This window comes from Apteryx rowi, unplaced genomic scaffold, assembly GCF_003343035.1.
Source record: "Apteryx rowi isolate R43461 unplaced genomic scaffold, aptRow1 scaffold_144, whole genome shotgun sequence".
Taxonomy (NCBI): Eukaryota; Metazoa; Chordata; class Aves; order Apterygiformes; family Apterygidae; genus Apteryx; species Apteryx rowi.
In genome coordinates, this window is record NW_020447686.1 from 1,374,823 (window position 1) to 1,509,480 (window position 134,658).

Genomic DNA, 134,658 nt, shown 5'->3' on the forward strand with positions numbered 1-134,658 from the left:
TTTGGCACTAGAATTGGATTCCCGGCAGCCCAGTGTGCTGAGCAGGGAGATCTTATACCAGCTGAGCAGGAATGTTGGGTGGCCAGATCTTTCTTCCATAGTTTAACTTGCTTATAGCCTTCATTTAAGCATCTTTAGAGACAGGGAGGCAAAATCTGAAACAGTCTCCTGCACTTTGGCACGCCGTGGCTGCGTGAGCAGCCGGTACCTGCTGGCCATGTTAGTTCCCCTCCTTCAGGCCCGCGCTGCCCTTCTCTCCGATACCACACTGCTGGTGCTCGCCTGGCTCTGTGCTGAGCTATTTCAGCTCGCTAAATTTGGAGAAGGCTAATCAAGACGAGGACAAGTAATTGTTTTATAATTGCTAGCTGCCAGGGACCATGAAACAAGAACGAGAGTTAACTCCATCCTCAGCTTGAAGCAGTTTAAACCCACACCTATTGCTTCCCAAGCGAGTGTTTTGTCTGGTGAAGTAAAACAAACTGGATCACATTCCAGCAGAACTAGATGAAATTAATGCATTGTACCTTACAACTAGAGAGGACAACAAGTGTGAACACAATTACTGTGGCTCTGCCAATAGATACTCATTAAGTTGCTGTAACTGTCACTTTCAATTGCGTGCTCCCGTCCCCAGGGTTTTTTTTTTACACAATTTGAAAGACATGGAGACAATAGGAGTAGGCATAGCAAAGTCTTCTCTCAGCCACAATTTAATTTTCTAATCAGAAAGGAGCATTCAGGCTTCAGTCCCATGTGTTTTTTTCCACATGATGACCAGTTTAGTAGCTCTGCAAATCAACATAGCTTCTGTTGTTATCATCTCATTAATGTTCTTTCCTGACATTACAAATTAACCATTCAAAGGAAGGGGATCACTCACTGACGGGCAGGTCTGGTATTTTTTAACTACTTTATGCAATCAGCTCTCCATCCTTGTCACGTAATAAGGTCATTGTATTTAATTGAAGATGTTGGTTAAATTTAAAAAGAATAATTGCTCCTGGCCCCTCTTTTATATTCAGAATGAAAATTTGATCGAACCACTCCCCAAAGCACCAAGAAATCCAAGTGAAAATATTCTGTTTTAGCTTGTGACCTGATTTTTATTGTTTTTGTGGGGTTTTGGTGGACTTCTGCTGATGTATTACGGTGTTTCACAACAAAGCTTTCTTTGTTTCCCACAAAAGCAAACAAGAAACCTTGGTGGTGTTATTAATTTTAATGAAGAGCTTCCACTGCATATCTAAGTGTTGTAAGAAATACTGATCTGCCAATAAATTTAAGTTAAATAACTGTCATTCAAATGTAGGTTCAAAATAGGGGAAATCAGTTTCAAGATATAAAAAAAAAGTGAAATAAACTAAGAACAGCTAATTTATTATTCCATTTGACTCTTTCTTTCTCCTTAGGATGTTCAAAAATAATTCAATCACAAGTTTTAAGAGAAAGTGAAGATAATGATAGTCTGTTTTTATTAAGGTACTAAAGTCTTGGAATACCTTTCAGAAGTCACATAGCCATTTTTTTCTGAGTCAGACTTGAAAGGAAATGTTTAACTCCTCTTTTTTAACAGCCAGAGTATTAGTATCAGGATCTTGTATTTCATAGGCATTAGATTTCATAGGTGTCAATAAAAATCTAATATTACAGGTATAACAATATTTTCTTTTTACATGGTTGGTTAGTTTGAACAAAATATTGAGAACTAACTTAAATTATAAGATTGCTATGAGTTACAGTGTAAATTAAAATAAGCTTTCAAATACATTTTTCTCATGTATTTCTTACATTTGTGTTTTCTTAAACAGGATAGTATTTAACCTTCATCTCTCAGGAATGATCAAATCACGATTTACATCAGTTGGTGCATGTCTAAGTAGACACATTTGTTCTGGATGTTTGGATTTACATCATCTATTATAGGCAGTTAAACTGGTTGCTCTGCAGAGTATCCACAGCAAACAACGTGAGACCCCTGAAAGGTCAATGAGGAGAGGTAGGTTTTAAGGGCAGACTGAGCTGGGGCTGAAAATTGCTTTGTGGGAAGTGAGATCAGGTCCCTTCTGAAAAACACTCCGCAGCCAATTGTCTGCAAACTGGCCACATGTCCATACCACAAATAGATGGACACATGTGCCCAGACCAAGTGTTGGCCCCCACTGCCTCCCTCAGTAAATGTAAATATGTACATATGAGGTCATTTTGGGTATGAATGTGGGCTAGGAGGCTAGCTTCACATATACAGTTACTGTCTCTTTCTACCTTCTCTTAGGGTTGCCACTTCAGGGAACTTGCTGAACTGAACCTCCAATTAGTTGAGACAGAAGTTTTAACTAAATGCTTCAGAATCCAGAGTTTTATATAGGATCTTTATTGAAATAAGAGTTGCTAACTACTGGCCTTCAAAGATAAACAGTAAAGGCCTGAAAATCATGAGGCTTTGGGTGTTCCTTAATACTGAATACTGGATTTGCCTTTTAGTCTTTATTGCTTCTTTTTGCTACACCCTCATACATCAGACTTTTTTTTTTTTTAACAGAAGCCAGAAGTCTTATGTTCTACTTGATTCCAGTAGTGGGTGCTTTAAGACCCAATATCATAAATTTATGATAAAATCAGAAGTTTTGGCAACAGAGACTGTGATTACCTCAGTAATCTTTCTAAGCATGGAGAGAAGATTCATACAAAGGGAAAAGAAAAGGAACTGAGTTAGTGAAGGGTGTGAAGCTCTCTTAAACTCTTTTCTTTCAGCCTTTGGTGCTGTATGAGAATGCTACCCTGTGACTACTGCTTTCTAGCAGATTTTCAGAGCTGTGTTATATTGAGAGGTCTATCCTACAAGCAGTGGAAATGCACATGTTAATTTAAAGAAGAATCACAGTTCATTTCCTTAAGGAAAATCACAAAGAATAAGCCTCAGCCTCTCTTTGGATTTCCTTTTGGGGACTTCAGTAAAGGATGATTAGATTGCAAGCAAATTCTTCCAGAATAATTTGGGAGCAACTTAGAATACACCCAACAAATCCATAGAATACTATTTTCCTGACTCGTTCAGGAACTTTCTTAGAGACTTGGTCCCACTGCGCAGAGCTGAGCTTTATCAGACTTTTTGGGCAGGTTCCAGCAAGATTTCCTAGTGGGTTTGGGATGAATGTAGCAGGCTTATCAGATGATTGATGAATCTGCTAGAACTGATCCTTGGTTGTCTTCTCAAGGCTGTGTCTGCTAGTTTCTCTCTTCTTCCTGGTTCTCCTTTCTTCTTCCAAGTCAATGCTCTTCTCACACTTGGATCTCTTGTCCAGTTACTCRGCAATGAAAGAAAAAATACATAATCTTTTGTATTTACTTAAGTAAAGAGTTTGATGCACCAGTGCAACACAGATCATCTCTTGGTTGCTTTGTTTGTGGTTTCATTCTTCTTGGTTCTTCACCTTGCTGTAAACTTCTCTTCCTCATGTCATTTCTTGGCTTCCTTCTCTTTTTAATGTAGTGTCTTCATGACTCATCTTCACCAAGTCCATGCCCTCATGATACATTAGCTTTGACAGGGACACTAGAGGTCAGAAGTCATACTGTTCCCCCTAGCTACTCCCCATATCAACCCCCAGTGCTTCCTCTCCCATTTGATGCAGAGCCTTGGGGCTCCAGCACACCATTGCTCCTCCCCTTTTGGTCAATGACTCAAGGTTATTGCTGCAGTTTGAGGAGCTGTTTGAAAGGAAGCTAACATTATTCTGTTTTCTAATTGTTACTGCATTTATGTTTATGCTACATTCTACCTCTTGGTACAAGAAAAAAAACTTTGATTAGACTTCAGCATTTGTAAACTCTTTGGTTATATCACATCTTGATGTCCCGGGTCTATAATCATTCACTGCTTGGGAAAGCTCTCGGGTCCTGAAGTCACCTATGAAGGGGCTTGCATCCACCTCTACAGAAGGACAGCACTCAAGCATCTGCTTCAGAAATGTCAAGATTACTACCATGAACAGTTGCTACTAAAACATACTGGAATTTCTTTAGCACCACAGAGAAATAGGCTGATGAGTGGATTTCAAGTGATCATACGCCTCACTGCTGCTCTCTGAGGCAGTCTGAGTATATCAGGGTTGGTCCTGACTGATGTCTATACAACCAGTTCCTGAAGACCTCAACTGGTGGAGCTGCTATGCAGTGGCATGAAGTATCAAGTCCCCTTTTCAGCAGCCTTTTAGGAATTTTAATAAAATCATATTTTTCCCTCAGTCTGCTCCAGGATAACAAATACCTACTCACTCAGTTTTTCCTCAGAGGCAATACTGTCTAGACTTCCGATCAAATTTGCTGGTCTTCTCTGGAGTTGTTCTGATTAGACCACCTTTTTCCTGAAGCATGGCATCCTGAATTGGACACAGTACCTCAGTTTAGGCCTTAACAGAGCTGAGTAGGAAGGAATCATTTACCTTTCTAGCAGGCTAGGCTCCTGTTTGTACATACTAATATAACCTGGAACCCTTTTTTTACAACATAACCATGGCAGAGTTGGTTCATGTTCAGCTTGTGATCTGCAGTTAAGCTCACCCACCAAGTTCCTTTAGGAAGAACTTTTGCTGAGCCAGTTGTATCTCATCCTGCTTTTGTGAAGCTGATGATTGATTATTCTTATCTAAGTGGAGTACCTTGCACTTGTCTTCACTGAATTGCATCATATTTTTCATACTACTATCTTCCAATTTGTCAAGACCATTTTGAATTCTAATTTTGTTCTCCTACATACTTGCAGTTCCTTCCCAGCTTTGTATCATCCTCAGATCTAACAAGCATTCTCTATTCCATATAATACACTAATAAGTGACCAGTTGCTGGATTATGTCCTAGTACAATAAATACATATTACCTTTACTGTTATTACGTAAGAAACTAGATTTTAGCAAGTTCAGATGCAAGGAGTATTGGATATAACCTAGAGGTATCTGCTCTGTAACCACAAAAATGATGGCAATGCAGAGTACAGAGACCTGAGCTAGGTAGCGTAGATACCATAACTACTCATTTAACTCAAAATAGCAATTAGTAGCATAATTTGCACTACTCTATCTCATTCTCTAGGCAGTGTATTTTTCAGAGGGGCTCATGTCTGCAAGACCATGCTCTGTGTTTAGATATCATTGCACCATTGATCAAAAAATTCCTCAAAAATGTCCCATTCAGATAAAGATTGTGATGACTCAGCTCTTTCATGGGTGGACACATAATTCACCTCAACAGCCACATCCAATGCCAGGCAGCCATTAGTGAAAGCTAATTGCTTTTTGCCTTTGTTTAATAAAAAAGGCTAACTTGTAATGTAGATGGCCAAGTAATGTTTTTAAACTTATGGTTGCTTTCTAAGGTTTGCATCACTATGATGTCGTCAAATGTACTCTTTTATCAAAGCTACCATTTGGTTATAAATGAAGCATGGGAGTTTCTGAATTGCATCCACACAATTGACAGAAAATCCTGAAAAAGTCTAGAATTTTTTATTTACTTCTCTCTTCAGATAAAAATGCGACTCTCCTGTGTAAATACAGACCACAGAGACCTATGAATGGCTGGCCCCATGGAAGACATGTCCAGAATGAGAAGACCCGGGACCACGGTATTCAGACACTTCCTCGTGCTCCAGACCAGTTGGTTCAAGGGCCCGGAGCCACGCAGCTATGGGCTAACGTAGGAAGCTTGCTAGCTCAGGTCCAGCCCCATGTGAGCGTGGTTCTCCTGAATCAGGATTCCCACAGGTACCTCCATGTGGCCCTGCAGTCTGGCTAAATGTGTGTTAGCGAGGTCTTCACCCCTGCGGGATACGGGTGTACCCGAAGACATGGGGGAAATCTGCAGGCTGGATAAGCAGGTCTACTGGAGAATCTGTTAGATGCTGCTAAGTTGATCCATTATATTTTCAGTCATTCTTATAAGTTAAAAAAGTGTTTTAACTGGCCATTCCCACTATTTTCAGCTGGGAAAATACTGAATGATGTGCAGGTGGTAGATAACCTAGAAAACATGTAACTACCAAGGGAAGAATCTTGGAAAGGGATGGTCCAGAGAGATGTTGCCACGTGTGTAGCATGTAGCAAGACTTACTGCAGGATGAGAGATGCTAGTAAATATTTGAGCTGGGATATCGTGTTTTAGCACAGGGTAAGAAACATTCCTTCCCACACAGCCTTGATGAGGGTCTCCTGAAGTAATTGGTCAGACCCAGCGTCTTTAGTGCCCAGATCACTTTTGAAATTAGTTCTTGAGCCCCTAAGTCTTTTAGGTGTTTGAAAAATGTTCTGTATCTTTTAGACTACAGTCTCCAAGGTAAAGGAACAGGGAATTTGTATCCCTGAAGTAGTTTAAAAGTTGTTTGGAACAAAAACCAGAAAATAACCATTTAGGTTTCCAAAAGAATTTTTTACAACAAGAAATAGCTGCAGTTTAATGTGTGAAGAAAAGAAAACAAGCCAGTAGTGGCTCCAAATCAACCATGAATAAATGTGTTATATGTAGGAAGGTGATATACCCGGAACAGCGCTGTACATATGTCTCCACTATGGTGAAGGCATGTCTGCAGTTTGTATCAGGGCCAACTGCACAATGGTTGATTTGGAAATCATAGTGATGCAGCCCAGTGCGTGTGTCTGGTGGGAGCGATAAATGTATTTACCCATGCTCCTGATAGGGCTATGCTTCATCACTACTGGAGCTATCTAGTTTAAAGGTGAGTTGGGTGTGTATGAATGTTAGCTGCGGTTACATTTTTAACCGCTGTGCTGACATGCCCTGTGCCTATTTTAGAAAAATACACTTCTATCAGACATCTTATCATGTTTTTCTTTAAACAGAGGTGATCTGAGCAGGAAAATTTACTGGTCACTTTGGCCCTGAAATGATCTCTTAATCATAAAAATCAGCCATCATATGTCTAATTAATGACTAACTTTTAATAAAATGCTCTTATAAGTAAACTTTTAAATATACATATTACTTTTAAATATACTTATTGCAAAATTATTTTGAAATCATTTGAAGCATGTTGGAAAAAAATTGTGTCATATTCTAAAAAGTGATAATGCAATATGCATGTTTTATGTAAGTATTTTTGTGTGTGTATACATGTGAGTATATTCTGTGTGTGTGTGTGTGTGTGTGTGTGTGTGTGCATGCACATGTGTGCAGGTTCAGACCGCACTGTGTTATATTTAAATCCAGTCATGAGCGCGTGTTTTTATATAGTGGCTTATTCTTGCCTATTTGAACAGGAAATAATATTGTCTCATGTTTTAAATTAGATAGACGTCCAGAAGAAAATGATGATAATATTGTAAAGGCAAAAAAAAAAAAAAATCCATTTTCAAAGAGAAGACAGAGACTCCTGCTTTGGTTAAACAGACTATTTACAACTCTCTTTGCACTCTTATTTCCTTTATTTTTGTATTTTAGTCAGTGCCCAAGAAATGGATTGTSTCTCTGATGCTGATATACTGTCATACAGACTCATTTGATTAGAGAAAGAAGCATCTATTTAACACCACATAAGGGAAATAGAAGACCAAGAATAGTCTTAGCTGCAGTATTTTCCATGGCCTTGAAAACTTTCAGCCAGAGCCTCAGCTGCTATAAATTGGTGTAAATTCCAATATCTTAAAGCTGCACTGGTTTATGTGACCTGAGGAGATGACCTCTGGGATTTGTGGGACTACTGTATAAATACCAGAGCCTTCAGCCTGCCAAGGTCAAAATAAATAATGCTTTTGGTCCAATCCTGGCTCCATGCTTACGTGTCACTCCTTGATTTAAGCAGCATCACATGAAGCCAGTGAGGGAGGAAGGCAGCCTTGAGCTGCTCTGCACCTCAGCTCAAAACGCACCCAGATACCGTTTTGAGTGTTGCCATTTTCATCTTATAGATGAGGAAACTGATGAAGAGAGAGGCTGTCTCCGTGCTGCCATACTTAAAACGGCATTTCTTTGCAGCCAAAGGAGGCCAAGGCTGAGCCTTCAAGTACTGAGTCTAGAGTGAGGGACAAGCCCTGCTGCTAGCGGATGACTGGCAGAGTAAAAATTTTTTCCTCCAAGCCAAACATTTGCCAGGACTAACCTATTTTGGGACACTGAAATAGGCAGAGAAAAGAGGAACAAGAGCAATAACATCATTGTCCCCCARAGCTAAAACTGAGAAGGTGAGATACTGCTCCTGCAGTGCTGTAGCACTCACCTGACRCCTGCAGAGGTGCTTCAGCCCTATTTCAAGACATGTGAGGGCAAAACATGTAGAGTCATGTGTCCCCACCAGCTCCACCTGTGGATGCCCATGTGCAGAGGGGCCGTTGTCTCAGCTGGACGTGAAGGGATGAAGTTGAATGTTCAGTCAGCCCAGATAAATTGTTTGGAACATAAATGCCTGTGCAACGGGATTCTTTTTTTCCTTAGATAAAAGAGATAGTGACAAACCTAGACCTTGGGAGCTGGGACCGGAGGGAGGGGAGGGTGAGGCAAAAGGTGCCAATTTGAGCTTTTTTCAAAAGAAAACAGCAGCAGTTTGTAAGCTGCCAAGAAAGCTCCCAGCAGCAGAACTGGAGTACAAAGCAATTCCTCTGCGAGGCAGGCTCGATAGATTTACTGTATGAACAGGCATAGCTGCAGGCGGCTATAATCATAAACCTCCAGTTATTTTCATTTCATCARAACTAATGCAAAGTGCACCCCTAAATGGATACAAATGCTCTAACGCGGTCTTGGACTATTCCTAATACTTAAAAAGCAAACGCAGACCAAGCCCTGGGTCTCATGTCTGCAGGATGACACATGTGTGGAGGGAGGACTTGGCTTGTTAGTGGGGCAGTTGCAGGCTTAAGGCCTAAGGCAGAGGATTTAAGCAATACAAGGAAATACAATGAGAAGAGGCTGAGGAAGCCCCAGGGAGAGAAGGAAGAAGAGGCAGGTCCCCAGAAACCTTACCGTGAAGCAGCAGCACAGGCTGCGTTAAGGAACTGTTAATACAGGAACCAAGGTGATACAGCAGGGAAACTGCACAAGCTTCATTTTTCAAGACAAATTCCACAAAGACCTAGTCTTGCTTGCCTGAAGGTGCAGGAGATTGAGCAACACCTTTGCCATTGCCACAATTGATGGAGCAACCCACACGGAGCACATGGCAGCCATCCAGATGCAGCACASGTGTGCCTGTCTCACTTGAGCTGCCTCTGACTTTTGTCAGTGTCTAGTGTCAGCTACTTTCTGAGGTCCCTGACCTTCTTAATTTACTGGTCTAAAAATAGCCTCTGGCTCCTGAAGGGACTGCAGCTCAATAGGCTTCCTCACTGCCCAGCTGGTTGAACAAACTCTGTAAAACCTACCTGTTACCCCAGATCTTCTGCAAGTGAGTCTTCCAAGCATGGTAGGAATAGACATATCTATGTTTCTCTTTTCTGTGTGCTCCAATTCCCCAGTGTTTTGCAAGAAGGAAATATGGCAGAATGAGATGGCTCTGAGGCCAGCCAGCTCTTGGATCCATCGAGGATTTTGCAGAAGAAATCCATACAATGAGAAGTATAGGACTTACTGTGGAGGCCCCACATTTTCCTTTTTCATACCCCTAGCTTCTTACAGGGGTCCTGCTATTGCTGATGCCAAAGGCGAGAGGACCTTGGGGTTTTATTTTGAACAAAGTTATTTCACCTGTGCAGGAACACTATACAAGATAGCTGTTGAGGCCATTATGACCATAGCAGCTAAATACACCAAGCCTCTGATGCAAATTCATTTAATGTACACCATGAAACTGTAACAATGTGGAGAGCTTCCTGTGACATAACCACAGCAAGATCACTTCACATCACTGTTTGTTCACTGCAAGCACTCCCACTTATTGCATGTTGTAAGAAAAATCACATTGTTATTGATAAAAAAAAGTAGCTTGAAGATTTTTATTCTTATTTATTTCTATATTCTTTCAGTTAAGCAAGAACCAGCTATATGGGCAGTGCATATGTTGACCCTGTTTCTACAGAGCGGTGAAACAGCAGGTCTCCAAGGAATCTGCAGCTTAATTGTACTTTGCAGACCCAGGACTGAGGGCCCAGGCCCATTATCACAGCAGCAGCATACACTAAAATTGCCACACAAGTTTTGAGTTGGAAATGCTGTGAAATTCAAGGCACACAAGTACCATCGACATCCTTCTGTTCCCTGAACCCACTGTTCTTCATGCTGGGAGGTTTGAATGATTGGAGGGAARGAGATCAGGCTGCGCTGGTCATGCGAAATAAGAGGGCCAGCAAGCAGCGTGGGCAGGCAGGGGCACGGGAACAGACGTACACAGGTGAACTCTCATATTCTGGACTGAGCAGCAGCACTTTCCTCTAGTGTTTGCTCCTCTTCCTTACTTTTCCAAAATACTCTTTTTGCCTGAGCACAGTCTGAGCCTCCTCCTTTCGCCACTGAGCCCCACCAAGGGGCCACCATCAGCACATCTGCTGGCTGCCCCCATGGTCTCCTCCCTGTGCCCGCCTGAGCCCTCCCATGGCTCTTCCAGGACTCTCCTGCTCTGCTTTTTGCCACAGGGCTGTGCCAAGCTAGTCAGGATAAAAATATATCCCCCGGGCTGTGCCTCTGAGAGGTAAAGTTTTTGCTTCTGGAGCCCTTCTGTTGCCTCCAGTGCTGTCACGAAGCTGTAGGAAGTTCACGGAGTAAATCCAGGGCATTGGCTAGCGGGATAAGCTACTTTATTTTATTAAGATAACTGAGGAGATCTTCTACAGTTTGTATATAGCCAGTCTGGCTATCCATGTGCTGATTGTCACAGAGAGACAACATCTTGGGATCCTGAAAAAATTCATTACACTTGAAAAGATTCTATGCTCTCTTCCATCTCGGACAGCCAGGACACTTCCCCTACAGAGCAGCGACCTCGTTGCTACTGCAGAGCACAAGCATATGCACAGTCTTTGTAAATGCACAAGTTAGCATACCGTAATACACTTTTCAAGTAATTCAGCCTAAGTTTACTCCTTTCAGCTGCACACGCAGATACAGTAATATGTTTTTAATCCCTGCAAAGCCTAGCTGCTGCAGATCTCACTACTAACAAGCCCAGCCACAAGCTCTAATTGGTTCAACGAACATCAGCCTGATTAATGAGAGCTCCTGACACCACAACGCTGCAGCACACATTTCTAGATAAAATTCATATTGAAACATGTTTCCATCACTGAGCAGACTAAATCCAAGTTCTACAAATACCAAATCTCATCAAGCCCATTTTTTATTGGTTATATTGCAAATTGGCTGAGGTGTGTAGACTCCTGGAGCATGAAGCAAGATCCAGCTATGTCTTAGAAAGAAGCTAAGAAAGGAGAGACAGCTGTTTCTCTCTGAAGCTTTTGTGATGTAATAATAATAACAATAAGGAAAAGTAAAATAAAGTGCTTTCATTGTGATATTAAAAAAATTAAGGATTCAATTGAATATAAAATATTCATATAAAATGATCATTGATTTTAGCTACTTTGACTGACTAATGTTTGATTCTGAGTAATTTTCTGAGAAGAGCAGAAAGAAAGCTGGGTTGAGAGGAAATAACTCTTGGTTTGTATAGAGAGGTGCTGTTGAGTAGCACTGCTGGAGTCCTTTATTTAAATAGGAATAATTACATTGCACAGGAAACTTGGATTTGAAAGCAGTTCCTCTGATAATTACTCCTAAAAAGGAATATATCTGCTGCACTCACCACAAATTTGAAGGCTGGTCATATAGCACAGAGGATTGTCTGCATTATGGCTAAAATTAAAGATAAGGGAGAGGAAACAAGCAAACAAAAAAAAGGACATAAACTACCAAATAAGTTCATGCAAAAAAAAAAGAAAAAGTTCATTTCACCAATAAGAAGTGGCTAGTCTCTTATAGTCTCTTAGAATGAACAGGAGATGTAGACAGAAGTGAGAGGCAGAAAAGAGAAAGTTGTGCTTGTTTTCCTTATACATGTCTACTGAATTCTTGCAGTATGAAGTTCCCTCACTGCTCTGCACCTTCCCTTTTCTTTAGATTTCCAAAATACTCGATAGCTCTCATCAAAACATTTCCTGTGAATAAAATTCACTGTGAAAAATTGGCAATTTTTTTCTCACCAAATAATTACAAGCAGAGATCTGCTTCTGCTTCTGAAGCAGGGTTTTATTTGCAGACAGCCTGGAATAAAACCCTCCCTCTCCATGTTCTCCTTGATCCTTGCATATAGCAGGCTAGTCATTGCCTGCATGAAATTCAGATCCTCTCTAGGAAGGGCCTGACCATTCTACCTTCAACACAAAGCGAGTCTATAATTAAAGAACGTTCAAAATACTCAAAACCATTGTGGTTTCCTATTTCAGTTACGAAAATGAAGATTTTCTGGAGTCTAACTGGAAATGACCCTCACACAGGCTTTCAGAAGCTTGCAAGAAACTTCTTCATGTGGTCCAGAATAGCACAGCTCTTAATTTGGAACCAAGGGTCAGCAGAAGCTAGTGAAACCAGATAAAAGCCTCTGCACACAGATGAGAACTAGCTCAGCTAATAGTTCTCAGTAGCAAGAGGACATTTTTTTTCTTCAAGTTTCTCTAAGTATTAAAGGATTCGCTTTAATGTGCATGTGTAGCACTGGGGAAAGGCATTTGATTACTGCAGAACAGGTCACTTACAAATCAGATTCCCGCCGCTAAGACAGCATGCTGAATCGGTGCTGGCAAGAGAAATCAATTCATTAGAACTAATGGGCATAAACAACATGTTAAAGAACTGTGATGGTGGAAGGACTGCAACATGCTCCTGAACCACATGAAGGTTAAAAGAAAAAAAAAAAAGGCCTACATCATTTCAGGAAAGAAAGAAAGGAAGAACAAGATGCTTTAAAAAAAACTAACCTCAGACAACCCCCCCCCCCAAAAAAAAAAAAAACAGGAGCGAAAGCTGGCAGGCAGCACAAGGTTCCCATGGTGCACATATGCTCAGAAGAGAAGCTCAGCTGAAAGTCAGACCAAGGAGGATCTGGCTATATGGGAGAAACCAGGTTATACCTCACTGTGTGCGCTAAGCCGAGCGAGGAGGGGACTCACCCTCAACATCTCAGTAGCCAGCAGGGCTGGAGAGGCTCCTATAAAAGGCAAGTCTGCACAGAAGTTCAAAGTTGTTGCCCTGACTGGCCCTCAGGCAAAACCTCACTCTCTCTCTCTCCATTTCCTTATACAGTAAGTCTGTGGCCACATGTTAAAGAGCTAAATTTTGGGTGGTAAAAATACACCTGTTATTCCTCTAATCCACCTAACTTCAGTGGGCCAGTAAACAGAGAAGGACACCCAGAAGAAAATTACCACTATTCAGGCAATCCATATAAATATTGTTTACATCTGGCAGAGTGCTCGCAAGTAAAAAAAATGCAGAGCTGGTTGACAGTCTAATATAATTCTGTTGCATATGTCTTACAGGATCTCTGTATATTGTTATTTATTGTTTTTCAATTTGTACTTCATAAAGTAGAATATGTGAAATATCTTGTTGCAGAGTAGGTTCCACGATGAATAAGAGAAACTGAGATAAATGAACACATTTGAAATATGCATTTTAAAATGACTGAAGAGCTACAAGAGCTACAAAGGATAAGTGATCAGTCTAACATCTAAACAAGTTGGGCAGAAAAACACCAACCAAAAAACCTTATACATACCTGCAACTCCAAATAAAATCAGGACTTCAAGAGGTTCAGCCTCTCCCAGCATCCAGTTCAAAAGAAGTAAAATTAAAAGTCCTCAAGCCACAGGAGGAGTTGCCAGAGATGGACAGTAAGATCAGCTCAGAGATTTCTCAAGTGTTTGGTCTGGATAGATCCAGGATTTCCACTTGCAGAGGAGGGCTTGTGCTTGATGGTGTCTTAAAATCCATCAAAACTACTGTTAGATTGACAGTTCCTTGTGATAAAAGTGGTATACATTGCCTAAAGCCATCTGAGATGCTGCAGAGTATCTGAGAAATCTGCATAGGGCTGGCAGACATGACTTAAGATATCCATCCAGATCTGTGCTCCTCCATAGCAGCAGCTTTAGGCCAAGCGGGATACCCTACAATGTCTGCAATGATACTAGACAGCTACGGATAGACAACTGATCCCACCCTAAAAGTCTTCCAAGTGTGAAAAACTTGTTTGCTCGCACTTCTGAGCAGGGCCATTAGCTACAAACTTCAGCATCTTTGGATGTACTCCACTGGCATTCAGTATAGTGACTATAGCGATAAAACAAGTGAAGAATTTGCCTGCTCTCCCCCCACCCTCCTCCTCATTAAAAGGAAAGGCATTTATGGCAAATGGAAACACAGCACTACGAGTGGATTAGCTTGGGTTTAGTGTAGGCACGCACCTGAGTGATCATCCCTGGGGACTGTTCCTATAGTGTGAACTGTGCGCTACTGTGGTCACACGTTTGGTCCTGTGACCCTCTGAGGAGCTACCGTTCAGGCTACACCTTGAGTGTTTTGTGACACAGACAATTAGACTAAGGAGGACACTCACCAAAATTTGTTTGCCTTAAAAGCAGTATCCAAATTCAGCTCTTTGAAGATGAGAGGAGCTGGGTGTCCTTCCTGTAGTGGTTTTCCTAAATTATAAATCTGCATTTATTTTCCTCATTCTGTAAGAAASTTTGGTGGATATAATGCAACTGCAACACAACACTGCAAAAGCAGTTCACATCAATATTTTCTTTCAAATTATTATTATTTTTTCCCTCCTGAAGCAGAAGGTATTTTCATATAACCACCTGTAATTTATTTTCTACAATTTCTATAGTTTCTATAATTACAGAATTAGAAGAATAAGAATTTAGAAGATGTTTCTATAATTTATTCATTCACAGATAATCTAACCATATATATTTTATACTTAACACTATGTGCTCCAATACATTGCATACCAGAAATAGTAACTGCTCTGATGCAACAGCTGTGATGGTATCCCCCCACTCCACAACAGCAATAAAAATCATCTTGAGGCATAAGAAAAACCTTCAAAACTGTCAATTACGTGACATTAGAAAGGGAGATTGCTCAAAAAAAGGGTTGGATAGAGAAATGATTGCAGGCATAAAGAGCATGGGATGCATATGATCAGATGCCAAGGAAGGCTTTCAGCATTTCCAGTCAAGTCCTTTTTTTGGGTCCAATGAGTTCATGCAATAAATTCCTCTAGCAGAAGACTCACTATAGAGTATGTCCACACTGTCAAACACCCTTGCTCCCAAGTCCTTTTCCCCTCATCATCCACAATACATAAATATTGGGTTGTTCTCAGGCTCTTGTCTGGAGTGAAACAACTCCTTCCCTCTGAAACAAAACCCAGCTGCTGTTTTGGTAACTCACTCAACAGACACTCCCAAAATGCTGCGTGGACAAGGCTAAACCAGTTCTGGCTTCCTCCGCTGTACACAAACATCCAAATCCATCCCRGCAGGCTTTGACCCCTCAAATGTCACACACAGCCTCTCTTTCATGCTATTAACTCCAGCAGGCTGCAAAGCAGCCCTCACATTATTTCAGACTTTTGAACTGAAAACCAAACAAAACCATACCAAAAATAATAATTATGGTCATGGCCTCACCATGTGGAGCCAGAGGATCTACAGGGCCAAATGGGAGGGTGGACCCAGCCAGTCTGCTCTTGGGAAGGCTAATATTAAGCAAAGTGATTTGCTGCATCACTTGGCCCGGGGCAAGGAGCTGCTCCCTGCAGTGAAGATTTGGTGCCAAGGTTGTAGCCCCAGTGCGTGTGTGACAACATGCAGGCTCCCAGGCCGCAGCCATGAGTCCGTCAGCCTTCTCTGCTTGGTGGGAATACCACAACTTGCTAAATTCTCACCTCTCTAAGTGTCTGGTTTCATTTTGGGAAACCCTGAAGTCACCTGAAGCAGGTGCACAAAGCTCACCTGCTCAGCGTGGCACTCTGAAGTTCATGGCCCCCACAAGTGCTTCTCAGCTGCTGCTGTAAATGCCAAAGTTGACAAGAAACAAAGCAATTTTTAGACATGAAAATCAACATGTTCTGACCCTTCTTGGCAGCTGACAACCGTCTAAAAAGTCACTGCAGGGTGTGGCTTTCTGTAAGGAAGTGTAAACAGACAGATTTCCTGCCCTGAACCTTTAGGAGATCAATTTGAATCTTCTGGTACTTCTTCTTTACAATGCCCTAATAGCCCTCTAATATTCCAGTCCTTCTCTATCTTTGCAAGTCACCTCTGTATCTCTTCTCCATCTCACACGTTTGTTCTCAGCAGGCTTCTGGCTCAGTACATTTATGATGGTTCCAAATTGATGGGTTGACCTGGTGGTTTTCCACATCGCTTGTGACCTTGGACTCCTTTCAAACCAGCCCTGTGCTGCCGCAATGTATACAGCTTTATGACACAAATTCTTCTCAATTCTGCACACTCTTAAGGGACCAGGAATTTTACTTCCTTTCTTTGAAGTATTTAAAAAATAGATGATCAAAAGAAGGTGCCTAACTGATAGCCATGAAGATTAAAGTTACCTTGGCCAATGGAACCAGCCCTGCATTTCCAGAAGACTGAAGGTTGTGTCCCTATCTACAGCTTTTACAGCTGAAAAGGGAGGTCATCCTGTTTGCTGCCTTCTGACAAAAATGAATACAGGCTCTTCATTTACGTTTGATCCCTTTCAAGAAAGCATGGCTCCATCTCTCAAAACAGGAGTATATCATGTTTCTCTTTTCTTCTCTGCTGACTACAAAGGGTTCTGCGCCAGTGTCGAAGACTCAAACATCAGCACCATCTTGTGAAAAATTGTGGTGCTGCAAAGGCAGAAGTTTTAATCCCTTCTCTGTCACTAGCTAGCTGTGTGATCTCTGCCCTTAGGCACATAATTCCTCCGAGATGCTGCTTTCCCAAGAGGAACTAGTAAATAATAGGGATTACCTGTTTGTATAATATTCTCTGAGATGTCAGGGGGGGAAGAAAAATCAGCATAATGTACTGGCAAAAATCCCCAAACAGTTATGCATCTGTGAGCTACACCACTGAGATAACAACTGTGTGTGTGCACACCAGCAGGCACGTGCAGACCGAAAAGGCACTAAATAATTGCTCAGGCTAAATCTGTGCCGTGCAGCTGGCCCCACACGGGGTAGGCGCAAGGCAGAGAGAAAGTGGGGTCCTCAGAACGGGGACACGGCAAGGACGCAATTTCACCACCAAACCTCTGTCCTGAGCAGAGAGTACACAGCAGTTGCAGATGCTGCTGCTGTAGTCAACAGGCCCACGGTCTTCAGTACCAGCAAGGAGAGAAGAGTGTGCGCTTCCTCATGAGATGCCTTTGTGGATCCTGAGCCAGAGGATCCCGCTCAAGGATTTGTTATTGTACATGCAATTAAGAAAAAAAAAATTACAACCTTTTTCAACCCCCCCCTTCCTTTTCACCTGATTATTWTTWTTTTTTATTATATTTATACTATTTATTTTTTTTGCTACCCTAGTTTCCCCTTCGCAGAGTAACGGCACAACAAAGGAATGCTCCAATGCACTCTCATTTTAAAATGCTTCTTTTTATTTCAGTGGTTGTACACTGGGTGAATGAATTTAATGTCACAACAGAAATAGAATGGCTATTTAACAGACCACTAGTAGTTACGCTGAAAAAGAGTGAATGAAGGGGTTTCTTTAACTGTTACTGAAATATTCATTGTAAGTGTTGTCAATTATACTGTATGAGAGAGGCAAACAAAAAGGTATTTTGGTGAGGTGCTGTATCTTTTAAAGAAAATAAATACTGAGACATCTCAAGTAACTTGAAATTACATCTCAGCTACAGTATTCACTGTCTCTGTTGGCCCATCTCATGGTTCTTTTGGGGGTTTTTATTYGTTTTTTAATTAAACAAAGCATTTAAAATTTACTCATTTTCATTAGGCTTTTTAAAATATAAACAAAGTTTTGGCAAATAATATTTATACAGAAAAATAGTTTTAGATCTTCCCAAATTTTGAAATAGTCTATAAAATTACTTTATAAATAAATAAAATGCAGAATCTGTTGTACACGTATTTGCACATCTCTGTAATTGCCTCCTTATTGTTAGCATAGGTTTGTACTTGTACAGCTTTTAGGAATATTACAAAGTCATAAAGTCGGAAAGTGGATCTCTTATTAAAAATACATTTTCTCTTTTTTGTCTGTCAGTTTATCTGGATGAAAGACCTGATGTATCTGAAGCTTTGTCATCCATGGGCAAAAAATAGTAGTATTGGATTAATTGTAAAAAACATAGAATAACAGTTATTTTGAAACATAAAAAGTTCACACAAACAATGTTTTGAAGAGTTATCTACATAAAATATTTAAACAACATGGATAATTTACCATTTAGTATTATACAATAAGCTACCCAAATGCCTAAATTAACTATTATAAAAAAATAAAAACAACTTTGACAGATATAGGCAAGTTGCAGTGTCAACTACCTAGTTATAATGACTGAGAAAGTCTACAAATATTAGTGTTTAATAGTATATAATGGTGATACCTTAACTGCTAAAGTAACAAGTTAAGATACATTGTTTTTCCACAAATTAAAACTAACGCAACGTTACAAGCACTATGTTAATTTTACARTCGAATTGTGATTATTTTTTTCTTTCGGATGATCAAATCTCCAGCTTTATATATAAATAGATAGTAATTAGATATTGGACAAACAAGATTTAGCCCGGAAAATAATCTCCTAGACAAATAATTATATGGTTAGTGCCTTCAGTCGTTCAGAACAGGCAGTGCTGCCAAAGTTTAAAATAGTTTACAATCAATCTGAAGAGGTTAAGTTAAAATACTGCAATCACTAATAATGTCCACATAGAAAACTTATGCCGCAAACAATTATACATAATATCCACTTATAACAGCTGTCTTGTTTTTTAAACAATAATTTAAAAACTATGTAATTTATGTGATACATGTGCAACATATAAAATGTGAAATATGAAATATTTGGTACAATAGTGCTTGAAACAAATCTCAAATCAAACAAATGAAATTTTAATTATACATATATAATTACCTTGTAAATCAACAAAGTATTTAAAAAAGTAAACAACATTAAAATCTGCTTCATCCATATATATGTATGTATGTATATATAATATGTATATAACTGTATTAAAGATATCTTCATACTTTTGTGACACAAAATATGTTTTTAAAGAAAAACTGTTAAAAGAACTATTTTTTCTCCACTCTAATCTGGTTACAATCTTATAATCCAATTTAAAAAATGCAAATACAGTAATGATTTATGAAACTGAATGTCATCCTACATTCTTAGTGTTCAGTTAATAATCTAGATTAAAGTCACTTATCAAGTTTCAGTGACTAAACTGAATTTTAATTAAATTAGAATATCATACAAATCTCTTCATCTACACCTTCTTTTTCTCCTTTTCTTTTGTTTGTTTGGTCTTTTTGTTTGATTTTACATTTTTAGAAGTTGCTTCTTAACAGCTTGGATCTTTTTGGTAACCTGATTATGAGTTTGAAAGATTATTCGCTTCCTGTAAGATTAGACTGTTGGCATCAGGCTCACTTTCATCAAGTCTGATGTGACAAAATTTAGGCACTTCTGCAAAGTCTCTTTTAAAAACGTTATAAATATACTTGTAAAATAATATTTTCAAGACTTTGTTCTTCTGGGGATTGAAGGGGGGTATAAAGTTCATACTGTGCAAAATTTTTAATTTTCTCCTGCTATTCTGCTATGATTCAAATGCAATTTCTCCATACAAGTCGAACATCAACTATGTGCATCTAAAGACTTTGTGCTTTACTTTGGATTTCTGGCTAAAACATTTAGATTGGCATGGTGCAGGATACTGGGCTTTGTTTCATTTCCTTTTTCTTGGAATCAGCTCACTACGGGAGCAAAACCAAGATTTTTAAACCAAGAAGAAGAAACCCATTAATAACGGGTTAAAATTAAACCTGCAACTGGAATAAGTTTTTAGCCAATACAAATTAATTATTGCTGAACTTGAAAGATTCACAAACACTGAATCTCACAAGACTAACTTAATTGGACCGTTTGCGTTAGGTTATAGTTATGGAGAAAAGACAATATTTGCAAGAAGTAAACTATGTTTAGAAAACCTTTAATACTAAATGTTACCCTTTATGTCTTGAAACATCACAGCTGGTATCAGGTAGTTAACTATTTTAGGTTGGAATATAGTAAGCATACCATATTTAATATTCATATATAACATAGCAGCACTAGCTTCTTTTTTTTTTTTTTTTTNTTTTTTTTTTTTTTTTTTTTTTTTTTTTAAGAGTTTGTGATTTGTCCGTCAGAACAAATTCGTTACTTAGCATGCAGTTTGTGGCAACTCTAGAGAGGAGGAGACAGGATAGTATGTACAGTAACCAGGTTTTGCCATTCGCAGGGAGGCTTCTTGACATTCCATTCCGTTTCTGCTGATTATTTCAGGATTATCTGTTAATGAAACGAAGACATGATTGCACTTTCAGGTGACGTTATGAGAGCGATTCGCCAAACCGTGCTGTTTTGGCCTAATTAAATAAGGCACAGTTTGCACCAGACAGCATCCCACATTCTTACACTGGGTTATAAAAGCATTTGCACTTCACAGACCTGGTGTTCTTCCTCCCAGTTATACCTCCTCAAGTGCATGAGAGCAGACACAAGGGACGTTTTACACAGCAAAATATCAGAGAGGTGTGAGAGAGAGCCGTGCCAGTGTGACTGAGGAAGGGCCCTGCAATGTGAGGCCAATCCTCAGAGGCGCTGGGCGCCCTTAGCTCCCTTCACTGCCAACAGGAGGGGAAGGGGCTCTGCGCCTCTTGAAGAGGCTGTGCATTGCATCACTGTTTGCTGCTATTCGAAAGCTCAAATCCATGTCCCACAGTATCGGGAATGATGGGGGGCGGAAAAAGGGTGGAAGCAGGGCCACTCACCACTCTCAAGCAGAAAAATGTACCAGGCTGGATGTTTTCAATAAGCCAAAGCATCTTTTCAATGCATTTTTAGCAACCGCTGATTTCCTAAAAATTATCTGCAGGTCAATGAAATGAAGAGTTTTATCCCATTCCCTCATGTCAGGAGATGAGAGGAATGATCAGAATGGTACCCCGGTGAGCCTAGCTAGTCGCTGACCTTGCTAGTTTACCTCCAGATGTTTCAATCTGAGGGTGAAGCAACCATTTCACAGAGGCGAGCAGCTGTGCTTCCAATGCTGCAAAGGTGAACAACAGAGTGTGCATGGCGCTCTTTAAAAACAAGCAACTCAACCAGCACACAGGATTGGAAAACAATCCAGATTTCTATCATCTGCCTAAAACGGCTATTGGTGAATGTGATCTCAAAAGCAAGCAGCGCGATGTTTCATCACGCCACTGCTACGTCTGTACTCCAGACTTACACACAAGTCAAGGAATCAGAGTGAAACATTTGCTTTCACTGTTTAATTTGGCATTCAGCATATTTTTAAATTGTATTTGTAGGTAGTAAGCAAGACAGTCATGACAGCACTCTGACCTACTTGTGCATTACAAAGATAGACTGCTGCTTAATGTAATCCTTATTTTAAAAGGGAAAAAAATAGTTTGAAAATAACTTCAGCAACATACTACCTCTGACATACAGATTGCCAAAAAGAAACACACTTCCCACTGCATGGAAGGCACTTATTCTAGTCACCTACGAGATCACATTTGGACACACCTCGCAACCGTAGATGCCTGCAGCCACTGCATGAATCATGTCCCAAAACCGAGTGGAACGTTTTGCTTTAGGTACGGCGTGCCGTGAAGACAGTTAAATATTCCAGACAACTGCCCGGACACCTCCATTCAATGAAATAATCGTCAATAATGTGAAGCATTTGCAGGAGCCACACAAATGCTGTCACACCTGAGAGTTGTTCTCCTTTCTTACAGAGGAGTATGGGAAGAGCTGTGCTGGAGGGGCCACATACTCAAAACATGTGAACCCACTTCCTAAGGCACCTACAATTTGTCCATTCTGTTCAAGCTTTCCACCCCATAAATAATCCACTCGAGGTCTGAGTTGGAAGCATACTACTTACAGAGGCAAGGAACAGTCTCCAATAATATTTGGTATCCGTACATAACTACAAAAACCCTGATCCTACATAACCGACTGGCATGCCAAAATGTAATCTTTGATTATCGGCCCTGATAATTTGGCAACACTCAAAGCCCACTTGTAATGACAACCTGTTGCTGCAAGGGCTTAATATTTAAATATATGATGTGTACAACAAGGATATATATTTTTAATGACTTCCACTCATTGTGCGTTTGTTAGGTTTTTTTGTCTATCCTGTTTCCTGTTGAAATAATAAAGAAATATTTTTGCTGAAATAATAAAGCCCCTCCTGTGATAAAATCCTGGTCCATTTACAGCATTGTGGCTTGATAATAAGTACAAAGAATATAGCCATGCTGCAAATAAGAAGTGACAAAGATTATCAGCACTGATATTTTTAGCATGTTACAACCCAACATGTCAATGTAATTAATACAAGCAGCTTTAGCAATACGGGGTTAACCATAATCACACAAGTGCATTTAAGGGATCCTAAAGTCTACTTTAATGGAACACAACCTGAAATCTACTCAGTTTAAAGAAATTAGAATTTCATATACTGCAGCTGCCTACATCCTCTGCCAGTTTTTGAGGGGATACAACTTGCATTTTTCTATAGCTTTTTTCTCCTTGTACCACTGTTTCAGAAATATATAYGGAGAAAAGACAGAAAGAGCTCACTGCCCCTTTTGGTGAGATATCCCAAAAGGTCAAACGTCTCTGCAAGACTGACACTCCTAGTTCCCCCAAAACATATGCCAGAAGGGGCAGCAGGCCTGATCCTGGACTGTATCACTATAAGAGAGCGGGGCTGTCCACGCAGAGCACACGTGTCCCCCACGGAGGCTCCCTGGCTGCTTGCCTAACCCCACTCAAAACTCAAGAATCAGCAAAGACAAGATCAGCRCTTTCCTTATGCAGGTGAGCGTGTCCCATTTAGGTGACTCCAGGTGCAGAAGGAACAGCTGGAGCTTGCCCTGCCGCACATTTCTGCAGTGACCAGTGGCTATGGAGCCAGCTCCTTCCTAACGCAACTTCCTCGCCGCACCGCCACTTGTGCAGGGGATGTAACTAGGGCATGTTGCACCCTGGCTATTTCTAGTATACGTAGGAGTCCTCCCAGGGAAAAAAAAGCTCAAGTCTTTCCTTCAGAACAATCTTCTCCAGTGCAGAGACTCAGAATTGAAAAGCTATGTTTTTTATTTTAACCTTAGACACAGAGTGTAAAATGCATCCCGTAGTCTTTAATTATATGTTCACACCCTATTTCTCAAAAGATATCACATCTCTACCATAGCTATATACACATGTAACAGCTTCTGCGACTGTTTTTCCACTGTGTCTGACAGAGAAACATAAAATGCTAAACTACTTTACAAGGCAAACACACTGTGAACCTCTCCTGTTTAATCTGCAATCAAAGTAATAAACTGTGATGGAACATGTAGGCTATCTAAGTCTGCATCACTGCTAATTGCCTCACCTCTTGCATGTTGAAAAAGGAGAAATTGTACAGAACATACCGACCAAAGAACATCTTTGCAAACCCTTATTACAGGGGAGACTCCCTTATTACTTGCAAATAGGTCCAACAGCCTTCCTGTTCACTACTGTTTGAAGAATGAGATCCCAAATGTATGCATATATGACTCATTTTCGGTGATACCATTATTTTCATTATACTCCACAGTAACTTGACATAATGTATTGTCACTTTTACCATAGTAAATGTAAAACATAAAAAAATTGAAAATAAGACTATCTGTGTATGTGTGCATGCACGCACTTGTGTACGCACATACTCTCGCGTGCAAAGATGTCTGGCTGAAGCATGGGAGAGCATTTTCTCACGCTCTGTATGGGTAAGACCATATCCATACCCATGGGTATGGATACAGGTGTGCACGAAAACACTCTGCTACTGCAGTAACAGATCCAAAAAGAACACTACTTCTAGCAAAAGCAGAACAGCCTGGTACTTATAACCTGGGATATTTATGTATATACCATATAAGATTTAATAACAGTGAAGGGCAATTTTTGAGGCAATCACAGACATAGGGTATTTTCTCCACTGCCTTCTCACTTGGTACCTGCTTGAGGTGATGTGCTAGAAAGAATGCCACTCTGTAGAGTCAAATCACTAAAATTGTGCCAATGTTAGTTGCTAGGTCTCAATGAAACTGGTAGGACATACAGTAAATTGAAATTTCTGCAAACTACTTTCTAACTGCCAAGAAATGTTTGCTCTTCCAAATTTGCCACCTCTAAAAATATGGTAGGCTCCCAAACGCCATGACTTTCTCTCCTTTCTATAAGAGCACGGCTCATTTAAACTTTTACAAGCCTTCAGGCCCTGTGAAGCACCACAGTGTCATTAAGCCCATTGTGTAACATAGAACATCCACTAATTTAGCCAGGGCAACCTGGGTTACTCCTAATGGTGATACAATTCTGCAATGTGCTCCATAGGAAAGACGACCAAGAGATGTTACTGTCAATGCTTTCAGTTTCTCACCAAACCACAAGCCTGCTGTAGGTAGTGGACAACTCCACAGCAGCTTGAAATTTCTTCCAACCCTGCAAAGATGGCTGTAGCTGGTCATGATGTCAAGACTGAAAAGATAAAATTCAAAAAGTCTTTTATAATAAGGTGGAAATTGAACCTTTGTGAACTCTTTTCTGACATCTGGATTACTAAGTGCTTTGCTTTAGTTGATACAGTTCACAGAATTATATCATCCATACAACCTAAAATCATGACTGCATACTATGAATTCAGCAATACTGTTTGGCTTGAGATTTTCTGTCTTGATTTCTACAACTCATGAAGCTTCTTTATTCTCTGTGTGTTAAATACTCTTTCCAGTTCCATATTTAGTATACATCCATGAATCCAGAAAATTTTAATTTTAAAATTTTAAAATCCGTATGAATTTTGTGTACATGATCTTTAGCAGTTCAGCTAAAGATCAGTCACAGCAGGAAAACATGACTTTGCATGCATCTCTGAGATGTCTCTCTTTAAGAAGTTTTGAAATTATTTCTCCAAATTACACTTTGCTCTGTGTTAATACATTTGAAGGTGGGATTAAGGCCACATCTGACCTCCATATTGCAAAGCATCAGTCCCTCCAAAAATGTACTCATACTCAGCAAACATCTGAGACTATTCAGCCTTTCGTCTGTAGAGCAATGTAGTAATAGGAGTTTCCTGAAGACAAGATTCATCTTGCATGACTTTCGATATGTAAGCCTCAGTTGGTCACTCAATCTTACATCTACCTACCCTGTCTCAGGAGACAGGTCATCCTCTGACGGTGCTTTTTTCTCTCCACTAAATGTAAGAGTCTATGGCAAACAGTTCACACTAAGATATTTAACTTTTAGACACTTGCATCAGGGCAGATGAATCCTACCACAGTGACATTTTCTATTTTCATGTTTTTCACATGAGCAGCAGAATGGGCAGATATATCTGGGGTATACATTCAAAAAGACAGGGAGTTTCAGAGAGCATGCTCATATCAAGATGTCTCATAACTTCTTCTGCATTCTAAAAATAAAACTAACATGAAGGATTTCTTCCCTTTGACATGAAATCCACAACTATTTATATTTCTTCATGCCTTTGGGAAGTGCATCCATCTTTATTTTTCATTTTCTCTTAGAATGCTCTTCTGTGGCATGTTCTTTGTCCTTTTTTCCAAAATGAATTAAAGTCTCTTTTTTTTTCAATCAAAAGTGGAAAGGATGAGTAAATGTTCAGATATTCAATGAAAGTAATCATCATCTTATCAGCTATGCTTATTTAATTTTTACATAGCCTTACAGATTGACTTTTTAACCGCATACTTCTCCTTGGCTGCAGTAGCAGCACCGCCATGGAGCACCAAATGGAACTTTTTAATCCTCCACTCCAGGATGTTCATTTACGCTCTTCCAAGGTATGGGATTTGACACTGTCCTCAACTGGCTAACAGCTGAGGTGGCTCCAAATCTCACTGATCCTACCAGCATAACATTAAAAACAATCTGCCTGCTCTGAAAATTCAGGGTAGCAAGGTGCTTGGTTACACTCCTCATCTCTCCCACCTTAGATATTGTTGTGTCTCTTTTACTGGTCTTGACTCAAGCCATAATCCCCCACTTGAAGTCCCTTCCTGACTTACTGTCTTGGCTACACCATAGCTCTTGTCCCAAGAGTCCCCCTCCCTTACCTCTATCAAATACATTTGCACATTCATGCATCCCTTTCACCTGTCGCGTCTGCCTCACTGATCTGTCCATGTCCACCTTCAAAACCAGCAATAATGCCATCAGTGATTGTCACTAGTTTGTGCCACTATTATTTCTCTCTACGGTGTCATCCACAAACACTGCAGAAGAAAAAACAAACAAACAWAAGCCCCCCAAATGAAACCTACATGAACTACTAATAGGATTGGAGGGTCTTGTTTGAACCACCTTGTCACCACCTTGTCACCCCTGCTACTCCCTGCTGATCACTTCATACAAACCTGTTCATAAACATATTGAGCCCCATGTTGCGTCACTAGGTTCTTTCCTCTGCTACTCTTACCAGAGGTTGCTCATTCTCCTAATGGCCAGAAATCTTATTCTCCTTTCCAGCATTTTATGATTTCATGTCTACACCCTTTTTTTTTTCCCTAACTGTAGACCTCTTCTTAATCTTACAGAGTGTGGGTTTTATCTTCTCGTTTCTCCATTAATCCAATGCATTCCCAACACATTTGTCTATTCTGCTCATCATTGACGACACCTCTGATTCATACAAATGTGGTGAGATCTCTAGGCCACAGATGATCTCCTTGGTTGCTTGCCCACCCACCCAGTAACTAATACAGTGGGCTTCAGGTGTCTCCTGAGGCGTGGAGGTCCTATTTGTTTGCCATATATCACAGCTCATCCCCTGATACTGCAATTCTAGAGCCCTGCTCCATCCTCCATCTTCTTCCCTAAATCTGTGTGTCCTCAGTTCTGTCTGTTCCAGTCCCACACTGCTTCCAGGACCATCTACCCTTCTGTCCACCTGCCCAATACTACTGAGGTAAAACGCCTACCCATTTGGTTACTCACATTTGTTTGGGTCTGCCAACATTTCTACATATCCCATGCAGTTGGATTTTTACCAGCCAACACACACAAACTGCACGTTTTCATAGCCAGAATGATTTGAGAAACACATAATCACATACCCCTGCAAACTAATTAAATCAAGTTTCTTTGGATACAATATAGTAATGTTTTATCAGTGAAAATCCAAAGTGTCAGATAATGGGACAGACATAGGCTTTGTTCTTACAGCTTCAGGAGGAGTAAGAAAAATGCTTTATCAGCTTCTCAGATAAACATTTTTAGTGTATTTCATTCCTTTTATAGGGAAAAAAAAACATTAGTGATCTCTTATAAATAGTAAAGATCAATTTCTCATTAAGCCAAGATTACAGTTCCTAATTCTTTTATCCCTCCTTTTATTCACCTGTTTGAGTAAAAGACTTGAACTCCTACACCAGGAGTTGATAATATGTGTCTGGAAATGGCTGAGGGTCAGATGTTCATGCTGAGGTGGACACATTTACCAGGATACTTTCATTCCATTAGGCACAAGCTGTTGGCCATTAGGGTGTTATTAAGTTGACAGAGGTATCGTCTGAATTTGGCTCTTCATGATGATCTTAAAGTAAAGATCAAGGCTACCATGGGAATCCCAGAGGGCTCAAGGATTCAGCAACACAATTTTTCTCATTTAATATCACAAGGTCCCAAAAGACRGTCCAAAACCACTGGTGCTGCCAACTCCTTAGCATGCTTATGAGCTTTAATAGGTATTTCCTCAAATAGTACTTTATAATATTTAAGTGTAACTTAATAGGTATTTACTCACTTCAGAGAAACAGGATTAGTTGCTTTTAAAATGAAAGCAGCCTGGTTTTATATATTCTTCTCAAAAATAATAAATAATGCAATCCTTAAAACTGAATATAACATACTCTAATATGTTCTACCAAAATCCATTTTTTATTAATTGCACAGGCAACAAACGGACTGCATAGAAATGAGAAAACCACTTCTATAATATTTCAGGAGTACCCATACAATGACTCTTTTGAATAGCCACTCAATATTACTTTTCAGAAGGTCTGAGTGAGTGCAATCATCTGTATTTTTCTCTTCCTATTTTTAGGTGATTTTCTTCTTGAATTTTAGAAATTGCCATAATAGGCTTACACAGAGGAACTGAGAGAACAAAAGAGTGAAAGGCCAAGCACAAATTGTGCATTCCTAATGAAAATGTCTGTATTTCTCCTGTAAAAAAGAGTGCTACTTCTTCAAGCCTGAATATTTTTAGTCTTCCTCATTCAGTATTTTTTTGCAACACCTACTTTATATTTTCCTCTTACATTTCACGTATGTCCAAATCATTCAAGATTAGTATGTCACTAAACACTTGCCATCCCTATTAGGTGAACACTGCCACAGCATAAAGAGCCCAGCTAGCACTTATCTCAATTTCTCAGCAGTAACCACCGCACTGTAACCTCCCCTCCCAAAACCTGGGTTTCAAATTCAGATTCCGTTCAAAGCAAAAGCTGTTCTCCTGCAACATTCAGAACTTAACTTAAACACAGAAAGGCAACAAATTTGTATTTTCTTCAAGGTTACTCATCACCCACCATGCTTATAACAGGATATACTTGTTTTAGCTACTGAACTTTTGCTCAGATTTTTAAAACTCACTATACATACAACTTCTCTGAGGAAATCCTAATGTTCCTGACTTCTCTCTTACTGCTTCTTTAATTTTTTTCTTATCTGAATACTCCCATATAGACACATACTACTGTGTGTCACTGGACATAATATTGTGCCAAAAATAAAGTCAGTCAAAGTTAACAAACCTCTGCCTCAAGCTGAAAGGCATGACAGGCACAGCAATAAATAAATAATAAATAAATAAATAAATAAATCCACTGCGGTTATATGGGCAGCCACCTGCACACTCAAAGCCAAAGAACAGCATTTCTAGTGGGCAAAATGTTCATGTAATAGGTGATACACTGAAATAAAAATATGGTATTAGTTTATTTCAAAGGCAAATAGTTGAAGCAACCAGAAATGTACAGCTGCAATTATTTCAATGAGCAGAGTTCCAAACAAATACATTTGGAGCTCTGCATTGCACTGTGTTACTAAAATTTTATGACGGAAAATAACAGACTTACATAAGCTGTGTGTACATGCTAAGAACAATGAAACTAACTGATTTTTCCCCAAATGCCTACAAAATCACTTGACTTCAGAAAAGTTTTCCTATTCTTAAAAAATAGAAAATATGCCCCAAAAGATTTTCACTCAACTTGTCAAAATATAATTTGTTAAAACCCTGAAAGCAAGAACATAAAAGGAAGCTATCTTCTCAAATATAAATACACTATTTTAATTGCAATGCTATAGAAGTTAAAACAGTCTATAACAGGAGAGGGGAACACATGTAGATTTTTGTTATATAAAAGAAATAAGTATTCGCCTTTGCTTAATTCTCATCTTATGTGATGCTGCCATCTAGCAGGTCAACAGTGGAAGTCAGTTACCACTCTCTACCGGTGGGGGGGAGATTCCTATAAAGCCAAACAGATTTTCCATTTTTCCCACTTATTTCTTGTGTATTAGCATGTGATCTAAAATTCTGTATGCAAGCCTGCCAGCAGTGTTCATCATATACACAGAACAGTCTGTCAGAACTGAAGAGATCAAAAAATGTAATTGAAAGTAAAACAAAGACTTAAGTTAATTTGCATTAGGTTTAAATTAGAGTTCCTTTAAACGTTAGAGGGTAAACTTCTGGTTTTGCTTCTTTGCCACCTTTACACTTTATAAAAACAAAGCATTGCCATGCATTTTGTAATGTCAGTTGTTCCAAGGAGATTCACAGTCTTTTCTTGATACTACTTGAGATTTCCTGTGGCCTTTAAGACTGAAAACTCTGACTTCTTGAATTTGCAAATTGTTAATTTTGAAAGTTAAAGTTACTTACATGTAACTCAGTGTCTCAAGACAGTAGAATCTGCTTGAATTTGTGTTTGTGATTCTTGGGTGTCTAGCATGAAATAGGCAGCAAACAGTTTAAGTTTCCCTTTCATTCCATGACTAACTATTGCTATTCAAATACCTTCCCAAGAGGAATTACTCTTCAGTATCTTCATGATGAAGGACAGCTTAGGAAAAAATGAAACACCCCAGCAAACCAGTAAATCCACTTGTTATTGCTACATGTCATAAAGCAAAGMAATTGAAAATTTTAACCTTTTGTAAAGAACGTGTTAGAGAACAAACCTTGTTCCTCTGCCCCTTCACACACAGCAGACCATGTCAGGTCAATTGGATGGCCTTTGAGAGCAAAATATCAGCAGGTATTCAGAACTGTTGGGTGCTGCCCAGTTAAATTACAAAGCTGGAGTGTTTAGAGCAGTATTTTGGAACATGTAACTACATTTAACTTTCTGAAGGTTCATTTCTCCAGACCGGGGCAGGTACCCAGTGCTCTTTCACACACTGGCTCAGGGCCAGCCGCCAAGGCGAGACATCCAGTCCTGCATCCGAGATCCCAAAGCTGGCTGGTACCTCTCCGTGGCCCAGCATGGCACTGAGCATGGGCTCCCCCAATGCCCAAAGCCTTTCTGCCCAGGGCTTGCTCTTTGCAAACATGCCCTAATGACGTTTCTGAGAAAAGAACATGTACTTCTGTCTCCTTTTCTAGACTTTTTGATGTCAGATTAAAAACACTTTTTCTGTTGCTAAGAACAGAATGTTCTATAGGAGGTTTTACTTTGGATTTTCTAGAATTTTTAGCCCAACATTTTTAGCCAAAAAAGACAAAAGTTGTTTAGATACCTCTTCTTTACTTTCTTACCTCTTCCGTTAGAAACTGCAACGTAAAGCCTTTCAAAACTGTAACAATAGTTTAGCATAGACTCCTAATTGTAATGTTRTTATATACTAGCACTAAAGATGCAAATAACATTTTTTTTGCCTTCCCATCTTCCTTCTCAAGAGGTTGCTTTTAACCGAGAAGGGCATCCGTTTTCCTTCTCCCTTCCAGGTTTTCAATGCATTTACTCGGTATTTACTACTTTTCTCCTTGTTTACAAGTTCAGCAGGTTTCCACAAAGAACAAGGGAATGTGAGACACAAAAAGCCTTTTCACTCCTCAGCAACACTGATGACAGCCACCTGCCCTGCCAGAATGGGGATAAATGTGTAGACTGGAGAGGAAGCCCTTTTGGGGACACAAGGGTCTATTTGCAAGAGGGAAGAACTGCCATAAAGTGCTTCCGCTTTATGCAGAAAGAAGAAATTCACTTGCATGGGGTTGAGTTGGTGCCACATGACATTTCAGTCTCATGGGAGTCTGTCTCTGGGAAAGCCGACTATCTTATTTCACAACCCTGCACCTCCTCTTCCCAAGAGAGGTGTTTTCTTGCTGCATTTTCCTGTTCCCCTCATTCCTGAAGAAGCTGCCATGCACAGCTTCTCAAATCCTCATTAAACATTTGGTGTGTTTATGTTTTACATTATGTTAAATACTTTTTGAATGCTGGGGCATATATTTTAATTGTTTTTTTGTTTGTGGTATTGAATGTAACACAACTATTTTTATTTTCACTTCATGTATTTTTATGGATTTCAACAAAACTGAAGACTATTGAATGATTTCATAATTAATATCTCTGCATAATTGCCACCTAATTTAGTGCAAAAACTGATGCATAATTTAAAACAGCTGTGCTAGATAATCACAAGCCTTAGCATGAGACAGCCTGTTGATCTTCCTTTTTTTTYTTCAGACATGGCCTATAAGTATTTCCTTTTTCTACTACATCTGCCTTTAAGTTTTTCTTCCTTGATTAAAGGCCTTATATCCAGTAGACTAATGTAGTGACTATATAATATCTTTAACCGGTATTCTCTGTAATGCTGTTTTTATAATGTTAGCCTTTGGCACATTTTTGTTGCTATAGAAAATAAAAGCATGTACTGTTCTCTACTGAACTGATATAAGCAAGACTATTTTCTTTAAAATAACCTGGAATTTGGTGGTTGCCCTGTAACCACCAAGAACTGAAGACGCACTCATTCAGCTTGAAGCTGAAGATTAAGACACATAAATGCTGGTGTCTAAATTTCCACTGCAGCCAATGGCATGATACAATCTAGTCAATAAGTCAAAGGAGCCTGGAGATCATTTCATATGACCATCTATTACAGGCTCAGTTTTAGACATTTAGTACCATTTTGGCTAAGGTTTCCTGTCTGTTGTCCAGCTGCCAATTCAGAAACATGCAGATTTGTCTGTAGGTCCTATAACGTATTTTCCAAGCCTGCCAAAATGTCTTGGATAACCTAGACATCCAAGGCTGTCTTAGGACAATCTTAAATGTCAGTAGACRTGTTTAAGCAACTGAATCAATCCTTATGTGCCTACCATAGAGTGAGCCAAACTGTTCTCCAAACTTCATTTGACTGTGCTGGTAACCTCCACAGTCCACAATGAGCACCTAAGCTTCTAGCTCACATGTAGACAACTCAGACATCTATACTTAGATGTCTTAATTTCAAACTGAATCCCATCCCTGTAATTCTTGTAAGACTCACCAATGCATATTGGTAAATGAAGCAATAGTAAGGCCTTTTACTTAGTAATTAAAAAAAAMCAAACAGTAAATTGGCACATTGGTCTTATTCGAAATTGGAATAACACAGTCCCAGAACTGAGAATAACATCTCTGTCAAATAATATTAGGATAGATCATTCTCTAAAATCATATAGCTATCTGTGAGCAAAACTGAGAGAGTAACAGTAGCTTTGCTTGCTTGAATACTGCTAGTCCACCATCTATATAAACAATAACTAAATGTTTTGTTAAAGATCTTTGAAGTACATATTTACATACAATTATTGTATTAATGTTTTAAATAGTGTTTTACGTGTTTTTGTCCAGACACGTGCACTAGAGGGAGCTAGTACCAAGCCCGCCATGTATATTCTCTAAGGATTCTCCTCATTATTATTATATACTTTTTTGGAACTTTGTTGGTTCCAATATGCAAGAAAATGTTGGCAACATCCCAAAACAACAACTGAACATAAGCTAGTTAAGGATCTACGCAAGGTTAAACAGCTGTGACTTCCACCATCACTCTGGCAGAAATGGTTGGAACAGTTGTGACTGTGGGAGGAAGGAAAAGGGGGGGAAGCGAGTTACAAAGGGCTCCTTGAACCTCTCACGGATCACGTTCCTGGACTCTTCACAGAGCTCTAGAAGTCAATCTGCCTTCCACTGGAGATCCCAAATGGGCAGAAGTCCCCCCTTCATCCCCTTCCCATCGAAGCCTGGCAGCTAGAGAAAGTGGGGACGCTCCCTTGCAAGATGTCTAAACGCAGTGCGTGGCAACACCATCTCTTACATGAACTGAATTTTTATCAGAATTTGTAAAACAGAGTTTGCTAGATGTAGAATAGCTTTTACTCAATCCTGTTTCCATTGTACCAAGCCAAAACAATTCTCCTCCCCTCAAAAGTACAATAAAAGAAAATTATTTTGGTTTTAAACCAAACTTTTGTAAGTTAGGAAAAGCAAGCGATTTCCAATTTTCCTTATATTCTTAACTGGGTCCCCCAGCACATATGTATTATGCTACAGCCTTTAATCCTATAAATTTTCTCATTTGTCTCATTCCATGCTCATATTGAACACAGAACGCACAGAGCTGCTGGCTGAGTGTGACTGATTGTGAATGGGTAAAGTGCAGGCACATTTTGTGCCTTCTTACTAACACTATTTTCAGAAAGAAAAGAGGTAGAGAAGACATGAGACATTAGGTCTTTCTCAAAATACAAACTATCAACACATACTAAACAGTCTTCTGGGCTCAACAGAGTTGTTTTTTAGCTGTCAGCTGTTACTCCATGGCTTTTGGGATGCTGTTGTCTTCTACCACTGGTGCTTCTAGGACACCTGGAACATTGGATTCCCTCCAGGAAATTCAGCAATCTTTCCTCAGGAGAAGGCCAGAATATTAAGCCAAATGTTATTGAGCCAAATGGTTAAGCTCTGCTATGGACTTTCCTTTCATGCTTGGCATGATGCAGAAACAGGACAGTCTGAAGACTGCAAGATGATAAGAAAATTGCAACAGAACACTGAAAAGAGGAGACTGTATCCCACAAATAAGTAAAGAGGCCTCAATGCAGCACAAATCAGGAAAGGAAATTTTATCCAGATAGGAATAAACAAATCATTTTCTGAAATATACAGGAGAGTTTAAATACATAAAAGAGGACAACAGCAAAGGGCTCTACGACCACGAACTAGGTCGTAACAGGTGAACTCAAGTTAATTCCCTCCTGTTTCTGTTTTTCTGGGGCTAGAGAAATACTTAAGGTTACTACTGGGCCCTTCCCAGTGTAGACTGGTCTCCAACTGTTAGAAGGTCGTAAAGAAACAGCAAAGCTGGAGCTTTGCCTCTTATAAAGAAGTGCTACTACTTTGACATACACGGTTTCTTACAGTAGCTTCTAAAGGTTTACAGAGACCAAAATAAGGACAGGAAGGACCAAAAAAAAAGGAAAAAAGACAGCAATGGCACACACTAAAGAAACCAACAGGAAAAACTGCTATGGTGGGACTCATCTCCGCTAACCACAGTGGTGGAGAGCTTAGGTGTTTTACCTGAGTTATTCATCCAAGCTCCTTCCACAGTCAACAGAAAGAGAGAGGACCTCCAGAGGGCAATTCATCTTGCCCCAACACTGACTTCTAGAAAAGCAGAGGAACTGGATGCCAAACTTCTACCTGGCTGAAATTAACCAAGAGGAAACCCATCCCAGTGTTAAACCATCCTCTAATTTTCAGCAGTGAATTATATGTTTATATATATACACACACACACAACTAAATACATACAGACACACACACACTTTTATAACTCTTGTTGTAAACGCTCTTAAAATGCTGTAATCCTCCACTGTAAACAAAATCTGCACTGAGAGCATTATAGCACACCTCTGTCTCTCCCATCAGCAAAAGTTTCTCATGTGAAAGTAGCCCCTGTAAAAAAAAAAAAAAAAAGGAAAAAAGGAAAAAAGGAAAAGAAAAAGAAAAAGAAAAAGACTGCTTACTGATTCTTTTGTAGGCATATAAATATTTGTTTTACTTCAGTCACGGTTAGCACCTTTGCTGCTCATACAAAACTTTTCTCTGGGGCCTGGGAGTGTTGAGGGCAGAGATGTAGGGCACTGAGAGGGTCCCCCAGCTGATCCACTCTCAGAACAGCCCTGTTTTCCTCATATTCCCTTGTCCTTTTCAAGGACCCCGTGCCACCATTTTGGGACCACAAAACTACACTGAATGCTCTCAGATAATTTTCTGTTGCAGAGACTGTTCTTCTGTGTTCACTACCAAGAACCTGCAAAYCAGCACACCCACAGGCTCTTCAACCTACCCAACCAGGGTGTTAACTCACTACATTACCTTACCCCGAGAAACAGAAGAGGAGGAAAGTTAAATGGATCATTTGCCTGTTACACTTCTCCTCTTGTCCCAAGCATTTTCTTCATTAAAATGAGCTAGCTTTCAGAAAGGAATACACAAAAGAGCCCTCTTCTGATCAAAAAGCTAAAAGCACTCCTGTTGCCACTCTGTTGGTAAACAAGCCCTTCAAAAAAAAAGAGAAGAGAAAATGGACCGGTTTGTGTTTCTTTAAGAAAGTAAGGTGTATTTCAGAGGTAGTATATTTTCCCTAGATTATTATACATTAACTGTTATGGAAACTTCTATTTTTTATGGGATATTTAAAATAGTTTTGGGACGGACAGTTAAAAAATAAATCTTCTGGTATAACATTACCAAGCAATACATTCTCACTAATTTCTTCACAGTTCATTGGTGGGTGGGAGAGGAATCAACCAAGGGGTGTGCACTTCCGCTAGGTCCATAGCAGCTTCTTGGTCTGTCTGGGACCACCACAAAGCAGCATGATCACGACACAACCCTTTACTTTCTTTTGGGGAGCAAATCCACTTGCTTCCTCTTCAGTTTGACCTTTAAAACCCTGGGGGAGAACAGCACATCCCAGTTCTCACACAGAAATCCCTGAGCATGATCAYGCAGCCAGAAAAGAGCCGGAGCGACCACAGCACAAACAGATGTGATAGCCATTCTCCTAGCAGATGTCTCGAGCTTTGGAGGGGGCATCTCTACAGCCTGAATGGAAGAGCCAAAGTCACACGCTAAAAGCTGCAACAGACATCTCCCATAGGAATCAGATCCTACAGGAGGAGGGGGAAACCCTAACAAAACGAAAACTACCATTAGCATAACAAACCACACAAAAAAGGGAGAAAGTATTTTCTTTCCTGCTCTGTCTCTGCCAATAATTTTAGGGGTTCTTTGTAACCACGTCCTTCCTTAGGGAAATCAAATTTCCAGGTTGAAGATACTCCTTCAAACATCAAGCAGACAGAGTCATAAATATCTAGAGCGCTGTGAACTAGCACTTACAGAAGACATTCAATTTTGTTTCTCACATTTTCTTTTTCAGCTGCCTTGTCCCGCTTGTTATTTTAGACAGCTTCCATGCTTACAAATTAGTCACTTCCACAACGCTGTATGGAAAAGATTACATTAATGCACCTGAACATTTGAAATCTGTCACGATCTTCCTTTTGAACACAGGAGTTAATAAAAGACTATTATAAGTAGTCYGGTACTACAGTGATTCTAACTCCAGTTGGGTTAATTACATGATAATTAGGTACAAACATTGCAACACAAAACATAGCTACATCATTATTTGCAATAAATGTTAACTCTAAATAAGTGCAACCTGTCCCACAAACACTTGCTATAAACGACTTTAAAAAAAAAATTGATGGGTAAACATGAAAAAAAATTCTCGGGGAGAATTTTTTTTGGGGGGGGTAAAAAAAAAATAAAAAAAATCTCAGCACTCATTTAGAGTTCGGGATCCGTGAAAGAAAGCTTTAAAAGGAGCAAACCTGATTGGCTGTGGCTGTTGCGGCGAAGGGAACACTTGTTGCAGGAGTTGTTGCTGCAGAGACAGTGGCGGCCGTAGCGCTGTGCATCATGGGTACTTTCAGGAGGGGAACCATGGAAGCAATGAACAGGAGGGTGTAGCATTATGGTAAGAGAAGTGGTATTTTTGGCATGGTGAATATCAGAGCGGCAAGCCATCATGGGTTAAACCAGCAGATGGCATGCAATCACAGTGCAAAGCGAGAAAAGCGTGGCAGAGAAATAAAAAAGGGAAAATAGCTTATTACAAGTACAATTAAAGGAAGTTTGTCAACACAATCAGCGATTCCCAGAAAAAGAGCAAAGATCATTGAAAAAGCAGGGACTGAATGGGCTGGTTGCACATATTAGGTCTCTACCAAAATAGCCTGTTACCTGGAGAGCTTTTTTTTCCAGTACTTGTATTACAACTACCCCAGAATAGAATTCTACAAACAAAATATTTCATCTGGGGAAGGAAAATGATAATTGTTTATTAATTTTGAAACACAATTAAAAATGAATTATATTCATTTACCTTCTTCATGAAGTAAACCAGATATTTGCTGTCTTCCTTTACAATCCATTTTTTGCATTTTATCTACCAGCACCCCATAACTGTTTGACTTCATCAGAGTTAAATTACCATCTGGTCTGAGGCAAAAATCAGGAGTAGGATGATGATCATTTTCCTGATTTAAGCACTAATTTGGTTGATCTAATAAAGCAAGGCTGAGTTTGTGAAATGTTCTGCTTTTGTTCATTTTAAGAATGAATTTTAATCAGCATTCTCATGACAGGGTATTAATTTGACTTTTAAAGGCCTGATATTTTAAATGCTTTTCTGAGCAGTCCAATGAAAAGTCGTTGGGACAGGGCTACAGAATGGCACAAAGATTACTTTTCTGAGTTAGTCCCTGTTGCATTGGACTTCGATTTTGCACTGCCAAAAATATTTGTTCCGAGTGGCAAATATGTTTAAAGGAGTGAGATTCAGATCACAGGTCTCAACAGAACCTTTGTGGATGTAAGTGTGTATTTCTGGGAAACGCTGATAAAACTTTCTAACACACAGCAAAAAGGAGAAATAGGCACACCACCATGAAACTTTAAAACACTGATGAAATTTGCTGGCTTTTCCAGTATTTTATGATTTTATAGTACTAGACAATATAAAATATAAAGAGAAATAAAACTTTGAAAACTGAAAAGCAGACTGGAATTCATGATATTATGCTTTTGCAGTGTAGTTGTTATAGCAGGTGATACCACATCTAAACTGCATTTTTTATCTACAAATCTAAAAACTATACAATGTCAACCAGAAGGACAAGTGAACCTTTAATTCTAGTCATTGTCTAAGCCTTGGCTAAGATTTTTGAAACAAGTGAATATACATTATATACAGTATAAAATAAAGAAATTTGGAACCTACCAATACTGGTAGCGGGTGTCATGCACAAAACTGACCCTGCATGTCATGCAATGATAGGTGAAAAAAGTGGATAAAGGGAAGAAACAGGTTAGCTGTTTAGAGTTAACATTCAAAGTGAGATTCAAGCATAACCACAGATAAGTTAGTTAGTTAAACGAAACCCTAAGGTCATTCATAGTTTTGCTTTGTTTTAACCCCCAAAATGTGTTTGTGTTCATACTAAAATCCTACTTGAGTATACTATATGACTTTTTGCATTTTTCTGCATACATACAAGATACTTCATAAACCCTTTCATTTAATATGTTTGCAGCAATAGGTTTGTGTTTACAAAAACTTCTTTGAGTAAATATCACATTATTTTGGAACTTTTAGAACCCATTACATAATTCAAACAGCTTAATGTTGCACAGACCAACGTTCATCAACTTTTCTGATCTGCAGTGGAGAAAGAAGGCAAAATGGAATTATCCATCATTATTCTGCAGTGGTTTTGTCAAATTTATGTTTAATATTAATGTGCACATTCTCAACAACACACTAAGGTTAAGTGGACATGTGTTTCTGACCAATCCAATAAAAATGCTGCTGTGACAATTCTCAAAGCTAAACAAGTAAAAATGTGGTCAGAACTCCATAACATCCCTTGTGCCTCAAGCAGTGCTCAGGAAAGACTATTTACYGGCCATGCAGTTTAGTTTCGGTGCCTAGTCAACCTTCAACCTTTCTGAAAGGCCAAATGAGAAAAAGAACAGTACATGTTCAGTACAGTGCATATAGCAAGCCAGTGAAGGGTGGACAGGTAAAGAGACTAGTGCCACATACACCCATATTTGTTACAAAGTCAAATATGTTTTCTGTATTCCCACTTGATTATTACAGCAGACTTTTATCCAACCATCACAGTAGCAAAGTAACTATGAATGACCTTACCAAAGAATAATTCCCAAAGAATACATAAAGTTCCTAGTCTAGAGGTTATGAAAACTCTGACAAACAGCACTGTAAGGAGGGAAAAGACTTGTTGCTTTTAAGATCATTCACCAAACAATAAGGAGAGGTGACAAAGCAATTGTACTGATGTAAAACAAAGTGCAAAATTTTGGAAGTAAGCCATGCTAAATCAAGCCCCACACTTTTTATTAGGGGAGCAAGTGGTTAAGAAAGCAGAGAAGTTATATAAAACAATTCAGTTTTATATATATTCCAGCAGCAAAACTTGTCTTAAAATTAAACTTTTTTTAACACGCACACACACACACACACACACACACACAAGCAACACATTTTAAAATTTTACCAGTTCAGAAAATATTACATAATCATTTAAAATCCAACAGATAATGTCATGCATTGCTCCTTATAATTGGGTGACATGACAGTTCTTACATCCAGCAAATCCAAAGAGGTGCATCTTCTTTTGGACTTCCCAAGAAACATGGGAATTACCGATGCACCATCTTTAATGAAAAGCTCATTATACCCATTCTTATAGAGTGGGTTCCCCCCTTTCTAACCTCCTCCCACACCCCACTCCTCTCTCTAACATCCTTTATAGGTGCTGATGGCGCTCACAAAGAGTAGGAGATTCAGTATTGTTAAAGAGGTCTTCCGCTGTGGGTCTGGACTTCATCTGCTATGTTATTCCTCTATTTCTTCTTTTTCGTGCACTTGTTTTGAGACTTGCCAACAATCTGGCCCTTAAGATTTGGCTCCAAGAACCACCTTTTCTACCATCAGAAATTTATATGCTAAAAACTATAATTCTGACCATCAGTTGGAAAGAGGAAAGGACAATAAACAGCATACAGAATGAGCTACTCAAGGAAGCATGAGCGCTCCYGAAGTCTGGAAAATATCTAAATGTTATTTCACTGGAAAAAGTTTATAGACTACTGTATTTTCCACAGTTAATCTACATTCTATGGTAGTTGCATGCAATAGTGATAAGCCCTGAAAGGGAGTGCTTAAGAGAAGGAATAATGCATATCTTACTGCATTCTTAGATTCTTAGGGTGACGATATAAGATGAATTTGTGGAAATTTCTGTATGTTTGTAAGTGCAGGGCAGTCTTCCATTCATTTCCAAATAGGCAGGCTCATGATTTTTTTTCAAACACTCCCATAAGCGTCAGCACATTTTCTGCCACAAATATTCTGGTGCACAAATGTGCTATAAATACTGTGTTCTATAATTTATTATAATAAATACAGGGGAAGGTTCCAAGGTTATTACTTAGGTCTTACACCAAAATTCTATGAAATCAATGCCATCTGTGTTTGTTTTTAATCTTTAAAAACATATGGAATGTTGATACATCGGGAAATCATTGCATGTTGCATTTCATTCCTTGTTTAACTGGCATTATTTCTATATACTAAAATAAAATGTTGAAATGTCAACAAATGCATTTGAAAACACATAGTTTTAAAGAATTCTGGAAGTTCACAGTTGATAACAATCTGAAACTAAAATACGTAATTTGTTAATTACAAATCAAATCATGTAATTCATTACACAGGATATTTACCTTTAGAAAGTTCAGAGTGGGGGTAACTGACATAATTTAAAGAATTATACTGTTATTGCTTATGCAAATATCTAGTACCCTCTTTTTTTCCCAGCGTTAAAAAGAAGCCCTGGCACCAGCCGTTAAGCAGCTCAAGCCACAGTGGATCTTTGAGTGGTCTAACTTTACAGACTTCTGAGCAATGAAATACAAATTACATTCTCTTGTTTTTAGATCACCTACATGAAGAATTATAACCCCAACTATTAGCCATGAATGCTAGGAAAAGTACTGGTTTCATTCCAAAATGAAAACCACAAAAACCAGTTCGATGCCTGAAAACCCTTTAATGCAGATGCAGGGAGCAATTTCTTTTCACTGTGCTTCCATGCAGGCATTGGCTGCAAGGTTATTGCTAGTGCTCCAGTTCTCACTCGGCTAATGTGCAGCAATGGTAATCCCATGGCTGCAAAACAGCAACAGAGGGAGCATAAAGCTACATCCAGAGGGCAGGGAGCGCCTGCACACTTCCCACTGCATCTTGGAAGCGTAATGCCTTTCCCAGTATTTTGTTAGTAATATTTTGCCTTCTCATTTCCTAGGAAAGCTCTGGCAGATAAAGTCAAAATACAACCAATTTAATGTAGGAAGAAAGGGCAAACCGTGGACAATGATTAACTAGACTGTGAATATGAAAAGCAATCTAATGGCATGTTGAAATTACTGCTTGAATTCTCATACTTTGCAGAAGGATTGAAATAGCTTGTAAATGCATGTGCAGGCTTCATCTCAGAAAGAACAGGGAACATAATAAAACATTTTATCCAGTGCAACAGAAACTGTCTTACATAGAGGCTACCCAAGTAATACAAAATTTGTTCAATGTGACTGCAACATACCTGTTGGGATAAATGCTGCATGTTGCTGCAACTGAGCATTGGCAAGAGCCTGTTGATAGTGCAAGACACTGGGATTGAAAACAGCACTGGCACCATTGCTTTTTTCAAGTGCTTGTCTCTTTGGTAAAGGGTGAAGAACACCAGGAGGAAAGGCCTGTAAATAAGAAAGTTAGTTAAAATCACATAATTTTTAAGGCATTGTCTATAACATACATATAAATACAAAAACTTATTATTTTTAAAGCAGCTAAAGATGCCTTGCCATGCATATTAACTCAAAGCATAGCAATGTAAAATGAGTGAAATATTGTTATTGATAGCAAAAGCATGGTACTATTAACCTAAAACTGTAGCAGCACAACTACTGAAAAGAAAGGCCTTTAAAGCAACAAAAATAGCATTTCCTTTAAAGAGGTTTTGAGTACTACAGGGAGAAAAAACCACTTGTGTTTCATTGCCAAGTATCTTTTTAATTTAAATACCGTTTCCTATTATTATATAGATTAATGGATTATGTTAAGCATTTTCAATTACAGAAGCAGTTTTATCTCAGTTCAACTTTTTTTATGACAAGATATTTAAAAATGAAACCATGTTAGGAACCGAACTAAATCGTCTGCGTTCATTACGTATGAAAATGAGATGGAGAACTACAGTACGGAGGTTGTTGGTTTTTTTTTTTTTTTTCATAAATTAACGAGAGGTGAAATCATTTCCGGTTGATGTTTAAACGAAAGCAATACGAGTTTCATTAGTTGCTTCTCCGAAAAAAGCTACATGCAAAGCAAAAGGTGAAAGGTCAAAGTACCAGGTCTACAGTTGCTTCGAGAGGTCGCTTCATTGCTTTGGCAGTCGACTGAGTCTTTTAATAACAGGCAGCGAGCACATGATGGCAGTGGGCCAATGGGATTCAAGCGAATTAACATACAGGTAAACAGCAAGCAGAGGTGCATCATGGGAACGGCATTGCATTGTGGATAGGTGAGAAGGAAAAAAATATTCTGAATGCAATATACAACATACAAAACACTAGGCATGCACAACAACAAAAATGTCTTCTAAAGAAATGAATATTACACTTTGAATTAGTACTGAAGCAAAAATGCATCTACTATACCTTAGTTAAAAGCATATAAGAGAGTAAAATATAGATGTTTGAAATTCAGGAAAGTTGAGTAAAATAGCAGCTTGCAGACACTATTAAGCATTTTATCAACACTTCACAGAGATGCAGAAGGTTTTAAGGATACCCCTATAAGAATTTCTGATAAGTTAGTTAAGTCAAATTAAGAAGTGTAAAATAAATTTTGAAGACTAAATTTACAATAGAAAGCACTAGCRAACGTTGTAGCGTGTTACAAAGGTTACTAATACATGTGTTTGCAAGGTAAGGGTCTTAGTTAATGACAGTGCATAATTCAATAGGTTTGGGGTTCAAAATGAAAGAGGTTCTCCTTTTCCAGTACAAAGCAGATTAATATGTTGAGTTACACTAACTTATCATTAATTCTTTATTTTTTCAGTATGGGGGGGCATTTTTGTAGATTTTTTCCTTGAAACTTACCACATTACATTGAGAGGAAAAAAAGCCCTTCAGAATTTAAAACATATTTTCTAAATTTCATTACAACCTTTAATACTAGCTTCAGGAGCATACAGTAACAGAAAATACTGCTCCCACTGCATAAATGAACATTTAAGTATGACTTCTGATACTAGTCCAGCATCATTAAAAATATTTAAAGAAAATATTTAGGCATAGTAAAACAACATTATTGTCTATTTCCATAATAAGATAAAACTTATTGCTGGTATATGACAGCATTCTGTAAAAAATCTTTTTGTATTAAGGATTACCTTCAAGTTTTAATGTAAAGAATGCTTTAAAATGTTTAGAGAGAAAAGGAAGGTTTACTCATAAATCAGAATTTTTACTTTTTTCTTTAAACAGATGGACATTTAGTGTTTTTTTAGGATACATGGGATTATGTCTATCTTGACATCAAAATGTGGAAATAGGGAAGAAAAGTGAAAAAGGGAGAACAAGGCACAAAATGCCTTCAAACAGCTGCTGGTCACACGATTACCTAATGCCAGCAGGAAATTTTGCAGGATGACCCTTGCTTTGCCTGTTCCATGTTCCTGCTCTGCTGCACCTGTGTTCCACGAGGATCCTCACCACTCTCACTGCCTCTCCTTCAGTACATTTCTGGATTATATACCCTGACCTACAGGATCTGCTCTTCTGCGGTTCCTAAGGATCTGTCTGGGTCAAAGATGGAGATATAACAAGAAACATCTCATGTAAAGTTGTAGAATCTCCATCCTTGGTCACATTCAAAACCCAAGCGGACGTGGTCCTGGACAACCTGCTCTAGCTGACCCTGTTTTGAGCAGGGGGTGGGGGCTAGACAATCTTTGAAAGGTCATGGTGATGAGGAGAGGTTCCTGAAGACTGGAGGAGAGCAAATGTCACCCTATCTTCAAGAAGAGCAAGAAGGAGGATCTGGGGAACTACAGGTCAGTCAGCCTCACCTTGATCCCTGTGGAGGGGATGGAGTAACTAATCCTGGATACCATTTCCAGAAACATGAAGGACAAGAAGGTGACTGGGAGTAGTCAACACGAGTTTACAAAGGGAAAATCATGCTTAACCTTTCTGATACCTTCTATGATGAAATGACTGTCTGGGTAGATGAGGGGAGAGCACTGAATGTTGTTTACCTGAATGTTAGTAAGCCTTCTGACACTGTCTCCCACAAAATCCTCACAGACAAGCTGATGATGTATGGCCAATAAATGGACAGTGAGGTAGACTGAAAACTGGCTGAACTGCTGGGCTCAGAGGGTTGTGATCTGCAACACAAAGTCCAGCTGGAGGCCACTCACTACTAGTGTACCCCAGGGGTTCATGCTGGGTCCAACACTGTTTAACCTCTTCATTAATAACCTGGATGAAGGGACAGAGTGCACCCTCAGCAAGATTGCTGATGATACAAAACTGGGAGGAGTGGCCGATACACCAGAGGGCTGTGCTGCCATTCAGAGTGTCCTCGACAGGCTGGAGAAATGGGCAGAAAGGAACCTCATGAAGTTCAACAAAGGGAATGCAAAGTCCTGCACCTGGGGAGGAATAACCCCATGCACCAGTACAGAGTGTCAATCAGCTGGAAAGCAGCTCTGCAGAAAAGGATGTGAGGATCCTTGTGGACAAGAAGTTGAACATGAGCCAGCAGTACACAACTGGGGCAAAGAAGGCCAACAGCCTCCTGGACTGCATTAGGAAGAGCATTGCCAGAGGGCTGAGGGAGGTGATTCCTCTCCTCTACTCAGCCCTGGTGAGGACACATCTGCAGTTCTGGGTCCAGTTCTGGGCTCCCCAGTAAAAGAGAGACACGGACCTACTGAAGCAAGTCCATCAAAGGGCCATGAGGACAATTAAGGGATTGGGGCATCCAACACGCGAGGAGAGGCTGAAGGAGCTGGGGTTGTTTAGCCTGGGGAAAAGTGGGCTCGGGGGGATCTTATCAATGTGTATAAATACCTGATGGGGGGAGAGTAAAGACAGAGCCAGACTCTCCTCAGTGGTATCCAGTGACAGGGCAAAGGGCAATGGGCACAAATTGGAATACAAGAGATTCCATTTAAACATTAGAAAAGACTTTATCACCTGTGAGGGTGATAAAACACTGTAACGTCTTGTTGCCCAGAGAGGCTGTAGAGCCTCCATCCCTGGTCATATTCAAAACCCAAGCGGACACAGTCCTGGACAATCTGCTCTAGCTGACCCTGTTTTGAGCAGGGCAGGGGTTGGACTAGGCAATCTCCAGAGGTCCCTTCCCACCTCAACTCTCCTGTGAACTAGTCTATGAATTCACATTTTAATTTAGGCTGTATATTTCTCAGTGACTTTTCATGCTCTCTGCTGTATGAGCATTTGGAGCTCCTTAAGTACAATGATGGATGACACTGTCTTCTAATGTCCTTCACATTTAAGCTGTACACGGTCTATAGCCTCTTTCACAGATTGTCATTCCCCTTGCTTCTTACTTCAAATGATGAGGTCAGCTAAGGCATTAAAGTAAAAATTCCTAAACTTAAATTACAGGACTATAGGCAGGGCGTTTTCTGCAAGGTCCCAGACTACAGAATTCATTGACCTCCAAAGGTCTTACAAGCTCCACTGCTCTAATGATTCCCTATCCACAATACTCACCTACAGGAGCACCCTCTGGACCAGAACAACCCAGCCTGCTCACCCAGGAAGCAAAACCTCCTGTGTTTTTGCCAACAATCCACAGTGCACTCATCTGCCTTGTGAACAGTCCCTGGCACCCTACGCCTAACTTGTGACTTCCATCTGCTCTTTCAGTGGCATCACTTGACAAACAGCCCGGGCAAGGCTGACAGCCCCCAGGCTCTCCCCTGCAGGGCCTTGATTTGAAGGCAGCCTAAGTCTGACCCTGAGTCTGTGCAGACACGGCCAGCACACAACTTTGATGCTGATGGAGATATATGTTAATACATTTAACTGCAAATATTCATGGGACCATGGAGAGAGATGAACATCTATACATAGTGAAGCATAAAAAGAATTCTATATCCTGACAAGAATGCTTCATAAACCACTTGATTATCTAGGTCTTACACACTTTAGACTCTCAACAAACCTGTCCCTGCAATTGCAGAGTGCCAAGCTACAACTGTTCTTGGACACAATTTCAACTTGGGAGCAACCTGCAAACAAGCCCTACAGATAAGGATTCTTATTTCTCCCTTACTTTTGCTCTCGAGATCCAGCTGAGTGCCCTGGTCATTCTTGACCACATTAGAATGCTAACATTTCARTTCTGTGTTTCCAGAGATGCTTCATCTTGCTCATCTGAGGCTAATGCAGTTTCAGTTATGGTTTATTTAAAATCACAGGATATATATCAAAGTGCAAAAAAAGAATCTCCTCAACTCTCTCTCCCCTCTTCTTTAGTATATTGCCTAGAAATATTATGTTCTCTAAATGGGCAATAAAACTTGTATAATAGAAGCTAATTAGAATTAAAAAAAAATCTCATTTGCTTTAATTTCCAGATGGTATTCTATTTCTGCAAGCACAGGGAAGTTTAACTAAAAATTATCTAGTTCTAAATAGAGATTGGGGATACCATAAAAAGTATTAAAATTGAAAATATTTTCCTCTGTTTGGAGGCTTACTTTCTTGCATAACTTACCCTTTGTCCCTCAAAATGTCTGGTCTTTGCTAATTTGCTAGATACAATACCTTGGGGTAGTTATATACTGTACTGTATTGTGTTTCTGCTAGGCTTCTTACCCAGAGAATAACTATATTGTGTGTAACTGTTGTATGCACTGCCCACAAGTCCACAAACCACATCTGCTTAACTATTAGTCCAGTGCCAGCAATGAGGACAATGATTCTTTGATTTGCTGGCAGCAATTTTGTCTCCCAAGTCAAATCCTGCATGCTTTATTTATTTATCAATACCACCCTATCTATTTAAATTTATCAACTTTGCTGGTAGGAAACATACCAGATATCTAGTACTGGTAAATGGATGGACTGCCTGCTCTAAACAGTTTTCAGCAACAGCTTAAAAGTTCTGAAAATAAAAACACCCTCAATCTCTTTTTGTCTGACTATACTTAATGTGCTTTTTCTTAAATACTCACGCTTTAGTTTACTACTTTTTAACCCCATTTTTCTAATAGCAAAATTGTAACTCAGATTCAAGTAACCTGCCTATGACAGTGGGAGAGTTAAGTAAAGAGTCTAGGTAGGCATGAGACTCATCTGTCCTAACCAAGGTTCAAAAAGATGTAGCCAACACATTTTAGTCAATGGATAAAGATGTGTATCTCCAGAGGGCAATCCTCATCCTCAGACAAGCACTAATCATAGATCAGATGAACAGCTATCTGAATGTGCTTGTTTTTCTCTGCTAACTAAAGGCAGACGATGGTGGCTAGGTTAGGCTCAGATATCTAAAAGTCTGGCATCTAAAGTGAGGCAAGTTGAATCCCAATATAGGTTTCTTTTCTGTGGCCCATCTCTGAGACAAATAAATCTCTCTTTGCCTTTCGTCCTTTTCTTCCATATTTCCACATTTATAGCCACACCAAAAAGCTGAAACAGCACACACGCCCCTATTTTCCAGGGGACATTGCATCTTATCAGTTTTATTTCTGTTCAGAAAAACTAGGGGCAAATCTAACATATAATCAAGGCAGAGAACATAAGTGGTATAGAGCGTCATTTGCTTCACTGTCTTGGATAGAAACACAGCATTAAAATAAGGGAATAAAGGGGAAAAAAGTATTTCCTCCCAAAAAGCAATAGCAATTTTATAAATTCTTATCTTTTACCAAAAAAAAGGCAAAAGAGAAAAGAAAGTATAAGCAAACAGCATTAAATTGAAGCAAAATAGACATCAAAGAGCTTTTGTCAAAAAAGGCAGCCATATATTCTAGCACTTACCATCACAGTCGCAGCTGCCGCAGCTGCCTGGGCTGCCACCGCAGCCTGGTTGGCTTGGTGTTGCGCCGCTTTGATTTTGGCCTGCAAATGTGCAGGAGGGTGAAAATACTTGCATTTCTCCCTCATGCAACGACCTTTTATGTAATCCATACACACGGTTACGGTGTTGTCGTTTGTGTCAATCATTGTGCTGTCTGCAGGATGTGCAAAGCGGCAATCAGTCTCTCCACGCGCACAGTTTCCTCTCTGGAACTCCCTGCACACCTATGTGCAAAACAGCATTCATTGCAGAGGAAGGACCCAACAGCGTAAGGTTAAAGGGGAGGGAGAGCCTACACCCCCAAAAGACAGACCTTCCCCCTCCTCCAGGTAATTCAAGCTTTTCAGTGAATTCAACTTAATTAACCCTTTATCTTCTTTTGGGAGAAGGGAGAGGAAAACATATGCATTTTACCCTTGCACACTTGGCTCCACATGCAGCTTTGTGGTATAACTGCTAAATGAACTTGATATGGAACAGAAACTTTCCAAAATATCTTTTTTTTTTTTTCCTGTTTAGAAAACACCTGGGAAGGATACTCACTGAAGTAATTGCCCCTGCAAAACTAGCTTGGGATCACAAAATATTCAGTCCCTTTCTGACTGTACTTTATATTCATACAACTCCATGGGCAGAGAAGAGGTTCATCCTGCTGATACCAGGGAGTGGTATGAATCAGATTGACCGTATTTTAATATAGTCTACAAACAAAATGGAAAGTTACCTTAAAAATAAAAAAAGGACAGAATGAACACACAGATTTTTGTAAAAAGAAATGTGCTCTAGACATTAGAGCTCAGGCCTTTGGGAAAGGACATTCATTTCTGCAAGTGCCGTTTGGCCTTCTCACGTACTTGGACGACAGACTCTGCCGAGCTCCGCCATACRGAGATCCATCACCTCCAGTGAGCCTCTGAGTCCAACTGGGGTTTTGCCTATTCAGTCTGTTCCAGGGCTTGTAACATTCAACATCTGTATTTGCAGCTCAAGGCYGAAAGGCTATAAAATTCCCCTAATATCGACCCATAAAGATTAGGACAGAATTCATACTGGAATAAAAATGTGGTTGTTAGATAATTCATCAAAGCATACCTCTAAAGGCCTGTATATTTGAGATTTAAAAGTTATGCCATGGAGAACTTCACAGTGAAGAGGCAAACTTTACAAACAAAGCAACTTCATGTTGCTTTCTGTATGTTAAATTTGAGCAAACATGCYACCTTAAAAATAACAACACAAAAAGAATGCTTTAATTACCACTGACTGCAACAGCATAAGCTGATAAACTAATAGGTTTTTCCCAAGAATCTTTTATACAGCCTAGCAAAGAATTTTATTTCTAGTCACGGTGGCATCTACAGTACCTCCAGTTTATCAGTCCTGAGGAGTTTCTGGGTAGCTGTTGAACCAGGGACTGAAACCGGTGGACTTCCAGGAACAATGACAGGCGGCGTGGGTAGGATCTCAGTCGGGACTAAGCCAACTCCGGGTGTTACTGGTGTTAGGTAAGGAGCAAAACTAATAGCCGTGTTTGTTCCTATTGTGGGACCCACTGGAAATGTGGGCTGCAAAATGAAAACACAGACCAAGAAAAAAGTGGTCTTACTTTTAGAAAAAACTTAACCAAGAGCTTATTAGTTGTCTTTTGCATGTTCTTTCTGGCACCAATTCATCTTCTTATTCAAAAATTTCAAACAGCTGGCAAAACACACAGCATATTCTCTTAATCATGTAACGCATTCTGGCTGCATACTAAGAACTGCACTTTGCAGCTCTGTTACTGGAAAAGAGGCTGCCAGTGCAAAGGAAGTTACACTTCTAACCTGAATCTCTGTGGAGGTCCAGCTTATATTGCAGGCTTATTTACACATCTAAAGGTAGAAATAACATAGACTTTATTGCTTTTTCTCAATACCTGTTTCCTTGGGAAAACATGCTATTTTTCAAACTACCAGATTTCATAGGTGAAGCATTATTAACTATATTAAAGTCATGTTTCTAATAACAGTATATATAATGAGCTCTTCAGTATGTAACTTCCATCTGTTTGCATGCTGTATTTTGCCACCTCATGCAATTATATGTTACTATGGCTCAGACGTCTAAAAACCTCACCTGTGCAAATGTTTGTGTGTTCAGCTGCCATCAGTGGCAAGCAGAATAAATATTATAATCTCAGCTGGACCCAATATTTAGAAAAGGATTATTCAGGCTYAGCTAGAGAGTTCATCTTACAAGAAATTTGACTAGAAGGAATGATAGGCATGTAAAAATCTGTTTCATGACTTCCTAAAGCAAGTCAGTGAAGTCATGACCAGAAGAAAGAGCACTTGTGTGATGCTAAAACCTAGTTCTACTAAAGCAGAATAGCTGATTTGTTACCACCTATTCCACTGGGGATGGAGACAGAACATCACCATGGTCAGACCATGGTCAGAACCGGAAGCCTTTTTAGTTCTGCAGAACTGATGTTTACTCCAGAGAGTGAAGCTATAATTATAAATGAGGAAAAACTATGCAGAAAAATAGGACATATCTCAGATTAGCTTTGTCAGAAATTAAGTTTCCAAATAAGCTGGCAGCTAGAAATAAACCACACACAGCAGAACACTAGAGAAAAACTTAAGAATGCTTAATGAAGGAGAAATGTCTTCCTCATCAAGGTGGCCTGCATGGCCTCTATTAGAAAAGGGAAGCTAGCCACACACATGATGTAGAAAACATGCAAGACAAAGCACAGGAGCTAGAGGGTTTATTTCCGTTTTGTTTTTTTGTCTTAGGAACAAATTCCTAAATTATAAATGAGTCTGAGTTAGTACCAAGAAGATGCTGAGAGCAGCAGATTAGCCAGGATACTCAGCTGTATGGAAATGGAAAATATTTGCCCTGGAGAGTTAAAAGCAAATAACACACTGTTTTTATCAGGGATCAAAACTGCTTGATATCAAACAGCACAGTTTATATCCTGAGTACTAGCTAAATTCTTTAAATCATAGTAATGAAATTTATATGACGTAACAGTTCAACTATTTTGGAACAATATGTGTTATATAAAATATAAATACCAACTTTGTATCAGATACAATTCCAAGAATAAATCCACACATCAAATGACTTCTATGGAATTTTTTCTACTTTTTATCCATTTGGTCAAAGCTGAGTCATCTTAATCTGGCAATTTATTATGAGAGAGAAAGAAATAACAGTCTTAACTTTTATCACAGCAATCAGTACAGAAAGCATTACGTAGATGAAACTKTAAAGTTCAAATGATGAATTGAGAGAGCAGAAAAAAGGATGATTTTGCCACTTAAAATTTGCTCGTAATACTGAGTGGTGGAATCTCTGTATTATTTCATGAAAATTTTTGGGGGTGTGAAAACTCAAGCAGTAAAAACACAAGGAAATACCAAAACACATTATGACAATATGTATATCCAAGATACCTCTTACATACATCTTAAAAGCTGATGAACTTCCCCACCGGGAGGACTGGAAACTGAGACACCAAGTGAAATCACCCAAGAAAACTGTGTGTACCAGAAAGTCAGGGACTCCTAACACCCACTTTTTTGCTCATACTTCCCACCTTACAGCAGATGTTTCAAGTGGAAAGCAAGACTTGAAATAGAGGAATCTGGGCTGAGATTCATCTGACCAAATACAGATGTCTTCATCCAAGATGCTGACACTACTTGGCTCCTTTGACAGTCCATGAAAAGAAAAAGGCACTTTTAAAACCAAATCATCTAATCCTAATGCAGACTGTATTATATATATGTACATATATGTATGTATGTGTATATGTATGTATGTGTATGTATGTATGTATATACGTACTGTGTATATGTATATATATGTATATGCATAACTGGACAGTATTTAAAAGTGCCTATTTCTTTTGATAAACTGTAAAGGGATCTAGGAAGCTCAGCTCTGAAGTTGATGCCTACACTGTAGATGCCTCAAGTCAGAGAAAGAAATCCCACTTCAGTGCCTTATACTAGGTGTTTGAATTGAGAAAACAGCAGCAGCAGCCATGTGTGAAAAGYTCAATTCAGATAACTTGCCTAACAATGTTTGGAAGTCTGGTACCATCCGGGAATGAACTGCAAAGGCAGCTCAGAGCAACTGATCATTTTCATGTATATCCAAAGATGCTGCTCATGCCTGCAAGACTCTGGCTTTATGTCACCTTCTGGATTTGAAGTGTTCCAGGTACTATATGCATTACCTCAAGATAAAATGCTGAAGTTTGTAAAGTGGATGCATCATCAATTCTCTTCATCTGTCTTATCCTGGGACATTTCAGATTTCAAGACGGTAAGAAAATACTACCTGGAATGACATGATCCTTGTTCCTGGTATTGGGATTAAATATTACTTAAAGCCATTCAACCTCATAGACTCCTGTGAGGAGAACTTTGCAATCCTACTCAAATAGCTTACTAGCAAATTATTATTATACAACTTTTCTATTTCAGGAGGATTCTGGATAAAACTCTTGCAAATCTAGACAAAACCTGACATGAAATGAATGAAAAAGAGAGAGAAAGAGAGAGAGAGATTGAAAGAGAGAAAGAAAGAGCTAGAGAGAGAAAAGTAGATGAAGCTGGGATAAAAATATATCAAACCTACAGTAATACTCCTTCATATCTTCATATGCAAATTTAAATAAATATATTTCTAGCACCTCAGCAGTTCTATAAGTTAACAGACAGTGATTATTTTTATTGATATTACTTTAGAGAGCTTTTGCAGGTCAGTATAGTCTTGTACCTCAACTTCACTTGCCAATAACATCATCTGAGAAATATACTTACCACGGGCTGTAGCGGTGTTCCTGGAAACATGAACTGCATTTGCTGAGCAAGCATTGCTGCTGCAGTTTTTTGTTGAATTAAGTTGTTCCTGCCATTGATTTCCAGTTGAGTTTTTAAATGTGTTGGTGGATGAAGGTACTTGCAGTTCTCCCTTGTACAACGACCCTGGAAAATAAAAGTTACACTGATTGCTCTATTGCTTTTGATGATAGCTTAAAGCCTTGGGGCAAAATAATACACCATAAACTAAGCAAGAACTAATGAAATACTGGGTGTTTCCTGGGAACTCTGTGGCAAGCTGGGAGGAGCTGATGGCCTAGAGCTCTGCCTCAGTCCACTACCTCTGACTGGTCATTAAGGCTATTATCTACGAAAAAAAAAAGACTTTGAAAATAATTGATGGCATTTTAGTTTGTTAAGTACAGATCACTGCTCTATAATTAATACTCTGAGTATTATCCAGACTGCCTGAATTGCCTCTCATGATAACTTGGCTAGGCTATCTGGGGTTACCATAACATAAATGTTTTTATGAATTACATTATCAATAACAAATTTAAACATTCTTTCAGAAAATACAGCACATTATATTAAAATAATTGTGTATTTGTGGCAGTCAAGATCTAAAGTAGCAACTTTCTGCATGTGTTCTCTTGTATGTTCATCTTCATTGCAGTTCACTGGCTTCTAGCTTCCTGCTTTTATTGCACCAGTACAACTTTGAACTATTTCAAGTGACCTCGCACTGGTATAAAAGAAAGAAGTCAAGCTGTTATTTTTGGAGACTAAATTTAGCAGCAGTACATGAGGCTAAATCTGAAGGTACACAGCAAAAGCAGAGCTCCCGATCAACCTGGAAACAGGAGTATGAGACAGTTATACAACAAAACAGACAATGAAAATATGGGTGGGCTGTGGCCTTCAAGAGCTTGTGTTGTAAAGGGATGGACATGGAGCACGCTTCTACAAGCAGTGCATGTTGACCAAAATGTAGACAGCGTAAGAAGCACTGATACATTTTTTCCCCAGAAAAGGAAATCATATGGTGCACTAGCAGGGTCTGAGTTCATCTCCACAGCTGCAGAGTAGGATGCTAAGATGAGAGGTTCCTCAATAACACGCCTCATAAATAGTCATCAAGTTTTAAGATCTGTGGCCAGAGGTCCTAGAGCACTGGTCGAACTGGGTTTGACACACTTAATTTGTAGAAGATAAGTTTCCAAATCAAGACATTTTTAAAAAGTGCTTCTTGAACTTTCCATTTACAGGTATAAGGGCTTCATAATTCTTAGCCAGACAGGAATACACACTCCTATAGCCCAGACTAACTTATTAAGATCCCTAAGAAATAATGTATCATAGCATACTCTGACTCTGTATATGTACATACACACACACACACTCCTGCAAAACTCTCAACACTCCTGAACTCTTCTAATGTCCCAGAATTAATGTTACACTCTCTCCAAATACTGAAATGCTGCTCATTCTTCTTCTAATATTCCACGAGGATTTAATAACTACCTATACAGGAGTAAATTCAACATGTCCATGTTCTCTTGCACTGAGGCCAACAGAAATGTATGTAAACAGCTCTATCCGCACTTTTAAACTACTGGGAACAGCTTCTATCCCCTGTTAGCTCCAGAACTGTGCCTAGCAACTGTTTGGGAGTATGCTAGATGGCAGAAGCCAAAAGAAACCAATATAGATAAACAGGTTTCAGTGCAGAGGAACATTTCTCGGTGCTGTTTAACTTGCTAGTATAGATGCAGTCATTTTCACTGTATTTTTGCTTCTTTCTGATGTCTGTGCATCACTAATTCTGTTTTAATTAAGTATACAAAATAAAAGTTACTTTGTGAGCTGGCATAAACAGGAAGAGGAATAGTCACGATTTGCCTCGGACACAGAAGGCGGCTGGCTCTTCCATTCACTGGGTAATAAGGCCATCGCCTTATGATGTTAAATCACAACATGTTTAGTGCAGGTAACAAGCATGCTTTTACGTTGGTGGATGAGGATTTCCTGATTAAGACATTTTTAACTGAGCCCTATTTAACCTTAATCTAATTTATATGTAAATGGTTTATACAGCAAATATGAAAACAAAAAGAGCAAAATAAAATCAAGCACCACTCATATCTGATGGAAATATCTATCTGTGGAAATAAAAGTGATCCTGAAATAAGAAGTCAGAGTAGCTCTCAACTATCATGGCTTTTGGAGTGTCTTATGTCTAAAGAGAGGGAACAGGCAGCACTCTAATATTATTTCAGAAAGCACACAGCTAGTATATACCAGCAGGGTAGGTTCTGCAAAGCAACCCACAATGCACAAAAGATTGCTATTCCAGAAATTTTCCAAAATAATCCAACCATATAAAAAACTTGCCTTTTCTTTCCATGCAACTCTAAACTTGCTCATATTTGTGCCTCATTTACTAGTTTTCTGAGCTGTTGGTTAGCAATGAACTCACTATAAAAGAGTTCTGTGGCCCCTTCATGCTTCTATAGAAAGCACTGTAAAGAGACCAAGCCTTGTTGAAATGAAATGACCCAAAAGAAACTGCAGTGGAATGACCACTGAAAACAGTGAGCAGATTAATTCAGTCCTGTCTACCAAAATGAAATAAAATCTGAGACCAGACTCACTTTTTGGACCTGCAATGGTTGGAGGAAAATCCCTGAAAGTAACTTTTCATCAGCAATTGTTAATAAATGTTCTGCATTCCCATGAACTCCTGAAGAGAACCATTTCAGAGTGTAACTGGGCTGATACCCAACTACTGATCAGTCCAAAAGCAAAAAGTTAAATCTGTTCTATCATCTCAGTCAAATGTGACCCTGGATTTGTCGTTTACTAAGAAATCAACCATGAAGTCCAACTGAAATGATAGTGCACATCAACCAAACAGCAGAACAAACAACAAACAAAATGAAAGAATACTCAACGTGGTGGATTAACATCCACAAGAAGAGTATCTAGCCATCAGCTAGCCTGTTTAGGATTCTTACAAAGAATTACTACACTAGCAGGCCATCTCATAGCAAACACAGAGGCAAAACTGAGTGCTTTAATTTTAGGATGCATCGATATCAAGCCCCTGGAGCAAGGCTTGGTTCATCATACCACACCAGCTCTTAAAACCAAAGTAATTTGGGAGCTGCTCCATAGACATTCACTCCTCCTGGTGGAAGCAGCACAAACTCTGTTAGAAGGATGGGGCAGGCAGCAGGGAAAGTAATTGCTTCAGACATCCACTCCCACCTATGAGTCAGATTCCTGAAACTGAGGGTGCAGGCAGACAGATTGGCTTGAAAACTTTGTTCCCAGAAACTTCTTTCACCCATGAAGTGAAGGTTATCAGCAAGCACATCATGAGCTGCTATTCACTTCTAGTGCACGTTCACTTAAAAAGTTCACTTTCAGTGAGCTGTCTCCTTATCTGGAATTGACAGCAGTGATGAACGGACATCAGATTAAGCTCCCAGTACACCGGTACTCCCCTCATCCTGGAAGGCTTGGGCCTACTTCTGACCTTTCATCTCTCCAGCTCTGTTTCCTATAGCTTGCCTACCCCGATGCACAGGGCCACATTTCAAGCAGGTATGGGAACGCTTTGGCACAAACACCATTTCTCTACTGCTAACTACCCAGACCGGGAACATGCTATGGCTTGCGCCAGGGGTGTGCCACAGGTTTCACTGCAGTAAGGAAGCGGGACACAGAAAGGATGTGCACACAGGGCTAGGAGCTCAAAGGACTCCCAGGGTCCCCAATCCAGGTGCAGCAACAGCAGGCTCTGCTTCCATGGGAGAAATGGTCTCCAGAGCAGCTACCAGACTGTCTTAATATCAGAAATACAACTCTTAATGATGAGCCATGTCACACCACTGTTTTTTCTTAATCAACAGATTTCCCTGTGAAGAACAATGCATAGTTTTGTCTAAAATCAATAGCACAAAACAGGCCAAAGCCTGGAGTATATTAAAAACCTATGCATGGGCTAAGAACTGTGATTTTAAAATAAGCAAAATAAAGCCAGTGCAAAAATAACACCCCATGACTGTGCATATTAAAATACTAAGAAACCATTTCCTGTCTACAAGTTGTATGGCTACAGTTCTTGAATATTTTATTAATCCACAATGTTCTTCAGTATTTTACTATTGCTTTAATAGTAACAATAATAATAATTCATCCAGGTCCAGGCTGTGAATTGCCTATGCATAATAATGATTCACAACATGGCCCTTAGTTTTTACTTACTAAAATTACCTTTATCTTTCATAAAAATCAGATGTTTCAATTTTATTATAAAAGAAAGCAAAATTATAAGGTTTCTTTTATATTTGAAGCTGAGAATCAACTAACACATCCACATTCATTTAGGCCATGCACTGAAGTCGGCTTTTAAGACAGGAGTCGATACACATTGTTAAAATGCTTACCATAGAAGCCTGGTAGTAAATGAAACAGCCCTGATTTATGCAGTCAATCCAAAATGCCTGTGACATACTTTCCTGCAGCGAAATGATTTTTTGGGGGGGCAAAAGTAGAGTCTAATTCAGATTGGAAGGGACCTCAGGAGGTCTCCAGTCCAACATGCTCAGAGCAGGGTCAGCTCTGAGCTCAGACCAGGTTGGTCAGGGCTTTGTCCAGCTGGGTCTGGAAAACCTCCAAAGGATGGAGCCTCTCAGCCTCCCAGGGTAGCCTGCTCTGCTGCCTGTCTTCATCGGGAAAAAGTTTTTCCTCATATCCAGTCTGAACGTCCCTTGTTTCAGCTTATGCCAATTGTCTCATGCCCTCCCAGCAGGCACCGCTGTGAAAAGCCTGGCTGCATTTTGTGGATAACCTCCTTGCAGGCACAGCAAGACTCCAAGACCTGTCTTGGGAGCATCACTGTGCAGCACCACAGGTGCCTTGTATTAGTGCGCCTGTCTTAGGTTTGAACTCTGACATTAGAGGGTTCACGTGAGGTTTTTTAAACCATACCACATAAACTAAGACCTCATCATGCTTCACATGGCACTTTGGGAAGACAGCAGTCCTGTTTACCTGTCATCCCATCAAAGCAGCAGAATTATCCATCATCAAACCAACCAATTGACTTATATTTTTGTTAAACAGTTGAAATGGGTAAAGTCCAGTTTGAAGCTGATGTTGCATATACAACTCCAACACCAGTTAGGGCCATACATTGATACTATCAGTGGGAAACAACAAAGCCTGCCTTCCTCATCTCACACCATAGCGTAGCACCACATGATCTGAACTGAGACATCTTATTATATTTGAGGGACAGGTTATTAGACCAGGAGCAGAGTTCAGGAGCCCACTTTCTTGCTGAAGTCTGTCCTTCGTTCCTCATCTCCCTCCCCATGGTACTTCCAGTTACCCACACACCTGCCAAATCTCCATAAACTCACAGATTCCTTCCATACCCCATTTCTCTCCCTCCCTGTTTCCTCCTTCCCCAGATACCCTCTTCCCCTCCCATGTCTCCTAACTATAGACTGGGAAACAGGCACACAGTAAATATAACTTGCTCACGCTGCGCATGTCCTGAACGGCCAGCCAGAATGTGCATGTGGCTGGCAGACCAGATTAGCAAGGAGCTCAGTTCGTGCTGTGGCCTTTTCCTTAACTGGGCAATAATTTGGGTCTCTCTCTTTTAAACAGACATGGATGTTTGCATAACTAGCAAGAATTTTCTGATGCTTCTTCGAGATGTCTGCTTCTAGCGAATGTGCCTGAAATTGGCCAGGGTACTCAAAAGTTATTAGAGTGCGGGATGACTGACAAAAATACGGAGAGTGCAATTATGCAAGCTTTGTTTCCTTAAGAACACGAGCTAAAATTAACAGATGCAGATGAAATCGTGTGATCTTTCCAGATTATATATGCAGCTTTATCAAAAAATGTACGTGACTTCTAAGACATGAATGGTTTTAGAAGGTATTTAAGCAACTGGTTCTACAAGAGGAAAGAGATTTTCTGGTTTCTAGCTTACTCTCAGACACTAACTCTCAGACCCAAACATTTGCTGGAGTTAAAACACACCCACCCACCACATAAAAACACCAAAGAAAAAAATAAGAAAAGAACACCTGGTGCTACAAACACCTCTCCAACTGAAAAAACAGTGCTATTTTCTACATCATACAGCTTCAACAAACTAGCACATGGTTATAAAGATCAGGTGGCAATCTAATCAACTAATGTATTTGCAATCATAGGCATGCTAGTTAGCTAGGAATCACCTGCTTGATGTTGGTATCAGATATCTGAAGATATTACATAGTGTTCAACTCTTACTTCTTGGCAGAGGAAGAGCTAGCGCAGGCCACTGTCTAGGACGGTAGCGGCACACAGCAAGAATAGCCCCTGAGACAGCAATGTCAGCAGCTGTGAAGGTAACTCAGTCAGAAACACTCCTCCAGAAGAGTTTCTGATGAGTGCAGGAACCGTTCCTTCTACTTTGGGGTTCCTCCTCAGCAGCCCCCAGCAAATGCTGAACTGAATGTGTGTGGCCTCACTCAATCAATTTAATAATTTCACCATTATGTAAATAAAGAAATTCTCAATTCCAGTAAGGTTGGGCTCTGTAAGGCTAAAAATAGACTCAGTCAGTAGGAGGGCAGGGTATTCTGAGATACTATGCTCCTGTCCACAGGCAGCGACACTAACTCTGCCACCCCAAAACACCTAATTCAAAAATTATTTTTCAAATGCAGAAATACCAAGAGGGAAAATAAAACCTAAAGAAAATACTAACTGTATATTCATATCCAGAAGTGATGATTCCTCTTATACTACAGGACTGACATTTATGTATTTCCRTTTATATTTTAGTATGGAAGAACTCAAACACCAACAGCACTTTTGACACCCAAAATTAAGGAAAAATACTAGACTCCAGTTTGGGTTCAGTTAAAAAGTATTTTCCATCTAACACCACAATGTTGGGATTCAACTTACATATGCAGGTCTATCTGCTTATTAACTTCACTCAGAAAGCAAAAAAAAAGTAGACTACTCACCACCATTAAGTATTCCCTCTGTATTTGCTGTGAATACATACTATCTCAATCTATAGAACTCTACATGCCTGTAGAGTTAAGCATATGTGCAAAGACTTAGAGGATATAGTTAAGCCTTAAGAGTGACTTGTAATAGATTTTTTTTAAATGTAACTTATTATTTTATTTCTTCCTTTAAGGTATAGAAAAAGAGCTTCAAACAGTTTTTGAATTTTGCATAATTTTGTATCTGGAGTATGTTGACTTGCAAATATGCATGCTTATGAAAAGAAAACATGATTTCTTTAACCTAAGTAGATCTTATTTTATAGAAAGAAATCGACATCAAAATAAGATCCTGTATCTTGAAAATGAGACATACCCGAACTATTTGAGAAAAAGAATAAAAAATTCAGAAGGACCAAACTATCCTAGTAACAGGAATATGAAGTTTTTGATGGAGAGTTCAATTGCCTCAAAATTCACTTGTTGCCAATACACCTTACTAACACAAAGACCTAAAGGAAAAAATGTATTTCAAAAAACAAAAGTATCTTATCTATTACACTTGAAATAATTCAGCTGTTGGATCTGTTTTCTCAAAAAAAACAGAAATTTTGCAGAGCAAATTAATTCCTTATTTCTAAAGCTACCTTGCAAGTCCACCCACCAACGTTAGTGAGTGTGCATACATATTTATATGCACCTACACATTTCCGTTTCAAGAAAAAGTAGAAGGCAAATTCACCTTCTTGCTTGAAAGTTGAAAGAGAAATGAAAGCAAAAAATTCTCAGGTGACTTTAGCTTGATTCAGTTTCCAAAAAGATAAGAAAACCCATCAGCTACTCTTCTAACGATTTCAATTATTTGTAAGAAACTAAAAGCTGGCATAACACAAATGATCATTTTATTCATAAACTTAGAGAACAAGAACTGCCTGTAATTGACATAAAAAGATAGAAAAATAATGAAGAAAAATGGAAGTCTTACAAAAAGATGGAATCTTTAAATGTCGTAAGGGTCTTAACACTAAAGACTTAATAGGAGATACTTATTTAAATGGGAAAAGACAAAATGTTCTACTGAAGAACACATTTGCAAGGCACAAAGAGCTCTGAGTCTCTCAAGATGCTCTTTCAAACAAATGTTGAGAAGGATGGCTATAGAAAATGGTTTAATAATTTGCCTTATGATATCCAGGGAAGTGTACTCAATATTAAATTGCTCAGAAGAGAAAGAATTCAAGCAGATATTGCAGATGCCAAAAAAAAGATGCTTATGAAATTGCAAGCCATTTGACAAAAAGCCTTGAGATTACTTTCACAAATAAGACAAAGAAATTTAGACAAAGGAACAACAGTTTTAAATAACAATTTATTTTATTTCTGTATTTGTTGCCTCAAAAATAACTTGAGAAAAATAGGGAAATAAAGGTTTCTTCCCCAACTACTTGGCCTCTTTTCTTGTTTTCCATTTTTCCCTGTCGTTGGCACTCAAAATCTAAAACAGTTCTTTTTACATTAGCTCCTCGTTTGACTGTCAACATTGATGAATATATCACAAGAAACTGTGGACAATGTTGAAATAAATCTTCACTCTAAAGCACACAGGCAACTTCCAAGGAATAAAAGGCAGCCAACATGAAGGTATAGGGGAAAACTCCTATGGAACTAACATAAGGGAAGCAGAGGAAAGCATAACCTTATTTACATAAAATACTTAGAATACATTATTTCTATTACATTAGTGAGAGACTCTTCACAGGTGGCAAAGTCACCTTGTGCAAAGCACTTTACAACCGTACGGCTCCTCTCGTGAAAAGACTATATGCAGTCAGCAAAGTAACTCAAGAAGAGTTGCAATAACAGAGCCGTCAGTTTAAACACTCCAACTCTGCATATTCTGAAAAGTAAAAGTATCTGCAGATTCATGCACGTACGACGGAGAATATGTTTAAAATCTTTATGGAGTCTCACCACATGCTGTATAGAGAGCATTACACACAGTTAAATGATGACTGGGCAGTGCTAACGCATCAGCTCATTACAAAGATCGCCTGTTTTTAACACAGAAAAGAACTGTGTAAATTTTAGATGGGACCACACAGTAACTTAGGTTGACGCTGATTTTTTCTCTGGTAAACAGCATACTTGATCATTAAGTTTAGCTTGACTGAACTGAAAAACAAGAAGCTGAAAATCTTGGTAGAGGCAATTTTCTTCAACTTTTCCCACTCTCTCAAGAGCAGACAAAAATAGCCATTCTAGAAGCAATGCCAGTAAAGAAAGATAAATTGTCTGACTGTGGGTCAGTTGACAAAAGAAAAGGAACAACAGTGTAACAGAAGAATAGCACATATTAAATTCTGACCAGACAAGAAAAGGAGTGTGGCACAGCTCCACTCCCTAATGAACTTTCCTCACCACTTTTACAATTTGCATAGAAGTCTTCAAGGAGACATATGCTTATTTTAAATCACGCTTGCTCATATGAACAGAAGTGAGTTTAAACTCCAGGCTGTGCTTTACCTTGGTTTGGAAACAACATTTTTCAGTGAAAACGTAGGCAAAGACAACTGAAGTAGTGACAATTGTCACCCTGAGACACTTTATTTCTCTGACAGACTGAGAAGAAACCTTACAACATCTCTGTACACCAACTATACCCTCCAATGCTCACGCAATATGATGGACATATGATGACAGGCCTTTGCTGTCAGGATGTCTTCATGTTCTTCACAAACTGCTATAAAATTTGTCATACAGCATCAAAAAGGAGTAGAAGACACACTTTGGCAGTGAGGTGCCTGGCTGACTGGATCACAACAAAACAAGAAGAGAATGTTATAAATCAGCTACTGTATATAGTTCTGTACAAAATATTATCCGTTGGAGGGAATCTTGAGAAGATGTTTAATTTGAGAGTTGCAGTCAATCAAAAAGAAATGCTTCCATTTAGGAAAGGCTAATCGGTATGATTTGGCAAGTCTGCTATGTATCAACAGACTCAGCTAGCATATCACGGAGAATGACAAACATCACGTATAGGTACCAAGGGAGAACCTCGGGGACACGTGTTTTCTAGCATTAAATCCTCAAGCAGGACGCACAGCAGCCATATACCTCCATAGGGGCCAAGAGAGGAATTGCCACTTGGGTGACTGCCATTTGGCCACTGGCCTGCTGTAGGCAAGTCACACTACTGCTCTTTACACGGATGTTTTCACCCCGTCTTTGTCACCCTTCGTCTGCTGAGCTCAGAAGCAGCTCTTTAAGGCAGAGGTTTCCTTACTCGTGCATCTACACTCAATAAGATACTGGGACTTTGAGTTAAACTGAGGCTTTCTAGGCACTATCAGACTATGAATAACAAAAAAAGGTTTCTTTCCTGTGTAGACTATGGGGTCTACTTAACAAACAACAGGAAGAAAGCAATACTCTAGTTAAATACACAAATAGTCTAGGGCATGTTACATAATTGGAAAGGTGAAAAGTACACTATCTTGTCTCTACAAAATGAAAGAGTGTTTACCAGCCCTTAATGGCAGTGCAGCTGTGTTATTAATAAATCATGGGTTTCGCTGCTCGGACCTGCTAGTCTGAGGGCTGGGATCTGACAGCAGTTCCCAATCCATGGGAAAGATGGTGAAAATGCACAGAAATTTTTTAAAGTTTTAAAAACACAATATGTTTGTAACAGCATCAAAAAGCAAATTAAAGATTCCTAAATGAAAAAGGAAATATTCTTGTATTTCCAAAAAAGAACCACAAATAAAATCTCCTGTACTATCCATAGTCATACAAGAAGCAGCAAACAAACTACCAAGACAACATTAAAAGACACCATATCTCTCTAGTATCATCTACAGAGAACAACTTTCTACCAAGTGTGCCCTAACTGAAAAACAAAARGTAAGCAGACACCTTTCTTAGCCTTTTCCATACACAGTCCATGCTCCTCCTCTTCCAGGCATGGACTTTCTGAACAACGGTGATTTATTTCATTTCCTGTCTTTTCTTCAAGTTTGACCTACCTTGGATTGCCCTGTTCAGGACAGGGGAAAGCAGCACTCCTGACCGGAGGGTTAATCAGATCCCTGCCTCTGGAGCAGCAGGACGCGAGGGCTAATACTGTGAATTAGCCAGAAAATCAACAAAACGGATCAGCTTAAAAAAAGGAGGGCGAGGAGGGTGACTAGAAGCCCAGAAACTCTAGTAGAGGGAAAGAAGGAACCCCAACAGCTTAGTGACCAAAAAATAGCTTTTCTTTCTGGTGAAAGGCTCTTCTTCCCCCACTCTTTATTAGGAAAATTCCAGAAGACCTAACAAAAAAAGCAAGAGGTATAAAGCAGTTACATTTATCTCAACTGGTAGCTTACAGAATTAGGCCACTAAATCATGACTATGAGAAAAGATAAGATGCATTAGGATGTCTTATTACCTTATTTGAATGCTGCATTCATTTAAGTACTGGAGTATGTGATTGTGGTCTTGAGAGTGCTTATACTTGCTCAATACTCTGTTGAAGGAGCAGATAATGATCCTTTTCTTTAAAACAGATTCAGCAATGGCTAAATAAAATTCTAGGTTAATCTCAAATTAAAAGATTGTCTGTAGGTAGGTTTTCTAAGGCATATATCCATGACTTTTGGGGGAATGTACACATCAGACTGACAGACACCACTACAAACTATTATACTGCAACTACACTGTCAAATGCCAGCTATACTGATGTCTGCGGTATCTTACTTCTTCAATGTTGCGAGTAGATGTGATACCAATCTCCATTACACGATCGTATCTACTATTTTGCACAGGCCTCTCTCCCAGTCAGTGAACAGGCAGTCAAACACTATTTCTTTTTATTTCTTTTTAACCCTGACAGTCAGCGGATAGTAGTGCTTTAACTGACATTCATCTATACACTGTTCTGAATGCAATGTTATTCACTTCCTTTTGGGCCTGTCTGGATGGTTGACTGTATATGATCACACTATGAATGGCTTTATTTAAAAACATTAATGGATTTCTCAGTCTTTCTGTGAGATTAGATAACATTATTCCCATTTTACACAGAACGAACCGAGGCCAAATATGGTTAAAATGCCGAGAAGCGTCTGTGGTTTCTGGCTGCAGATCTCCGTCTTGCCTTCACTTTACAGTTGTGCCCACTCAGCACACACAGGTGCTCCAGTTCACTCCCATGGCTGTTGATTTGGGGGAGTCCAGCCATTTAGCCGCTAACAGTGAAAATGCCAGTTTAAGGGACTCGCTCCCTGTTCCCAAGAGCGGAAGTGAACTTCTTTGACCAGGAGATCACCATCTCTTGTTCTGCAACTGCGTGCCTTGCTTGCTGCCCAGCTTTCCATGAAGGAGACGGGCATCCTTTGGACAGAGACCTCACCTACTTGATACACCTCCCTCTTGCCAGAACACAGTCCACAATGTCCACGCACTGAGGCTGAGGGGCCTGTGCAAAATTAAAGACTGGAAGAGAATGCACACTAACATTATCTGAACGATCTTTAATCTATTTTCCTTAAGTCTTGGATCATCAGAGGGTCCTAACCTTTCAATTCACAAATCCACTAATGAGCTGAGCGATCTGCGGCAAGAAAAGAAACATCCTGCCTGAAGGCTTCTGAGCTATTTGCTGACAACACAGGAGAGAAGAAAGTGAAGGAGGCTTTCATGTTGCATTCCAGCCCTGAGAAGGCCACATGCCCAGGGACTGCAGACCATGAAGAGCCTTTGGCTCCTGCTGCCCTGAAAGTTCCCATACCCTGTGTTCTCCTCCCAGTCCCTCCACTGTCCCAATCCTCTCCTCCCCTGCTCCTGCCAGTTCAGCTGGGTGAACTCCCCATCTTGTTCAAGGTCTCCTCTCCCTCTGCCTGTCCTCATGGCCCACCTCCTACAGCCTCTCTTCTTTTCCTGCTCCCATTTACTTGTGTTTTATGATGCCCGTTCCCTTCTTTTCCTCCCCACAAGGAGTGCGATCAAAGGGAGTGCTGAAAATGGAGAGAAACTTTCCCTGCCCTCCAGCTGCAAGCCTGATACCAGAAGGAGCAAATGCAGAGACAGTGGTGTTCAGCCCTTCAAGCACTGAGCTGAAGCAAGCTCAATGCACATAGAGTCTGTCTAACCTAGATGCTAGCCCATACAAAGTCTCTACTATGCATACACAAAGTGCAAGTTTTGACACTTACAAAACAAGCAAATTTGGGTGAAATTTTACAAAAACAGCAAAAGGCAAATTACTGATATCAGAGTTAGATCTCAAGTTTCAGCTGTAAAAAATGAGAAATAAAGTTCATTAATGAACCAGTTTTAAGAAGCACTTAAGAAGGAAAAGCAAAGTATTTACCTCTCAGCTGCTTCTCAAAAATGGTTGAAGTGTTTCACTGAAACTTTATCTAAACAGTGCGAGTCAGCTACTCCTATGTTTCACCCCAGATAATTACAATTTCAGAGAAATATAAACCACTGAAAAGTAGAATATTATATGGAAAGTGGTAGGCAAGATTAAATCCAGGTGATGATGATGGCACACTGTAGGTAATAAAACACTTATATGCCTCATTACCACACCCAACCAGAGGCTAATGATCACATGCACTCCAAGCACTTACTGAGAAATATATTTGTTAAAACACAATGACAGTAAACAAAACATTCAGTAATGTATTAAAAATGAAATCTGCAGGCCAAACAACCATTTATCTAGAAATAATTTAAAGCAATGGGCCATTGGGCATCTCAGCTGACACACTCCATAGATGGAATAAAAAGTAACCAAACAGTGTTCTGGAGAACGTGACGCCCATAAGCACAAGCGGCGAGCCAAGGCAAACTCTTCGTTCTGTGTCAAGTTCCATCAAAAGGGATGGTCTCCTAGTCTACCCAGTCTTTTCCAGTGTCAAAGCAAAAACCAAATGATATATGCAGAAATTGAGTGAATCATAACCACTTGACTTAAACAAGGACTTCTCTGATTTGCTTTCTTCAACATTCTGAAGATGAGGAAGTGACCACTTACCTTCATACCCTAACTCTTAGCACGTAAAAGAAATTCATCAGTTATTGACAGGCTATCAAATGATCTACTGCAGAACGAGCAGACCTACTTGAATTTATGAATCACCTTTGTGACTCGTTCTTCCTTCCTCTTTTTACAGGTTTTTACAGGAGACAAGAAGGTTCTCCCCGTGAAGTTGACAAACCAACAGCTTTCTGTATCCGTTTACTAGAAGCCTTCACAGGTTTTGCATCACTCTCATGTTTCTCAGGAAAAATTCACTCAGGGTCTTGCAATACTGTACTCCAAACAGGAATCACAAGACCACATAATTCATGACTTTCCTCCACAAGTAAAGTGTTTTCGCTGATCTGCAACATATCTGAGCAGCAGTCACAAGACAAAGATCTCCATAGAACATCTTTTTGTCAAAATGCTTCCCTTGTTTGGGTGCCAGGAAGGAAGAGGCAGGACGCAGTTAGAAGCAGAAGGCTAAACCAAGGCTTCTGTTGCTCCTTTTTATGCAAAAGTGGCAACACCACAAAAATGAGGCCACTCCAGTTGAAGATCATACCACCTATGATTGACAGAACTTTTCTCTCTCTGCCTCTTAACGGGAATGAAGAGAACAGAAGTGTTGAGAACTTTTCCTTCTAAAACGAGAAGGAGGAGAAGAGAACAATAATAAAGTCCTTAAAACCACATCTGAGACTTGGAGAAGTCATCTGGCTCACCACCTGGCCTGGTTCCGTGGCTGAACGTCATTGCTGAGAGAAACATTCATCACAGCTACACTGTGGTCAGAAAGGACTTCAGTTTAAATATTCTTTATAAATGTCAAAAGGCTGAAGAATGCATTAAACTAAAACTCCACAAACCAAAACAAAGTTTTATGGAAGAAAAAATACATAATGATCTCATGTTTTTCACAAGAGCAGTTCTTTCAGGGCCAGAAACCATGAAGTACTTGTTTCTATTTTCTATTTTTATTTGTCTGATACACACATCGTAACGTGATTAAAATTGCCATGGCACTTCAAATTCGATCTGAAGGAAGGACATACAAGTTAAAACGTAGTATGGTACAAAATGTTATTCATTATGGAAACATTCAAGATTCAGACTTTTCATAATGCCTTTGCAATTGCCAACAGTCTGGAAAAGAAGTATTTACACGGCCAAATCAGTGTTTTTTCCCATCCTGCTGCTTTTCAGTGAAGAAAAATTATGATGGATGAGTACCATTCATCAGGAGAAATAGTCATAATATGAGATCACTAACCAGCATCCAGACAGGGTTTAACCAACTCCCTTATTTAATCAATGGGGATTCAGTTTCTGGATAGAGAGAGGGCTGGAGGGAGTTTAGATAATTCTACAAATTTAGCACTAATATATTAAAAAAGAGAAGATTTTAATCAGTGTGCAGTGCTCAGTAAAATCTATTGTCGATTTCCCAGCACAGAAAGAGAACTTGCTCACCTAATACTGACTGTGCGATGATTTGAATATGCCACACCAAGAACACGTTTTGCCATGATAGCAAGCCAGAGGCCATAGTCTGGCTTTCTTTGTCAAATGTAACATAAACTGCACCCAGAGGGTACACCTCCTGATACAAGCAGTCATTTACCTCCTACCTCTCACTCGCAAGGCAGCCTGCAAAATGCCACTCTTCAGGGCTATTAACCCCTTACGTTACACTAATTAGCAAACAAATAAAACAATGAAAGCAAAAAGAAAGGTCTTCCTTCACAGACGTCTTCATGTCTTCAGGCCAGTCATGTGGACGCAGGGCTAAGTGTCAGGGCATCCACAAGTATGGTATGAAAACTTAAAACTCATTAGGGAGCCTCTGGCACACCTATGAGCCATAATGACTACCTTCCTACAGTAGGAGCAAAGCCCTGTTCCCCCAAGCACAGCCAACTACACAGCAAGTGCGCAGGTAAAAGATGCAGGCGGTTGGAAGGACTGTGATCTTCTCCCCTCAGCTGCAGACAGTCCCTATACTACAGGGTAGGTGGACTGCATATAGGCAGAGCGAGTATATACACAGGACAAATGGCAATCTCTACAGATGGACTTTGCCAATGAAGACTATACCATTACCTTATGGTACCTTACCGTCTAAACAATTTTACAGTGAAATTTTCATAAGGGTGCCTCTGCACCTTCAAAGGTGTTGTCTTTGGGGCAAAGATTGCTTTGGCGATGAGCTGAACAAGTCTGCACCCCAAGCACGTAGTTACTAGCTGTATAGTTATTTGGTTCCATTTGTTTTTGTAAATTTTTTAGATACTTTAAAAGCAGATTGATTACAAGTATCTTGTTTTCCTACTCTAGCTCAAATGTAATGTAGTAAATAATCTCAATCTTCCTTGGCAAGTAACTTCAGTAGAAAGGAACAGACTGCCAATGTGGGAAATGTCTGTTAATGAATATTAAATTGACATTAAGAATACAGCGGTTGTGTTAACATTTTTGAAGAAAATTGTCTCCTCCTGCAGACATCACTGGGCTTTTTGTTTATTTTATGTTACCAACCCACACTGAAATCCCAGTGTTTCACCAGTAAGTATTTATCTGAGTTCTTTTCAGCAATGTCAATCTCAGGTCTCAAAGTTTCAGTGAACAGAGAATTCCAAATTAGCTTTAAATGTCAATTCTGCTTTGAGTGGACCAAATGTAGTGTATATTAAAGGAGGATTCAATAGAAGGCTTGTCATATGTACAGATACTCACCATACTGTAGACCACACTTGATCAGTCTTCCTGTGCTGTAATCATAAGAACAATGAAACAAGAGGACAGCAAAAAATGGAGAAGCCTCAAGGACTTCCTTGGCTAGCTGTATTTAACAAATAAGTGTTCAGTTTTAGCTAGTTAAGGAATGTTTGATTAGCATGTCATAGCAAAAACAAAAAAAAGGTAAGAGCTATGAAAGACTTTCTTTCAAACATCAAACAGAAATGAAGCAAGATTATAAATAGCATTGCCTGCAAGCAAGCAATTTCTGAAATGTACTGTGGAAAGCAAAGGAGAATCCCCAACAAAAGACATTGCAAAAGCCAACCCAGTTTAACAAGTGGAATTACCAGTTTGGAGACTAGAGGGAAACAATACAAAAATACCAGGCAAGTCTGATACAAACAATTTTTCTCAGCATTTACCAAACAAAACCCCAACATACAGGTCAATCACTAGGTAATTATATATGCCTCCTTAGAAATACAAAGCCTTATAGAGTTGTTAACTACTCATTGAATACTACAATTAAGGAGGAATTGAAGGTGTCTCACAGTAAAGCTGAACACTTTCAGATACATTTTAATATATTCAACTTGCTATAAGCAAGTGATGGAAATTAGAACTGAATCCTATAAAAACCATGCTGGATCCCAGATGGAAAATGTTAAGATATCTGAGGACCAGACAACAAATTATGTATCTTCAAATAGCTGTCTGCCAATTTAGCATTTATTTCTTGTAGACATACAAAGAGCTGATAACACTACGAAGACCTCTAAAAGTATGTGTCTAATGCTTTAAATCTATCTTTTAYGACTGCTATTAAAAACAAACAAAACCATTAGACTGTAGACGTATAATGAAATGTTTTTTAGATCCCTCTGACTGTAGACAAGAGGACAACCTGTTATGGTGGAAATGTGATGGCTACCACTGCTCTCCCACAAAATGCCTATTACTAATAGGGGAGGATTACTGAGGTAAGAGAAAGGGAGTATTTGCCAGTCTGGGAACAAGAGAGCCTTTCTGGGACGTTTCTCCTTGCCTGAGCATGGCCCAAGCAGACACCATGGTTTACTGATCTGAGCAGAGCTGTCTCTGGAGGCTGGCAGAGTCCTTCAGCCGTTGGATATTGCACTGTACTCCATGGCCATATTCAATGACCCTAGTTCCCATTCCCTCTTCCCACGCTCACAGAGGGATTACCAGGATGCCTGTGAGTAGCTGCACTGGGAGCTCTGGGATTGCTGGTCTCATRTACTGCTCAAGACCCAGTACCCATCTCCTCTGAGGTCCCAGCAGAAAACATAGCAAAGCAACCCAGTCCAACCCAATGCACCCCCCCYACACACCTTAGCACTGGCAGGCCCCACAAAATACAGGGTGGGCCAGGCTGAGCTTGTGAATTCAAATAATTAGCTGTACATAAGCACTATTTAATGGTCTTCAGCTAATCATCCTCTGTTTAGAAAGGTAACATATACATAACAAACTGCATCAGGTCTGTTTTTTGCTCATGTTTGCTAACAGATTAGGGACGAACACTTGTATTTACCCTGTAATTATGAAAAATAAATGCATGTTTTGGAAGTTAAAAACCTTCTGTGTTTAAGGATAAAACAAAAATACCTGTTAGCGTTCCTTAGAATGAAAGCCCTTTAAGGACTGTTGAGTCCAATAAAAATATACTGCTTGTTGGCTAGTTCACCGTTGCTGGAGAAGGAAAAATTGCTGCTGTCAGTACCACAGCTAAGAGGTATTTAGGAGAGATATTCAGCCAACTTTAACTAACTGCTGAGTCACAAGTCAGCAAAGCCCAATATCTGTAAATGCTCAGACGATTTGAAATTTAAAAATATGGGTCAAGGTTTTCAAAATTTTCGGCCTCTTTTTAATAATAGAAAAGAACATACAATTAGAAAGTGAATATATCAAATAATTAAATTTCAAAAAACCAGTATGTGTAAAAGGTTAACCTTGGGGAAAATAATAATATCAGATGACAGTGCACTTAATTATAAAATCACTCTGATAGGTAAAAGTACAGCTAAACTAATTTTGATGTCCAAATGTAGAATTTGGTTGAAAATTCTGTAAGTACAGATCCTAATCCCCCCAAAACAGTAGGGCTTTGACCTTTTCATACCTGACCAAGTAAGCAGTCAGGATTTATGCCCAGGAAAGACCTCACTAAAAGGATATCACTTTAAGGCTATCTTTATTAGTCTAGTGTTATTAATAATATTTCTATGATATCTGGTCAAGTCTGGGGTCCCTGAAGCATACCACAAAATTGTTAGTGACTTCAGTGAATGAATCAGGAATACCAAAAAAAACATTATGAAGCTATAGATTCCACAGTCTTACGCCTACTTGTTAAAAAAAACAAAACAAAACACTAACTTTGTATTATTCTATATATTAAAAGAAATAAAATATTTAAGGATCAAAATTCATCAATGTTAGAATACAGAAGTTTCAAAAAGAATATATGAAAAGGTTGTATTTATGGGCCCTTAAAGTTTTGCTAAAGGGACTGTTTAATAGAACATTTAACACCTAAAGCTTTGATAAGATATTATGGAACTTGAAAAACTCCCTGATTCTCTTGTACCAGGTTTTGGGCAGATTTTGTTCCGATTTGACACCCCTTTTTCTCTCCACAGTGCAAGCTAGTGTAGTTCTCCTCTTCCACTGCTGTTGGGAGTCCTCTGGCTATTGCTCCTCTGAAATATTCAGCCTTGCTGCAAGTTGCAGACTTCCTCGCAAGCCACGATTCCCAATTCTGCACTCTGCAGAAGGTCACAATTTGGAACAYGTCTGCAATTACTAAGATGAGCTGTTGTACACCTCTGAATTTGTCTTTATATTCTCAAGAGCAAAGCACAGACTCTGTTTCTCAAGAGCCACTGTAGCTGCATACAAGTAAATAAATGAAAATCACTTTTTCTGATAAATGATTCAGCGTCTAAGAAAATAAGAACAGCTGTACTGTGTTAGARCAAGGTCCAGCCCAGTGTCCTGTTTCCAAAAGCAGACAGCAGCAGATGCCTAGGGAGTAGTATAAGAACAAGGAAACCATTTAATGACATATACTGAAAACATTTTTCACATATCCTTGATGGAAAACAGAGATGGAATTTTGACAGAAGAGGGAAAGAAAAACAAAGGAAAACAAAGAGTTGAACACACAAACCCTGTGTGAAAGCATGAAACGTTCATTTCAAAATAAAGAGAGAACTGAGAGGAAAATAAATCTTACAGATTTCCTTCCCTTCCCTTTTTGAAAAAAGCCTGCAGGAGCAAGATAAAACCAAAATCCCACTTGCTATTCACAGAAACAGTATAAGCACATATTGATGCACATCACTAACTAAATATATTTTTAAGAACCCTTAACTACGAGTGTCAATGGCTTTTTTCTTGTGAAACAGTCCTCATGGAAACCTACAGTTGCATGTATTTATGTCATGATACCACAGTTGAGAGCTCCCACTGTATTTAAATTAATGGATTTATAAAGATGGCTTCAAAAATATATATAAGATGGAGGGAAAGCCTGTTCCACCTAATTCCCCAAGTAGTGGAACAAGCATTAAGTCAGCATATTGGAAACAGGCAAAACAGGTTGAATTTAGAAAGGCACAGAGAATATGGGGCCAGTTAAGTGCCCCATGATATCAGCTGGAGGTTTATTATAGACTTAGTTGGACAGAGAATCAGTCCCAGAAGTCATCATCCATGGGGACATAGGCTGGAGGGGCTATAAAGTCACAGACACAGAAGACAACTGCTTTGATTACACTGTTTAGCTTCATGTCTCCAGGACACCAGATTCGTGTTTCTCAGAAGCTCCAGACAAGCTAATGAAATGTGCTGATGACTCAAAGTCAGTTGGCAACRGGAAGAGAGAAGAATCTGGGTATGACTCAAGATGATGACCTTGAAATTTGGAGAATGAGAATCAGTATGAAAGAACACAGTATTTCTAACTGGTGACATCAACTCCAGACATCAGTCCAGATACTAATAGGAAAGTGTTCAGCTATAAACTGGGAACGCCATGCCAGAGCACACTGCAGATGCTTTAACCAGCCACTGACAGCGGAAGCACCAGTGTCATGAAGTGCCATGTGAAAAAGGCAAACATATCCCTAAGGATATATCAAACAAGGACCAACTAGAAAGGACAGTAAGCTTCTGTAGCAAGGCTTTTTCTCTTGGGGAGAATCTCTGCTTGCAATGCTGTGCGCGCTTCTGGTCACCAATATTCAAAAAAGATGGATTCAATCTGGAGCGGGCACAGGCGAGAGCTGCCAAGAGGACTCGGCGAGTGGAAAGCCTGTCTTACAAGCAGAGAAATAGAGCATGGTGTTTTTTAGCTTAGTAAAACAAAGGCTGAAGAGGGATATGATTGTTTTCTGTGAATGCGCTGAGAGAAGTTGGGACAGCAAGGGAGGGGTGACAGGAAGGGGCAAGACGATTAGTTAAGCTACAGAATAACAGTGGTATTAAACTAAATGGAGGTAAACTGATCATGAATAAAATCACACCGGAAAATAGAAGAATGCATATGGGGAGTGAAGTTACAGGAAAGTCTGATGGAAGCAGAAAAAAACCCTCCACAAAACCCATCCAGTTTTAGGATGGAGTTTGGTAAAATCCTACTGAAGAGGTGATAGGGCTGCCCATGATAAAAAGGTACTGGAATCTCTGACTTACACAACTGACTCAAAGCTACGTTTCTGACCAGTCATTAATAARATAGGTATTTGCTAGTATACAGGAGAGATAGCAGGACTGCAGAAATCCTTGCTCAACAGAGAAATAACAAGCAAAGCACTTGAGTGTGCTCAGCCCCCTTCTAGCTCAGCAAAACACTAACTATAAAACACTGCATTGGTGTGCTTAAGGGAAAACCTTTGTTAAGCGGCAAGTGAGGAGAGCTAAGAAGCTGAATGATAAACAAAAGTAGTTGATATTTATTAAAAATACAGAAACAATCAACCCCATTGGATTTTTGAACCTCCAGTTTCACACTACATTACAGGTAGCTGCATTACAGGTAAAAAGCAAGGCTAGGAAAGAGTGTATTTAGATGTTACTTTACACTGTCCAAGTGGCGCTTTTTACATCTAGAGAAAATCTCAACAAAAGAGTATACATTTCCACTTTGAAGTTAACCAAGAAGATTACATCAARCTTTACCCTAATATGAAGATAAAAACACTGCGAACTTGACAGGTTTTGAGACTCTCTGGAATGCCATGTTTTTAAAAATGAAGTCTCATTCACTATAGGAACAGACATTAGTATCTTCCAGTGCAAATTAGTATTTCTAACCTGTTCTCTGCAAAGCCCTTCAAGCGTAGTGCCGGGTTCTCGGTATGGCAGCGTGGCTGCTAGGCAAYGGTACTCACTGCCTCCGCTTTGGCATCCCCAGCGCAAGGGGTTTCTCAAGCAACGTGCCTCCATTTTGGGGTGCCCCAATTTAAAGACTTGGACCAGCATCTCTAAAGGGAGAGCCCTAAAGTTGGGCACTCCATTTAGGGGACCTCAATAAATGACCTGCTTGCCCCCTGAGTGCTGAACTTACAYGTCAACCACCGAAGCTCCTATATGCAGACGATGATCCCTCCTATAATGTTGGATATGAATTGCTTCTCTGAACTGCAAAAGCAATCAATAGTGCTCTTAATTCCTCTCACCTCTACCATTTTGCCATAATCTACCAGACTGCTGGAAGTCGGAAACCTGCAGGCAAATTGCCATTGCCATGCAGGAGTGACTCTCAGCCCAGTGCGTTCCAGATGCACCAACCCCAGCGCACAGCACATAGTATCATGCACACACCTATATGCAATATTGTGCATACACCTGTAATCTATGCATTCATGTACTCAAATGTGAAAAATAAGCTAGATGCACTGCTGAGGCAACCTCTCCCAGATATTTTGAAATGGACCAGTGAATACTGACAAGAGTGCTCTTTATATTTCCAATATATATAATTATTTATAAATATGACCCAAAAAGGGTGTGTGAGCACAAAAGTGTCTCTGTYTTCTCCCAACTGTGTTAGCTGGTCTAATGGGAAATATTATCTCTCCCTGCAAACCTTGCACAGCTTATTAATTTTTCCTACTTCTAAAAGACAAAGAGAGGATAACTAAAAAACACAACACAATTACCTCCCTTTCACAAAGGGGAAAACAAAGGCACAAAGATGTTGAACATTTTGCTTTATATCACACAGCACATCATTTCAAAAGCCACCATTTAAATAAACATCTTCCAATTTCCAAGGTTATCTATTTCTGATCCAACAGAGCTCTGTTATAAAATGAGTGGTTACCATGTCTTGCAGACATGCTTACTACTTCAGCTTAGTACAGGCAGACACAAATATTCTCTGAATAGAGGCATGCTTAAATATACATATAGATACTGATACATTGAAATGATTCTAATTTACCCCTCACTAATTATAAGACCTACATAAAAGCCGTAGCTATAGCCAGATCTGTAATTAGAAAGAGGTATTCAAATACTCTAAATTTTACACAGATTTTTCAACAGCATCATTGGACAAATGTTGCCTTACAAAGAACACAAGAGAAAATAACTACATCTAGGAAATTATAATTAAATACAGTGTAACCAGGCCCCTTCCACATGCCTCAGGTAAGTGCATGTTAAAGTTACTGTATTTATATTGATACATTATGGTTGTCTATATTGACTAGGGTCTTAACTGCATACAGTATGCACATAAGAAACACAAAGTCAAAAAGATATCAAACTAATAAATTTTAAGAGGCATCCTGCATATGCCACAACAGGAAGCTCCAGGCSTCCCTTCATTTCAAGTCATTTTTACATTTGTCTTTATCTACAGCTGTACAGCATATTTTTCTTCCATATGATAATGTTGCTCTCCAAGCCAGTTTCAATTAAACACCCAAGCAAGAGTACACGTGATGCACTCTGAACATCCTCCTACCAGCCTCAGCATTCCTGTACTTTCTATGCCTGCCACTTTTTATCATCATACGAGAAAATAATCAGTTTGGGGGGAAGGTTCCTTCATGTTATGTACAACAGCAGGACACGGTTCTGCCCACAGCTTTGCCATTTCCACATGCTTACTTTATTCTYAAAAATGTAGCTGAAAAATCAGCACAGCATTTTCCAAAAGGTGTTGTCCTCTCTGTAGTCTCCTCATGGCATCCACAGCAATGCAGAACATCAACACCAACTATTAAGCACAGCCCAACATTGGCTGTGCCGGCTCAGCAGTCCATCCTCTCTCTTTGGACTGTCCTACTTAAATCGCGTTTCAAGAGATGAAGCAGTCTAAGATCACCAGCACGCTGGGATCAAAAAGACCTGTTAGTTGTATCAGTTAATTAACTTCTGTTGAACAGAACTAAAAATCAATTTACTATCATTTCTCTATGGTTTCTAAAGAAGCTTCAAATTTATTAACTTATTGCACTACGATTTCATTTGGTATTTCCATGTCTGTACCTATAAATAAGCACACTAAGCAGAATTTGACCATGTGTACAGATATTTTATGAATTAACTGACCTCCACTTACTACTTAATTAGTTTGTGATAACATTTCCCATTTCACGTAAAATCTTAATGGCTACTTTCAGACCCCTCATTTCACATGCATCACCAAGATATACAGCTGGTTTACACCAAATCAACCTCACCATGATACAACTGACACAGATCACAGCAGATCTTTTCCAACATTCAGATTTAAAGGTAAATAACTAATTAAAAAATAGCATTATTAAAAAAAAACTAATAATAAACTCCCTTGCTCATTAAACACATTATATATACTGTAACAGCTGGCATGCTGAAATATCTGATAAAGAAAAAACTGCTTAGAGTATTGTTGGTGCTTTAGGGAAATCTGGCAAAATCTCCTTTTTATAATAGCATTTGTTTAAAAGGTGATCTATGCATGGAAAAGTGGAGGACTTATAACACTGCAAAAATGTCGAGTTTGGGAGAAGAAAGAACTTAAGCAAACATTTCTTGGGCCAGTCCTGAGTAAAGTAAAAGTCCAGCTAACCCCTGTGTTGGGATACAGGAAAAGCCTTGTGGACAGCTGCTTGGTAAACAAAATGAGATGCTAAGAGTTCATGACAAAACGGCATATGGTTCTCATATAAAACAGATACCTCTGCTCCCCGGGCAGTTTTTGTTTTTTCATCAGGTGGCTGTCTAAAGTAAAAATGCATAAAGATTTGATGAGAGATGAGAACTACAAACTCCCACCTTCCAGATGAGCTCTAACCACACAGTCCAGAGCTACACCTTCCCTTGTGATCTCCTACTGCCTTTACGAATTCTGCGCTGCTTTTTATACAATAGCCAGCTTCAGCAAGGTGACCTGATCCACCCATCATCCAGGATCCTTCATTGCCTTGTACAACTATCTAAAGTGAGTACGGAACCTGCAYTCCTAGTTGAATTTTCCATCTCTCTGAAGAAAAAAGAACTAAGTACCAATGACTCAATATTATAAATCCACTATTTGAAAAGGTGGTAAAAGGAAAATACCAAGAAAGTTGCATTTAAAAATAAGTGAAGGTTCACACTAACAAGGAATGAATAAACACAGCCCTCAGCAATAGCTGTTTCTCAGTAAAAGGACTTAAAGACCACTAGCATCATCAAACAGGTAGTTCTGCAAGCACTGGGACAAAAGGAGGTAGGTGTTTTACACATTTGATTGCAAATTCCCAATGCAGACTTTCTTGTTGGTAACCCAGTTATAAGGCTCTCCTCTTGCCTGTGCTCTCTGGCAACAAGACACAAGTTCACACTAACACCTTTTCCCTCATTTGAGAGGCTTAAGATCACTCTTTCTCCACTCTTCTCTTCGGCTGCCTGTTTTCACAAAATGTGTAGGAACTTAATTATCTTGGAGACTATGATCTCTTTGTCAAACTTGGCTGAAATTGGCCAGTGGGTTCAAAAGTTAGTGGGGGAGGACAGAAAGAGAGGCAGTCTGATTGCATAAGCCTCATTTCCTCAAGAATCCAGGCTAAAAACAATTATAGCCAGAAGGTTCAATTAAAGAAAAAGAACCATAGACTTTTCCTGCACTCCTAACACTAGCCAGTTCATGCATACTAATCAGCTAATGTTGCTCTCACTGAAGTAATGAGAGTTTTGCAGCAAATTAGTATTTGCATTGATTTATACCGAGGACTGTTGTAGGCTAGAATTTCAACAGTATAACTATGTTCAGCATGCAGAGCAAAACTACCATACAGACTCCATAATTTGCACATGCACACAGATGCAGTAACTCCATATCCATATCTACATACCTCCATGTTTCTACATGCAAATCCCAGGTCTTCACTTTTAATGACACTGATATATATGGTATGACTAATGCTATGAAGCACATAGGTAAGGCAAGATGCATTTAGGGAGCAGCCTGCATATTCATTATATTCATTATGTAAAACCACTACCTTAGCATTGAAAAGCAAATCATTTTTCATGTTTTGTATTATAAACCAACTACATGTATATCTGATGGCATCTGACACACATATTCATATCTGTGACAAACATAAAACAATGGATAACTATATTTCGGGAAGGGAGGGGCTTTGTTTTTCCTTTCATTGTTTTTCGAAGTGCATAAACCATATTCTGGTTAATTTCTAGTTTTAAAATCTTTATTAAAAAGAAATTACGGTCACAAGTCAATTTAAATTTGCAAAAAGTTGTCCACCTTTTTATTTTTAAACAAACTGAGTTCACTGTCATAACATCTCTACGCCATGAAAAATTTTCATTCTTGTAGTAGATTGGTTTACACCTATGTCAACTTTATGAACATAGATTAGTTATTAGCATTATTGAGAGTGAACTATGAAGTACACGCTGAAAATATTCATCCCCTTCTTGCTCCCGATAACTGCATTCTTCTGTTATATAAGACAGTTTCTTTCGGGTTTATTCTATACCTCAGCTTTTCTCGCAGCCAGGTCAYCACTGTGGCAAACGCATTGTCTGCCTCTTTCTCAAATTGGGTGTCATAATCTCCAGTCCTGATGGCAGCTAATGCTGCCTCCTAAATGGCTTCACTGAGTTGCCAGAAAAGAAGTTTGCAGGGCCATTTGGAGCATCCTGGGACATCCAGGACCTCTCTCTGGTGCCAACAGATACGACATACACTCTGACACATCACTGGAAAGCCAGGAAGGGCACTTTAGGGCATCTCAAATGGTATGAGACGCCTGTGTTCGGGCAACCGAATCAAGTCCAGAGTCAGCTCCCACCCACAGCAAATAAACATGCATTAATTTTAAAGTGATGGTCTAGTAGAAAGCGCTCTTAAAAAAAGGCATCTTATGTGTCTGTTGGTTTCTGAACTACAGCTGAGCTGTTCTTATGGCCATCGGGTATCTTCACAGGTGCCACCAGACTGACACTCAGTAAGCTCCTCTGCTGCCAACACATGAGCTGGTGCATGAATCAGAGGCTTACCTTCACTGCAGACTGAACTCAAGTCTTAACACATGGCCCATATTAAATTCAAACCAAAGCAAATAAATTAATTTGAAAAGAAGTTAAAAGCTATCTGGCCTACTAGCACATGCAGGTGAGAGCTCTAGTTAGCAGCACCCCTCCAGGATGAGCTGGAACAACACCACACAGCATGGATTCCCTCTCATTGAAGCCAAACAAATCTGACAGGAGGCAAGGGCTGATAACTCACAAGCCTGGTGGAAAATGGTATGTCCGCACTGTGGTGACTGCACCAAGACATCTTGCATTTTGGGGGGCGGGGGGGGGGAGGGGAGTTGAGAGGAATATGACACAGCACAGTGCAGTGTCATACAGAAACATGTGAGCTTGCAGGTTTACATGCAAGTGCAGGAAGCAGGATGGCTACATTAGCTGAAGGCTCCTTGAGCTCATCCGTGCTGCTGAGCAGCAGCATAGAGAAGCGCGACACTAGTGCAGCGACATCTATCATACATGGTGCTGCTCTCTACTCACTGACGACTCCTTATCTCTCTTCATGGCTCAATGATTTGCCTTTCCAAGCATTGGTGCTATCCGACTTTTGGGGCGCCGTTCAAAACACCTTGTCATACGTTTCACAAGCTGGACCAAATGGTAAGACGTCTTTCTTTTCCTTTTTATCAATTTCTTCTTTCCTGTGGTCAGGACCTTGCAGGAATCTTATCCTGGGTGGCATGGTATGCCCATGGTCACCAGAAATACATCAGTTTGAAGAAAAAAATAAACTAATGATTTCATCTTGAATTTCAATCATGGGACTGGTACCTCAGAGCAGCCCTTCAAAACTAAGTTCCAGCATCTCCAAAACCACTGCAGCTTTCCTTTTTTGCAATGATTTTTTAATACCATCTACCTGCTCAAAAACAAGGTGTCAGTTTCTGTCTGAGAAGATGCAAGTTGGGGAAGAGGGATGATTATCAAATGGGACTTGCCTACCTGAGTCTTGTCTTTTTTTTTTGTTTTTTTTTTTTTAATCTCAAGAATTCTAAAAGTTTTGTTACATATCTCTTTCCTGTCCTCTGGCTGACTGTTCTAATAGGAACACGTGCCTTGTTTCTACTAGGTTTTTACATCAGGAAGCTCCCTGTATCTGAGCATAACCTTGTCTTTTTGCAATAATGATGCAGCCTTTAAGTATAACAGCTTGGGAAGAACGGCTGACACTTGAGCCAAGAGAAAGCTACTTACACAGGGCCAACAGGGAAGAAAAAAAAAAAAACAAAAAAGAACGCTGGAATGAAAGAGGTACCACCTGTCAGAAAAATAAAGGAGTAGGTGGGGAGACCCAGAGAGAGCAAGCCTGTAGGAGCGGTGACCTGACTTAATGGGGAGTGTGGGGGAGGAGTGGGCAGCAAGCAATTGCTCGTGTTCAAAATCCTAGTGATGGGATGAGTCAGAGATTCTGATTGAATTTTGCCTTCACTACACCCACAGACTGGTTATTATAAAGCTAAGAGGAGCATGGGTTGGTGCAGCAACAAAAACTACACCACAGTGAGTTGGTGGGTATCCGAAGGACCCCCAAGTGCTTGAAAATCTGAAGAACATCTGCTAAATATTGCATCCGGCATTTCTGCAGTTGTGACCAATCTGCYTAGCTGCACTTCTTCACATAAACAAACTTAGACTGATAACCAAATGGTGGCTGCATCTGAGGCAAAGGGGTACAACAGACTACCCAGAAATGACATTAGTGAGGACTGCTGGGGCTTCTGGAAGCATCAAGCTCCAAGAGCTGCCAGGACCTAGCAATGCCACTGCCCAGGAACTACTAGGAGTAATGCGGGTCCTCGGGACAACATGAGACAGGGTACAAGATATGTTTGCATTTCATCCTTCAGCCAGTGTTCTTTAATTGCATTTTCTTTCAGCTATTACTGACCCTGTTGTTCCTTCTTCTTCCCAAGCCAGGAGACGGGAGCAGCAGGCAGGACACACACCAGACGACCTGCTCAGCAAGTTGCACCACACCAAAAAACACAGTGAAAACTGCCAGTAAACATCCACTCACTCACACAGGGCAGTCAGTCATAATGGGTCAAAAGAAGCACAAGCTGTGACAGGCCTCCACATGAAAAAGCCCGACTGCATGTGCTCGGATGACAGCAAGCCTCTGAAATTTAACTGCCCCATTGGAAAGCGGGGTTCCCATGTCTTCAAAAGGAAGGAGGGGCTAGGTATCTCAGTTATCAAATGTCCAGCTTGGCTCGACTTTGTAAATATAATCAAGTTAAAGTAAGGTGCCCAGCTTTAAAATTTGACAGCTCTGGTAGTTACTGGGGATATTAGCTAGCAGGATGCTATCCTGACTAGCAACAGTAAGGATATCTTCACGCTCTCATACCTTCATGCTGCTGACAGAGACACCCAGTATTTCCAAAAGAAAGAAACACTGTCTACACAATGAACGTCAACTGGTCCCTCCCTTTCTTTTCATTTCGGTCTGTTCACTGCAGAAATGGTGGTGACAGGTCAGGGCTTGCTCCTCTGAGTCGATCTGATCGTTAACGGCCCTTGACTGCAGTACTCGACCCTTCAGYTCGGCCCACAGGAGAGACCCCGTACTCCTGCCAGGGCACAGCCCAGCAGTTCAACACCACAGGCCGTGAGACTGAGTTAAGCCTCCCAATCTTGCTCTGAAGCAGATGAGAAATGTTCCTCTTGAAAGAAGGACAAATTCTAGCAAACAATGCAGCCACTTTTGCAGTGAATGAATGCCCAAGGCCTTTGTAAAAATGATGCTAAACACTCTGCAATGCATCGGTTTAGGGTTTATTTCACTTTTATTTGACTTGCTCCTAACCAATTTAAGGTAAGCCAAGTAYATGCATTTTTAAGTGTGTCTACACACCAGTTTAGCTCTCTGGTTTTAAATCACACTATTAGTCAAGCCAGTACAGCTAACATGCAGAACAGCTGTGCAAACTGAACTCAGGTAACTAAACTCAGAGATATGGGGGTGTCTGGGCTGATTCAGAAAGAGATTCTCCTCTCCTAAACCCCACTAAATCTCAATTTACACTAAATTTTGATGGTTAAACTCATGGTTTCATGTTACATTTAATCCAGTTCTTTCCCTTCATTTGGGTCAGTTCAAACAGTTGCATGGCTGCACAATCACTTGAACAAAGATAAAAAACATGGCTGGCATAAGTGTGACAGGGATACAGGACTGGACGTAACCAYCTCTTTTAGCGGCAGCTGAGAGTTGCATGAATTAGGTATAATGTGAAACATGACATAATTCCAAGCAACATCCAACTCCCTGCACTTTATTGTGAGCCAAAAAATTTCCACAGCTTGAAAAAGCCACCATGAGGTATACCTGCCCTTGGAATAGTATTGTCATGGACTAAATTTAAAACAGTGCAGCTTCTCTAATCAGACTTCCTTTGAACTCAGCGGAGAGAGACAGGCTTCTTCCAGAGAAAAGTCAGTGGAAAAAAAAAATTTAGATTCCTCCTTGGGACAATTCACAGCAGATTCTTTTCTGCTGTTCCAGCACAAGAGCTAGGGGATATCAAATGAAAGCAGGAGGCTGAAAAGGAACAACAGAATTTGGTTTTCACGCTACRCATAACTAAGCTGTGGAACTCCTTGCTGTTGTATGGTGGGGGTGCTGAAGGGGTACATGGTTCAAAAAGCAACTGGACAAATCCAGGTGAAAAATATGTCCGTGGAGAGCTATTAAGTACAACCACATGGCATCTGGCTCTCAGGCTCCTTGAGCAGCATAGGAGAGCTGTTACATGTTTGCAGGAAACTATTACATGTTTGCATACTGCTTCCTACATATCCACTACTGGCCACTACTGGGTCAACTGGGCTAAAATGGGGCTTTGGTCTGACCCAGCATGGCCACAGTTATTCTGAATATAGAGGGAGCTCATGGAGTCAAGTCTCAGTAAGCTAAAATTGGCCTTCATTAACACCTTCTCTTCATGCCTACAGTTTGCTACAATTCAGAAACCGAAAAGCTTCTGTCAGGTCTTCTCAGACTGTCTGTAACTTAGTAGAACTTTTAAAAGCTTAAGTAAAAAAAAAGATGAAAAAGGACGTTCTGCCTTTTGTAGTAACAACGCACTGATAGCTTGGAAGAGGGAGATCTGGACTCTGAATCCTCCACCTGAAAGGTTTCAGTCTACAACTTCCACATCCCCTTAGCCTAAGGGTACTGAAAGCACAGCCTCTCCCCACCCTGCTGAAATTATGTCACTGGGCAGCAAAGGAGGCCGAACTCACAGGGCCAGAAAGAAGAGCTGATTCTGCAGCCCCGGAGGAAGACGCTCGCCTGCTCCAGCCTCCAACCAGCCACAGGCACAGCCCCTAAACTTGCCCTGTGTTTGAACAGGGTGTCACTACCCTGTGTGATGGGCAGAGATTGAACCAGCTAAAATGCTATGAACACTCATTTAAATGTTTTCTGGTATAGGCAAGTCTAGCCAATCATCCCTGTGCCTGGTGCTCATCTACAATCTGCCTCAACTGTCTCAACTGCAAAGTGAGAAGGGGTATCACCCTACTTCAAAGTGCGACATGATCCTGATTCCTTCACATTTGTGAAACATTTACAGATCCAYGAAAGAATCACAGAAATGCAAATGACTAGTTAGCGCATCCTAACTGTGAGATCACACTCTTACAAATGGCCTGCTCAGTTTACAAAGGCTTTTTTTTTTTTTTTTGGACTAAAATCAAGTCCATCCTAAACAGCTTCTTTTCAGTTTCAGATATTTCAACAAAGTGGATGTTCCTAAAATTTCTTTTTTTTCCTGGAACCCTTTTAACTCGGTAAACAGGTCTCTGTGTACAGTTTTCAATTACCTTTTATTCTGTAGGGCTAAATGAGACCAGATAGGCATATTCTTAAAAGGCTTTCATGAAAATGCAAATGAACAGTTCGCACTAGTCTGCTGGCTCAATAAATAGAACAGTTCAAAGTATTTAGACACTAGTAAATAGACTTAAAAAAAAAGATACAGAAAACCCCATCTGTGGCTCTAAAGAAGCTTTCATTTTCTTGTTACTACTACAAAACTTGCAATAACAATATCTTTAGAATATTTCCTCCATCATCTATACTAGCCTAGACAATGTATCCTTCTAATAGCTGACCTGCAGAAAGGGTATAAATCTTATTGAGGGGAAATTAGACCAGAATTTAACACCCAGGCTTGCCTGTGAACATGATCAAGTCAGCTTCTAGTAAAACACACGTGACCATATTTTCTTATCTGCCAAACTTTCCCCCTCTTCCTCTCCTAAACTTCACCATTCCTTTTAATGTTTTTTAAACTCAGCTCAAATACAGCAAAAGGTTGCATGTTCTTGTCCCCAGAAATCATATTACATGTTAATATTCCTTTGAAAGGATTTTGCTCTTCAAGTAATACTCAAAAGCAGGTTTGCTTATAGTGTTCAACTTGGAGGAATTTACACGTGTATACGAAATTTAAAAAATTAAGCTACTTAAAGTGAGCAGGACGTATACAGGCATAAAAGGAGGAGTTCCTGAAATTCAAGCTTCCCAGTTAAACAGGTCCCTTCACAGTCCCTTTCCACAGCAGAAACACACTGCAGCATCCAAACAGGAGCTTGCAAAGAGAAACAAGCAGCCCAAAAAAGGCTTCAGAAAAGGGTTTAAGGCTGCAGCGAGGCTCTGACTGTAGTGGTGCTTCCCTCAGCAGCTCACTGCTTTCCCTTCCACTGGCAGGGCTCTGGGCTTCATCACGTAAACCCTCCTTAATCCACTTCAGGCAAAGGCAACCGGATTAGGTCAGAGTCACTTTCATCCATACTCTAAGCTAATTTAGGCCACTTGCCTGGTGCAATTTAGGGTGTGCTTACATGATTGCATCGGCTGGTAGAGTTCAGGAGGTCTGCTGTTGATGCAGGGTGTCAAATTGCTAGAGGCACTACTATGATCAGTTAATAGATGCTCATGTTAAAAAAAGGACTGGTCCACCCACACTTTCCTACTAACTCCCCCAAATGCCCTGCTTAAGACAGACAAGGCTCTGTCCTTCACCAGAGAGTGAGAAACAAATGCTGAGTCGCATCTCAGGAGCCCATGCTGCAGAACCTAGCATTAACACATTTCTGGCAGGAGAAACCAAGTTCACGAGGCCTTAGCTATTTGTGTCTAGCCCGGAGCAACTTGCAGATGAAGGATATTTAGAGGCTAGACAGTCTTCAACAGTGAACATTTTGGATCCTCAGCACTAATTAGACCACTGGGTTGTTGTAACTTCTGCTGGGTTTAAAGTCATGTATTGCCAAGAACAGGTATTCAGAGCTAAGAATCCCTTTTGAGGGAAAAGCAAACAGTGTCCACTAAATTCTGCTCACTGTCTACTTGCAAACAGCAGAGCTACTGATATACTACTTTAACATAGGAAAATGAGGAGTCTGATACAGTTGTGTTATTCCAGCAGCCTGTGTCCAAGGCCACGGCTCTGTCACTGAAAGAGGCAACCCAGTGCTCTGTTGGCCCCACGCACACACTCCTGCTACACAGCTCTTCTCCAGTGGGTCAGTGGCAACTACAACAGCAATAATTTAGTTTTAATGGCAATCACTTTCCCAGSCCGGTGCACTGCACACCCAGAAAGGCAGCAGTGGGGGAGCACAGAGGAGGATGTGGCAGGTGGGATTACTTCCTGCAATCCCAGGCAGGACCAGCTCTTGCTAACTTAGAGCAACCATGAGACTATGGGTAGAGTCAGAGTGATACTGGTAGATACTGGTACTGTGCTCTCTCTTATATTCTGGAAAACTGGAAAGAAGAGGAGTGCACACAACATGTTCCTTCCCAGAACAGGGATCCTGATGATCAATGTTTAAAGGAGAGCGTCTCCRAGTGCCACACCTCGTATGCGACTGATTTCTTATTGAGCTGCCATAGCTACTACGCATCACCAAAACACAACACATACCTCAGTCTTAGAGTAAAAACATTCTTCCTTTTCTCTAGATGGGAAGACATTTGTTCAAAGAAACTCAACTTTCTCACTGTGATTTATTTTTACAGAAGGTACACTCAATCAAGACAGTAAAAATGCTAAGTCTTCAAAGCTGGATATTATGTAAATAAACTGTAAATGATTGCCTGCACTGATATGTGGCTCAGTGTTCAGTAAGGAAAACAGTTCTTGTTTTTTTAATTAAATGCTGATTTTATCTCTAATTCCAGACTATTCTGTTTGTTTATTTACATAAAATGTTATCCTGCTTGTTGGATTCCAAACTGTTATTCTGAACCTATCTGATTAACACCAGTATTTTAGAAAGCTACAGATCAAATAAATTTACCTGACTAATGACAGAAGCCTCTCTACTGGCAGTATAAACAAACGGAGCTAACCAGGCACAATCTTGGTGTACATGCACCAATTTACGAACACCCTTCACAGCATAATGAAGCTAATGGATGTGAGGATATTAACTGAAATAGCCAAGAGCCATGCACTTGCAATGATTCCTAAAAGCTTTTTATGTACTAAAGGGTCAGGTAATACACTTAAATGCAAGGCTGTGACTCATGCTCACTAGGAAAGAGCTGCAGCAATTGAAGACATTATCATCCCTTTATTGGGCCGCATGCTGCCTGCAGCAGAGTCAGCGGAAAGAAACCTGTACCTCCAGCTCCACTGCTGCAGGCCACAATTTGGCATTTTAGTATAATCCCATCTTTAATGGCAAGTTAAGCAAACATACCCAACAACAACACAGAACATCAGAGGCACAGGTGCACATTCCTTTCTGCCAACTGCTGCGAGGGTGCAGACGTGAAGCAGGGGGGCAGGACAGAGCGGTACGACATCAGCCACCAAAGGAAGATTTGACAGAGCAAACCTGTCAGAGCTGATATCCGACTGCCCTAGAACAGAACATGCTTGTTTATTTTAACTACAGTTTTGAAATGATTTCAGACTCCTCTCCATTGAGCAGTAACACTGCTTGTCAGTAAGTTATCCACGGAGATCCCTGAGGATCTCTCTTCACTGTATTGCTAGCTCAGGCTATGACTCAAGTTTTCATTCCCAGATGATTCTCATTCCCGTGCAAAAGACCCCACTTCAGAGTACCTGGCTCTGAGCTAGCAGTGGTGTCAGGGAGAGTGGGACAAACCAGGAGTGCCACAGATGCTGGGGCGCGTGGGGCAGCGCAGAGGCACGCGCTGCCACTTGTGCGGCGAACACGCAGGAGCTCGAGTCACAGCAACTCGGGCGCTGTGGGCCCATGGCTGGCAGCGCCACCCCCTGGGACTCACCCCGCCACCCGGGCTCTGGCAGCCACCCTCCCGGACGGGTACGGCTCGTTGGAACAGAAACAGCTTCGTGCGCTAAAACTAGACGAGCATTGCTGCAAAGGCTGATGTAACAAGGTCAGGTTTGTAAGACTGTTTTTCTCCCCCAGAAATGGAAGGAGACGTGCACAAACTCAAAGCACTGGGATTTGGGTTGGTTGGTTTTTTTTTCCAATTTTATTTTGCCCACATGCCTCACAGTGTAGTAGTCCTGAACCGAGAAATTAAGACAATGGCTTTGGTAGTGCTTTGCTTTCCACTGAGTTTTTTGTTTAAGATCTTTTTTGGTAAGGAATCAGAAATGCATAATCAAGATGCTCTTCTCCTAGTAATCCTTTGCTTCCAAGGTTATAGGTAGGAACCATAAATTTTTCAGTCGTGATTCAGGTTTGATGTCAGGAGTGAAGGATTAAGCCATGGTCTGGTTAATTCTGAATCTTACAATTATATAAACAAAGGAAAAAAAAAAGCCTTAATTCAAAATTAAAAATTTTTAGGCAGCCTGTGAAGACTCAAGAAATATTTTACATGGGCTAAAAATTACATTTAAACAACTTTCACTGACTTGTATATCTTTTGTAAAAGCTACTTATTGACCATTTGCTGCAGATGCTAGGCTGCCCAATTAAAAAAAAAAAAAAAAATCCCATTGGCAGATGACCCAATATACTAGAGCATCTACAAAGAAACAGTTACAGTTTACCATGCAGTAATCCATGGATTAAGGTCATAAATAGCACTTTATGACATATTGTAATGACTCTAAAGGGGTCATTCTGGTTTGAAGGATGTACAGAATATACACCCATCACAAACATTTCCACCGAGTTACTCTCTTCTTCCAGATCTTCAACATAAGACGACACACAAGAAAAAGATGCTTGGTAAGAAAAAGATGCCTCCTACAATATTGCCATGGCACGAAAAAATATAATAAGGAAAATAAATGAACATTTTCAAATAAAAGAACATTTTCAAATAAAATAAAATTTTCTTCTCATTCACTGGATGTTTTCACAAGTCTAGTAAAAGAGTTCTTGGTGGGCAACTGAAATTTTGTTCTACAGAGCTAATTTTAAAAAGCAAGCCAAGACATTCTGACATGCCCAAAATACAAAGCCACTACTGAAACTTTAAGAATAAAATTTGAAATGCTTACATTCTCCCTTTAATTATTTAGCTTAATTATTTTTCCCTTCCTTCTACATGAGAATACAGGTATCATTATAGAAAACACTGTTTACACCCTAAATCCCACAGGGTTATTAACCTTCTTATTTTGCCGTACATACAGCATTTGTGCAAAACCTTTAAAATAATTTTATAAAGTATGTTTGATACCATTAACAAGTTAGGAAAAGTTGATGTCCTGTCAACATAATAGCTAAATTTCCTCCAGAGGAAAGAATCTCTGCACTCTGTTCTAAACTTATGCTACTATCTGCACTGCTAATGTATATAATTAGTAATATTATTCATTTATCTGAGATTCCACAATACCAAGAATAAACATAATACGTTGTGTCAAAGTTGAAGTAATGGCCAATTTTTCTTACTTCTGTGGATTTTAATAAAAGAATCTGTACTCAACAATTTGCTTCATTATCACTCTGACAACAGCCAAGTATTTAAGCTGTCGTGTATTTTCATTTGCAATGAAACAATGATAATTCGTAAAACGTACTCTAGTGAATGCAATTGTCATACCAACTGTAAACAATCCTATATTCCACAGTTGTAGGCAATTTTTGTAAACAACGTACTGGCACTGGAAAAGAGAATCCTTAGAAACCTTTTCAAAGCTTCAATAAACAAAAGTTAAGACAAACAGCATTTGTATTAATATACATATTACTAGAACAAATCACTTTTTGATTGATCAATTTGAGTTTTAACTCATAATTTCATTCTTTACTTTTGATACATTAGCCTTTTCATTACACATGCAATTTTCTTCCTTACCTTTAAGGAATCAAAGCAGGCAATAACTCTTCCATTTTCAACCTGGCAACTTTTAGGAGGATGTGCAAATTTGCATTCTTCATCAGAGCGTGAACAAGTTCCCCTCTGAAATTGTCTGCACACTTCTAACGTTAGCCATTTTGTATCTCTTACAGGAGCAACATTCAAAGCCATGATGAAAAGCTGATTTAGATTCTGTAAATTGCTGTCAAGGGAATTATACCAAAGAAACTTCCAAAAACCAATAGTGGGGGGAAAGGGGGAAAAAGGGGAAAAAAATTAACTAGAAAAAAATAATTCCAACTGGAAAGGAAGTGTTTGTTTTTTGTTTAAAGTGGTGGGGGAGGATTAAGAATGTCCAACACACACAAAGCAAAAAAAGCAGAGAAAGTTTATCAGCAAGCAGTCACTCAATCATTAAGTCCCACTTGTAGACTTTTGGCTGAAAAAAACCATGCTCAGTAGCATTTCTGTCTGTAAATCGTTTGGGTCTGCTGATTGTGTCACTGACACTCCAGTTGTAAGTAAAGGTTCTTCAATGCAATGGCATTCCTTGAGAGAACAGTAATCCCTTGTAGATCACTCGCTGGTATTGATTACACAAGAAAAGCAATGCAGTCATTTGCTTGTGTCCCAGTAATAATTCTTCTTCGTCGTCGTCTTCTTTTTACATTGAAGTCCGTTTCACATCAATGAATTGGCAAACCAAGACAGTTGAGGTATCTTCTGCCACGTGCAAGGTCAAGGCAATGTCTAGCTGGCAAAGACAGTATTTTGAAATACAGGCGAAGCAGTCCTCTCTTGCAAAAGTGACTTCACAAAGGCACTTTTTAAATCACTGACCTGACAAAACAAATACAATATCAGTTCACATTCAACTTATTTGAATCAACATTATGAAACCTATCATCACTTCTTATCAGAAATGATAAATATACTGCCAATGCTTACTTGTATTCCTTTCTCCAAACCAAATCAGCCTCCTTCATGAAGTTAAGCGTGACAAGGGAATAACCAGTTGAAACACGTATTGCAGTAATATTCTAGGCAGCAATCCAAAAGTTGGGAATGATTTAAATAGATGAATGTGGCAGACACAGTAATTAGGCATGCTGGTTGTGAAACAATTCAATCTAATGTGCTTAGTCTCCAAAACAATATACAAGTTTCCATTAATTTATCATTTGGCCCTTTAGATTGTGTTATTGCATTATAAACTGTTATTTGTTCTCTCTTAGAATGAAGATAGTAGTATTCTGTTTGGATTTCCTGTAGCTCTCCCTCACTCTTACTCAAGGGAGGAAAAAAGAAAAAAAAAATATGGCCATCCCAAGATTACAAGAAAAAACCCTTCCTTGTCCAGAAACAATAATTAGTTCCCTGATAAACTAAAGGCTGTTTTCGGAAGGCTTCATGAGAGGCCACACCTTCCTAAGTCACCATTCTCTGATGAGTTCTTTCTAATATGCAGAATCCTTTTCTGAATTTTTCTTTGATTAAATTGGCTTTCATGTTCCTTTACAAATACATGGTTCATCATCAAAATCTTGGACTTTCAAATATGCAACTTAAACTAAATACCTACAATATTTTATAGTCCTCGAATAGTTTAAGTTCCATCTTAAGTTCTACAGACAGATTCGAAAAAACAAGGGTTAGATACTATATACAGTCTTTAATAAATGACTATATTTTACATGCAGAGCATGAAACCACAGTCATGGTGTTTCCTTCCTTCTATTCAGCTTCTAAAGAACACAAACTTCACTTTGCAGATACCAGCCAGAAGCAGCTGATGGATTATTTTTATGCAAGAATAATGAAAAGGGGATGATTGGAATAAGCGATATTTTAAAATGTACCAATAAAAATAGCTCTAAGCACATTGTCGGCTTTCCCATGCCAGAAAAATTACCATTCTGTGCTTGGATTCATCTGGTTTAATTGAAGTCAGTACTGTTAGAAGTAATGTGAGTAAGAATTACTCATACAGAGTTTCAGGAACAGTTCTGACTTCTAGGTCTTCACCACATCAAAAGGCTCTTCTATTACTTAGTAATGCTACCAAAAAGAGTTTTACTATGTGACTGATACCTACAACAAAATTTGCTACTACTAGCACAAATAAAGGTCATACAACACTGATTACTCAGAAATTCAGTTTCAAGTCAAATGTGCAGTGAGATGTCTGGATCATGCTTAGCTGGCTCCACCTCCACCTTTTGCAAGTTGCAAGAGAGTACATTTTAAAACAATTCTACGCAATTGTAATATAGTACAGTATGTGAATTACATATTCCTTTCGTTAATTATTCCTTTAATGTTGTCTCACAGCATCAATGAAGAATGGAGCTAAACTGAAAGTGTACACAGAGGTGAGAAAATACTTGTAAATGATTAAAAGTAAAGAGGAAAAGAAAGGAAAAAAAAAAAGAGCCTTTCCAGAAGAGCTTGTTGGGCTGATGATTTAGCTGGCTAAATGAAAAAGAGGAAATATTCTCTCCAAAGCCACTCATTCAAATTCAGAACCATCAGTAATGGATTTCAGAAGTATATGTAGGAGATGTACATTTTTCTTAAAATTTCAGTCTATGTTATACTGCATACTGCTTAAAAAAAATCACAAGTAGTAATACTTTGCTGCACTATATACCACTACAGTTGACAAAGTCATTTCTCAAATAGTAGGTGTTGAGACTGATGAAAAATAGACATTACATATCATGACACAGCAAACACTATACAAATGGCTCCAGTCATATTTAAAAAAAAATGTTCACAGTAGAATCAAATATGAAATTGTAACAAGAATAAATACCACAAAGCTTATGGGGGGGGTGGGGGAAGGAGAAGGGTGGAAGAAAAATTAAGTATACATAGAAAATTTCACCATATTTCCCATTTTCTTAATATTTGAGCAAACTAGTCAAGATTTTCCAAAAAAAGAGGGCAGAGGGTTTGTCTCCTAAATCTTATCTTGTCAAAAATAACGCCACTATGCGATTTCCCAAGAAGCATGGAGCACTTCAGCAGCTTTTGCTGACCCAGGCTCAGAAGAGCCCCAGAAGCAGAGCTGAGATGTTTTTGACATTGAAGGTAATATAAGGGGAAGGGAGGGGAAGAAAAAACTAAAATTCTAGAAGGAACAAAGAAAAGAAGAGTTCACGACATGTGGAAAGAGCTCAAGAGTAGGCAAATGCAGGCGTAGAAAAACAGGAAGTGAAATGGTTGGTTGTGGAAGAGGAAGGGAGAGGCTTCATGAGAAAAGTGAGAAAAGGGGAGAAAGATGGAGGAAGTGAACATTGAGGGAAAAAGGAATTTCAGAAGGAAGGGAGAAGAGAATAAGGTTACATGGGAAAATCCAGTGGTTTTGGTAAAGAGATGGAAGGAAATGAGGGAAAAAAGCATGGGATTTATGTAAGAAAATACAAATAATATAATAAGAAAGTCTCTATAAAATGCCTCCCCCAAGCCAAGGGCCATTATTAATGTCACAGCTAACTCAGACCTTAGTTGCAAAACTCACCCACACGGAGAAGAGGGGGGCCTCTAGCAAGTGTAAACTCTGCTTTTCTTTCCACTGGTTCTGACTTCAATTTGTCCCACGTACCAGGCAAAGTTAGCTTGCCCTTCTTTGAACAAACCAAACCAAACCCATACCAGCCTAGAGAACTCGGCACCAAGGAAGTCCCTTCCCCAGGCAGAAGGGTTTGCTTTTCGGTTTGTCTGGGGTTCTTGCTTAGGTTTTGTTCTTGCTGGTTTTAATGAATCCAGCTCTCTGGGCAAAACAACTCGACCCTACATCCCCCACTGGAGCTAAACAAACTACCAAAGCTTATACATAGACAACTGAGATGCAAAACACTGTTAGTAAAGCTGCAGAAAACATTAAACACGATACAGATAAAGGAACTAAATTTTTTTTTTTTACAACTATTACCACTTATTTTCAGTCTCTCAGGCACTTGGATCAATCGAATTGATCCAGAATATATTCACAAATGTAGTTTTCCATACACCAAATGAATGAAATCATTTGGAAACACTCTTTAGCTTTAGACCTCCCCCTTTCACTTCTTTTTGGCAGAATCCTAGAAAGGCACAGAGGAGTAGGTGATTTTTGCCAACCTCGTGTTCCCCTGAGATACCAGGGAAGAATCTGTGCTCGAATCCAGATCTTCTTTGCGCTATGTTTTAAACCACAGAACCCTTTTTCCTTTTCCAAGTAGACATTATATACCAGTGCATTTAAATATATCCTTTCTGATAAACATTTTCCCTTTAATTTTTAAATAAGGCAAAATACATAGGCACTAGGAACCCCCAGAAAAGGTTCCAATTCAGAGAAACATTAAGTATCCACATGGGAGTTTCTAGTGAGCACAAAGCTTTGCCCTCTTATAAAACAGCAGATCTCTTAGCTAGAAAATAGGAGTTCTTGCTATATAAAAAATATGGGCTGCTCTGGTCCAGTAGTTTTACTTATCAGGCAGATTACGTAGTGAAGTGGATCTCTGTAATGGAGAAGCTGAGGCTTCTTGGATGCGTTCTGTTCATGCTTCAGCAGATAATCACAGTAAGGTCACAACAACTTTTTCAGTGTAATAATGAGATAAGACCTGATGATCAAAAAGCTACCTCTGCAGATGACAACTTCCAGCAAAGGAATAGAATCCTATGCATGGTCCCAACACAGATCACTAATGAAACCACTAATTTCAGCAAGAATTATAATTTTCCACTTTAGAGAATTAAGCGCTCCATAATACTCACCAAATGAAAATCTTCAGTAAGAGATGGGGGCTCTATTTATTGATCCCACTGTCAGAGTTTATCAACATGATCCATTTAATTTTTCTCTTTTATATATATTGAAAACAAGAACTAAAAGTTAGAAAACCCTCAGTTGTACTTAAGCAGGATTGCATAAGTTTAAAGTAAATGACCACAAACTTTCTTTCCCAGTGGACCAGAAAAGATTTGCTAAATATACCAAATGAGCTCTATTGTTTACAGTGGTCTGTTTTAAAACTAGGGGATAAAAACAAAACAAAACAAAAAACCTACCCCATTCTGTGGTGAAACCATGCTGACCTTCCCTTAGGTCACTATCAGGGCCTGTTGACCTTCAGCACAGCTATGTTCTGCCCAAACTCGCACTGTAAGTGGTTGCAGCAACTATTTTCAGTGTGGAGTAGCTCTGAAGTTGGGATGGGACAAATTTTGGCATGGGTTTCATAGCCACTCACTAGAATAGGTAAAATGGGATGGGCTCCAATACAGCAGAAGATCAAGCTAACTTATCTAAAAATCATCCCTTCTTGCATTACACTTTATGAATCCAGGCAGCCAAGAAATCCTGCATGCATTTTGAAAAACAGAAGGTGTAAATCCTCAGGTAGTTACACAGCCTTGTACTTCAGCTCATCTCCCGACTCCCAGCCAGTCACTTTCTGTCCCAGTTCATGCTCCCATCTCCTTCCACGTTCAGGGCAGGCAGACGCCTGTCTCTTCGGCCCTGCTCGGGCATCAGAACAGGAAGCCCCAAGGGGGAACAAGGCAACCTCTGAACATGCAGGTTAGGCTTAACCCTGAGGTGGCTTCTCCCTGTGAGGTTCTTGCTCTCCATCAGGGGAATCCAGGCAATTCAGTTACTCAGCTTAACTCACTTAAATGCCTGAAGTTAGGTGGGATAAAACTGACCCTATGGGCCTATCTGACCTACAGTCCCCAACACTGACCTTAGCATTCGCAATCCACAGTCATACAAAATCCTAGTCGGAGCAAACAGCCATGGTGTGCTGAATACTCAATGCCATGAGAATGTCTTTAGAACTTAAATTTTCAAAAACAGCATGCATATAGTGCGATTTTTCAGATTGTTGGCTTAGTCAAATATGGTAACACATTTAAGAGGTCCAAAGTCATATCCCTAACCCCAGGGAAATGTTATTGCCAAATTTCAAGCTCTTGATCCCAAGCAGGTTGCTATTACAACTTTTATACACCTACATACTCAAACACAAAATTATTTTGGTTACTTCCACCAAATCGCGTCCTTAGTCCTAAATTCACTTTAGATATAATTTTTAAGAAACAAACAAAAAATAAACCTGCAGTAGACACCAGGCACACTGGATTTCAGGTTGACATTTTAAGGTGGTTGCTGAAAGTTATTAGCAGCTGAAAACAGGCTCTCTTATAATGAAAACTGTTGAACTTTCTTAACCATAAGAATTGCCTAGCTTCAAGACCCAGCAACCACAACTTTAACAGAGGATAACCTTATCAATGGTTTAAGGTCCTCATGAGTCCTCAGTTCAGTGAGTTCCAGGCATCTGGTCTGAGGATAAACTAAACTGTAACAGTTTAGCCATTCCCTTCCATCAACAGTTACTAGCTCTGAGTCAGTGACATCGCTTGGGATGGCACTGTAACAGGCAATACGGGACAAAATATGATTTCCAGATGCCCCAGGACATCCCATGAAATGCAAACACAATGACTGGCCAATGTGCCACACTCTATGGAYGCATCTTCAGATCACTGACAAGGAGTCAAACTTTTAGGAAATACAATGCCACGTGATCCTTCTGAATACTTCTTCCAACAGCTACTATTCTTGCTGGTTTCGGCACTCCGATGCTGGGAAGTCAGGCAGTGCGCTAAACGAAGGCCCTCAGGCGGGCCAAGGCGTGGGAAGGCTGGCGCGGGTACAGCAGCAGCTGTGGGGCGGTGAGAGGCTCCCAGCTCCTGGCGAGTCCCAAATGCAGCAGAAGCCAAGAGCTCTCCGCCTTACGTAAAGCCACAATCCTGCTGATCAGCAGCGTCTCGCTCCTCTGGTAAACAGCTTCTGCCAACCCCTGAATACTACCTACTAGAATACTTTTTAAACTCCAGTGGAAGAGAGAAAAAATAAGATCTGGAAAATCACCCTCACTCCCTTTCAGAAAGTTGCTAATCCTTCAGCAGCTGATCATAATTGCAAAGGAAACTTGCTTTGCAGCTCACTATGTTTATAGAGGAAACCTAGTGGAAAGATTCTCAATGTAAATCTAATATAYAGGGATTCTTCCATATAAAGCAGAACCAGATCAAGTTAAATACCTTAGATATTCACAACAGAAATACACGTATTCAAAGACTGACAACTACTGAACATGCTCCCTCATCCATAAGGTGAATTTCTAAAATAACAAAGGCCAAAGGAAAGACATCCAAATCCCACTAAGTCACACTTATTGGCACTTCACAGTAGATTCCAGTTTCAAAGCACTCAGGAGACTGCTACATTTCTAGGGGACACTGGCAGGTAGTTCAGTGCAAAAGGCAGTTCTCATTTTTTCAATTAAAGCTCACTGCTACATTCTTTAAAGTGTCATTATTTTTCATTCTTTGTGCTTTAAACAGCATTCAAGGCCTCAAAAGTGAATAGAAGCTGCGTATCAAATGACTACAACTGCATGAGTGMCCTCCAGCACCATTTTAAATCCCGCCTACCTGCCAGTCCCTCATCTCCCCCAGCCCTGTTTGTGCTTGCCCTTCCTTGGACTCTGCCCAAAAGCTCAGGAGAGGAGGGCTGCAGTTTGATCGTAGGCTAAAGCCAGGCATAAAGCTCCTGCTACCAAAACATTAAACACCCCAGTGATATGACAGCATGCTGATCCCATATAACCCACTCTACCGGTTCAAATTTGTTAATAACAGGTTTCCAACAGGTTTTCTGACAGATCACCTACTGTCTATTCATATCACTCCAGAGTTACGCTGGCTCAGTCATGATCCATCTCCCCAAATCCAGAATAAAGTCAACACAGAACCATACCGTGGCACCAACCCTGCATCGACACGGCAGGCTAACTTGACAGAAATGTGATCGTGTGCCCATGACTCACACCTGATGAAGTCTACAACAGACCTGAGGTTAAAGGCCATGAAACCATGCACTGAATCTCCGTTCCTTTCCTTGCACTCGGGCTGCCCTTTCTATTGCGGCACGTCTTATTCTTTGTTGCACGCTCCTTAATGTGGTGAATCTCTAAAATAACCTAAATTCACCTAAATTACTCCCTATCCCTGGAAAGCAAGACTGACTCTGAGTCATCTCACACTATTATAAGCCTCACTGCAAAATCCCCTGCTAGCCAATACAGAGAGGATCTTATTTCAAAAGATGCTGAAGTGGATGAAAAAAAAGTTATTTTGCAAACAAATAATATGACAGTTGGCATGCTTTTTAATCACATTTGAATAAGTTGCATTCTTAAAGACTGACCATGCAAGAAGATTTCTCTACAGTAGATAAGCTTTTCTCACTTCATCAGCCTACCAGATTAGGAAATGGAGAGCAGAAAGTGATATGACATAACTGAGGTATTGTTCATCAGCGAGTACAATGCCTGTGTTGTATTCTTCTCTTGAACCAATTTCTAACCTCTCATTCATATTTTTTATATATAACCTAATATTAGAGTATTTAGTAAAACTGGACAATGTATGCTAGAGTTTAATAATGTCTTTTTGCATAGTTCAGTAAAATTTCACAGAATGGTTGAGGCTGGAAGGGACCTCTAGAGATCTAGTCCAAACCCCCTAATTTGAGTATTAAAAACAGAATGAGGCTGCTAGCTCCTTCCTGAACTATTATGAAGTCACAAAAATAATGACTTCAAATGGGGAATAAGCTGATGTGCCCCAAGAAATGGACTAAAAAACCCTGGGATATCACAGAAAAAAATCCCCTATACTCAAGAAACAAAAGAAAACACAAAAGACTTTCATGAAACTTCATCTATTCTTTCATGGAAAACATGAATGGAAAACCATAACATTCTTAGGAAATAATATTCAATTATAATAGAAAGCAATGAATGTATTCTCTTTGATAGACTAAAAATGAAATTTGTGAATTTTTTTTTTAATCATTTAGGTTTCTGGGGTTTTGTTTGTTTGTTTTGTTTTGTTTTTTTAAGGCTGAAAGCAGACTTCATTTTTCATTGAATAAACCATTACTGCTCAAGTCAGGAAGAAAACAGAACAATCCTATCAGAGAAGTAGCACAGTAGTTTGAACAAGCAGGCAGGAACCATAAATACTAGAATTTTATTCTCGGTCTTTTTATTAATTTGACTTGAACTCTACCAAAGTCAAGTCTCCAGACCTACAAAAAACCCTGTTATTTATTTGCCTGACTTGGAGATAACTATTGCAACACCTTTGTTTGTTATACAACCAGAGACAGACGCTTTAGTCAAGTGTAATTCAAATGAATAATTTACTGAAAGTCAATTCTAACTACTTCAGTTAAGCTGACAGAAGTCCAGGGACAGGTTAGAAAATACAGGTCTGTTTTATTTGAACTAAGCGTGACCTACAAATAATCAGTTTTGCTAAATGAGCCATATTCTCCTTGCCAAGATCACTAATCTGATATGTTGATCCTTTTGCTGCTCTAACCAAGGTTCAGGTTTTTTAGTATGTTCCATGCTATTTACAGTATAGCAATGAGCTTATTCAGAAAATCTATCGGTTCACTTTAAAGCTGGCTTTACAATATAATAGCACTAATGTCCTTTGTCTTCTGGGAAACAGGTGAGGAAAGCGTACCACCAACTGTGAAACAACAGACACAGCTCAGGGCCTTTTCAGCAATCCATCATACTACGCTGGTAATGGACCATGAAATATTTCTGAAGTTTAAGTTTGTAGATGACTGGAACTCACAAGAGTATTTTCTAACGTCAGCGTGCTTAGAAGTCATGCTGACAAAACTAATGCTCATTATACTTTAGTTAAAATGCAATCGCAGAAAACAGATTTTTCTTCTTCTAGCAAACATTTTTTGGCTTTTACAATAATTTTCCTCCTGCTCTGCTGCACCTTCTACTCTTTTTTTTGGTCTGTATCTTCTCTTAGTCTGTAGCTTAAACACTCCTTGTTCTTGAGTCAAAAGAAAACTGATTTAATTCTCTAGGTTTATGAATTTCATATAAAAAATTCTGCTCCCACCTTGACAAGAGGGCTGAAGTAGTTTTTGTTACTGTGCCTCTGTGAACATAGTTAATCATCCCCAGCAGCAATGACGTATCACTTGGCCTCTTGTGGACACAAATGTTTTGCTTTTGGCAGTGTGTACCATGTAATAGCTATTAATCAAGTCGAACTCCCCAAAGAAGGGTACCCCAGTACATTAGGAGGTTCTACTCACACCCAGCTGTGGACATGCATTATATTTTTCAGGAGTCTAAAATATTTATACAAAAGTGTGCTTACGTGCTCTAAAATTTTTATAGTCCTGGACAGGCATACAGAGACATAATCATGACATGATGAATACATGAACATGACTGTTTTTACCTGCCAAAGGACCTATAACATGCTATTACAAAGAAGCATAACTTAAAAGGGCTTAGACTACCATTGATTATCTATTTTCTCTACACCCATTTTATACTAAGCCTAGAAAAGGGAATCCTTACAAAGGCTTTTATTTCCGTGACAAACAGTATTCCCTCCCAGTGAAAGCAAGGGACAGCTTGGAATAAACCAAGACTCCATGTAAATTAAGATACGTTAAATTTGCAAGCTGAAAATATTTTCAAGACTGCCAATAACATTGTTAAAAATATATTCTAGGAAATTACCCAGCTCTGGAAAGTTGCACGGCATGTCCAAACAAAGCTCCTGATGAGCGTATAGCAAGAGAACTATCTAATGCTATTAACTCTGACTGTGTCTTAAGCACTAAATCCATTCTGACAAAGAAACAGACTCTACACAAAATCCAAGAAGCAGCAGAGTTCTGAGATAGAATATGTGCATTTTTGTGCCATTTTCACCATTTGCATTTTAAATGACAACAGCACACTGAAGTACATACATAAAGATAACGTTAGCAGGTCAGCCAGAAAGACCATCTACCTCAATATCCTGTCTCTGGCAGTGGCCAGTATCAGATGAAGAATACAAGAATGGAGCCTACAGAAGAATACAAGAATGGAGCACAATCTCTGTGAATATTCTCCCAGCCTCCAGCAATCTGTGACTGATGTCTTTGTATTTAATAGGTCTCACTAGATTTTTCTTCCATGGATTTGCCCAGTCCCTTTTTGAATGCTGCTCTATTAGAAGAGGCTTTCATCAGCACATGCATGGAAAGTGGGATACCAGGAGGGAGTCTGACTGGTTTTGAATTGTTGACAAAAGACTGGACCCACGAGAGAGGAGAGTGGATATTGAAGGAAACACTTCAGGACCTCTGTTGTTTGCAAGTTTGTGTGAATCTCCAATGTAGCTGGGAGTAATTAAATGACTGATTAAAAAATTCCTTTGCTAAATCTGTGTTGCTACTGACTTGCTTGTTATTACCCCTGAATGGGTTAAACAAGAAGAGAGTGTGCCCCTTTTGCCTCCAGCAGAGGTGGAGCTCTGAGAAGAGTGTTTTTAAAACCGGCCAGAACAGGAAGAAACACTAAGCTCCCTTCCGCAGCGCTCCAAGGTGCATTAGGCAGGAGCACTTGCAGAAGCAATGCTCTTAGTGACCCCGTAGGGGGACCCAGGGCTGCGCACAGGCGTTAGACTCTGCCAGACCCTACGCATTTCATAACCACCTCAAACAGATTTTGAAAGTAGCAACTCATCACAACTGCAAAGCGCTTTACCACAGGCAAAAATAACTGATGTCTCTAGTGGCTTGACTTCTCAAAGGGTGGCCCAGGTGAGCCTTCATGAGGGCTTGCTTTATCACTAGTATGCAATTGCCCTTTCTGCCTACGTTAATGGCACACATGTAACCCCCCCCCCCCCACAGTTTTATTTACTTCTAAAATATAAAAGCAATCATCATGAAGTAGAACATGCTCAAGCTTCTTGCTTCTTACATATCTTATGGGATATACTGCACAGCCAGATTAAAAGTGTATGTGATAGAAGACCTTTTTGGTTTTTTTTAAAACAACAACAAAAACATTATTTTCTGTGACAACTCCCTGAGTTTCCCACCTGTGGTCAGAATATTTTATACCCTATAACAGTGAAAAAGATGGTACAGTAACCTAACTTTAACTTAGCCTATGAATGTCAGACTGTTAAGATCGTAACCGAGTATCTTCACCAGCAATTATTTTGTATCTTTTTAAAATACTGAAAACTCTTGTGCTAACACTCAGACAGCAAGTATTTTATATAACAAGAGCAGAAATTTTCCTACTAAAAGCCATTTTTCAAAGCTCCTTCCTAGTCAAGGAAAAAAAAGAGGGTTTTTTTTAGCATGGAGAATTTTTTGGCATTTTTTAAATACCTGAAAAATAGGTATTAAATAGGTTCATTGGTCTCCTCTAAAGATAGTCTGCCTTTTTGTTTGGAACAGAAAGACTCTTTCCTCCTTTTTTTCTTTTGGTCCTCCAGGGTGAATAAATAGAATATCCAGTCATGCCCAGCGTGGAGATGACAGTAAGAGACTTTTTCATTTCAAAATTTCACGTCATTTATTTGTCTACAAGAAACCATTTAAAACTTCTGAGGCTATGCATGTTGTATTAGATGATACATAATGGAAACTTATTCTCCCTGGAATACAATAGATCTGCACTACATAAACCCCTATTTTGTTGACAAACATCTATCATGAGTTCAGGAAAATAATTCTTTTCCTCAAAAACAGTGTTTTTGCAACTGATCACAAATAAGGAGAATACCCTTTCTCAAAGCAGTTGCAAATTCTGGTGAACGTCTGCTTTCCAGGAAATCTTGAAAATTTCTGTGTAATTCTGAACCAAAAGGAACGAGTTATAGCTGGAAGCAGCGCACGTGAACTGTCTGCAGATGCAGTTTACCATAGTGAACATTAACTTCTTTCTGCACTCTAGGATAATGAATTTTGGTTTTGATGTGCGATACTGCTACTCAACTTTCTTTTTGCTTGAAAGCTGACTAAGAAGCAGTGACATGCTGAAAATGGGTCATACTGATCTGTTTTAATTTTTCAAATACATCTCCCTTGGTCCAAGAAGCTCACCACTGCTTTGTTGCCACTTGAAGAAAATTACTTTTTAACCCATTTCCATTTCAGAAAATAATATATATGTTTTTGAATAAATAGTGGGAGACAAAGCACTTAAAAGAAGGAGAGGGTACTTAGGAACAAACTCTGAAGGCTTATCAGCTTATAGTGATGACATCAGATGAGTTCATACCTATTTTTCTGCCACATGCAAAAAGCAGAATTATAGTTCAGTTGCCTGCAACAGTAAAAGCAGAAATGAACCACATGCAGCTTTCTGGAAGAAAAACAACTGCCAGCATATTATAAGAACAATTTTAATGTACAAAGTCATCTTCTTCATTTCTGTTAGCTTGAAAGATAAAAAGACATTGGACTCAAGAAGCAATGCTCACCTTGGGGACATTATTTAACCGAATTAGGCAGTGGCAGTCCCAGTATTCCTCAATTCTACACAGAGGCACGTCACTGACTCAAATCAACAAACTGTAAACTTTTTCAATATTTTAAATGACTATCCCTCTCTATTTTAACCCATTTAATAAGGAAAGACAGCAATAGGAAAAAGTTTTTCCCACTCTCACTAGGACTTGCTGAAAACTTTCCTGAAGAAAATTTCAGCATCTCGATGCTTCCCCAAAGCTGAAAGGTCAAAGTATCCGGGAAAAAGAATTTTAGCAATATTGAAGCAATTCCACCTGAACATTTTATTTACATACAGTTGAATCATGTTATCGTAACAAATATTATCATAGATAAGTACACATTTATTCTGGCATAAGTTATAAACAGTGCTTCATTATGAAAGTTGAAACAGAGTTCTTTCATCTTACTGAAACAAAGTAGTGCAATAGTTTTTCAGTGAAAATTTCAACTGAACACAGAAATGTTTTGACGGAGTATTTTTCCAGACCTTTTTCTACAATCTCTGCTTACCTACAACTGTAGAGATTTATCTCCCCTGCTGGGGATAACAGTACTGCTAAGCACAGCCTGGCATTGAGGCATGTTTCCAGTGCGATGGATATGCTTGTGACAGTAAGTCAATCCAGCTGGCTTTGGGCAAGACAGGGGTTTCCGTTCATACTCCAATATAAAACTTGGACTGTTAAAAATAAGTCTCAACAGTTTTGTCCTTTTAAAAACTTAACTTCTTTGCTATACTTCAGGCTTAGTCCTAGATGGGTATTTGAATCCACATTTTGTTTTACGCTACACCATTTTTAGTCCTCTTGAATAACTTGTATTAAATTCAAATTCAAAAACTTGCTTTAACCCTGCATAAATCTCACCTTGATAGACAGCGCTATTTTTAAATGATGTCAGATTTTTCCTAGTACTTCTTTCCTTAAAGAAAAGTTCCTGTGTTACAAGGTCTTTGAGGCCACCAGGTAGCGCAAAAAAGTATTCCTGATTTGGTCAAATAACACCAAAAATGTCACTAAACACACAAATACTGTGCGTTTATGAACATAAAAAAAAAAAAAAAAAAGGACGGCTGTTGTTATGCTTAAACATGTTTTTCTACCCTAGAAACCAATTTCGTAAAAATGACTTAATGGATTTCTATGTTGAACATGCCTCATTTTTATGCAATATTTGCTTAGCTCATAAATCAGAGATTTTATCTTTTCTAACCTCCAGCCTATTTTCATATACTGGCCTGTGACACTCAGTAGAAGTTCTTTTCATTTCCTACATTACTCCTAGGACTAAAAGCAAGTAACGTAAAATCAAACCAAACCAACAAAAAAACCCAAACCAAGCAACTCACTCTCAGATAAAATTATGTCCTCAAGGAATCCTGTGCAACTTTACGGGCTGCAAAGTATACGTTGCCAATATTTGGCTTTCACAGAGATACCCAATTTATTACAATGCATGGACTCTCAAAATCCTGAAGACTATTTCAAATGCCTTCCTCCTCATTTATCCCTTTGTCCATCATCTGAAATAGTAGTAACCACGGTACCACTTTACAGCAACTCAACAGAACTGCCTGTCCACTACCAAAAAAAAGCACTATTATACTCTGAAAAGACAGAAAAGGGATAGACTAAAAAAAGATGCAGTGATAGTCTAGTTTTATGCTTTCAGGATTTCATACAAACAAAGTTTGCTCAATTTACATATTAAAAGACTTAAAAAAATTAATTATCATGGTTTTGTAAAGTTCAATGGGGATCCATAATTTAAGGTCCCTTGTTTCCTGGCTTCCTTCCTGGCACACATTCACCAAATGAGCAAGCTCCATAAGGACCACTTAGAGAACAATCCTGCTGATGCACAAGGCACAACACCGTCTAAATTTTGTAACTGCAGTACCGGAATCAATAGAGGCACACAAATAAAAAGGTTCAGAATCTTTAAATCAGAAGAGTAGAAACACACAAGAGCAAAAACTAGTCTGCTATTTCTGAAGTCCTATTTTAAGCCAATCATTTTTACCCTGCCAGATGAGGTACTTCAAAGATGAAAATCATCATGTACCTTCCTCCTAAGTGAAAAGTATGCTAACTTTTTGGTATCCAGAGGCCAAGAGGATTGGGATCAAGGTGGTTATCTCCCTAAGGTCTACCGCATATAACAAAGCAGAACACTCTACTAATTCTGCTTTAATTTCATCTAGCTGTTAGAAAATAACCTATATGGATTCCTATCACGAGAATCATACACACTCAAGTTTAAGGATCCGCTACACAATTGTACTGCGGCACAGCAAACTCTCATCCATTTCACTGGAAGCCTTAAAACACTGAGTGCATTTCATAAAGCTGTATCACCTACAAATATGTTTACAAGGGAACCTCAGTTTATATTTTTAACAGTACAATTCTTACAACTGCAGAGAGAAGCTAGAAAATACAAATCCTAAAATTTTAAAATCAACCAAAAAGAAAGCAAATGAATCTCCTCCGTCTGTAACCTGAGGATTTTTGTGGGACTTGATCCTCAAGATTTTAGAGGCACAGCAGTCTTGATGCTATGAATCTTACGGTTGTTTAGAGAAATTTAGTTAAAAGCAGCAGCTAAAAGTGTAAAATACTTGCAGATGGCATGAAGACTGAAGTCAGAGTAGAAGTTTTGGGCCAACAACTTCTACAAAAGCATCCAAAACCAACAAATTCACATGGTTAAATAGTACGCTTTTACTTCTAATAATCTGCTGTAATTTTCAAAGACAACTACCAACCGAGTCCTCCCCTTCTGCTCTTTGCAACATATCTATGAAAAATAAAGATAGTTTGCAGATGATACCAAAATATTTAGAAGTCAGACCTCAAGCCAACTGTGAAGAGTTACAAAAGCATCTCATTTTAGCAGGTATACTGGATAATAAAATGACATACAAATTTTAACATAAATATAGGCAAAATAATGCACATGGAAAAAAACAAACAAAACAGAAGCAACAGTATACACACAACAAGACACTATCGCTCAGGAAAGAGATCTTGTAGACATTATGGGCAATTTTATGGAAACTTCAGCAAAATACTCAGCAGCTGATAGAATATAAAAGAAGTAGAACATTTGGAAATATTGACAGAAAACAGAACAAAACAGAAAAGAATTACACTAGTACATAAAGTCATGAAGCACATAAATCTTGCATAATAAATGAAGTTCTGATCTGCCTCATCTCAAAAAAGATTACAGCAAAACTAGAAAAGAGAGTGAGAACAACAGCATGATCGCTGCTATGAAAAGGATGCCATACATGCAGAGACAACAACAAGGCTTTTGACAGCAGAAAGAATATGACATTCATATAGAACGCTGAAGATTACTAAATGTGACTAAGAAGTAGGGGGTAGCTGGTGAATTGCCACTCAGGAAAACATACAGAAGGCAGTCATGTTTGCTCAGGGAAAACAACTAATATGGGAAATTCAGGTGATGGTGAGGTGATTTAGGATAAGGTGATATGCTGAAGGTCAGAAATATGAATTGGTTTAAAATGTCAAATTTTCAACTGAAAAAATCAGAATATTTAACAGTCATCAAAATCACTAAATAGGTTCAGATGGAAACTCCTGAACAGAAAGTCTCCACCCCCTGAAGACTAGAAGCCAGAATCATTTGTCAATCAAGGGATATATTCCTGTCCTCAACTGACCTCTTTTCCTTCCCAACTTTAGGACTGCAATTCCTTACATGTAGCCTAGTTCTGCAACTACAGCTGGCTACAGATTCATAGGGACGTACTGGTCCTCATATTCAGCCATGATAAAGCTAACACTTTCATCTTTTATTTCAAAACAAACAGATTTCAGAGATGGGAGATTTGTACCACCTATCTTCAGACACCTAAAAGTGCCACTGGTGACTGAAAAGCACAGTCTCTTTAGTCTTCTTCAATGCCAAGGGAGAGACAGGCCCCTCCAAAGAATGATTCAGACCTTAAAAGGCACAGCTTTATCTCCTGGACATACAAAAGGCTACAGACTTTGATGAAATTATTGTACACAGGAATCCCTACAAGAATGGTGGAGTGGAAAAGTGGTTGTGCTCCACAGGGATGATTTAGCAACCTGGGAAGGCAAAAATGCTCAGAAACATGCATTTGTTCTCCGGCCACCCTCCCCTGCCCTTCAGGTTTTACATTCTGCTCCTCAAGACACTGAGGAAAGAAGGAAGGACAAAAAGAAAGTAGGAGAACAGAGAGGAGGAGGACGTGATCTTTCATGGTCTAGCAAGAGTCCAACCATTTCCAGCTTCATGGATGAGGTCCAGGTCCATGAGATGGATTTAATTCCATGTATTGCTCTCAAGCTCAACCTTCCTCCTTTAAGATGGAAATTGTGGCTTCTTACCACTTAGGTCTTTTAACACCATGGATTAAGCTGCCTGCTTGTCTCCTGCTGGCGTTTCCACTTTAAAGAGCTGCTACCGTGGGTTGCAAGGCCTTTGAAAGTGGCCTCACTGCACAGTCAAAGTAGTGGGCATTAAATGAGGGCTAAAAAGGAAAAAAAAAAGGCTTTCTAAACACTTCAATACAGCCACTTTCAAAGGCTTTCATGCCCTGCCCACCATGGCAAAGAAAAACTTCAGGTTTTGGGGTCCCCCCCAAATTATGACAGTTAAAAAAAAAAAAAAATCCAGGCTGGAAGCATGTCCCAGGATTAGCAGAGGGGATGAAAATGCACAAGAGAACTGGAAAAATACATACAAAGTGAAAAGTTTTTAAATGTACATGCTACAGCTCCAGGACCAGGCACACGGTCCTGCTAGCGCATGTTTAGCATGTCAATAAGGACTGCAGCACTGCAATCTGTAGCACAAGCAGTCCACACATAAGTGAGCTCTTGTACAGAAACCTCTCACTAGATAAAGGTCTGCTAAAAAACATAGGAATCATCAAGCTCTTGCTTGCCATGCAGCTCCCCACCTCGCTCCCGGGACTGCAAAGGGCATTTCTGCTTTTCCATTTGTGACGGCAGGTGGCCAGCAGCCCAGCTTCACGCGTTCAGGGGCCCCCCACCTCGGCGCCCCAAACCTCGCCATCGGGCCGCGGGTCACGATCAAGCAAACTGACGAGGAGAGGAAAACAAACATTGCTTTCCTCACAGCAGTAAGAGGCAATGCATAGGAATACTGTGCTATCAACCAATACAGCTGTCAGGGAAATCCTGTAATTATCATGGCAACCTTTTAAACAAATAAAATGCAAGGCAGTGCTGAAGTCCTGAATCATTAACTGGGTACACACCTACACTCCAGTTGCACAGGGGGGAAGGGAAGGGCCCAGCAGGAGACCAGAGGCACAGTTAGAGGGGTTTGTTTACAAACCACCACAGTTGCAGGGTTGAAATATTTATATAGCTGTTGACAACAGCGCGGTAAGCTGTCTAAAAAAGGGGAAGGAATAATAGACAAAACTGGACTAAAGGTAGGCTTTGCTACTCTACAAGGCCATTACTTCCCCTGCCTCAATGTCAAGGAGTCTCTCAGAGAAAGCTTCCAGCTGAAAGCTTTAAAGCAGAAAGCAAATACACTGAAATCCATCACTGAATATCATATTCTGAGCTCTTGACGCTAAATGGAAATCTTGTCACTTTACAATTTAATGTTTGTTTCAGCCTGTAAGTTCAGAACGCTGTCTATAGTATATATAAACCACAAAAACAACGACAGATTCAGGAACCGGGGTGAAAAGAGGATTTTGAGCCATTTGGCATACAGGAAAAAGTGACTGTGTGTGTGTCTCTCTCTGTTTCTCCCTTTTATTTATCAGAACTAGAGCTAAGCTCTTCTAACTGGCAGAGTTGGTGGTATCACAAGCGCACCAGATCCGATGCCAGGCTTGCAGCTCCAGGAGTCCTGTGGGTCTTCTGCAAAGCAGCATGATGAATTCTGCACAAGGCTGGCAATTCTCAACAGCTTTAATAAAAAACACTAGCACAAAAAGCGCTCTACGTAATTACTATTCCTTTGTATTAGTTATAAGGATTTTTCATTTAATCTCTTGTTGGAAATAGTCTTCCATTTTCACAGCCCCCAAATTTTCCTTTCAGCACGCTCAAAATACTGAGCTAATAACACAGAACCTGACATCACCAATGTTGTCAAAGGGAGAGCTTCATGTTGTAACAAGTCTTCTTTAAAAAAATAGAGAGTGATGAGAAGATTAAAAAGTTAGCAGATTCAGGAAAGGAGATGCATAATTTCTTCCTTCTCAACTACCCTCTATCCCAAATACAGCTGAAAAGTTTGTTTTTAAAAAGAAGACTTTGTACTTCATTTATCAATAACCAACAACTGTCGCTGCATTTGCTAGTAATGTACAGGAAGATTAGTTTAATTACTCTAGCAGTTAATACTATTATTACTTGGACTTGTTTTCAGCACTGACACCCTTTTAAAATGAGTTTTATTTTCACCCTCTTCAAATGAGTTTTAGTTTCCTCAGGCTATAATTTCTGCCTGTTTGCAGACAAGTTGCACTGCATTGGTTCACGCCAGTTAACCATAATACATTGTGTTAAACACAACATATCAAATGAGTCTCACAGTCAAAGGTTAAAAAAAAAGTTTTTAAAAAGAAAACCTATACTAACAAATTCTAAAGCAAGTGATTATATTCTCTTTTGCTACAATTGCGTAACAACTATGTGTTTTTAGTCAAAGGGGAACAAAAATCACTGGGCTTACCAAAAAAAAAGAAAAAGAAAGTGTTTCTTCCCTGAAAGAGAGAAAGAAAAATGTCTGAAGCCAGGGATTTCTAATAACATTAGAAAACAAGAAATCACTAATAGCTAATATTTGAAGTTTAAGCTTAGCAGTGCATCTAACCAATGACTGAAGAAATTAAAACCATATGTGCAYTTATGAATGAGGAACTTCATTTGAACACTACAATTCTTTTTTTCTTTTCTCTCGATACTACAAAAAAGGAACATTTTACAGAGCTTTTTTACAAATAAACATAGTATAGATTATTCCTGACATACTTGTGAACAAAAGAACAACATTCATTTACAGAAGAGGTGAGTTATCAGACATGAGTACCTGAAATCATATTATAACATTAATAGCTGTTTTCCTTGCCCCAAAAAATAATACTTGTAGTATATGTTTTTTTCAAGATGTTTATAAAATGCATACTTATAAGTGAAAAACTTGATTTGATTTTATGAAACATTCCATAAGCACAACACTATTCTTCAGGACGAGTAACTTATTAGTAAATACTAACCTAGGAAAATGAAGAAACTAATTATAAACAATAATTACTGCTTGTAAACAGACAGACTGCACACAGTAAGATATTACTGCACAAATAGCTCTGATTAAATCCACAGAACAATAAAGGGGAAAAGATACTACTCTGAATAAAAAGAGGTACCAGAGTTTGGCCTGAAATAATTTTACTACCAAGTATTTATATAGCAAATGCAAATATCATGTATTTAATACTGTCTCTACCCTCTGAGGCCAAAGCCCACCTAACTATCCATATAAAGTATACCTCAAGCAGGAAAAAAAAAAATTTTTTTAATCCCTTTGTCTGCTTGATTGCATATTCCACCTGGTCTTCTGATAAAAACTATTTCATTGAGTAAAGAATACAAATTTTCGCTTTGTCAGTTGGGCACAGGGATGGTAATTCTGTACACTGCCATCTCAGTGATATGAAAAAGAGTCTCTTAAAATAAAAATTATCTGAAAGCCTGGAAACATAAGACTGAAAAATTTTGTCTCAAACTATTTTCATGCATAGTTTAATTTGTGAAAATTAAAATATTAGCTCACATTTTATAGCTTGAAAAAGATGATATTTCTCACGATCAATCTTTGCTTCACCTCTTAACACACACTCTGCACACAAACACTAGCTTTAAACATAGCCAGTGAATAGGTTAAACATACACTGTACATATTCATACCCCACAGCATTTAAAAAAAGGATTTTTAATAATAATGTTCTATATCCTGACATAGTGTATAGATATAAAGTGATCCTGATATAGGGTTTGAAACTCTCAGATTGAATCAGTTGATTTTACTTAGAAAAGCTTAGCATTTAAAAACAACTGGTTCATAAACGGAAGATGTGTTGACATCCTCGCTCCAGGTCTTTACCAAGCATGTAGGCAGGTAACTGGGAGCTTGAGTCAAGCTCGTCTGAACAGCAAGCAGGCTCTGAGAAGTTGGGAGATGGCAACAGAAGTTTTGAGCCGTGTCCTGTACTTCTCCTTGAAGGGGGAGGGGGAAAAGGCTGGTCTGGAAGGACCTATTTAATGCAAAGCTTTAAAACTAGTTTAGCTTGCTACTAGGAAAAAAAAAAAAACTTTAAACATTCCTCAAAATTACACTATTGAAAGCTTTTCTAGGCAATAAAAACGTCCTTGCATATAGTTTCTTCTTTAGGACACTGATCTTTAGTCCTCCTCAGCTCATACACTTAATTTTTCCATCCACATCCTGTTTAAATACAAATATTTATATGCAATATTTATGGCCATTACAGGAAAAATAAGACAACATTTTCTTGCCATTTCACTAACGGTCTGCTAGCCTTAAAAAGACAAAAAATTAAAAGAAAAAAAGGCGCTATGTAATATATTGTATGTATACACATTATGCTCCTATAACACAGCTGAAGCCAGCATGTTAATTCAGGTAGCTAATTGGGTGGGATCCTGAAAGGTACTGAGCACCGTCAATGCATATGGCAGTCAAGGAAAGTTGGCTTTCCTTGATCTTTAGACTCTCATATGATGAGGCAGTGTTCTCAGATCCTCCCAGCAATAATCTGGCGTAGTTTGCTTCCAAAGTGTAATAAAAAAAAAGAACCTCCTCATTCCTTCCAAAATTTTACAGACTTCTGTCTAAATATCCTTTTCCTTCTCTCCAAAGCATTTAACATAAATCTTCACCATTCCTTGCTGAAGCTCCTCCTCAGCAAGAAAGTTAATGTGTCTCAGCACAGTGAAATCATTGCTTTAAAAGCCAGCCTGCTCATTTAATTATTCTGCTAGCTGTGTGTTCTCTCATTAAAAATGTATAAAGATCAGATAATTGCAGTAAGTATTATTATTAAGCATGTTTTCCTTGTTTTCATATAAAGGTTCTATTTTGCTCCCAAGACAAAGACCTGGAAATGGCAAGGGAAATGTTCAACTGAACTACAATGTCAAAAACTCTAGCAGCTCGCCTTCAAGAACACAAGGAACCACTGTGTATTCAGAAATACCCATACTTTTACAAGGGAATAAAATATTGTAATATTACTGTATGGCTCCTTCATATCTCAGATAGCCTATCTTGGTTTAGTTAAAGCCTCTGATAGGGAGTTATTTAGATCAGCTATTCTAATTCGTGTAAATCTTCAAACAGATCTGTTATAAACTTCACAGATTTCCAGGTTGACTCATTCTCTGTATTAAAGCTAGAAAGCACTACCAGATGACAACCCAGCTAAAAATCCAATTAGGGTACAGTACTTCTGAAACACACTGACCTATTTCTTTTTTTACTTGTGTTATTTTTAATATACATATACTCATGTTCTATTTCTGAAGAGAGCTATTTATATTTGTAAATTAATTCCTTAGCAAACAAGATGACATAAAATTCAAGTATTACACCCAAACAGTACATATTCACAGGAGAAATCTTGTTTCCCCGACTCCCCTGAGCAACACATATGGTATGCAGCATACTGCAGCAAACTCTTTAAACATTCAATAAAAGACAATGATCCTCCTACCTTGTTTAGCTCTGTCTATTCGGCACATTTCCAGCACGAACCAAAACATCTGATATACACAAATAACCGTCTCGCTCCCGTTGCATCATGACGATGAATAATTTTCGCGTGAAACAATTACCAGTGCTGCTTTCCTGCGCCCGGGCAGCCTTGTGCCTTATCGGGGGATTTTTCCTCAGATGATGAAGCAAAGACACAGCCTAAACTCTGTTGCTGAAAGACTGCAGCCCTCCCTTCTAACAAATCCCTCCCAGCATATGGCAGCCAATCACGCCCAAGTTCGTCAGTCCTACTGCTCTTAAACTGATTGTAATAGGATGATTGACACAGCAACACAGCACTTGTAATGTGTAAAAACAATGCACCCATACTGATGAACCAGGAATTTCCCTCGCGCAGCAAAGGAGTTTTGCTGGCGGGGTAAGGTGACACCTTCGTGAAAGAACATACACAGCAAAAGCAAACAACTCCCTTCCCCTCCATCATAAACACAGCCAACCCATTCCTTGCACAATCATTTTAAAAGCTTTCGTTAATCATAAATGCATAGGCAAATAACAATTTTTAAATGCTAGAACTGCAATGCTGCTATCCCTTTCATGTGTAAGAGTTAGCCCTGAAGCACTAGAACAGTATAAACCACATAATCTACCCTTTATTTTAATATGCAGCCAAATTCAGACAAATGTTTTTCCTTTTTAATACTGCATACCCTTACCGTGTAGTGGCTGCATTTAACAGCAATATATACATAATATCTTTCAGAAAATTTGAAACCAGTTACTATGGACTACAGGTATGGGATGCTTCCTGATGAAAACATAATCAATATGATAAATGTTTTAATATCCTTAGCAGACAAATTGTATTAGCACCATCCAAACTGTGGTATGTGTGATCAGCTTACAACTAATGTCCATTTGTATCAAGGTTCAGGCATAAGTACTATGATACTAGTTGCCATTTTCAGGTCCAACTGTTGGCAGCTTGATGTACTTTGTACACAATGCCTGGTGTTGACCAATTTTCTCACAAATTCTGCTTAAGTTTCAGGACAAGAAATCAAAGCAGCAAAGGATTATTGAGCAAGAGCTGCAAAAAAGAAAAATACAGAAAGGAACACAACCTGAAAGGCAATGAAAAATGGTGGAGATTGCAGTGCAATACTACTTTGGAAAATATTGTATTAAATGGATTGTATTGTACAAAAATGTGTAAAATGTRCATAAAAATCTATTAGAAGTTTAGAAACATGAATAGACAAGGGAACAACAAAGCTCTCATTCAACTGGCAGTCCTATCCCAAGGCCCCATTGTTTCCGATTGACTGTTTTGCATAATGTAAATAAATAAATAAATAAATAATTCTTCTATCCCACAAGTGAAAAACTCTCCTTTGGGCTTCATCATCTCTCATCCAATTTGCTAAAATCGCTTCCCCTCTAGCGCAGGGTGTTTGGGCCTCGGTCCCATCGCGGGCTGCGGCGGGCGGCTCTGTGGCCCCAGCCCCACGCACGCCAGCTCCCTGTGCCCACGCTGCCTCCCCCTCCTCCACCACCTCGCGCCTGGGGTTGCTTGCTCCTGCCAAGGAGACTCCTACCAGGCAGCCTCCTCTTTGCTGAATCACCCCCTCCATTTGCTCTATTCATGTGCTATTAAAAAAAAAAAAAAAAAAAACACACAACAACAACACTAAATAGCTGATTCTGCCAGGTCTTGGAAGACTCCGGAGACAGTCCACACTCTCGGCAGGGTTGGCGACTCCAGCTATTATTAAGGGGGCCTGGTGCTTCTTATTGGTATTTTCACATTCTTTCGACTTTGCCAAACTTGAACTGCCTGTGTTAAAATTTTCCGTGCTGGACATCTGCTGCAGGATTTATTTGTTTTTCTGCCAGAAACAGTTTGACCATTTCTGAGATAGCCTAGACAAAAATCTGTTGCTCTGCCATTCTTCTCACTGATTTACTGAGGATCTCTGGTTCCCCTGCCCTTGACAGGGCAGTCTTGAAATTTGACAGAGTGCTGATCTATTTTTTTACTTTTATTTATTTATTTTTATTTTTTAATCAAGGATACCCCTTTTGCTAGTCTTAAGGAAACATGCTCATATTTGGCAAAGCTGTAAAACCTGCTAGAATTCAGTCAATAAACACCGTCATATTTTTTTGAACTCCACAATGTAAATCTCAAAAATTCTTCTGCAGTAAGTGTCCCCCAACTCCTCCAAATGCCTGTATGCGACTAGAGAGGCACCGTCCAGACACTGCAACTAAGTATGTAATGGGCTCAAGTTGTAGGAGATTAGCAGGATTTCCCCTGTAACTGCTGCTCCCATCTGCCAAACCTCAGAGGCTGGAACTGCTGGTGGGACAACAGTCTCTCCTGCTGCTTTGTGACCCTTCCAGTAGTGCCCCAAGGACATACCGGAGGAAGACCCTTGAGAGAGAACTGCAGTGGGAGCAGGAGAAAGGTAGCATGGACCAACATGAAGCATGAAGTTGGGCAGAAGGAGAGACCAGAGACCAGGCGGACCTGGCAGGCAGGGAGCGAGGAGCAGAGACACACAGTATGGACAGGACAAAATGGAGAGGCATGTTCAGAGAGAAACGTGCCTGCTAACACACTCCCTCTTCCATCCTCAAGGGAGCCCACAACCTAAATCCCCTCCCCTCCCTCCATGGCCATTAAACTTCTGTGAAACAAATGTAAAACACGGCATGCTTTGAAGTTGGCAATGCTCCCCACTGTCATTGCTCCCAAATAAAGACAGCCCAACTGTCAGAAGCCTGGATTGTAAGGGCACCTCTTCACTGTTAAGCAGAGGAGGGCCATGGGGCTAGCGCAGGCACTGGCTGTACAGGTTTCTTAGCAGCTGGCTCACTCCCTGGATCTGTTCTGAATCATTCCCACTAGCTCCCATGGTCAATACCTGGATGCAGTACCAGGCACATCTCTCCAAAGGATGAACCTGTGCCAGACCCAGCTCCCTTCAGCCTATGCAGTCCTTTAAAACTCTCCCAGAAGGCCTTACACTCTCAAGAACGCTAGGGCATGCAACATCCTCAATTTCAAGCTGCGAGACCACTACACTAGCGGGCTGCAATACAGCCCTTATGATTATTTCAGGCGCCGCAGTGTAGATGCAAGCCAATCATGTTACCTGGCTTCAGGGCCAGCCCTCAGTCCCTGGCTCTCTTCTGTTCAGCCTCACGCACACGCCATCAAGGTCTTCCTGGTGAACCATACTCACACTCACCTGACAACAGATACTATGAATTTTTGGAGGAGGTTAGTTTGTTTCCAAGATTGAAATTAGCAAGTTAACTCAAAAACATTAAGACTAAGATGAGAAAAACTGGGATTCAACGTTGCCTGCACAACATTGTTTCAGCATCCTTGCTTCATAATGCATATGTTCAATCTTTACACAAACCACTGCCTCACTCCACGTACAGGACAATGTTATGGGAATGACTCAGGCCTGTGGTGAGTGACAGCTTTGTGGGCAGGACTCCTGCCTCCTTCCTCACAAAGCTGGAAGGTATAAAGCGAGTGAACAAGACTAGGGATCGCAGGAGGAGAAGAGCTAGTCTCACAATTAAGGAAGCCAAGCACTGTTCTGAAAAACTGGAACTTTTCCTGTCTCTGCCAAAAAATTCCTATACAAAGATAAGTCAACCAGTTAAACTAAAAGCACTTAGTTGGCAACTGGGCAATGTCTCCTCATTTTCCAGTTCAGTGTGAAACATTTAGAGTTAGATTTGCAGAATTAGAGTTTTTTGCAGAATTAGATTTGATTTTGCAGAGCAGAGCTTCAACTGAAGTCAAAGGGGCATTCTGGTCTGTATACATAAAGTGATCTATAAAGCTCAAATGCTCCAAAAAATTATTCCTAGGCCTCTCAAATTTTGAACCCAAAGCTAGCAGCCACATGCTCACCTTGATCCTCTTGTGCACTATTACATTTTAGTTCCTCCCAAGTCAAAGGATGAAATGCCCCTCAACTCACAAGGGCGTGCTGAAAATAAATGATGTCACATTTGTGAACCCTTCAGCTATGCCCCATRGAAAAGCTCATGAGAAAATATATAATCTGTCTCAAAAATGGTGTTTGAGTAGTGTGCAGCAAATAAGGCATGAGTTCATTGAAGAAAATTAAAAAAAAAAGATTTTTAAAAATACCTGCTCTGTGCACTGAGTGAGGTGTTCCATAGTGACTGATCCAAAGTTGAGATGTATCCACCTGATCACTCAGTTTTCACATCAGTTACAAAGAAAAAGGACACGATTTTAACTTTCAGGCCTATTTATAAAATCTTATTATATATTTAATTGCAAAATGGCATAATCAAAGAGGAGCAGAGAAATTCAGATGTCAAACACGACAAAGAATAACAAATGAAAGGTAAATTCTGAATACAGAAAATGCCATCTGCTCTGTTAGACATGCTTCTGTAATTAACAACTCAAAGTAAAAATGCTGCAAAAGGTGACTGCTACAAATGATTTTCYGAAGAGTGCAGATGTAACTTTTACAGAAAACAGCGCTATTTGGGAAGTAAAAAAGAATAAAAACTGGAACATGAAAAACCTGCATTCTTTTCTTTAGTCTTGAATAATATGAATTAGATCTAATCCCAGAAACATTCAACTTCTCAATTCATACAGAGYTATGTAAGATGTGTGGAACATATATAGCACCGAGTGCTTAAGATGCTAAGCAATTTACATGATATTTAGCATAGCAGAAAGATGTTTTTGAACCATGCATAGATGACTTGTGGCAATAGAGACATTTTCATAAACTCAGCAATGGCGAGAACAACTTCAAAACTATTTCTTGTGTCAGTAATAGACTCTTCCCCTAGTAACTTCCCACAGCTGCTACTACAGGCAAAACTCAACCTTGGTAGCTATGGACTGAGAAGTAGTATATAGAATATTCAAGGCAGCTTCATGCATAGTACCACTGATGCCAGACCCTGGCCTTTGCAAGCTACCTCCCTATTCCTATCTCTAATGGAGCTGAACTGCTGGTAGAAACCATTGTGAATTACAAAAACAAACAAAAACAAAACAAAAAAAAACCCACTAGCATTGCCCAATACTCAAGTTAGTAATTGGAAGCAGGTTTACTGTTCTGAAAGGACACTGCTAGGACTAATTTTGATTTAAAAAATACACTTATCAGTAAAAACAGCATTTCACTTGTTTAAACATCCTAGCAACCAAATATTGTAAGGTCTCCCTAACCTAGAACTTGAAGTTGATTGTAAACAGACATGACAACAGGCTATTCTATTTTCATCATCTATGCTGAGAGAAATATGAAATGAAAACACACCACAAAAGCAAACATATATATATGCAAATTAGATGTTAGGATTCAATCTTACCAAACTTAAGGTGGCTTCTGGAGGCCTTCCAAACCCCCTCTCTCATTCCAACGGCTGCAGAGGGAATTTAAGCCACATCTAAACTGTGAGATCCAAACACATGGGTTCAGGCATACATCCTGTCTGCATCCTGACTTGAAGTTGGGATGACACCAATTCCCCATTAGGATGAAAACTGAGTACATATGCACCCTCCCTTCACACACTGGTTTCAGCTGGGGCTGGCATGTTCTCAAAAGAGAGCTATAGTATGCTCCAGCAAGGTTTTATAGCTGAATATTTGAGACACATCCCAGGTGCACTGGAGAGCTCAGCTGCCTCTGCATATAGCCTTATGCACTTATCCTGAAATATATTTGACCAAATATAAACAACCACATCTCACTGAGTCACTCTACTCCCCCTCTCTCTTTATAGTCACTGAAGAGAAATAGGCATTCGTGGGCTGTGATTCATCTTATCCAAAAGTAGGTATCTGAATTCTAACAGATGTATCATATTCTATAATGCCTGGTCTCTCTATTGATTACCTGAGCTCGTCACCCTTAGTTTCCTTCTATTTAGTCTTTCATTAAACATTTAAAAGATGAAATATTACTATAGAAGAAGCTTTATTAGGAACTTAAAATTTAGATACTTAAGTTACACGCATGGGATAGCACTTTTGATTTTCAAATTCATTTAAAATAACTACAGACATTAACACATAGCTGAAGAACACCTGTGTTTTGACAATGTGCAGTTAGAACTTTGGTGTAAATCTTCAGCTTGCCATAAGCAGGTCCTAGCTCTGCTGCTATATAAGCCGCAAAAGTTTGTTCTCTTATGTTGCATGTTCTTCTATGTTGAACACGTTTCATGTTTTGTTTTTTTTTTCCTGACTGAATATCAATCCTTACATTTGTTCATGCTTTCTTCTATTTCCTCTGAATAACTGAGTGAAACCAAATTAACCAAAAAGGAGTTGGACTGGGATCGTCTTTCTGATTGTTTTGGGGTTTGCTGGGGATTTTTTGTGAGGGAGGGTTGGTAGAACAACTGATTTCTTGCTGACTCTGTCTATGTAAGTTCAGTAATATATAACTGGCAAACCATTTATGTTAATCAGCTTTTCGAATGAAGACTTATGCAAAAGTTTTATCAGGAAAATAGTTTTTTCTTTTCTCATGACAGCTGAAAAAGCTGTTTGCAGGCTGATGATCTGAGATATGAAATCACAGAAGTGTTATTAAAATAGTAATCTTTAAAAATTTAGCCATCCAAAAAGCAAACAGTTAGTGCCATTTTAGACACCCTAGGGAATTCCCATTGGCCTCCATCCACCACTGCAGAAAAGACTAGGTCACTGGTATGTCCTGGGTCGTGTTTGTCAGCCCCATGCAGATGTCTCGGATATAAAATGGTCTGGCGTCATTTTAGATGCTGTATATTTAGATACCTGAACCTACCACAAAATGTAAATCATTTCCTCAATACACTTCAGAACAAATGTTTCCAACTCTTTTAGTAGAATATGAAAGAGGTAAATACAAAACTAAGTCCTTTATCTTCAACCCCTGAACACTATCCAGAAGAGCTCTTTTATTATTTACAAGGAATCATACGGTAAGGGTAAAACACTATTTAAGACAGCAACATATGTCATAAATTCAAAATAAATCCTTCCCTTTGTTAACTGACTTCATGTCCCCTTATTCTGTACAGCATCCACCACAATCAAGGAATGATCTGATGGAACTCTCCCAAGTCTTACTCTAGCTGAAATAAATGCTGAATGCTCCAGCCTTCAAAAAAAGGTACTATAAATCCATGTGGTTGTGAAGAACACTTTCCAAATGTGTTAAATGTAAAAAGAAAAAAAAAGAAAAAAAAAAGAGTTGTGCCTTTAAGTCTTCAATATCCAGCTGGAAACAATGCAAAGGTGTAAACTGCCACTATTCTGTAATGCCTAAACAAGCTTTAACAAGACACTGTGTATTGGGAAGTTCTTCCACTGCTGGTAAAAACATGCTCCTTCCTCCTCGGATTCCTCCATGACTAATTTCCTCCATGGCTATTGTTCTGGCCTCAGATTTGGAGTAGTTCCTATTCAAGCTCACAACAAGAGGAAACCATTTGATAAATCATCTAGGCAGAGAACTTACTAACCTCATCCACAAAGCCATATACAGTATATAGGAAAACCCCCTTGTGTTTCAGGAAGCATAGGTGAAGGATGTGTATACTCAAATTCCTGCCCCTTATCCTGAGAAGCTAAAATTTACTGGCCTCCTATAATAGCCAATGTACTAAGAAGACAAAGCAGCAAGATTTGTCATCTAAGCAGTTCCTAAATTACCAGAATTAATCCTTCAGATGATTACATAAAAAAAGTATTCCAATTATGTTTTGTGCAGGTAAACCAAATATGTACTTTTTAAATCATCTATGAAGCTTCAATTATCAGCCTCTAAAGTATCACAAATTCTACATACAGTTGAAGCAATGGCTGCAAATAATAAATCTTCTGACCAGAGATGTCACTCTTGAGGACTCTTGAATTATCATTTAAATCCAAAAGCTGAATCCAAAAGCTGTATTTTATTACTCAATTATAAATCCAAAGGGAAAAAGATGCCACTGAAACTAAACTAGCATTCTGAATTTCCCCATCTTCATTTAGCACAAAAATAATTCAACTCACTCTTTGTAATTCAATTCATTAATATTATTCTATTGGCTTTGCACACTACTGCAATATATGTGTAAAATGTTTATTATGTAATTTAACGGGTGATGCTGGCTGTCATTTCCCTACAAGCTGCCTCTCAACAGCCTGAGCCTGTAGGGTAGACACTCAGGGACATGCAGCAAAACCAGCAAGCAATCTTCACTGTAAGCAGAGAAAATAGGCTCTCAGAGACTTCAGAGAAAATGAGAGCCAATTGGATAATTTTTGTTTTTTTAAAATCAGTAAGAGTACGAYTGAATCCCTCACCCTTTTACAATTAATGGTCTGTATATGTAAGAGCAGAGGACTCCATATAATTAACAAAGCATTACCTTGGCAAGGAGGTGAGGCCTGGAGTATGTAAGTACAGGGTTTTATTTCTTTCTATGAAGTATGGATGACAGGTAGGAGAAAGCTATGCCAAGTGAACTGCTGGCAAGCAACTAGTCTTTTGGTTAGCAGGCAGCTCTGTTCTGTGAAGTCTACAAGTGTGTGTTCACCTAGGCAAGTTTTTCTTTAAACATCAGARTTATATGCATTCAAACAGTCATTAGTTTTGCACCAAATTCAACTTCCACCTCAAAAAAGGTTGCTTTGTTTTAACTTGCTGTCTGATTACTGTGAAGCGGCTGCAATACTTGTTTAACGGTTTTATACACGTTTTATACACATGGTCCTTGGCCTAATTACTCTGCCACATAATACTATACACAATCATTAACCTTAATTCTTTCTGATGTCATCCTAAGTTAACAGAAACATAAAAAATAAGTAGCTGTATAAACAGGAGGAAACAAGAATTGCTTTCACTCAAGAAAAACAAACAAGTAGAAGTAATGAAAGACAAGAAACAAGGTCCCCACATCTGCAGCAGAAGCATTAGATGTATGATAAAATGGCATCCAAAAGCCTAATCTCTGATGGCAGTATGGCTCACACACAGCACATGTCAAGATTTAATCCCACCACCCCAAAATTGAAGTCTGCAAGCGGATAGACTCCAGCTCTCTAACACCATGTGCTTTACCTCTTCTGTATTTTATTGACTTTTCTGTCTCTCTGTCTCTCAAAAAACCAAACCAAAACCAAAAATCCCCCCAAAAACCCTAAGTAAAATTGACAAAGCCATTCATTTGGCTATTCCCCCTTATACCAGTCCTAGTAATGATGAAATATTGGCGCCAAGAGCTAGTAGTACACCCAAAGTAAGCTTAGAAAGCATCCTGTCTGCTACCTTTGGCTTACTTAAGCACCAGGTAAAAGGGACTGCAGAGGAAAAGAACAAGATAAAGACTTGATCTTTTGCTGTATATAGTCCTATGAACTTAAGACTGTAAGGCCAGTTCCACCACAGTGCATGGTGCTCTTGGGGGCCCCAGTGACACCTCACCTGCTTAAGCCACCTGTGGCAGGCGCGCAAAGAGGAGTTTGCCTGTTTGGGCCATATCAACCACCCAGAGGGTGCTGCCCCTTCTCTCTGGGTTGGGAGTGACAACGAAACTTGTCAAGGCAAAGGTATCCTGTAGGTCATCAGGCTGTACATATTTAAGCCCACCATACTGATCTCAGGATCACTGGAGCATTACTGTATGCACTACAAAAGCAGTACTGAGAACACAAAATTAAGCTTAGCACCAAGGATCACAAGTTAGCTGGTCAGCTCGGTTCAAAGCTGTACAAAAAATACTGGTTCATGTTCTGAAAATGAAAAATCACAGAAACACTGCACGGAAGAAACCTCCGGAGGTTACCTAGTCCAGCCTCCCACTCAAAGACGACTACGAGCAACACTCAATCAGGTCAGCTGTGGCTTTGTCTCAACAAGTCCTGAAAAGCTCCTAGGACAGATATTAGCCTCTCTGGATGACCTGTTCCTGTGCTGCACCACCCTTCTAGTGAATGAGATCTTCCTAACGTCCAATATGAACCTCCAAAGCAATAATTTTTGGCCATTGCCTGCTGTTATGTCCTCTGGCACTACTAAGAAGAGTCTGGCCCTATTATCTCTGTAACTACTATTCTGGTAGCTGTAAGCAGCTGTCCCTTAACCTCCCTTTTTTAGCCTTAGATTGTCTCTTAGCCTCCTTTTCATCAGACTAAAGCAGCCCAGYGTCATCARTCTGTCTTCCTAGCTCTAATCCCCTATTCATATTAGCAGACCTTTGCTGTATCTAGAGACRGCAACATCACTTAACCAGAGCTAAAAGTATTGCCTTTCAGCAAAAGCAATCACCACGTGCTCAGTTCCCAATGGAAGAACTAGAAAGACTTCTAGCTTTATCTCTTCCATCTCCTGTTGGCACAGCATATGTGGGGGAAGGCAATATCACTCAAACGTTTTGTATTTGCTTCTTTTGATTCTTCTTTGAACTACTGACAGAAGGGACAGCTAACATGTCCAGGATCCTGCACATAAAGGTCCACAGAATTTTCGGCCCTACTAGTCCTCTCAGATACTTTATGTATTGAGTGCACTTCCATTTTACAAAGATATCTACAAATGATACGCACAAAATTTCATCAAAATCTCTTCCAACTACTGAAAGACACCTGATCAACAGAAGAGTAAAGTTATCAGTGCTTACTTCCTAGAAGAGTTCCTTACAGATCCTTCAGAACCCAAAATTTGGTATGGACAAGTCCAATTATGGCTGTCTCCAAAGATTTATTTTCAGGATAACATAACTTCAAGTATACTGGCAGCTCAAAAACATAACCTTTAATAATATTCCCTTTACTCCTTTTTTCAGTCCTTTTTGCTGAAAGACGCAAACAACAATGAACAAACTGACAAAATCTTGCTGAACTACAGCAGTTTTGATCATTCCTCCAGTTCAGAAAATTCTTAGGCAACAGCTCAATCCTAAAAGCCTTGAGCATGAAGTTCCGTGTTATCCCTTTTTTCTTTTTTTTTTTCCAGTGAGAGATTGTCTCAGAAGAAACTCCTCTATTAGGGACTCAGCAGCAGCAGGGATCAACTCTAGCATGTTTGCTGCTGCCTGTGCTGCTGTAAGGAAGAAGTGCTTCAATCATCTTTGAAATTTTTAAAGAAGAAGGAGATAAGCTTTCCAGAAAGCGAAAACAATGCTGTGATAATCTTTCTGTCAGCTCTGGGGCCATCATCACAACTCAGACTACCAAACCACTCTGCTGCTTCAGGAGGGAGGCGTATTGAGCTCCACCCAGCTCTGGCCTCCAGTTAGTGCCACACTATTAGTCAAGAGACCACTTTACAGCTCAGAAAATATATTGATTTTTCTTCCCTCTTTCTCTAATTCACAACAGTGAGGACAGGTTATTTCAAGAAAATGAACAACTGAGGCCACTGACAATTCCTCTTTCTGCTGGAATGTACCCTAATCTTGCCATTACTGCTATTATGCCCTCACCTTTCCTGTCCACACTCACCACTACTCCCAGAGGATGCGTTTCTAGTTCTGACCAAGCCCAGGATTCAACTGCTTGTATCTCTAGAAAGAAGTACAAGGTATCCATGCCTTTCCCATGACAGCTAGCAATCTGAATTGCACAATCTCCTTCATCTGCCATGGTGTAAGCTGGAACAGACTGTTGAAGGAATTAGGAAAAGAACTAGAGAAGCCTTCTAAAAGCTCCAAGTAGCACAAGAAATACACTCCACAACAAACAGGAAGCAAACAGCATAAAGCAGTACGAAATTAAGTGAATGAACTGAGTAACATTAAGACTCATCTGTAACTGCCAACAGGTAATACAGATTCCCAACTTTAACACACGTGATCGAAAAGTCAGCAAGGGGAGGCATTGTGCTGGGCCTCCTACTTACAAACAGGGAAGAATGGTCAAAGATGGGATAGCCAGGGACAGCCTTTGCCATAAGATGGTGGAGTTCAGGATCCTGCAAGGAGGGAGCAGAGGAAAGAGCAGGATCATAACCCTGGATTTCAGGAGAGCAGACTTTGGCCTGTTCAGGGACCTGCTTGGCAAAGAATCCCATGGCATATGGCGTTGGAAGGAAGAGAGGTCCAAGACAGCTAGTTGATATTTAAGAATTACCTCCTCCAAGCTCAAGAATGGTCCATCCCCACAAGCAGGAAATCAAGCAAAGGTGGCAAGAGGCCTGCATGGATAAATATGGAGCTTCTGACTAAACTCAAACATAAAAGGGAAGTGTACAGGAATTGGAAGCAGGGACAGGTGACCCAGGAGGAATATAGAGACACTGTCCGAACATGCAGGGATTGGGTTAGGAAAGCCAAAGCCCGTCTGGAATTGAATCTGGCAAGGGTTCATGAAGGGCAACAAGAAAAGCTTCTACAAGTACCTGAGCATAAGTTTACACAAAAGGAGGGCTAGGGAATACGTGGACCCATTGCTGAATGGGGCAGGGACACTGGTAACAAAAAGACATGAAAAAGGCTGAGGTATTGAATGCCTTCTTCTCGTTGGTCTTTATTCATGAGACCGACCCTCAGGAATCCCAGGCCCTTGACACCAGAGGGGAAGTCCGGAGCAATGAAGACTTACTCTCAATGGAGGAGGATCAGGTTAGGGCACATTTAAGCAAACTGGACATACAAGTACCTGGGACCTGATGGGATGCACCCATGGGTGCTGAGGGAGCTATGTCATTGCTAGGCCACTACTGATTATCTTTGAATGGTCCTGCTGACCACGAGAGCTTCCTGAGGACTGGAAGAAAGCAAACGTTATGCCTATCTTAAGGAAAGGTGAGAAGAATCCAGGGAACTACAGATCAGTCAGCCTCACCTCGATCTCTGGGAAGGCTATAGAGCAAGTAATCCTGGATATCATTTCCAGATACATGAAGGACAAGAAGGTGATTGGGGGTAGTCAGCATGGATCTATGAAGGGGAGATGGTGCTTAACCAACCTGATGGCCTTCTATGATAAGATGACTGGCYTGGTAGATGAGGAAAGAGCAGTGGATGTTGTTTACCTTGACTTTATTAAGGCTTTCAACACTGTCTCCCATAACATCCTCATAGAAAAGATGATGAAATATGGGCTAGATAGGGAGAGAGCAAAGTGGACTGGAAACTGGCTGAACTGCTGGGCTCAGAAAGTTGTGATCAGCAACACAAAGTCCAGCTGGAGGCCAGTTGCTACTGGTGTATCCAAGGGGTTAATACTGTTTAACCTCTTCATTAATGACCTGTATGATTGGATAGAATGCACCTTCAGCAAGTTCGCAGATGGGAGTGGCTGGGAGGAGTGGCTGACACACCAGATGGTTGAGCTGCGACAACAACAAGCTGGAGAAATGGGCAGAGAGGAACCTCATGAAATTCAACAAATGGATATACAATGTTCTACACCTGGGCAGAAATCCCATGCACCAGAACAGGCGGGTGGCCAACCGGATGGAGAACAGCTTTGCAGAGAAGGATTTGGGGGTCCCTGATGGACAAGTTGAACACAGGCCAGCAATGTACCCTCATGACAAAGAGGGCTAACTGTATCCTGGGCTGCATTAGGAAGAGCATTGCCAGCAGATCCAGGGAGGTGATCCTTCCCCTCTACTCAGTCCTGGTGAGGCCACATCTGGAGTGCTGGGTCCAGTGCTGGGCTCCCCAGTATGAGAGAGACATGGACCTACTGGAACATGTCCAGCAAAGAGCTATGAAAATGATTAAGAGGCTGGAGCATCTCTCATATAAGGAGAGGCTGAGAGAGCTGGGACTGTTTAGCCTGGAGAAGGCTTGGGAGGATCTTAACAATGTGCATAAATACCTGATTGGAGGGTGTAAAGAAGACAGAGCCAGACTCTCCTCAGTGGTGCCCAGTGACCGGGCGAGAAGCAATGGGCACAAACAGAAACACAGGAAATTTCTTCTGAATATGAAACATTTCACTGTGAGGACGGCTGATCACTGGAACACGTTGCCCAGAGAAGCTGTGGAGATATTCAAGACACAGCTGAACACGGGCCTGGGCAACCTGCTGTAGCTGACCCTGCTTGAGCAGGGGGATTGGACCAGATGATCTCCAGAGGTCCYTTCCAACCTCAAATATTCTGTGATTCTGTGAATCCAAAGAGTAAAATACCAAATACACATTGCATCACTGAAAGCTGTCTGGCCAATATCTACATCCTGCGCCTTTTTCTTCTTTTCTTTTTCCCTTTTTTTCCCCCCTCTTCTTTCTTCCATGATGCTCTGTAAGTCAAAGACTCAGACATAAGCAGAAGACAAGAAGTACTTCATTCACCTGTTCTGCAAACATGAAATCTAATAAAGATGCCTTATTAGAGGCACCTTAGATTTCATTCATCTGAAAAGCTAAAGATAATATTTAATAATAAAGATAATATTTAATAAAGATAATATTTATTCACTTAAAGATTATAATAAACGAACAGAGTTAGGAAGGCTAACACTGATATCTTGTAAGGGAAGGTTAATCTCCTGGAATGAAAAATCTTGTGAATTTCAACAAACATACTGACAAGGCTGAACATGCTGAAGTTCCCAAAATTCATCTTTTTCATAGTTTCATAMGAAAAGCCATTTTCCTTATAGCTTCCTCAGAATCTTCACAGGCTACCTCTGGTCCAACCTGCACAGTTCACCATATTTTGGGCCAGACTCTTGGCATAGAAGTTGAAGGATATCACAACACTGCTGCTGGTCTGGAAAGCACAGCATCTCATTCAAGCAAGTGAAAGCGCTTCCAGTTTCCTGCAACTTGAGAAACCCTCAGYAGAGCAAAGATTGAGAAACTCAAAGAACTTCTACAGCTCATAAAAGGACAGCAGCAGGACAAAGGCCTGAGGGCTAAGGGAATCACTAACTGGTATCACTAACACTGATCATAAACACGCTCAACCCCCAACAACCATTGCTCCAGTAATGCTCACAAAAATCACCTTGATGTTTTGACATCTCACTGTATACACATATAAGACAAAAATCCCATATTTGAGGACAGCAAATACAGGCTGAAATACTTAATTCATCAAAGCCTACGGTAAGGCAAAGAAAATATTCCTGTTATCTTGAAGCTTTTGAATCCCCTCTTCAGGAAATTGTCCAGGCCTGTAAACCAGGTCACCAAAGCTGAGAGCCTGAAATGTCCATGTAAACATAGAACACTGCAAGGAAATGCTCTACTTCCTTGAAAACCTTGTGTACACTTGGAACGCTTCCTCAGCTAACCTGAACACACTTAACAGGCAGCTTAGACAACCCAAGTTGAATACATTTAGACATCAAGATTTAGACATCTCTGTACCTTAGAAGTTTTTCCTCTAAGACCTTCAAACTCCATTCATACTACTTCTAGTCTTAAATCATCAACAAAATACTCAGAAGTTTCCCTTCCTCCTTGGAAATGTAACAGTCCTACCATTACTGAAGGAACTCACCGTGGATATACCGTCCCTAGCAACCACTAGCTAGTACCAGATCTCTCATTCCTGAGAAAGCTCAGTAGCAAAGCCAGCTATAGGCTGACCAAATTGAACTCAATGCTATAGACCAGGGACACCAAATTAAAGAGGACATGGACCCTGATATACTTTAAATGATCTCCTGTCAGAGGATAGTGGGCTGATACATACTCARCCTCCTTGATCTCCTTTTGATACCATCAGGCATGAAATAGTTGTCTCTCACCTTGTGGGGGGAAACTTCACAAGGGCCCACAAAAATATGATAAATTGTCTGGGTCCTTTCTGGATAAACTAGTAGCAAAGTCCATCACTCAGACCATGCCCTGTGGAGACCTAAAAAGCTCAATTCTGTCTAAACTACTTTCCAACATCAGCATCAAACCACTAGGTGAACTAGTCAGAAAGCACAGACTCAAATTCTCTCAACATGCAAACAACAGACCTATTCATCCTTCACTACAAACAGCTACAGCACCATCAAAATGACCCACTGTGGAGGAGCAGTTGAAGTTAAACCTAACCCTAGAATTCACCAGTGGGCAGAAGAAAACACTTCTGAGAGTATGCAGCCACAGATAGACTCTGGTTTTGTTGCTTTAAGATATGTGATCCCAGCTGGTCATAGGTCGAAAGTATTCCTGGACTTTACACTGACATTATACTTTCATACCAAAACCACCGCTCAATGACAGTGTTGCCATATCAGTTCTACTTAGGCAAAGAGTGACTTATATCTATAATACATTACAATAGGGCATGAAGCCTTCCACTCAAGGAAATTTTATTAACCCAAAACATGCCATGTCTTTCCTCAATAACATAGCTGCATGCCATCATTAAACTTGCCCTCCCATCTTCCAAAATGCATGCTCACATTGTTCAAGAACCTACTTACTATCTTAAAACATGCTGTGGCCTAGGCCCAGGGCAACAGAAGAACTATCTAAGGCTCCACAGAATAATAACCACTGACAGTAATCATTTTCATCAGTCACTGAACATGAGCCAAAGATGATGGTGTGAAGCTGCAAGTCAGGGATAGAGACATTTCTAAACTATTGAGTTGTTCACTGCTTTAAGCTCTTTGAAGAGGTCTACTCTTCCTTCATAGTTGTATTTGTTTGGGCCACAGCTGAGTACATTTTTATTCCAAATTTAGTAAGCGTTTCAATATTCTTTTTCTCTGAAGCCTTAAGCAAATCAATGGTGGCAAATCCAGTTATCACAAAGAATCTGACAATAACAATCCAGACTATACAAAAAGTGCAGGGAAAACATCATCAGTAGAAAAAGGAGATTGTTTTTATTTTTAAAGGCTTATTCACTAGAAATGAGTGACTAGAAAATGAAAAGTATTTTTGATCAACACTCTTCCTGACTTTCACTTCAATGACATTTTAATGAACACTTTCTAACTAGCTCTACTTAAAGTTGCAAATGAATGTGGGAGATTATTGAAGAAAGGTAATAAAAAAAAAGAAAATTCCATCAGGCATTTTCTTTCCTGGGTGTCTATGAGAAAATGAATAATAATTCATTTGGGGAAAGGTGATCCAGCAAAGATTCAATTGGTAAAATACATTTGGAAAGGAGTAACGAGTAGGTAGAAAGAGTCTGAAATATGATAGAGGGACACGAGGAAAAAAACAGCAAGATCTGGAACCCAATTAGGTTACTTTACAATTCTGCAAAGACTAAGGCAGCATGTTCACATATGTCTTGAGTACTTCAGCACCAGAAAGCAAATAATAAACTGTCAGAAAAATTTATAGAAGAGCAGTAAATGTGATTGTAGGACTTGATGGAGCCATCTGAAGTGAGATTCTACCCTGATAACTGATGGTATTAAAATACCTTCTTCGATAACAGGTTTAATTTGATTCATGATTCTTTGTTTCTGTTTCTATAGGCAGGCTGGACAAAATTCTGAAAGATTGTAGTAGTAAGATTCTAGCAGTACCAAAATAAGACCTATCGGGAACTATTAAAAGTGAAAAAGACGCAATATATACAAGCAGGCTGTTCATTCACCTAGCATGGAATTAGTTTCAGTGAGAACCTGCCAAACCTAAATAAATTAGGCTGTATGATTTTTCTCAGCAGTATAAGGAGTGAAATTATCATACCATGTTACTGAGATTCCAAAAGCTGCCCAGAGGATGCAGAAACATCTAAGACCATCAGCCAGCAATAGAAATACCAATTTACTATGCTTGCCCAATACTTCTTACTGCCATAATTTTTTAACAGAATTTTTTCACTATCTTACAATTCAGCTTTTAACCTAAGAAGTAAGACCAGGGAGGTTCCCAAACTTTAAAGTGGTCACATGTCACTGGTGGCTGGATTCATTTGCCACTTTTGCTACAGTACATATACAGCAGTTTAGGAATCCCTAGTTTAGACAGCACACAGTAAAAGCATTAATTTGTTTAATACTGCATACTACAGTTCTAGCAACTAGGCTATCAGGAATGAAACTACAGAGCAGATGTAATAGAAGAGATGAAAATTTCACCTACTAAGTGTTAGCAGCAAGTAGACTTTATTTTTAATCYTATGACAACTGTTATTCTGTAAAAGCCAAATTTAAGAAAATGATGCTCAAATGAAGATTTCAGCATCACAATCCCAAACATATCATTGCCAGAGATTTTGGCAGGTCTGCTCAGGTCTAAAAACAGGCCATTTCTTCAGAATGAAGGCTGTAAATAATAAAGGGGATAAGTTACAGAGGGAAAGTATGTTGAAGTGACACATGCCATGTGGGCCACCAGCATACCTGCACAATGCAGAAGTTCCAATCTTGTGATGATAGTAAGGATACTATGACCAAACAACCTATCTCTCAAGCTATAGAAAAACATTACTATATAGCCCTCATCCTGCAAGTTACTTCAGACAGACAGACTAGTGCAGATCAATCCTGTAGTCCACTACTATTCCAAATGTCACCTGCATGTAGAATCTAAGTATGCCATAGTATATACCAGCAACTTCAGCAAGTGCCAAAGACCGAAATTCCCTAACATGGAACACTAGCAACAAAATTTCTGACACAACCTTAGATTTTAAATAAGCAAAGTAGCAGCTGGCACCCCCAGACCACCTTATCACAGAAGAGAGAAACTGCAGCATTCTACCAGGTGTTCATATACACTCCAAAAGCATACAAAGTTGACACTACAAAAAAGGGCCCTGTCCATACTAGGAAGAATTACATGCTTTTCAGCAGCAGTATCAGCTGTACTGTATGCATGCAAACAGTCAACACCAAATTTACATTGCAAGTTACAAATTGGTATCACTGATGCTGAAGCAACATGTTGTTTTTTTGAAACATACTCAAAAAATGTGTCAAAGAAGCTTTCCTTTAGTCCTAGACAGCAACTTTAGAGAGTTTTGCTAAGGTGTTTAAATGCATATTTGTCCCTAAAACCTACTACAAGTCCTTTTGTTGTTTGTGTACATATACACGGTGCAGTACGTGCACGCACATAGGGGAAAGGGAAGACAGATGGCTACATCTATGCATGTTTACTAACATATAAATACCATGTTAAAATCATAAGCACTAGGCCAAGTTATACATTTAAAATTAATTACACTTCTGCTACTACCTACAAGTCTGCGTTGCTGAAAAAAAAAACAAAACCTACAAGTTGAACAAGACATATCAGTTTGACACCATCACTTAAGTACATTAATCCTCAGTGGATTTCCTCTATAGCTGAATTAAATACATACAAGTTGTTCCATGTTGTTTCAAACACATATACAGAAAAAAAATCCTAGTTATTTGTATGCCTGCTCAGACATACAACTATTTCTAAAAAGAAAACAAAACATTTGAAAACAGAAGCCTATAGGAAACGTTGTCATACATCAAGAAATATGTGTGTGTGTGTGCGCGTGTGTGTACATGCATATGTATATAAATAAATAAAAATAAATAGCTTCTGAATGAAAGAAGAACATTTGATATCCACATATAAGAGTTTCTCAGGCTGCATATATGCTACTACTTTTCTTCAGTTTTTCCCTCCTCGCATTCACCTTCACTGGTGGTGTGAAGGAAAAGCTTGGTTAGAAAGTGAGTGCCTTTTTTTCTTTTTTTAAKGAAAAAAATCCTTCAGTGTTGCCTAGTGTTTTTTATACTGATAACAGGCGGGAGCCCCACAGGCCCCAGCCCACCGCTACCAACTGCAGAGCTGTAATGGCGGGGGCAAGAGGGGGGTTAAATTTGAAGGAAAACGCTCATACAATCAAGGCCTCAGAGAGCGTTTCCTTTCCAGAAGTAACAAAAACTTATTACTTCTGCTCACTGCGACTCCCCAGCACGCACCCGCTGCCAAATGCTGAGTTAGCAAAACCATAAATCACCAGTGAACCAGATATAACGGGCAGGGAGCAGCCCTCCACCACGCCGCCACGGCGTGAGGGGAGGCCGGCGCCTCGCACCCGCGGGACCTTCCCGAGCCGCCACAGCTTCTCCGAGCAGGAGGAAGGAAAAAATTAAAGCGGGGGGGGGGGAGGAGGCACCCGAACAAGTGCGCGGCTGCCGACGCCCGCCTGCGGGGCAGAGGCGGAGAGAGGCTGAGCCGGGCTTGGGAGCGGCCGCCCCGGTGCCGCGGGACGGGCAACGGCTCACCCGGGCGCGCCCGGAGGAACCGCGCGGCGGCGGCGGGCGCCCCCTCAGAGGGAGCCGCCGCCGCCGCTTCGCCCCCCTCCACCCTCCCTCTCCGGGGCTGCCGGCCCCGCCGCGCCAACTCCTCTGCGGGGCGGCGCGGGCGCCAAAGTCCCGCCGCCGCCAACCGCCGCGGGCGGGGAGGAAGCGGCGCGGGACCC

At 39.7% G+C, this 134,658-nt stretch overlaps 1 protein-coding gene and 1 long non-coding RNA gene across 5 annotated transcripts in view; one reads left to right on the plus strand and one right to left on the minus strand.

Moving 5' to 3' along the window:
• LOC112962232 overlaps window positions 1–7,779 on the plus strand; it is an 11,380-nt gene extending 3,601 nt beyond the window's left edge. The window contains exons 2-4 of one of the 2 annotated variants that reach the window (XR_003252231.1): window positions 1,812–1,999; window positions 5,525–5,762; window positions 7,453–7,779. This is a non-coding gene — a long non-coding RNA (uncharacterized LOC112962232). Of the gene's footprint in view, window positions 1–1,811; window positions 2,000–5,524; window positions 6,959–7,452 lie in introns of those variants that run through there. The other variant, XR_003252230.1, reaches the window with a different exon arrangement.
• A 12,579-nt stretch (window positions 7,780–20,358) lies between these two features.
• MBNL2 (muscleblind like splicing regulator 2) lies at window positions 20,359–114,359 on the minus strand. 3 transcript variants are annotated; one of them, XM_026058203.1, is made up of 10 exons: window positions 114,309–114,359; window positions 91,093–91,935; window positions 53,454–53,618; window positions 49,995–50,195; window positions 48,591–48,854; window positions 42,909–42,962; window positions 42,101–42,254; window positions 38,692–38,727; window positions 37,241–37,335; window positions 36,814–36,847 (listed from the first exon to the last, which is right to left on the minus strand). In XM_026058203.1, the coding sequence occupies exons 2-10, from the start codon at window positions 91,264–91,266 to the stop codon at window positions 36,830–36,832; spliced, it is 1,161 nt and encodes a 386-aa protein (XP_025913988.1). In that variant the 5' UTR covers window positions 91,267–91,935; window positions 114,309–114,359; the 3' UTR covers window positions 36,814–36,829. The 3 variants fall into 3 exon arrangements, with proteins under 3 accessions (XP_025913989.1, XP_025913988.1, XP_025913990.1); XM_026058205.1 differs by lacking the exons at window positions 38,692–38,727; window positions 42,909–42,962; XM_026058204.1 differs by lacking the exons at window positions 36,814–36,847; window positions 37,241–37,335; window positions 38,692–38,727; window positions 42,909–42,962 and adding an exon at window positions 20,359–20,523.
• Between the last annotated feature and the right edge of the window lie 20,299 nt (window positions 114,360–134,658).

Bases quoted from the DNA above. Each gene is read 5' to 3' on its own strand.
- MBNL2 (XM_026058203.1), bottom strand. From the start codon at position 91,266: ATGGCTTTGAATGTTGCTCCTGTAAGAGATACAAAATGGCTAACGTTA. The intron at 48,855-49,994 runs GTACTGTAGATG...TTTTGCACATAG, and splicing joins TCAGGACTGATAAACTGGAG to GTGTGCAGGGAGTTCCAGAG. The intron at 42,255-42,908 runs GTACTTTGACCT...TCTTATTTACAG, and splicing joins TCGAAGCAACTGTAGACCTG to GCCTTTCCTCCTGGTGTTCT.